Here is a 128,577-nt window from a genome sequence, read left to right as displayed (position 1 = left end):
GCATGATAGTCTTTTTTTCTCTAAACTATTGAGAGTCCCTTGCACTGCAAGGAGATCCAACCAGTCCATACTAAAGGAGATAGCCCTGGGTGTTCTTTGGAAGGAATGATGCTAAAGCTGAAACTCCAGTACTCTGACCACCTCATGCAAAGAGTTGACTCATTGGAAAAGACTCTGATGCTGGGAGGGATTGGGGGCAGGAGGAGAAGGGGACGACCCAGGATGAGATGGCTGGATGGCATCACCGACTCGATGGATGTGAGTCTGAGTGAACTCCGGGAGTTGGTGATGGACAGGGAGGCCTAGTGTGCTGCGATTCATGGGGTCACAAAAAGTCGGACACGACTGAGCGACTGAACTGAACTGAACTGAACTGAACTGAAGTGATGGGGTATTGTACACTTAAAAAGGGGGAATCATATGGTGTGTGAATTGTGTTTCAGTAAAGCTGTGATAAGATATGTATGTGTGTGTCTATGTTTTAAGTCAATGTGTCCATCCTCAGAATCTGATCCTGTGCTTAGAACACAGTATCAGCTAAAATATATATATATATATTTATTCAATTTATTTCCTTTTGTGACATAAATCCACTGAAATCAATCTTTTTGTAGTTCTATGTCATAACACCTAAAAAGATGTCCTTTTCATTATAGGAGACTGGAATGCAAAAGTAGGAAGTCAAGAAACACCTGGAGTAAGAGGCAAATTTAGCCTTGGAATGCGGAATGAAGCAGGGCAAAGGCTAATAGAGTTTTGCCAAGAAAATGCACTGGTCATAGCAAACACCCTCTTCCAACAACACAAGAGAAGACTCTACACATGGACATCACCAGATGGTCAACACCGAAATCAGATTGATTATATTCTCTGCAGCCAAAGATGGAGAAGCTGTATACAGTCAACAAAAACAAGACCAGGAGCTGACTGTGGCTCAGATCATGATCTCCTTATTACCAAATTCAGACTTAAATTGAAGAAAGTAGGGAAAACCGCTAGACCATTCAGGTATGACCTAAATCAAATCCCTTATGATTATACAGTGGAAGTGAGAAATAGATTTAAGGGCCTAGATCTGATATATAGAGTGCCTGATGAACTATGGAATGAGGTTTGTGACATTGTATAGGAGACAGGGATCAAGACCATCGCCATGGAAAAGAAATGCAAAAAAGCAAAATGGTTGTCTGGGGAGGCCTTACAAATAGCTGTGAAAAGAAGAGAAGTGAAAAGGAAAGATATAAGCATCTGAATGCAGAGTTCCAAAGAATAGCAAGAAGAGATAAGAAAGCCTTCTTCAGCGATCAGTGCAAAGAAATAGAGGAAAACAACAAAATGGGAAAGACTAGAGATCTCTTCAAGAAAATTAGAGATACCAAGGAAACATTTCATGCAAAGATGGGCTCGATAAAGGACAGAAATGGTCTGGACCTAACAGAAGCAGAAGATATTCAGAAGAGGTGGCAAGAATACACGGAAGAACTGTATAAAAAAGATCTTCACGACCCAGATAATCACGATGGTGTGATCACTCACCTAGAGCCAGATATCCTGGAATGTGAAGTCAAGTGGGCCTTAGAAAGCATCACTACAAACAAAGCTAGTGGAGGTGAGGGCATTCCAGTTGAGCTATTTCAAATCCTGAAAGATGATGCTGTGAAAGTGCTGCACTCAATATGCCAGCAAATTTGGAAAACTCAGCAGTGGCCACAGGACTGGAAAAGGTCAGTTTTCATTCCAATACCAAAGACAGGCAATGCCAAAGAATGCTCAAACTACCACACAATTGCACTCATCTCACATGCTAGTAAAGTAATGCTCAGAATTCTCCAAGCCAGGCTTCAGCAATACATGAACCATGAACTTCCAGATGTTCAAGCTGGATTTAGAAAAGGTAGAGGAACCAGAGATAGATCAAATTGCCAACATCCACTGGATCATGGAAAAAGCAAGAGAGTTCCAGAAAAACATCTATTTCTGCTTTATTGACTATGCCAAAACCTTTGACTGTGTGGATCACAATAAACTGTGGAAAATTCTAAGAGAGATGGGAATACCAGACCATCTGACCTGCCTCTTGAGAAATCTGTATGCAGGTCAGGAAGCAACAGTTAGAATTGGACATGGAACAACAGACTGGTTACAAATAGGAAAAGGAGTACGTCAAGGCTATATATTGTCACCCTGCTTATTTAACTTCTATGCAGAGTACATCATGAGAAACGCTGGACTGGAAGAAACACAAGCTGGAATCAAGATTGCCGGGAGAAATCTCAATAACCTCAGATATGCAGATGACACCACCCTTATGGCAGAAAGTGAAGAGGAACTCAAAAGCCTGTTGATGAAAGTGAAAGAGGAGAGTGAAAAAGTTGGCTTAAAGCTCAACACTCAGAAAACTAAGATCATGGTATCTGGTCCCATCACTTCATGGGAAATAGATGGGGAAACAGTGGAAACAGTGTCAGAATTTATCACTGCAGATGGTGACTGCAGCCATGAAATTAAAAGACGCTTACTCCTTGGAAGGAAAGTTATGACCAACCTAGATAGTATATTCAAAAGCAGAGACATTACTCTGCCGACAAAGGTCCATCTAGTCAAGGCTATGGTTTTTCCTGTGGTCATGTATGGACGTGAGAGTTGGACTGTGAAGAAGGCTGAGTGCCGAAGAATTGATGCTTTGGAACTGTGGTGTTGGAGAAGACTCTTAGAGAGTCCCTTGGACTGCAAGGAGATCCAACCAGTCCATTCTAAAGGAGATCAGCCCTGGGGTTTCTTTGGAAGGAATGATGCTAAAGCTGAAGCTCCAGTACTTTGGCCACCTCATGCGAAGAGTTGACTCATTGGAAAAGACTCTGCTGCTAGGAGGGATTAGGGGCAGGAGGAGAAGGGGACGTCAGGGGATGAGATGGCTGGATGGCATCACGGACTCGATGGGCGTGAGTCTGAGTGAACTCCGGGAGTTGGTGATGGACACCGAGGCCTGGCGTGCTGCGGTTCATGGGGTCGCAGAGAGTCGCACACGACTGAGCGACTGAACTGAACTGAACTGAACTGATGATTGAAAAGTAAGATTGACTACGAAAAGATGTGAAACTAATGAACGTGAAGTATGTATCTCAAAGGAGCAAGGCAGGGAGAAAACCTCATGTAAAACGTTCTTCTTTTGTTACATAGAAGCCAAGGACAGCCGAAGCTAAGATTCAAGGAGAAGCTGATGTCATATCCCCTCCACCACCCCCAACTTCCCGCTGTAACACAGATTTAGAACATTAACCAAAGTCGTGAGTGATTCACGAGGGAGTTCATGCCAAGGCGTTTACAAAGCTTCAAATTCCTAACACCATTTTTATCAGTCAGGGTCTGACAGAAAACCCACTGAAGCGAGGTGGTGGAGGTGGCTGCAATGAATGACTGGGCGCGAGCGCCAAGGCTGCGTTAGGGACGCCAGCCCGGGAGAAGCGCGGTAGCAGAGGCGCGCGCCCTTGTCCTGCTCCTGAGCCTGGAGGCTGAGGCCTGGCCGTCGGGCTGGAACCCGGGGTGCAGAGGCCGCGGGGTGGGGTGCCCGCCCCCGAAGTGAAGCGGCTTCTGCAGAGGAGCCCTCCCCGGGCCTGCGAGGCGCGGTCCCGAGGGTGCACGCCAGCTCGTTCCACCCCCGCCGTTACCGCCCCGGCCAGAACTGCCCGGACAGAGGACCCAGCGATTCTGCCGACGCAGGTCAACCCTGCCGGTCCGAAAAGGGCGGAGAGAGTGGGGAGTACCCGGCACGTTCCTCCAACATATAGATCACCTCTCAGAGTTCAGGAGTTATGAATAAAAAATGGACATAGTGATTAAAGATAAATCAGGCACAAATTTATACGCATGGACTAGAGTCGTTTGCGAAGATGTTTTCCAGCATGAGTTCCTTTCTTTTTTTATTAAACCTTTTATTTTATATTGGAGTATAGCCGCTTAACAATGTTGTGATAGTTTCAGGTGGACAGCAAAAGGACTCAGCCATGCCTATACACGTGTCCATTTTCCCCCAAACTCCCCTCCCGCCGAAGCCGGGCACTCCTGTCTTAACGCTTCAATTTTACCATCAACGTTTGCAATGAGAATGAGTTGAAAAGATGATAAACTCTTGCCTATAGGATCGTCTCTTTGCTCTGCAGTGAATAATTCAGAGCTGATCTGCTTCAGGAATTTCCTTGTCATCGGCATCGTTTATGTCCAGAGGGGCTAAAACACAGATCATTCCAGAAAATAGCTGCTTCTGAGCTTGGTGGAACGAGTGATGTCCTATGATTCACTTGTTTTCTCAGCAAAAAATGTGTTGAGTAATTGCCCTGTGACAGAACTTGTACCAGACACTGAGAAAAATACAAAGAGGAATTAGACCCAGCCCTGGTGGAGCGAGGGCTGCCCCGAGGGCTCAGCAGTGAGGAACCTGCCCGCCGATGCAGGAGACACAGGAGCCCCGGGTTCGATCCCTGGGTCGGGAAGATCCCCTGGAGAAGGAAACGGCAACCCACACCAGTGTTCTTGTCTGGGAAATCCCATGGACAGGGAGCCTGGCGGGCTACAGTCCGTGAGGTTTCAACAAGTTGGATGCTGACTAAACGGCAGCTTCGGAAGCACATGTCTCTGAAGCGAGGCAGGCGAGCCGATGACTGGTTCGGCTCGTGAACTGACTCTGGAGTCATTAACGGGCCTTGATGGGTTTACATGCTCACGTTTCAGATCTGGTTCCGCCTACTACCTTTGTGTTCTTAAGCAACTTACTTAACTTGACATGCAGAATAATAATGATCGTGGCAGATTATAGCTTATCCCACATGCGACATGACTTTCTCTTCCCCTCCCTCATTAGGGGTAGAATTAAGTTTTCTACCCCCTTGAATCTGAGCGTGTCCTGGGATTGCATTAAACAACAGAATATGGTGGCAGGTGGTAAAGAACCTGCCTGCCAGTGCAGGAGACCTAAGAGGCATGGGGTCGATCCCTGGGTCGGGAAGATCCCCTGGAGGAGGGCATGGCAGCCCACTCCAGTGCCTGGAGAATCAGATAGACAGAGGAGCCTGGCGGCCTACAGTCCATGGGGTCGCAAAGAGTCAGACACGACTGAGCGACTCACATACACACACACACACCCACCCCATGTACAAATCAGCAGGTTTTCCATTTTTGTTCCTTCTGTCTAATTTCAGTGAGCACCGTGCCATTCCATTGTAGTTACACGCATACAAGACTGTGACTCCTTAAAGTCAGTTCTCAGGTAGAGCGGCTCCATTTTGGGGTATGGAGTCTGACAAATGTGTTTTCACTCACTAATACTGTGACGGGGTGAATCAGTTCATAGCTGCGATCTCCCATTTGCATATGCAGGTTGGAAGATGATCATAAGCAAGAAATGATCCGAAATGGGCCAATCTGAAGTTATATTCAAGGGTAGAACTTCTGTATCCTGCATAAATCTCAGGATTAATAAGACCCAATCCTAACTAAATGTGGCCGTCAAAGGAAGTGTTCGGTTATAAAAATCATTGCTGAAATAAATCAGTGTGTGCCGTTCATCTCTTAGGGGATTTGGTCAATAATGCAGGGCAGAGTATCTTTAAGCGCACTTTTTCCCTCCCTTTCATTCTCCCATCTTATAGTTGCTCTAAAAGGAATCTCTCTCTCTTTCTCTTTCTGCCATTTTGCCAGATTTTGTTTTCTTTCATGTGTCTCTCTCAGCTCTTATCTGTAGATTGGCTTAGCTTCAGTTCAGTTCAGTTGCTCAGTCGCGTCCAACTCTTTGCGACACCATGAACTGCAGCATGCCAGGCCTCCCCGTCCATCACCAACTCCCAGAGTCCACCCAAACCCATGTCCATCAAGTCGATGACGCCATCCAACCATCTCATCCTCTGTCATCCCCTTCTCCTCCTGCCCTCAGTCTTTCCCAGCATCAGGGTCCTTTCCAATGAGTCAGCTCTTCGCATGAGGTGGCCAAAGTATTGGAGTTTCAGCTTCAACATCAGTCCTTCCAACGAACACCCAGGACTGATCTGCTTTAGGATGGACTGGTTGGATCTCCTTGCAGTCCAAGAGAGAGTCTTCTCCAACACCACAGTTCAAAAGCATCAATTCTTCGGTGCTCAGCTTTCTTCATAGTCCAACTCTCACATCCATACATGACCAGTGGGAAAACCATAGCCTCGACTAGACAGACCTTACTTCATTGGCATTTCATTTTGAGTTTCATTCTCTGCCTTCCCGATTCCTCGGATTCTCAACAGCCATGGAAAGCCTGAAGAATGTCTCCCCCTTTTCCTTCCTTGCCTCCAGTCCTATCTCCTTTTCTTATTTTCCTAATCACGCTTTTAGAAAAAATTTTAAAAGAATCAAGTTGCTTAGGATAGAGTGTAATGCTCACTGAGCAGGGGAGGGTGAAGCTGATCAGCTCATACACAATCCTGCATGTATGGGCTCAGTCAGTTCAGCTGCTCAGTCGTGTCCAACTCTTTGCGACTCCTTGAATCGCAGCATGCCAGGCCTCCCTGTCCATCACCAACTCCCGGAGTTCACTCAGACTCACGTCCATCGAGTCCGTGACGCCATCCAGCCATCTCATCCCCTTCTCCTCCCACTTCAATCCTTCCCAGCATCAGGGTCTTTTCTAATGAGTCGGCTCTTCGCATCAGGTGGTCAAAGTATTGGAGTTTCAGTTTCAGCATCAGTCCTTCCAGTATTCAGGACTGATCTCCTTTAGGATGGACTGGTTGGATCTCCTTGCAGTCCAAGGGACTCTCAAGAGTCTTCTCCAACACCTCAGTTCAAAAGCATCAATTCTTCAGCGCTCAGCTTTCTTTATAGTCCGACTCTCACATCCATACATGACTACTGGAAAAACCATAGCTTTGACTGACTTCCCTGGTGGCTCAGATGGTAAAAGCATCTGTCTACAAAGCAAGCAGCCAACATTTGATCCCTGGGTTGGGAAGATCCCCTGGAGAAGGAAATGGCAACCCATCCCAGTATTCTTGCCTGGAAAATCCCATGGATGGAGGAGCCTGATGGACTACTGTCCATGGGGTCACATAGGGTTGGATACAACTGAGTGACTTCATTTTCTTTCTTTTTTCTTTTGGCTAGATGAACCTTTGTTGGCAAAGTAATGTCTCTGCTTTTAAATATGCTGTCTAGGTTGGTCATAACTTTTCTTCCAAGAAGTAAGCGTCTTTTAATTTCATGGCTGCAGTCACCATCTGCAGTGATTTTGGAGCCCCCAAAGTAAAGTCTGTCACTCTTTCCATTGTTTCCCTATCTATTTGCTATGACGTGATAGGACCAGATGCCATGATCACAACGATGAGTAAAACCCCTAGGGAGGTTTCCATATTCAAAGACCAGCTGTAAGAATGGATCCCGTCTCATTTCACTTAGCACTATGTCCTCAAAATTCATTCACATTATTGCATATGGTAAGACTTTTTTTTAATGGCTGAATAATATTCCATTTCATGTCCTGCTGAAGCCTAGCTTGAAGGATTTTGAGCATAACCTTGCTAGAATGTGAAATGAGCCCAATTGTACAGTAGTTTGAACATTGGTGCTGAAGAATTGATGCTTTTGAACTGTGGTGTTGGAGAAGACTCTTGAGAGTCCCTTGGACAGCAAGGAGAGCCAACCAGTCAATCCTAAAGGAAATCAACTCTGAATATTCACTGAAAGGACTATTGCTGAAGCTCTGATACTTTGGCCACTTGTCACAAAGAGCCGACTCATTGGAAAAGACCCTGATGCTGGGAAAGACTGAGGGCAGGAGGAGAAGCGGGCAACAGAGGATGGGATGGTTACATAGCATCACTGACTCAAAGGACAAGAATTTGAGCAAACTCTGGGAGATAGTAGAGGACAGAGGCACCTGGCTCACTGCAGCCCCTGGGGTCACAAAGAGCCGAACATGACTCAGCACCTGAGCGACAGCAGACGAGTCCCTTCACACACGCTGTGCCACCCGTGCACCCGCCGGCGGACATGCAGGGTGCTTCCGCTCAAGTGAGGTGTTTTAAATAGTCAGACTCGAAGAAGCAGGAAGAAGAACGGTGGTTGCCAGGGGCTGGGACTGGGGAAAAAGGAGCGATGTTGTTTAATGGTGTAAAGTTTTAGTAAGACAAGATAAATAAGCTCTGGAGATCTGTGTTCAGCCTCGTGCTTGTGTGTAACAATATTGTACCTGTACCAGAAATTTGTTAAGAAGGTCGTTCTCATATTATGTTCTTAGCACAGCTGAAACAATAGAAACCAGGACATCTTGATCCTGGATTTAACAACATCTTTAAAGGCAAATGAGAAGTTGAGGGAAGAGAGATCCTAGGGTTCTGGGAAGAGGCTGGGCTGGAGAACTGGGGAAGCTAGAAGATGGTTGAAGGATGGAGAAAAGGAGAAGAAGCCGAGCCCTGGAAGCGACGCCCGGCGCAGACGGGGGAGGAGCCCGTCGAGGGGGTCGGGGCGGGAAGGAGAACCCCCGCCTCGCTGCCCTGGACACAGGGGATTTGAGTTTAGGGTGCCCGCTTTGGGGGCGTATATATTCTCTCAAACTTTTTCTCCCTCTACCCCATACATATTAAAAAGCAGAGACATTACTTTTCCTACAAAGGTCCGTCTAGTCAAGGCTATGGTTTTTCCAGTGGTCATGTATGGACGTGAGAGTTGGACTGTGAAGAAGGCTGAGCACCGAAGAATTGATGCTTTGGAACTGTGGTGTTGGAGAAGACTCTTGAGAGTCCCTTGGACTGCAAGGAGATCCAACTAGTCCATTCTAAAGGAGGTCAGTCCTGGGTGTTCACTGGAAGGACTGATGCTTAAGCTGAAACTCCAGTACTTTGGCCACCTCATGCGAAGAGTTGACTCATTGGAAAAGACTCTGATGCTGGGAGGGATTGGGGGCAGAAGGAGAAGGGGACGTCAGGGGATGAGATGGCTGGATGGCATCACTGACTCGATGGACGTGAGTCTGAGTGAACTCCGGGAGTTGGTGATGGACAGGGAGGCCTGGAGTGCTGCGATTCATGGGGTCGCAGAGAGTCGGACACGACTGAGCGACTGAACTGCACTGAACTGTGTTCCCGGGACATAGAAACAGAATACTGTTGAATGCATACATGACAGGATGGATGGATCTGACCTGTTCTAGGATTTCTACCACCCATTTTCTACTGGAGGCTACCTACTCGTTGCCCATCCCTGTATCTGCCAATAGACGGCTCCTTATTAAATGTCCACAGCAACTATTCCTGATCTCTCACACACCTGCCCGTACTCTGTGCCTCTTCCCGCCACCATCATCCCTCTTTCACTCAACCCAGTCTCTCTTTCCAGCTTGCTGGTGAGAACAAGCTTTGCACGTAACCATTTAAGGTTATGCCTCACAGTCCCCAGCTCCTCCCTGGAGTTTTCTGCTAACAGAAACCTTTTCCAAATCTCATTATTATGATTAAGTGCACACTTTTTCCTACCGAATGTCTAAAATATATTTCGAGCCACATGGAACCATTTTTAAACCCAATGTTTTCTCAAGAAGCCCTGATTCCCCTTCATGTTACCAGTCTCCAGAACTTGCTTTATAAGAAATCAAAGGAAAAGGAAAATTTATGTAGATATGTCAACCAGTTTTAGGCTAAAAATAGTTACTTCTAGAAGCCTATAGATTTTAAAACCAGACTATTCCACATCAAGAAATCTCACTTATTTTTTCTGAGCTCTAGATAACCTCCATTTTCCTAATAAACTGTAGCAGGATGGAAGTCAGATGGTGTCTGGGCCGCCTGACAGTTCAAGCATCCTCCTGCTAACACAGGAGACGTACGTTCGATCCCCTGGAGGAGGAAATGGCAACCCACTCCAGTATTCTTGCCTGGGAAATTCCGTGGACAGAGGAGCCTGGCGGGCTGCGGTCCATGGGGACGCAAAGGGACACGACTTAGCGACTGAACATCAACTAGATGGCTTCCGCGGACAGACACAGAGTATCCACTCTGCAGAGCTCAGGTTAACTATGAGACTGGCTTTCCTTGGGTGAAAGATCGCTGATAGGCAGTCGAGCTCCCTGGGCCCATGTCAGAATGGAGGAGTTTTGAGCTGATTCAAGATAGAAAAATGCATTTAGCCAGTTTCCATAGGAATTATTGTCAAAAGACTTAGAGGAGAGTTATTTGGGCTTGGACCCTTTAAGAATCTCATGTCTGGTTCTCTAGAAGCAGGAACTGGTGTGACCAATAAAGGTGATTTACTGAAGGAGCACTTTTCAGGAAGATCCTATTAAAAAAAAAAAAAACAACAAGGGAAGAAGGAAGGAGCCAAGATAAACTCTCAGGGTATTAATAAAATCTAGTCTTGGCGTCGCCCACAGGGCCCGCAGAACATCAGAGACTCCACAGTAAAGCCAAGGCCAGTCTTTTGTACTTCTGTGTCAACCAGGAAGATGTGTAACTTCCCGGAAAGATGACTTTCCTTGCCTGAGCTGGGGGAAGGCAGCTGTGAGCTGCCGACAGTGAATACTCAGAGCAGTGGGGCAGGGGTACACAGGAAAAGAGAAACCAATGTGTTTTGACCACCTTCTACCAGGCACCCCACTAGGTGCTTCACATATGTGGTCTTGTGAAATCTTCCTAAAGCTGCTATATCCCCATTCTACAAATACTTGGCTGAGGCTCACATTTATTCTCGGCTCTCTAGTGGATCTTGTTGTCCGGTCGCCAAGGTGTGTCTGACTCTTCGAGACCCCATGGACTGCAGCATGCCATGTCCCCGTCCATCACCATCTCCCAGAGTTTACTCAGGTTCATGTCCGTTGAGCTGGTGATACCATCCAACATCTCATCCTCTGTCCCTCTTCTCCTTCTGCCCTCAATCTTTCCCAGCATCAGGGTCGTGGACACAGTGGGTGACCACAACCCGAATTCATGTTCTGTTATCTTTGACTGGGTTCAAAGCCATTTGGGTCAGAAATAGAGTCAATATATTGAGAATATGTCCCCAACGTATCATGAAAGGTACAACATTAACTGGAAATCTAAAATCTGTAAATAGCAAAGCGTCTAGACTTTCTGTAATGTTGTTATATTATTTTTTGACATCTGTCTTTAAAGTGAGAGCTATCACATGGGTTTCAGAAACTAAGCCTTCATTCTGTATTTACTACGTGCATGACCTTTGCCAAGTTACCTAACTATTGGCAGTCTGGGTTTCTTGATCTGTGAAATAGGACTTCTGGTAACATTACCCTATTAAGGTCATTATGCAGCATTATTTATTATCTTATTTAGATAGTATACATGTAAAGAACTTTTTAAACTAAATGTCATGCTCTAAATAATAGTTTTACTGATAATGAAATTTTGTGTTCATAGAGCTTTGCAAATATTTTTTATATTTCATAGTGCTCATATTTATTCTGTCTAAATGCCCAAATTCTACTAAACTGATATAGTGCAAGTTGTTTAGGATGTGGATTTAAGTGATTTGAATTAAGTCACCCAGGAAGTATTGGCACTTAAGGATATGAACGTGGTTCTCTTTGACCTCAAAGCTTATGTGATTCATGTAATATTGCCTGGAAATGGAAATAGCTGATGTGGTTATCCAAAATCTCACAAGGAAAATTAAAAATGAAAGTCAACTCTGCAAGGATAGGGCATTGCTGGCTTTAATCTAAGTGTCCATGTTCTCAGCTAAGGAAAGAAAGGTGTGTAGACGTGTGTATGTGTACGTGTGTGCATTGAGTGTAGGAAAGAAAAGTGTATAAAAATAAGTTCTTCCGTGGAGCGGATGACCAAGGAGAAAGGGACAAAGTGCAGTTCTCGTTCTGGAATCAAGTCTTCAGACAGCTGTGACTCAACATTTAAGGAGCCTCCCCTTTGACAGATAAGAGGGGCTGCTGGCTTGTTCACGCCAGGGCTGGTCCAGCGCTCAGCTGGCCTGCATGGTTGGTGATGTGGAACCCCTTTGAAATGAGATTTGTTCCCCTTCAACTGTTATTCTATTATTCTTAGGAATTCTTTTCTTTCCCAGAAAGCCACAGCCTTGAGTTTTGCTTCAATAATACAGACCAACTTGGCAACGGAAGAAGGCAGACTACTGCTACAGATTCAATAGGAAACGGTTATAAAAAAGGCTCCAGACCTTTGAGGGAACGATCTTTCACTTTGGTCTGTTCTCCAAAAAGAAAGAAAATGCCATCTCCTCGGAATGGGGGACGTGAGATGTATTTCCCTTCTCTGGATTGTGCTTAGAAACCGTGGGGCAGCCTTTCGCTCGCCAGACGCCCGGTGTTGCCAGAGCAGGGTGCCCGGGGCCGACGTGGCAGGCTTCTGCCTTGCCACCCCTCTGCTTTATAGCCTGCAACGTGACCCACTTCCACCCTCTTTTCTCCAATGAGTGATAAAGTGAACATGACCAGTAATGGGGCAGTTTGAAGTCACGTGCAATGAGAAGACCTCAGCATCTCACCTGGGCTAAGCCTATCCCAGGTGGAAACTTGGCCCTAATCACAAGGTCACATTATTGTGCCCAATTGCTCAGTCGTGTCCAACTCAGCAATGCCACGGACCGTAGCCCGCCAGGCTCCTCCGTCCACGGGGTTCTCCAGGCAAGAATACTGGAGTGGGTTGCCATTTCCTTCTCCTGGGGATCTTCCCGACCTGGGGATCGAACCGAAGTCTCCCGCATTGCAGGCAGACGCTTTGCCATCTAAGCTGCCAGGGAAGCCCTTTCGCTTAGGTTTGCCGTATCCAATAGCTCTCCAGGCAGGGTTACTAACGTAATGTGGGTATACCTGGACACGAATGTGCTCATTTTCCTCAGAGGTGAAAAGTGAAAGTGTTAGTTGCTCTTGTCTGGCTTGGCGACCCCATGAACTGTAGCCTGCCAGGTTCCTCAGTCCATGGAATTCTTGGGACTTCCCTGGTGGCTCAGATGGTGAAGAATCGCCTGCAACGCAGGAAACCTGAGTTGGATCCCTGGTTAGGAGGATCTCCTGGAGAAGGGAATGCAACCCACTCCAGTGTTCTTGCCTGGAGAATCCCACGGCCTGAGGAACCGGGCATGCTACAGGGCTGGTTCGGCTGAGCGACTGGCACTTTCACCTGGGGCTTCCCTGGTGGCTCAGATGGTAACAAATCTGCCTGCAGTGCAGGAGACCCAGGTTCAATCCCTGGGCCAGGAAGATCCCCTGGAGAAGGGCATGGCTACCCCACTCCAGTGTTCTTGCCTGGGGAATTTCCATGGACAGAGGCTACAGTCCACGGGGTCTCAAAGAGTCGGACGCGACTGAGTGACCAATGTTTTTTTCAGATGAGGTAACTTAATCCCAGATGGTCTGAACAAGTTTCCCAAGAACACATTTTCCAGATTTCTGGCCCCGGTGACACCTAAGCCCAGGGTCCTTTCTCCATCAGATTTGTCTCTTCCCCAGACCCCCATTCCTGTCAGTGGCTTACGGACTTGGCAGGCCCCCAGGGGGTTCTTCTGCGGGGCTGGAGGTGTGGGTGTTGGTGACTCCAGGGTGCGCGGGTTAACTCTTTGGATGCACTGTTGAACAGGCTCTTTGGATAACAGCAGTCTTTGGCTTCAGGAGCTACCAAGCAAAGGAAGGAAAAGGCATGAATTTCAGAATGAGCTGCTGCACAGAATGGGTGCCACAGGTACCAACTGTTTATTAGGACTTTAATAGTTGTAAACTAATCTCAAACAGACATGGAGGCCAAGACTACAGGGACAGCCTGCTTTCACCCTAGTTTCCTGGAGTTTAGGACATTTTCCAGTTTTAGTGCTCAGAAGTTTGGGATCAGTCTAGAGGTTACGGTTATTTTCAAAGCTTTAAGCAGACCCGAGCTTGTCCTTGGGTCTTTCCCTTGATCGAGTTAGTGGTGTTTTTTTTTATGTCTCATATGTTTTATACGTTTTGGCTTTAAATTCATTTTTCTACTCTCTTATCTTTTTTAAAAGGCAACTTAACTGGGGCATCGTTTACATATAATAAATGCACCATTAAAGTGCAGTTTGATGAGACTTTAGTACACACCCATGCAGCCATCACCTCGGTTAAGACACAGGGTATTTTCGCTCACCCAGAAAGTTCTCTTGCAGTCATTCCCTCCCTACCCAGGGGCACTCACTATAAAATTTCTATCACCATTACTTTTGCCTGTTCTCAAAGTTGATATGAATAGAATCATACATTATGAACTCTAAGGTCTATTTTCTTTTACTCATAATTTCTTTTGAGACCCATCCATATTTTCATGTCTGGCAGTAGTTATTATTCTTTTCCCAACTTCAGTATAATATTTTAAAAATGAAGTAGAGCTGGCTTACAATGTTGTGTTAGTTTCTGCTGTACAGCAAAGTGGTTCAGTTTTATCTGCTTTCTGTTTTATATGCTTTTCCGCTGTGGTTTATCACAGGGTACTGAAGCTGGTTCCGTGTGCTGGACAGGAGGGCCTGTTGCGCCTCCACTCTGTGGTCAGCGATCCGCCTCTGTTAACCCCAGTCTCCTACTTGGCCCCTCCCCAGCCGTCCTCTCCCGCGGCACCCACAAGTCTGATCTGTGTCTGTATGACAGAACTTAATTCTAAGTTTATATAATTTAGTAAATGTTGAAATAATTTATACTTATTGGGAGTTGGTAAAAATATTACTTCCAGGTTCTCCTTATATTAACATCTGGGAAATAAATGTATTTCTGCTAACCCGTATGTACGCACATCTCTGCTCATGTCTGAACTGATCAGTCTGTATGTGCGCGTACACACAGACACGAGTAGATACGCAGATTCTAAGGTGCACACACATTGGGAGAAACCTGAGGTCACGTGGTGTCTCTGATTCCAACCCGGCGGTCTCACAGGGCTCATTCTAACATCTCGCCTTTGTTAACTTGCAGCTTCTTTTCTGTGACAGTGAGAAACCTGTCTCTCACCATCGACAGTTTATTGACTAAACTGTTCAGTCTCAGTCTACATGTAAAGTTGTTTCGGAATGGTTATTCACATCCCTGTAAGAAACAAAAATTTCAACCAGAGTACAGAGTGCAGTTTCCCCTATATACTGTATACATGCAGTATATGTCAAAACAGTTTCTTTTCCTACAGGTGTGTTGAGAAGTGATTCCTCCCAGACCCACTGTTTGACAAAGATATTTAGACCAGTTTATTTCTTCCCCTGCCCCTCCAGTTGGGTTATGCCATTCATCTGTAATAAAGTTAAATTCACTTGTTGCAGCCTGCATTTAATCTTCCTTCCTCCCCACTGTCCTGGTTGAGTGTTTCCATTTTGCATGTGGTAAAAACGACTCTCTACTGGTCTAGTTCTTCGCGCTTTTAAAAGTGTAGAGTCATGTGCCCACCACCACAGTACTATCATCTCAGCAGTGATGTCACACTAGTAGGTCACTGCTTTTTAGTAATATTCCATTGAAAAAATATACCATAATTTATCTATCTAGAGAAATTTATTTACCCATTTAGAGATGGTTAGATGGCATCACCAACTCAAAGGCCGTGAGTCTGAGCAACCTCTGGGAGACAGGGAAGGACAGGGGAGCTTGGCGTGCTGCAGTCCATGGGGTCACAGAGGAACGCGACTCAGTGACCGAACAACAACAGTCTCACCCTTCACTTCTTGCTGGACGCCTGGTTTGTCTCCCCCCGGCTTGGCCCTTCTAGATATAGTTGCAGTAAAACTTCTGATACAAGCCTTTTTGTGGACACAAGCTTTTGTTTATTTTGGTTAGATTCCTAGAAGTGGAGTTGCCAGAATATAAGGAAAGAGGATGTCTACTTTAAAAAAGAAAAAACTTTTCCAAAGTGCTTGTGCAATTTTATATTAACTAGTGATGATGGACGAACATTCCAGTCCCTCCACATTATCATCATTCTGCTCTAGAAGGTTTAATCTCAGCCATTCTCAGACCAGAACGCTCTGCCACATGGCTTTAGCTTGTATGTCCTGCTGGCTGGCAATGTCGCGCACACTCTGATGGCTGCTGGCCTGTACCCACCGTCACACCTACAGAGTCAGCTGTCATCCACACGTTGAGAAGAGACATGCAGGCTGTGGAGGTAAGATGTGGGCATCGCTGAGAGCCCATGACTCTGCTTGCACATGTGGTGTGGACGTGCCGGAGTGTGCTAACCACACGCTTGTTAAAGGGCATCTGGGTTGTTTCTCGCTCTATTATGTGTGAAGTGTGAACATCTGGGCGCTGCTTTCTGTTTTATGCTCATGTTTCGTTTCTCTGGGGTAAATGGATAGAAGTGCCATTACTGGTTTTTTGACCCATTGGACATTCAAGAGTGTGTTCAATTTCATCGTATATTAGGTCTCATGTTAGGTAGTTTACTCTGCTGCGGGCTGATGTAACTGTTCTGAGCACATTTAAGGCAGCCTAGGCCAAGCTTTGATGTTCAGTAGGTGTATTCAATCCATTTTGGCTCAAGTATTTTCAGTTTACGATTGTTTACAGGGATGTGACCCCGTCAGCTGGTGCTGGTGGTAAAGAATCCGCCTGCCAACGGAGGAGATGCAGGCTTGATCCCTGGGTCGGGAAGCTCCCCAGAGGAGGGCACAGCAACACACTCCAGTATTGCTGCCTGGAGACTCCCGTGGGCAGAGGAGCCTGGCAGGCTGCCGTCCCCGGGGTCGCAGCTGGACGGGACTGAAGTGAAGGCACACGGGCCCCATCGTGTGCCACAGAAGATCTGCATTTTGCTCTTTGCCTACAGACCAAGTTCTGTACTTAAACGAAGTACATTTATTTCATTCCTAAAAGTTGTCTTGTTCTTTTCCCCAAGTATATCCGCTCATTATCTGTTTGTTTGTGTACATTTTACCCTGGTTTCCCAGGTGGCTCTGGTGGTAAAGAACCTGCCTGCAGGTGCAGGAGACATGAGAGACGCGGGATCCGTCTGTGGGTTGGGAAGGTCCCCTGGCGGAGGGCATGGCAACCCGCTCCAGGATTCCTGCCTGGAGAATCCCATGGACAGAGGAGCCTGGCGGGCTACAGTCCGTGGGGTCGCAGAGTCAGACGCGACTGAAGTGACTAAGTATGCAACTTTTACCCCAGCTTTATTTAAACAGTTTACATCTAGCTATTTTGTATCTTGTGTCTGACAGTTCTGAGATCTGAGGTCCTAAGGTGTCTAAATTTTTGCTTCCTGTAACTTTCACTGGTGGTGGCTTATCCCGTGTTTGGTGACCTTTGACTATAAACTCACAGATGGTTGATTTTAATCTGTGGGCACTCCAAGGTCTAAGTTAAGAATGCTGTCCTTCAGAGAAGATTCCTGTTTGTTCAGCCACTCTACCCTCTCTCATGGTCTTTGGTAAATGCAGATTCTAAGGCCCACCTTCCCTATCCTCCTGTTCCAAAGGCAGTCTTCTGATTCATTGTATACGTTGATGCAATGTATGGAATACACGGAAGATATATCCTTAAGAAAACCTCAGGATTTACTGGTTAGTCCCTCAACCATCACAGCTCTTTTTAAATAGAGACCTTGGGGATTTCTTCTTCCACTTAGAAAGCACATTTTTACGCAGGGTTGACTGTTTTGTTTAGAACAGGCCATCAATAGTAGAAACTTACGCACTGTTCTTTTACATTTTCTTGGTATATGCTCTTCCTAAATTGGCTTACTCAGGACTTCCCCACCAGTCCAGTCATTGAGACTCCAAGCTCCCAGAGCAGGGGGCATGGATTTGATTCCTGGTCATCGAACTAAGATCCCATAAGCCACACAGCATGGCCAGCTACTACTACTACTACTAAGTCCTTTCAGCCGTGTCCGACTCTGTGCGACCGCATGGACGGCAGCCTACCAGGCTCCTCTGTCCATGGGATTTTCCAGGCAAGAGTGCGGAGTGGGGTGCCATCGCCTTCTCCGCAGCATGGCCCCAACCCCCCCAAATCCTAAACTGGCTTTCTCCTCCCCTAAGTCCAGCTAAGCCCTCCCCTAAGTCCGGCTAAGCCCTCCCCTAAGTCCGGCGATTGGCCCCGGTTGTTTCCGAGTGCCTGCACTGCTGCTTTTTTTTGCAGACTTATTCTTCTGCTCTGTTACTTCTGTAAAATGCCCAAAGGTACTTCTTTTCACCTTAGGTTATAAATAGACAGACTAGCTATGTACCACCTCTTAGTTACTTTCCCCCCACCTATGTACACCTCAGCACAGTGCCTGCCTCCTAATAAATGCTGGTTGAAAATGTTCTATCTTCGATATTTTCTGTCAAACTGGTTTGTGTAGAGTTGGAGATAATATTTTGTTTAGTGAAGAATTTGCTGGAGGTAGAGGGAAAATGGGGAGTTGAGTTTTCTTAGCAAACATTCCAAATATGACTGTTGGCGGAAGGATTTCTGAGTGGCGGGCAGAATGGAGATAAGGGGTAGGAAGTTTAAATGTTAATTTTCTTTCAAAAGTCATGCATAGCTAAACAAACAACCGTGGGTCATAAAGAGATTTTTGTTTTCAAAACTGGCTTTTGCCCTGAAGTTAATCACGTCACAGCGAATAACGTGAACGTAACTATGATGCCCCCTAGTGGCCATTTTCTGCCAGCGCAGAGGACAGAGTGGAGGGGGTCTTCAGCAAATAGACACGCTGGGAATTCTGAAATGTAGATATTCTCTTCTTTAAGCCAAATTTATCAACTCAGAAATCTAAAAAGATTTCACTTTCTCCAGAAAGCAATCACTCATAAAAGAACAAACTATGGCTGAATAAAACCCATTCTCTTAAAAAATAATTAATACATACCAATTTTTTTTCCCACCAAAATATTGACATTTACTGCTTCACAGTCAGAAAACTGACTGACTCAGGATCCTTGCTCCCAAAGAGCTCAGAGTATTGTGGGGATACAGATATACAAACAAAAACTCCTACTCACTGAGACAAATTCAATATGGGTTTGCATACAATCCGAAAGAAGAGGTGAGCCAAAGACGGGGCAGAGAGGCAGTGACCTTTGGCTTAGGTTTTGGAGGTTGAGTCTGGTAGGCGGGGGGAATTCCAGGCAGATGGAGCTTGGGTGGGAAGCCTCCTCTGGCACTTTCTGGTGGTGGCTTGATCGCAGGTTGCTTGTGGGGCTTCGGACAAAAGCAGCTGGAAGGGGCGAGTCCAACAGTGCAAGGATGCGGGCATCAGTGAGGGATTCGGGTTTGCGTGTTGGAAATGACGGATCAGAGAGAAATTTAATCTGGTGAGTGGCGGTGGTGGCGGTTTACTCGCTACGTCGTGTTTGACTGGCAACTGTAGCCGCAGCCCACCAGGCTCCTCTGACCGTGAGATTCCCCAGGCCAGAACACTGGAGTGGGCTTCCACCTTCCACCTCCTCCTCCAGGGACCTTCCCGACCTAGGGATGGAACCCGGGTCTCCTGCGCTGCAGGCGGCTTCTTTACTGACTGAGCCACAGGGAAGCCCAGTGTGTGTCACGTGGGCTTCCACCCCAGGATCCTTGCCTGGGGAGAGACTGGATCTGAGAACATGCCTTTTGGGCTGCGCTGGGTCTCCGTTGCAGCACGCAGGCCCCTCTGTCGCTGCGGGCAGGCGTCTGTGGACTTGGCTGCCCCACAGCAGCGGGATCTTGGCTCCCTGAGGAGGGCTTGAACCCGAGTCCCCTGAATTGCAAGGGGGTGGAGATTCTTAACGACCGGACCATCACAGGAGCCCTTTTTTTTTTTTTTTTCATATTTATGTGAGTGATTAGATTTTAAGTGAGAGATCTGGGTGTTAGCATGGAGGAGAGACTGGAGGGGGCTCTAGTGACTCAAGACTACTGCAGTAATTCCAGAGGTAACTGCCCAGGTGTCGCAGGAGATGCGGAACTGGAGAAAATTCCAGAGAGACTTCCGGATACATCTGCACACAGCTGGTGGCCAGCTGCGTGTAGGAGGTGAGAGGCACGGGAGGGTAAGAATATCACCTGTCTGCCTGGGTAAAATCCTATTAACTAAGAGAAAAAATGGAAGCAGAGGAACAGATGGGAGCAGGGATTGAGTTTATTTGGAGACACGTACAGTATGAGACATCTGCAACACACTGAGAGAGATTTCACTCGGCCTCTGGAAGCATGATTCTGGAGCTGGAGAGAATTCTAGAATGATGCTATCTATTCGCGGAATTCCCCAGCCTTTGAGTGTGGCTGACTTAAAGAGCCGCATCCATGAAACAGAAAAGAAAGGAAGTGATAGTGATACTTCAGAGACTAGGTTACAAGAGGCACAGCCGTTTCCTGCTTGCCTCCGCTCTCGGTTCACTTCCGGGGGAAGGCAGGCGCCAGGCGATGAGGACACTCGGCTACGAAGATGGAGAGGAAGGCAACCCTCCCGCCGCCAGACAGCAGGAGCTGCCACCAGCAGCCGCACACGCGAGACTGAGCAGGCGCTTCAGCCCCCGTCGGACTCTGAGACACTGAAGCTCCGGTCAAGTCTCACTGCGAGCTCGCGGAAGACCCTTGGGACAGGATGCTGGCTAAGGCGCCCGGAGCTCCCGACGCCAGAACTGTGGCATAATCAGCAGGCCCCACTGGACGCTACCAGGCCTGGGGACAACGCGTTCTGTGCAACAGGAAACCGACACACGCGGCCCCACGCAGGCGCGAGAACGGCGTCTCTGGCTCAGGGGCTCTCTGCTCTCACTGCGGCCACTGTCCACTTAAAACAAAAGCGCGGCCCTGGAGCGGGGAGCGGCGAGGCGAGCTCTGTTTGGTGCCGTCACTGGAGCGGCATGGTAATATGAAATGTGAACAGGAAGGGTCGGGTGAGGTATAAACAGGATGACCAGATAGTTCTTATGTCCAAACCCGAAGTAAAATCACACAGCGATCAGCCCGCTTCTTTGGAATCACTGCCTTCAGAGCGCCCACTCTTCCTCTGCTCGTTTTTGGATTGCCCCCTGTTTGACAGGCTCCATGTGGGGTGCCACACTGATGAACAGAGCAAGGCTTTCTGCAGAGAAAGAAATCCTGCTCCAGGCAGTATTCATCATATGCTTCTCACAAATTTAATGTACTGTGGCTTTTGAAACCAAAAAAAACTTTTTCCAAAAAGTTGACTGTCTCATTAGGAATGCATATGCACACAGTGAGTCATAATTTCACAGGCTCATAAATACTTAGAAACTCTAAACTGCTACCTATTGCAGTTGACGTGATAACCTGTCTCACCAACTGCCTGTGTACTTTCCCAGAGGACGTTCTTACCACACAGACATTTTTAAAACAATGGACTATTTCATCCACTCTTGCACACCTACTGTTAGTAAAACACAGAACAAGCTGTAGTTTTTAAATATGGACACTGAAAGCAATTTACACCAATCATATTGTTCAAGTGAAACAGAAGTCCTGAATTTTGTAACACCATGAGTGCATCAGAAAACCTGGAGAGACGCAACTGTGATCGAATGTGTGAAGCTGTCAGAGTTAATCTTCATCATCCCTTTGAAGAGGTATGATCTGAATTTCTTTGGCTATCCTTTCTGCTAATGCTTTACTGCTTGAAGCAATTACTCTTCGTGACATCAAATCAAATGGTCCACCTAAAATCAAATATGGAAAATGGTTATATCTTGTAAAAAATAATTCCTATAAAACAAGCATAGCAGTATGTACTATGGTTGATCATAACATTTAATATTTTACACTGTGTCATAAGCACAATGTTTAAGCTTCGCTAACACGTAATGAGTCTCTAAGCATCCTTTAGAGACCCGTTTTGAAGGGAGCGGGGTCTGAGCCCCACCGTCCTCCTCTCCCCTTTGATGGAACCTATCGACAGAAAACCCGAGGCCAGGGATTCGCACACTGCTCTCCTGCCCAGCTCCTTCATTCTTTGCTGCTTTTCTCCCAGACTGCTGGTAAACTGTTTTAACCCAGGTTCACTCTTTACTTTTAAACATGTCGGCATCAGTGCAGAGAAAGTATGTAACCCCCACAGGGCCGAGGCAGAAAGTGACGGTGGAGGAAGCCCATACTCAGCTGCCGCCGCGGTCACCACTCAGAGGGACCTTGGTACGGCCTCAGATCCGGTGCCTTTCCAGGCTTTTCCTATAGCCTCTCAAGAGTTCCTGGTACTCATAGTTGAAGAGGCTTGAAAGTGAGAGTGAAAGTCACCCAGTTGTGTGTGACTCTTTGTGACCCCATGGACTATACAGTCCTTGGAATTCTCCAGGCCAGAATACTGGAGTGGGGAGCCTTTCCTTCTCTAGGGGAATCTTCCCAACCCAGGGATTGAACCCAGGTCTCCTGCATTGCAGGCAGATTTTTTACCAGCTGAGCCACCAGGGAAGCCCTGAAGAGGTTTAGCCATCTATTATTATTAATTGTACACTACCATTAGCTTCTCATTTTTGCCTCTGTCTCCCAATATCTGCTATTTTGATTCTGCAGAAAATTACATGGTTTGTGTTGCCTGAAGAGCTGAAGTGTAAACATCGAAAAAAATAGTAAAGGGAAACATTTAAAGATACATCTAAAAAAACATGCCATATTTGGAGGACAGTCCCATAGGTATGGAAAGAAAACAAAGCCTTCCTGTCCCGCAGCTTTACCTGCGACATCCAGGAGCACTCCGCCAGCTTCAGTCACGATGATGCCGGCACCAGCAACATCCCAGCAGTGGATCCCCATTTCATAATACGCGTCCGCAGCCCCCGCGGCCACCAGGCACATGTTCAGAGCTGCTGTCCCAACACCCCGGATCCTAACAGACAAGACGGGAAAACATAAATCTTCAAATAAGGCATTCCTCCTTAGCTGCAGTTTCAAGTGGGGACTGAGATCACTTGAACCAATCTACAGACTGTTAAAAAAAAAGGGTGGTACTTAATTTTAAAATCAAAATACGTAAAACCTAATTATCTTGATACACTACATAAATGACAGAATGAAACCTAACAAAGCAATCATGTGTAAGAAAAACATTAAAATGATGATACTTTGGGAAGAAAACCACTGAAGAAAATGCACTAATTCCGCCACCGTGGCATGCATGCTTTGTCACTGTGGTCTACACCTGGGGACGAGCGCCCCACAATACAAGCCATCTGCAGGAGTTTCGTGCAAGTGTGCCCCGGGCCACCCCCAGCAGTGCGGGCATCAGCGTGTGTGGCCAGGAGGTGATGGCCCCACTGGGCTCTGCTGACACTGAGGCCTGCCCACGAGGCCTGCTTCAGGTCTGCCTTCTCACTGAACCTTGTCCTTGGAAATACACCAATTAGGGCAAGTATAGACATCACTTTATCAGCCATTATAGTAATAACTGATTCAGGAAAGAATCATCAATAAATGCTAAAACGATTGATATTTACACATCAAAGTATCTCCCTATAAGACACATAATAATTACGATGGGAAAGATGGCAAGATCACTACGAAGTGATCAAAGTTAGCATCCAGTAATGGGACAAAGGGCGTGGCTCAGCTGGTAAAGAATCTGCCTGCAATGCAAGAGACCTGGGTTCATCCCAGGGTTGGGGGATTCCCTGGAGGAGGGCATGACAACCCGCTGCAGTATTCTTGCCTGGAGAATCCCACGGACAGAGAAGCCTGGTGGGCTACAGTCCATGGGGTCACAAAGAGTTGGACACGACTGAGCAACACACACACACACACACACACACACACAACAGAACAAAGGTACCCTGTGTCTCCTGACAGAATGGACTGAGAAGGAGGACATAACAGCGCTTCTGCTGCATTCCTGCCAGAAGTGCCTAACCCAAATCTAATCAAGAGGAAATCCAACAAACTCAAATCAGAAGGCATGCTGTAAAGCAGCCGCCCTGCATTTTTCAAAAACGTCAAGGTCATAAAAGATAAAGGCTAAGCAACTGTTCCAGATTAAAAGGCATTGATGAGGGCTTCCCTGGTGGCTCAATGGTAAAGAATCTGCCTGCCAATGCAGGGATACAGGTTCGATCCTTGGTCTGGGAAGACCCCACGTGCCAAGGAGCAACTAAGCCCAAGCACCACAACTACTGAGCCAGGGCTCTAGAGCCTGGGAGCTGCAACTCCTTTACCCGTGTGGGGGCTGTGCGTCCGGACCAGAGGAGGCCCCGCAGGGAGGAGCCCCGCACCCCCGTGGAGAGCAGCCCCCTCACCACAACCAAGACCCAGCACAGCCGAATTATATGAATCTCAAAAAAAAAAAAAAGCTTGATGAGAATAACACTTAAAGTGCAGCATATGATTCTGGCTTGGACCTTGGATTAGAATTCTTTCAAAATTTAATTGTCACTGTATTAGACAATGGATCAAAGCTAATTTCCTGATTTTTATAACTGTGCTGTGGTTATCTTAGTGTATGTCCTTTATCAAAAATACACACACGGAAGTATTTTAGAAAAAGGAGTCGCCACGTCTGTAAATTAACTACTTTCAAATGGTTTTTACTAAAACCTCTTTTTTTAATTGTTTGAAAATGAAAGTGAAAATCACTTAGTCATGTCTGTCTGACTCTCCATGGAATTCTCCAGGCCAGAATACTGGAATGGGTTGCCATTTCCTTCTCCAGGGGATCTTCCCAACCCAGGGATCGAACCCAGGTCTGCCGCATTGCAGGCAGATGCTTTACCCTCTAAGCCACCAGGAAGTCCTCTGAAAATAAAGCAGTCAGGATTGTTCACTGAGACCCTTCATTATTTTTTAAGAAATAAGAGGATTTTACATGTCAGTAATATTGTATGATACATGGAATCTAATTTTAAAAAATTGAGACAAATGAACTTATTCACAAAACAGAAACAGACAGATACTGAAAGCAAGCTTATGGTCCACAGGGGAAACACGGGGGAGGGATCAATCAGGGCTGAGATGAACACACACCACTGTATGTAAGACAGACAACCAACAAGGGCCTACTGTCTAGCACAGCAAAGTCTACTCAATCTTCTGGGATAACCCATGTGAGAAAAGAATCTGAACAAGAATGAATATGAATGTGTGTAACTGAATCACTTTGCTATACCCCTGAAACTAAATTAACTATACTCCAATACAATTAAAATTAAAAAAGAAATAATGTGGTATCTGTTTTGTATTTAAAAAATAAACGTAAACTAGTACTGTGCCTAGTACATCCTTCATGCCAATACAATTTAACAACAAAAAAGGACCAGAATTACATGATGCCCTTGATTTTTAAATACATTTTACTGCCTACAGTTTTATTATATATCAAAATTAAGAACTAGCAACTCCAAAAATGTCCATAGATATATAAACCCAAATCAACATTACGGCTTTTTTCAGTTATCAAGAATGGTGTACTTGCCCCACTTTCTCAGGGGATATGTGATAGTTCATATCTCACATCATAGAAAGAAAATACCAAGGTCTTCCACAAATCATCTCTTGGCATTCTATTCAGACACGGAACGATGGGCTGAAAGACCAACGCTAGATGCAACGCTTCTGCCTACTTCTGATGAACCTCAACAGCTCTCTGGCAAGAGGTCTTTTGATCAGTAAGTATAATCTTTCATGGGTAAGTATTACTAAAGATAGTACTTAACTGCCAAACAATTGAGGCTGTGGCCTAGATTTTGCAAATGTGTTCTGTCTGAATCCTATGTTAGTCTGATCCTTCTTTACAGTTAGGATGGTATAGAGCTAAAAAGAATCTATCCATCTTCAGAATCACAAAGATTTGAGTTTGCTCCCCTGCTCAGTGGCTTAAAAGCTGTACTTTTGAAAGAAGTTTCTTCTTCAAGTTTTACTCTTCTTGTCATCGGATGGGGATAACCGAGTTGGCTATGGCTGCAATGACTAGAAACAACAGAAGCAAAGCGGCCAGCAGATTCGAGGCCCTCAAAAGAGGAGCCATATCATGATCAAGTCACTCCCTAAAGTAACACACAAGAAACATCACTGAAGTAAAAAATATAGTGCATTTCGTTAAATGAACCCCAAAAAGTTAATAAAAGGAAATTGATCCATAATGATTTACTTTGCCTCATAAATCTCAATGACAATTAATATACAGTTATACTTCAATTTGCCAACATCCGCTGGATCATGGAAAAAGCAAGAGAGTTCCAGAAAAACATCTATTTCTGCTTTATTGACTATGCCAAAGCCTTTGACTATGTGGATCACAATAAACTGTGGAAAATTCTAAGAGAGATGGGAATACCAGACCACCTGACCTGCCTCTTGAGAAATCTGTATGCAGGTCAGGAAGCAATAGTTAGAACTGGATGGAACAACAGACTGGTTCCAAATAGGAAAAGGAGTACGTCAAGGCTGTATATTGTCACCCTGCTTATTTAACTTCTATGCAGAGTACATCATGAGAAACGCTGGACTGGAAGAAACACAAGCTGGAATCAAGATTGCCAGGAGAAATCTCAATAATCTCAGATATGCAGAAGACACCACCCTTATGGCAGAATGTGAAGAGAAACTCAAAAGCCTCTTGATGAAAGTGAAAGAGGAGAGTGAAAAAGTTGGCTTAAAGCTCAACATTGAGAAAACGAAGATCATGGTATCTGGTCCCATCACTTCATGGGAAATAGATGGGGAAACAGTGGAAACAGTGTCAGACTTTATTTTTTGGGGGGCTCCAAAATCACTGCAGATGGTGATTGCAGCCATGAAATTAAAAGACACTTACTCCTTGGAAGAAAAGTTATGACCAACCTAGATAGCATATTCAAAAGCAGAGACATTACTTTGCTGACTAAGGTCTGTCTAGTCAAGGCTATGGTTTTTCCAGTGGTCATGTATGGATGTAAGAGTTGGACTGTGAAGAAGGCTGAGCGCTGAAGAATTGATGCTTTTGAACTGTGGTGTTGGAGAAGACTGTTGAGAGTCCCTTGGACTGCAAGGAGATCCAACCAGTCCATTCTGAAGGAGATCAGCCCTGGGTGTTCTTTGGAAGGAATGATGCTGAAGCTGAAACTCCAGTACTCTGGCCACCTCATGCGGAGTTGACTCATTGGAAAAGACTCTGATGCTGGCAGGGATTGGGGGCAGGAGGAGAAGGGGACGACAGAGGATGAGATGGCTGGATGGCATCACCGACTTGATGGACGTGAGTCTGAGTGAACTCTAGGAGTTGGTGATGGACAGGGAGGGCTGGCGTGCTGCAGTTCATGGGGTTGCAAAGAGTCGGACATGACTGAGCGACTGAACTGAACTGATACTTCGATTTAAAATAAAGGAGGTGGTGAGCTTCCCTGATGATCCAGTGGTAAAGAATCCACCTGCCAATACAGGGGATGCGGGTTCAATCCCTGGTCTGGGAAGACCCCACACGCCACGGAGCAACTAAGCCTGGAAACCACCACGACTGACCCACGTTCCAGAGCCCGAGAGCCACAACCACTGAAGCCCGTGAGCCCCAGCCCCTGAGCCCGTGTGCTGTAAAGCCCGTGTGCCACAGCCCCTGAGCCTGTGTGCCCCAGAGCCTGTGGCCCGCCGTGGAGAGCAGCCCCGCTCGTCACAACTAGAGAAAGCCTGAGCACGGCAATGAAGACCCAGCATCGCCAGAAATAAATAAGTAAGTCTTTAAAAAGTAAAAGAAATGAAAAATCCTGAGAAATGAAAGAGAAAATGACATGCCAATCCCCGCCTCCTACACCTGACAGAGATTCACAACAGAAACTACACAAAACAGAGCTAATGAAGAAAGAACCAGGAACCCAGATCCCAAAGTGAACAGAGACGGGAAGAAGGAGACACAGCCGCACGTAGCTACAGTGAGACACCAAACACCACTAATAATAAAGTGTGTGGGCTTTTTCTGGTTGATAAAGTTGCTCTGCAAAAGGAAAAGTAAGCCCAGAAGTGAATGAAATAAAAGAAGGAGAAAATAATATAAGAGATAATAGAACTCAGAAATGAAGGGGAATAAAAAAAGACAAAACTTTATCAGAAATTAAGACTGAATCACAAGGTACCCTTAAAGAGAACAGATGCAAATGAAAACTTGAAAAAGGGCAGTGAGAAAAAACTAAAAGAACGTAAAAAGGGCCAGAGAGAAAGTAACAGAAGAAAAGATACAGAGGAGGCTGAATGCTCCTGCTGGGGTCTTTGAAGAAGAAAAAGAAAACAGTATAAGTGAACTAATATTTAAAATTCAAGAAACTTGCCAGAAAAAAGAAAAGAGACATTAACCTACCAATTAAAGGGAGAAAACCATCCCACAACAAGCAACTCTAAGAACTCCAAGATATACCCTTATAAAAGTGCCAGCCATGAAAGATTAAAAGAAAAAAAATGTCTCAGAGACTCCAAACAAAACATGAAATAATTTAAAAGCCAATAAAATCAGACTGGCACCAGATTTCTCAAAAATAACATACACAGCAAAGCAACAGTGAGACAGCATTTTTAAAGAAATAGTCTTCATACTTTCTTTCACTAAGGATGTTCTATCCAGCCAAGCTGTCCTTGGAGTTTCAAGACCATAGGAAAACAGGCTGGAATATGCCAGAAATCATGGCCTACCATGCACAGGAGCCCTTCCCAAGGAATCTACTAGAGAATGAGCTTCACCAATCCAAAGGTGACAGGTGTTAGAGCAAAAAGCAGAGACCAGTCTTGAAAATTCTTGGAGCAGACCAAATCAGTTTAGTCATGAAAACAAAGCTTAATTTAGCACATTTTGCAAAAGTAACTAGACCTGGATCATCTCTTGCTTATGCTTCTGAAAATTACAAGCAAACCTTAAATTGTTTCTCAAGGTGGATATGAGTTAACCACTAATCAATTCCCTATCATTTAAGAAAACTCTATTATAGCCAATCGTTTTGAAGAATAAGTTGTCACTGCCTTCTCACTGTATAAGCTGCTTTATAACAATACATGGCTGAGCCTCATCCCATGTTTTGGTCTGGGTGTTCCTGGTTTGCAAAGTGACTTTTTGGTGTGTGCACAATAAATATTGAATTCAGTGATTCAATGGTTTCTGAACTTCTGACACCAGGAAGACTCCAGAGGACAGTGACCATTTTATAAAGGAAAAACTAAGACCACAGGATGGGACTATGGGTGAGACAATACGTAGTAATAGCAGGCCCAACAAACTGGAAAGACTTAAAAAAAAAACAAGCTAGACTAAGAGGGAGAGAAAAAGAGAGAAGCAGAGTAAAATCACTGGATGTCATACAGGCAACAGGCGGCAGCCAAGCAGTTCTGGAGTCTTTACAGGACTAACGGAACAGTTACATAAGAAAAAAGAACATTAAGGGCACTATAAAGAGCTTTAATACAAAAGAAACCCATGAGAATAAAATGGAATCTCTTATAAACAGAAAAAGAGAAAAAAAGAGGATACACTAAATAAGTACAGAGTACTTACTATACAACATAACATAATATACAAATCACAGTATAATTACAACATAAGATAACACAAAATTGAGACCAAACAAAATGGTCATATAAATAAATGAACAAGCCTAACTTCTTTATTAAAAAGAAAAGATTTTCAAATTGATTATAGAGCAAAACTCCACCGAATGGTGTATTCAAGAGGTGCACTTAAAATGCACTGATTTCAAAACCACTAAAAATAAAGGTGGACAAAGATTAACCAGACAAATGGAAACAATGAGAAGAGCAGGGACTGCGATTCTGATGTCAAAGTAGATTTCAAGTCCAAACATCAAAGTACAAAGTGTACTTTTTTCCAGTGCATATAGAAGTTCCACAAAAACTGATCATATACTGGGCACAAAGGAAACATAAAGCTCCATGAAATATATTTATTACAATGTAATAAAACTACGAATTAAAAAACAAAACTAAGAAAGCACAAAAGGCATTTCCCCATGGAAGTTTAAGAATACAACTCTTGGGTAAAAGGGGAAATACAAACAGAAGTTACCAGAAAAATAATTACAATGAAAACACATCAGAATCTGTGAGATACATTTAAAGCAGCAATCAGATAAAAACTCATAGCCTAAATACTCACCTCAATAAAAATCAAAGCATAAAAATAAATTCTCTACTTAAAAAGGAAAAAAAAAACAACAGGAAACAACAAAATGAATGACCAGAAAGCACAATGATGAAAATAATAAAGCAGGGAGGATAAAGACAGCAGACCAGATTAATAATCAAAATCCTGGTTCTTTCTTTGAAAAAAAACTGACAAACTGCCAAGTAATTTAAGCAGGATTTTTAAAAAAGAAGAACAAGTAACATAAAATAAGAAATGATAAGGGGGGAAGAAAACTACTGATAAAGACAGGCCAGAAATAAACTATACGAGTCTACCTAGCATACCTTGTGCAAATAACTTGAAAACTTAGAGAAAGTGGGTAATGCTTAGGCTACGGAAATGATCCAGATTAAAGGCAGTGAAATAGACATGACAACCAAATGTAAAGCTAACCCTAGACTGAATCTTGCCCTGGAGGAAGAAAAAATGCTATAGAAGACATAGTTAGATCAACTGACAAAACTAAGTATGTGTGGATAGACAAAACTATGGAGCCAATAGTTGTGGTTATGGAAGAGAATATCCCTATTCTTAGGAAATAACAAACTGAATTACTTAGGGATAAAGAGCCACACACTAAGTAATTTACCATGAAATAGTTGAGGGGAAAAAAAGAATATTTACACACACACACACACATACACAAAGAAAGGGAAAAGAAGGAATGAGAAAATGATAAAGCAATGGGCACAATGTTAACAATAGCTGAGTTGTTCTTATAGGTTTTTAACTGCATACTGCTGTTTCTTATAGGTTTTTATTTCTGCAAATTTTTTAAAATTTCAAATTATTTTCAAATAAAAGTTTTAAAAGTCACATTTTAAAATTAGAATTATGGTACTTACTCCATGTCTATTAATTAAAAGTTCATTTCTAAATAAAAATTCATTCCTTAGAATGTCAAATTATCTATAGCATTAATATAATAGAATGTTCAACTTTAGGGATAAAGTGAAAAGAGCTTACCCATGGATGGGAAGGCAAAGAAGCCTTTCCATATTAGAAAGAATAATTCTCACAGTCTCTGGTGTTCTGGAAGAGCCCAACTCTGTCACCAAGAGAGATTTGGTAACATCTAAAAGAAAAAGTTTCAAATAATTACTACAGTTTATAAATAAGAACCTGATAAAAAAAAGTTTGACATTTGTAGCTCAACAAATTGGACATTTTTATCCTTCTTCCTAGTTGAATCATATTTCTTTCTAAGACTTTAAATAGTTATGAATTTTTCTTCTCTTCTAGTCATTTTATCATCATTTTTATAATCATCAAAAGGCATCTAGCTTCTTAGACTACCTCCCCAAAAATGCAGAATATAACCAGTTTGCCTACATGCATGATACATTTAGCCACCAAATGCCTTATATATTTTTTTAAAAAGTAGAATTTAGAAATAATTTATATATAGATTTGAAATAAAACAAAAATTAAAACTAAATCGTACCACTGTCAAGTGAAGAAGAACTAAAGAGCCTCTTGATGAAAGTGAAAGAGAAGAGTGAAAAAGTTGGCTTAAAACTCAACATTCAAAAAATGAAGATCATAGCATCCGGTCCCATCACTTCATGGCAAATAGATGGGGGAACAATGGAAACTGTGAGACTTTATTTTTTGGGGCTCCAAAATCACTGCAGATGGTGACTGCAGCTATGAAATTGAAAGACGTTTGCTCCCTGGAAGAAAAGCTATGACAAATCTAGACAGCATATTAAAAAGCAGAGATATCACTTTGCCAACAAAGGTCCATCTAGTCAAGGCTATGGTTTTTCCAGTGGTCATGTATGGATGTGAGAGTTGGACTATAAAGAAAGCTGAGCACTTAAGAATTGATGCTTTTGAACTGTGGTGTTGGAGAAGACTCTTGAGAGTCCCTTGGACAGCAAGGAGATCCAACCAGTCCATCCTAAAGATCAGTCCTGAATATTCATTGGAAGGACTGATGCTGAAGCTGAAACTCCAATACTTTGACCACCTGATATGGAGAACTGACTCATTTGAAAAGATTCTGATGCTGGGAAAGATTGAAGGTGGGAGGAGAAGGGGATGACAAAGTATGAGATGGTTGGATGGCTTTACCAACTCAATGGACATGAGTTTGAGTAAGCTCCGGGAGTTGGTGATGAACAGGGAGGCCTGGCATGCTGCAGTCCATGGGGTCGCAAAGAGCTGGACACGACTGAGTGAATGAACTGACTGACTGATTGTTGGTAGAAATGTAAACAGGTGTAACCACTATGGAAAACAGTACGGAGGTTCCTCAGAATACCAAAAATGGAGTTGTCATATGATCTAGCTGGACATATATCCACACAAAACTATAATTCGAAAAGATCCATGCACTCCTACATCTGCTGCCGCACTGTTTACAACAGCCACGACATGGACGCAACCTCAACGTCCATCAGCAGGTGGATGGGTAGAGAGGATGTGGGGCACATGCACAGTGGGATGCTGCTCGACCACACAATGCTGGCGTTCGCAGCTAATGGATGAGCCTAGAGGTTATCATACTGAGAGAAGTGAGAGAGAAAGGCAGACATCATACAGCGTCACCTGCACGTGGAGTCTAAAACATGACCCATGAACATACCTGTGGAGCAGAAGCAGGCAGAGAACCACCTGGGGGTTGCCCGAGGGGAGAAGGCGGGCAGGGAAGACTGGGAGTTTGGAATTGGAGAGTGCAAGCTGCTACCTACAGAACAGATAAACAGGCCCTACCGCACAGCACGGAGCCACGCCCGACATCCTGTGATCAGCCACAACGGAAAAGGATGCGGAAAAGAATGCAATGTACAGTGGAGCCGCTTTGCTGTACAGCAGAAATTAACACACTGTAAATCAACTATGCTTCAATAAAATCAAAATAAATCATCTGACCTCCATTCACTAACTTGACAAATTATCCTGCATTTTCCATTTTCTCTTGGAAACATCATGACCAAAGCTCATGAAGCACTCAACCTTCCTGGCTCACAGGCTACTCTTGGAACACCTCACACTTCATCTGCACCCACAGCTGAGATGTACACCCACCAGCTTGTTCCGACCCTTGTTTATAACTGTGAACTCTTCTAACGATCACATAACCTGTTTAAGTGAGATAAATAACAGAAAAGGGAAACGAGTTCTTTCTATAAAAGCTGCCACATTCCTTCAATTCTAAAATGCACATTTTTTTCACGTTAACATCTCAAAAATTAGGATGTATCTTCCAATCTCTGGGGTCTTAGAGTTCAATGAAAAGAAAACAAATTCAAAATCTGCCCTCAAATTAAGTGCCTGAGGAGAAAAATTACAAAAGCGGAGGAGGATTCTAAAGTTTTTGCTGCACATAAAAGAATCTTAGAACAAAAAAGAAAAGAAACGAAACGAATCTGCAAGTGTAAACTGTGGAAAATGTTGGCATTGCTTTAGGGAAGATAAGTGCCTCCAAAACACAGTGAGCTGTCCCAGAGAAAGCAGACTTAAAAAGGCCGATCACTAAGCTCATTACAAAAAGATTTACGCCTCATTTAAAAAAAATATATTGAAGTACAGTTGATTTACTATGTTGTGTTAGTTTCTGTTGTACAGCAAAGTGATTCAGTTATAGCTTTATATATATGTATCTAGGTATTCTTTTTCATATTCTTTTCCATTATGGTTTACCATGGGACCCTGAATATAGTTCCCTGCGCTATACAGTAGAAAGATGCTGTTTACCCATCCTACATATATAATAGCTTTATGTCTCATTTTAAATGATTCCAACTTGAAGGGCCTTTTCCCTTTCAATTTACTAATAACTAGTCCCAGTGGCATCAGAGCAGAGGAATTCTAGAAAGAATCTGAGACACAGGGGCTGAAGCAATGACCCGATAGCGCCATGAGGGTGGGAGGCACTCTCGCTCCGCCAGGGCCCCTGGCAAAGCCGGAGCCGTCTGCTCCACTGCCCTTGCCTCCCCCGCTTCCACGACCGCATCCACAACCGTGGTCACAATGAGAAAGTACAGAGGAAACAGACACACGTATGAGTCAGGTAACACTTGGAGAACTCTAAGGTTACCATACGAGTACATGGTATGAATCACACCAAAAATTAGAGGGTAAACCTACCTTCTTGGTGTGAAACCTGTAGTTTTTGACCATTACAAAAGGCACCTTTTCCTTTCCGGCCAGTGTACATCTTATCCTCCAGGCAACTGTACACAATTCCAAACTCCATCTGTGGAAGGAATGCAAGCTTTCTTTACAAAACCTGAGTATTTTTCTTCATTCAATCAATACTTTTTCTCAGAAAGCAAAAAGAATATCTGGTATGTTAATGTTTTTAAATGGGTAGACCATGGGCTATGTAAAATGCTAATTCCCAGCTGAGTTGAGGAAGAGCTCATCAGGTCTGAACCCTGACTCCCCTCCCATCAATTTCCAAACTCGGGGCCTATGTTTTGACCTCTTTCCTTCCCAGCTCAGATGAAGGCAATCTTCCCTGTTTTCTAAGGTGAATCCTTCCCTGAAACACTGCTCCATCAATGGCTCCCTGCCTCTTGGGCTTTGGTTCTGGTACTTTCTCGCCACAGTGGCCCTCCCTCACCAAGCCTTCATTACCTTCTCCTTCTCTCTTCTTTGCCACACAGTGGTCGAGACTTTGTGTCTCTCATTCTCTTTCTACATTACAATGTGGCTTCTGCTCTGATCATGCATCTCTTGAAACTCCCTGCAAAGAGATTGTGAATGGACTCTTACGGACCAAACGTCTTCTCTGAAGACCTGGAGGCTGTGGACCACCAACAGTTAACCCCATACTCTGTGTTCCTGGTGGTGTCCTCCTACCTTCGATCTCTCTTGGGGTCACTTTTTCTTCTGACATTCTTCTCTGCCTAACCCCCAACAGTTGTGTGTCTCAGGGGTTTTCATTCTTCCTTTTCTTCCAATTCCCTTTTCGCTCTCTCGATTCTTACAGGTTTTTCTTTCTGGTCCGCAAAACCAACTATCCCTCTATGTGTGGCTCCCACCAACTCCATCAACACAGGTTAGGAGTCTGCTTCGGAACCTAGGCTTGCAGAACTTCAGCCAAAGAGATCACACTCACTCGCTACCTGATCACGCACGCTTCAGTCCTTCCCCATGAGTCAATTTTATCTTGAAAACACTTCCTGATTTTGGCCATTTCCTCAGTTATTCTCACCACCTCCATCTCAGTTCAGAACTGCCCACCCCCCTGGTGTGATCTCTAATGTTGCTGGAATTATTGGCACCCTGCACTGAAAAACCTCTCCTGGTTTCTGACCACCTCGAAGCCACTAAGTGTTCCGGCACAGACAGACCACAGTGCCTCATGGCCTGACCACAGCAAGCTCACCTCACCAGTTCTGCTCCAACCATTTCCAGAGTTTCACGCACAATGAACATCTCACTGTCGCCCATACACATCCCGCTCGTCCCCAAACTGTTCTTTCTGATTAAAATGCTTTCCTTTTCTTCTCTACCTGGAAAATTCCCAATATGACCCAACTCACATGACCAAATTCCAAGATCCCTTCTATTTATTATGAAGATTTCCTCAAACCACTGCTGGCAGGATATGTTATACCCTCTTCATGTTCTTAGAGTACTTTTTAAAAATTTTTTCATAGTTCGACATGTAACTTTTGCATTGAACTGGGAATTCAACAGCCCAGAACTGATGATAAGAGAAATGCTCGCTTATCTCCTTTTGAAGGTTCTCACTGATTAATACAATCATTTCTCACTGATTAATACAAAGATTTCACTTGCACTAATTTATGTTTTTATTTTCAGGGTTTTCTTAACTCTTTTGTGAACATGTTGATCAAATGTATCGCAAACTCCTTGAAAACAGTTATGTAAGGTGTTAGTAAACATCATTCTTTTTTTTTTTATTAAGCAAATACTCAAATAGCATGGAAACGCAATAGGTATAGAGTGTACTCTACAGGGCTTTAGATATAGCAAGTATTTAGGTTCCTGAATATACTCTCTATTTTCTCATCATACTTGGCCCCTACCACTATCCTGGTCTTTCCCCTCACTAAATGTCTACTAAAGCATTCTTAGCTCAGCACCCAACTTTTCCATTAAACATGATCCTACATCAATTCCTATCATATTCACATATATAACGGTGATTAAATACTGAATTGTATTTCAGTTACTTGTGCATATTTTTTCCTTGTAAAATCTTCTCAGAAGACACTACATTTTCTTCACTGGAAAAAACTATCACAACAAGTTTAGCAGGTGTGTATTTTATTTCAAAATAATGCTCTGCATATATTGAATAGAGACAAACCTAAATTTATTATGGAGACTCGTTTACTCTTTCTCAGAAAATGAGAGCAAGGCATTTTACCAACCATAAATTTAAACAACATACCTTTTTATTTACCACAAAGCCAATTGAAACAGCTACAAAAGGAAATCTTAAAAAAAAAAACACACACACAAATTTACCAAGATAGAACTTATTCTCAACAAACTTTTTTTCATAATATAACTGCTTACAATTTTTTTCCTGTGAACAGTCTCATCCCTCCCGAGAACTGTGTATACAACGTTCAACTCTGTGTAAGTGCGGGGGTGGAGGGTTGGCGGGGAGAATACACAGATGCATACACGCATAATGCTTCTCCAGGCATGAGACATCTCTGAAAGGATTCACAAGAAACTGGTAACAATAGATGCCTCCACAAATGGGTTCTGAGAAGCTGGGGTCAGAAGTGGGAAGGCCACTTGGCACCGCATGCCTTTCTATACTTTTTGAATGCCAAGTTCCACGAATATAGCTTAAATGTCAACAAAAATGGGATCATACTGTCCACTGTACTATAATCTTCTGTATGTTACCTCATATCATGAGCATCTTTCTGCAGTAACATTCCATGATATATAGATCCTACCTCTTAGCCTTATGGCTTTAACAGTTCTATTCATAAAGATACGTACAGCCATGTACGGCAACTTCAAATATAACAATTATGTGTCATCCCACCAAACTCGGCTACTTGTCGAAACTCTTAATTCCATCAGGCTTTCTTCTATGTATTTGGACTTATACACTTAATTTGTATACATATATATATATTTTTTCAACATATTCTTCTCAGCATATACTGAATTACATACTTACTTTGTGCAGGCACTATATTAAGTTTTTATATAAATGTACAATTCATTAGGTCCCATCAACAATCTTATGAGGCAGGTACCATCAATGTGCCCATTTTAGAGAATGAAAAAAATAAAACTAAGGCTTAAAAAGATTAAGTAACTTGCCCAAGGTCACAAGGTCACACATTCTAAACCCATGTTCTTTTACAGTTTTTTCTCCTGGATTAAATGCATTCTATAAAGGCACACTCTAGTACTGAGTTAGTCAGTTCCTTAATTGATTTCAAAGCAGCAATGCTGCTTGCACACATTTTTATGTGGTTTCTACAATGAGAAAAAGAATGGTGAGCAGGGCACTTGACTGCACATGTCTGTAACATTGATCGTTCATTACCTCATCCACAGCTGATGAGAATTATGCATAACATATTTTACAATCGCAGAATTCTCTGAAGTATATGTGGTTATGAAAACCATATTGAACAGTCCATTCAGTTAATATACAAACAGTAATTACAATATTAAAATTTTAAAAACATACCCATGTACAAAGTTAGTTGTTCCATCAATAGGGTCAATGATCCACGTAGGGTTGTCGGTTAAGATACTTTTTTCCCCAGCTGCCACAGATTCCTCACCAATGAAACTAAAAGCAAATATGACAAATTCTGAATCTTTACACTGTTTTCAATAATTTTCAAACCCTTAGTCTACTATGAAGTGAAAGTGAAAGTGAAGTCGCTCAGTCATGTCCGACTCTTAGTGACTCCATGGGCTGCAGCCTACCAGGCTCCTCTGTCCATGGGATTTTCCAGGCAAGAGTACTGGAGTGGGGTGCCATTGTATAAAACCTAACAAAAGTCCACACAACTACACTTTTCTATTGTTTTTCCTTCAGACAGATGAAAGTGAGAAAATTTTATTTCCCCCAGAACAAGTTATGTGAAAGATGACAGAATTCAAAATTCTCAAATGTATTACCAAGATAAGGAAAGACACACGCTAATAACTTACTAAGGAAATGTGGAGGTTTAAGTCTACCAATTCTCTCGTAACCCTCTCTTCAAGAGGTGGAGGTTAATGTCCCTTGCCTTGAGTGTGAATTTGGACTTAGTGACTCATTTCTAGCCAGAAGAACAAAGTGTACGTGACAATATGCAATTCTGAAGACTCTTTGACAAAACGACACTGAGGTTTCCGTATTATTCACTCTATTTCCCCTCCTTCCCCTTCCCTCTGCTTCCTAGGCGAAGCCGCTCACCACACTGTGAGCCGCTCTGTGGAGGGGCCCGCGTGGTGAGGAAACTGACCGAAGCTGCCAGCAGACAAGCCAGGAGGAACTGAGGTCACCAACAACCACAAGCGAATGGGTCCTTTAGCCTCAGCTGAGCCTTGAGGAGATTGACAGTTTGACTGTAACTCTATGAGACCCTTGCCAGAACCACGCACTCCAGCTACTCCCATATTCCTGATCCTAGAAAACTCTATGATATCTAGAGCTGTTAAGTTTTTAAAGAGTAACTTGCTATGCGGCAATAGATAATACAGAGAACATGAAATAAGTTAGAGAAAGAAAATCACCCACCAAAATTACTGTATCAATATGCATTCCTAAAACATACTACACAGTAAATGTCAGGCGAACTCTGTAAATGGTGTCTGAATTCACTGGATTTCTTCTTTCCTTTCCTACTTTCTTTGTTATTTATGTCCTTTATTCAAAGCTGAAAAGTCCTAATAATCATTACCATGAATTTCTTTTATTTCTTTTTCTCTTAGCTATAAATCCTTTTACTGAGAGAAAGCATATGCAGCTTTAATTTTTTCTTCTCCTCAGTGGCTGAAATACCAGGAAAGGCCGATGGCATGATCAAGGTGAACTGGCAAATGACAATGTTAAAACTTTAAAATGATGACAATATTTCAGTTGTATTTCTGTGCCCGTAAGAGAGACAGATTTTAGTATTTTCTCTCAAACTCAAAGCTACCACCCCTTTAGCACCTAAAAATGTTTGCAATATAGAGAATAAAACTGAACTTTCAAATCTTCTCTATGGCAGATATTTGTCACACTAACTTCCCAGCATCCAACACTCCTCTTTGTAAAAAGGAATCCAAATATCCCCTGTTCACTGCTCCCTGGAAGTTTGAGCTTAGGGGAAAAAACCCTAAGTTCAGCAAGTGATGTTTTTGCCCATGATTTGTAACCTTGAGCTAATGGGGTAAGACATCTAAAGAGAGCAGTCAGGAGTGAGGCTATCAGCAGCTTCTGAACGATGGCGCCTAACCCTGACCCAACCCCAACCCAACCCTACAGCTCTGCCTTCCTCCCTGGGTGCTCAGTCCTACTCTCAGGAATTCTGACACCCTCCAAATAAACTCCAGTTCAGCTTAAATTAAGCACAGTCAATTTCTGAGTCTAAAGTCAAAATCTTGGACACCAACCTAGATTTCATTTTTATCACATGAAAATGACATAAGCAATACCTGTGAGATGGATACTTTTCCTTTATGGATGAGATAAGCATTTTTTCAACTTTTTGGTCAGTAGCAGTTACCAAATCAGCCGGAGAACTTTTAACCATAATATTCATTTCATTCTTGAGCGCTTCACGAACCACCTAAAAAGATTTTTTTGGTAAGCAAATAAGAAAAGCATATCAGTCATTTTAAACCAAATTAAAAGATGAATAATAGAAATGATCTGAAACAATCAATCTTTCTGGAATGGTATTCTTAAATGTTTCTTACCACAATGTATATAAAATAAACCCTTAGTGGTTACGACTTTCTACGTAGAAAACCATAGAATCTTACAGCCAATTTTAGATATACAACTGTTATTATAAAATGTTTAATGACATAAAATGGAAGTATTCACCCATTAAGTAAATTGAAAACAAATCCAGACCAATAAAAATACACGTTTTGTTTAAGAAGGCAACCACACACTGCCCACATCCATCACATCATGGCTGAGCTTTCAGTTCATACCTCTCCAGCTTGTCCTGCGAGGGTTACTGCATAATCCATGCATTCCTGCCAAGGATCAGCCATCTTCTCACCAGATGCAACACATACAAAGACAAAGCAGTTACACATTGCTTAAAAAGTCTTAATTACAGAAGTCTGTTCACAAAAACATCTCAATTTGCAAAATACTTCCATTCAGGATTCACCCTCCTCCTGATTCTAGAATTTATTTTTTTTTCCAATATTCATTCACAGGTTCATTAACAAACATTTTTAACCTAGCTTCATTCACTTCTATTGTAGAATCATTTTCATAAAAAAAAGTACTCAATGAAAGTGTTTCTCAAAGGGCCCATACCATATCACACTTTAAAAAACGACAATCATTTGAGGAATGGAGAATAAATGACATCAGAAATATTCTAAAACATAGATGCATATTTGGGTTTAAGAATAAAGTAAAAATTAGAAAAAGAATACAAGGAACAGTCAGCCCTCAGTATCTGCAGTTTTGGCATCCATGGATTCAACTGACCATGGATGGAAATTAAAGAAGTTTTAAAGGGAAGGGGGAGAAAGCACTGAGTATCAGGCAGCATGGTGCTCTGTACATGTAAAATTATTTTTAAAGAGATTGTAAAGATGAAGAACTTAAAGCTCAGTGAATATAGCTAATTTGCCCAAGATTTTATAGACAGATGACACAACCAGAATTTGAACTTGATTCTGAATTGAAAGTCCACTGCTTTTTCCACTGTGACATTCTGAGGGAAGAAAATTCCAGGACTAAAAAAAATGTATAAAGCTAGAAAGGAATTGCTGCAGGTTTCAGAGAGGGCAAAAAATAAAACAGTTTTGTCTTCTGAACTGTCCAACTTTCCACTGTCTTTTGCAGAGAGGACTAAAATAACTCACCACAGGCTTAACCACACTCTAAAATCTGTACCTAGGACAATGAAGCTTTTTAAGAGGTCAGACTCCGAAATGTGTGGCATCATTTATAAAGCAACCCTAATTGTGTAATCTTTACAGTTGAGAATAACTGACAGAGTTTCAGACCCGAGACTGGTCTGAAATCCCAATCATGGTGCTCACAGTATCCGAATGGGGAGGAGAGGGGATGGGGGTGGGGGCAAAAGACAGATCAGTTCAGTCGTGTCTGACTCTTTGCGACCCCATGAATCACAGCATGCCAGGCCTCTCTGTCCATCACCAACTCCCAGAGTTCACTCAGACTCATGTCCATCAAGTCAGTGATGCCATCCAGCCATCTCATCCTCTGTCGTTCCCTTCTCCTCCTGCCCCCAATCCCTCCCAGCATCAGAGTCTTTCCCAATGAGTCAACTCTTCACATGAGGTGGCCAAATTACTGGAGTTTCAGCTTTAGCATCATTCCTCCCAAAGAACACCCAGGACTGATCTCCTTCAGAATGGACTGGTTGGATCTCCTTGCAGTCCAAGGGACTCTCAAGAGTCTTCTCCAACACCACAGTTCAAAAGCATCAATTCTTCGGCAGATACTTTGAGCTGTTTCTGCTAGCTGTTTCTTTTTAATATATATATATTTTATGCGTGCGTGCTCAGTTGTGTCCGACTCTTTGCAACCCCATAGATTGTAGCCCGCCAGGCTCCTCTGTCCATGGGGTTCTCCAGGCAAGAGTACTGGAGTGGGTTGCCATTTCCTTCTCCAGGGGATCTTCCCAATCCAGGGATCAATCCAGGGTCTGCTGCAACTCCTGCCTGGGCGGGTGGATTGTTTTACCACTGAGCCACATGGGAAGCCTGTTTCTTAATATAAGCATTTACATGATTTTAGAAGGAAGCCACTTTTTGAGTTACTCAGAGCAGTTCAAGAATTGTTTCTAAGATCTTTCTTCTTTTCATTCTTACTCCTGTTCCCTTCTATTAGGCTTCAACAGAACTGGATTTTCTCACGGTGAATCTGCTTTCTAGTGGGAAACTGTGCTTAAGCCACTCATATCTCCCCCTTCTCACAGCACTGATATGTGTAATTCCTACCAATTCTTCCAGGATCATTTCAACAGTTACCCTTTCTTTTGGGGATTCTCCACCCAGAGGCTGTACTTGTTTAATCATTCGAGAGCTATGCATTGAGTATTTATTCAATGAGAAGCACCTAACAGGAGAACACTGACCTGGTCTTAGGTACCAGATATCCTTTCCCTAAGAACATGATTCAACCAAGATTTGAAGGACTAACTCAACTGCAGGACTCCTGGTAAGTGAAGAGGAACCAAAAGGCCTAAGTGACAGCTCAGAGATTAAGAGGAACAGGAGCAGGGATGTGGCTGGGGGTCCTGTCATGATGATCACCCCTTAGAGGCATGATTTCGATTTGAGAGCCATGAGGAATCATTACATGGGGGCTGCAGGACAAGACGGACGCAGGGGTGGAGGGAGGAATGGACGGTAGGGAAACCGCTCTGGGAGGAAAAGGTGAGGGCACTCGGCAATAAAGTGGATATGGGGCTTGAGGGAGGGGGAGAGTTTAATGAAGCCCAGATTTCCCACTTAGGCAAATGAATGGATAACGTGACATTAACCGAAACTTGGAACGATAGAAGAGAGTCAAATCTGAGATCTGGTTAGGGGGTGGGGAGATCAAAAGTTTAATTAGAAGAGCGTGAGGAGCCTTTGTGAAGCCAAAAGGAGAGGTCCATTAGGCCGCTGAACACACGATCCTGACCTCAAAAGAGAGGTACGGCCTGCAGACACAAACACGTAAGTTACGTGAGCAGGCAGCCACCGAGCGCCGCCTCTGACGGACACTGAGGAGGCCGCCCCGCCTGGAAGCCCACGGGCCGCCGTCCGTCACCCCTGGCGCACTCGGGGGTCTTTCCTACACTGGGCTCAGCAGTGTGCGCGCCTTCGCCTTCAACCAGTCTTACGACAAGCCCAAAGGAAGCACCTTAGTCCGCCTTCGCCTGCTGGGAGACTAACCCCTGAGGCGCGTGGACGTCTCTGCCCCGCTCGCCGCCTCCTGCCGCCCGTCCGCGGAAGCGCTACACGCGGTCGAGGGCTGGCGGGGACCACCCGCCCTGGACACGGACCGGGCCTCCGGGACCGGCGGGACGAGAGCCAGTGGGTCACCCCGCACCCGCCGCTCAGAGGTCCCGCGGCGCGGGGGCCGTCCCGGGCCCTCAGCCCCTCGACCGAGGCCTCCGCGCCGGGTGCCCCCGGCCGAGCCCACCCCCTCGACCCCCTGTGCGGGGCCGCAGGCGCCAGCCGACCCCACGCCCGCCCAAGTGCAGCGGGGAGACCCGGCTCACCTCAGAGCAACGGGCGCACCAGCCTGTCAGACGCGCGGCGCTTCCGCAGCGAGAGGGCAGCGGGAGGGGAGCGAGAGCGTCCGCCCGACAGGAAGTCCCGCCCCGCCGCCCGCCCATGGGCGGGGCCTGCGCAGGCCCCGCCCACACCGCGCACCCCTGCACCCTGCACCCCGCACCCAGCCCCCAGCCCCGCGGCTGAGCGGCCGGAGCCGCCCCGCCCTGCCTAGGCCTTCAGGGTCTGCACCTTCTCTTTCATCTGTGCTTCTTTCTCCTGCCTATACATTTGTCTGTAATTAGAAAATTCCTCGCCTCTATTTTGCCATTTCTCGCGTTTTTCATTCCTGCCAGTCTTCCTATTTCCATTTCTTTCTCCCTTTTATTCCATACTACTCTTTTGACAAAACACAAACTGGAGGTATGTCTCTAGCTTTGCAACTTTTATTTGTTAAACCTATGCTGCATGAAGGCAGTGGCACCCCACTCCAGTACCCTTGCCTGGAAAATCCCATGGATGGAGGAGCCTGGTAGGCTGCAGTCCATGGGGTCGCTAAGAGTCAGACACGACTGAGCGACTTCACTTTCACTTTTCACTTTCATGCATTGGAAAAGGAAATGGCAACTCACTCTAGCATTCTTCCCTGGAGAATCCCAGGGACAGGGGAGCCTGGTGGGCTGCCGTCTATGGGGTCGCACAGAGTCGGACACGACTGAAGCGACTTAGCAGCAGCAGCATGCTGCGTGAAAGTGAAAGAGAAGAGTGAAAACGTTGGCCTAAAACTCAAGATTCAGAAAAGGAAGATAAGGGCATCTGGTCCCATCACTTCATGGCAAATAGATGGAGGAACAGTGGAAACAGTGAGAGACTTTATGCTTTGGGGCTCCAAAATCACTGCAGATGGTGACTGCAGCCATGAAATTAAAAGACGCTTACTCCTTGGAAGAAAAGCTATGACCAATCTAGACAGCATATTTAAAAGCAGAGACGTCACTTTGCCGACAAAGGTCCATCTAGTCAAGGCTTTGGTTTTTCCAGTGGTCATGTATGGATGTGAGAGTTGGACTACAAAGAAAGCTGAGCCCCAAAGAATTGATGCTTTTGAACTGTGGTGTTGGAGACTATTGAGAGTCCCTTGGACTGCAAGGAGATAAACCAGTTAATCCTAAAGGAAATCAGTCCTGAATTATTCATTGGAAGGACTGATGCTGAAGTGCCAATACACTGGCCACCTGATGCGAAGAACTGACTCACTGGAAAAGACTCTGATGCTGGGAAGGATTGAAGGTGGGAGGAGAAGGGGATGACAAAGGATGAGATGGTTGGATAGCATCACCAACTCAATGGACATGAGTTTGAGTAAGCTCTGCGAGTTGGTGATGGACAGGGAAGCCTGGCATGCTGCAGTCCATGGGATCACAAAGACTCGGGCACGACTGAGTGACTAAACTGAACTGATGCTGTGTAAACGTACACTGTATGTTTGCATGTTACAGGGGCTCATAAGGAGCCTCTTCCAAATGTTCCACTTTTGCAAGAGGATTATTTTGAGCTAAAGGCAACTGAGACCTGGTGAATGCAAGAGAAATTACTGTCCCTCCCTTAACCACCTAGAAGTATTTAAATTGGGGGGTTTTCTCAGAAAACAGTTTATTACTGGAGATGCACTTTATCTAAAGGGCCCATCTATATGGTAGGGCAAATATCTAATCACCAAACATCTGCTTTTCTTCTTATCATTCTCCCATCCTTGGAAGCTCTCAGGACCCATCCCATTCCTTAGCTCAGGATGGTATATCAGTTCAGTTCAGTTGCTCAGTGGTGTCTGACTGTGACCCCATGAACCTCAGCATGCCAGGCCACCCTGTCCATCACCAGCTCCCGGAGCTTACCCAAACGCATGTCCATTGAGTCGGTGATGCCATCCAACCATCTCATCCTCTGTCATCCCCTTCTCCTCTCGCTTTCAATCTTTCCCAGCATTAGGGTCTTTTCAAATGAGTCAGTTCTTCACATCAGGTGGCCAAAGTATTGGAGTTTCCGCTTCAACACCAGTCCTTCCAATGGACACCCAGGACTGATCTCCTTTAGGATGGTATAGAGCCCTCATTTTACTTTTCTGCCTCTGACCCTCTCCTGCACATGGGGTCTCTGGCTCTCTTATGTTTGTGGAATTCTCACAAGTATAAAATTAAACTTGATTTTCTCCTGTTGCCTCTGTCTCATGTCATCTTAGGGCTTCCCTTGTGGCTCAGCTGGTAAAGAATCCGCCTGCAATGCAGGAGACCTGGGTTCGATCCCTGGGTTGGGAAGATCCCCTGGAGAAGGGAAAGGCTGCCCACTCCAGGATTCTGGCCTGGAGAGTTCCGTGGACTGTATGGTCCATGGGGTTGCAAAGAGCCAGACATGACTGAGCAACTGTCACTTTCACGTCAATTTAATTCTTAGTCCAGTCAGAAGAATTTAGAAGGTTCCCTAGAGGCAAGTTTTCTTTCTTCCGACCAATATACACTATAGTTAACCCATGATTAATAGATAGTTGATAGACAGATAGATAGATAGGTATTTGTTGGCCAGAACCAACTGCCCCTATTAAGAATTATTTTGGTTTCTTACCATTTACTGAGGACTTACCATGCTTCAGGCACTTGTTTTCACATGCGTTACTTTACTTGAATATCGCGACAGTTCCATGAGAAGATATAATCAGCTGCGTCATACGGAGGAGGAAACTGAGGCTCAGGGAGTTTATTTATCCTGAAGTCCCACAGCAAGAGCAAAGCGCAGAAAGCACTGACTCCGAAGTCCACACTCAGGGAATGTGGAGTGTCGGCATGACGAGGTTGCATCGCACGAGGTGCAAGGACTAGTCTACAGTCTTCAAAATGTTTCTTCTTGAAATAACACATCTGGCATCATACAGTCTTAGCATTATAACACAAATAGCACAGATATAAGCTGTCACAACAGGATCAAGGAAACAGGTTATTTGGCTTTTTGTATTTGCAGTGATTTCTTCTCTTAGCTTCAGCAGAAGATGGGATATTGTCACCAATGTATTGCAAATGAGAATTCTCAAAGGTGAATGACATGAAGCGTGGGATCAATTCTCAAACCTCACAAAGAGCCAGAACGCTGTCTCCTTTGAAAGAATGATGCTGTATCTGATTTGACGACCTTGATTTGTCTAGTAAAAGTTGCTTTTGTTTTATTGATGAAAAAAAAACCACTTCAGAAATTAGATTTTTGGTTCTTCATCGTCAGTTATCTTAAAATAATAATCTTGCCAACTGCGTGATGAAAAGTGTTGGGTTTTAACCAAATAAAATTTTCCAGGCATTTGCAGAAATGTCATGAGTCCTCTTTAAACCTCATTTAAATAAACATGGTCCCACTGCTTTGGCAAAGCTGCTAAAATCAGAGTACTGGAAGTGAAATAAGATGGATGGACTATTTCACTCCTTGAAATTAAAAACTATTTCAAGCTCTCTACCTCAAATGAGTGGAAAGTACAGCCTTTTTCTAGTGGCCTCAGCTGCTAGTTTACCACTGTCCTCAAGTAACTTGGAAATTTCTCAGTCCAAGGAAGCTGTTCTGCTTTCAGATGCCTGACCAAAAGTGAAATGAAGAGTCCTCAGGTGCTCAGAGAGGTCTAGTGCTCAGACCTGGTTTTGGCGGTGTTGCACACTGCTTCCCCACTATCCACAAGGCTTTTGTCCAGTGCTGAGTGGTTCAGATGGCTGCGGAGACCTGGTGCCTGGTGCGTTGCCCTTGGCTTCCCAGAGGGATAATTTTTAAAGTTACAGTTGCGCCTGCAGGCTTTGTTCCCAACCCTCGACTGTGTACTGTGCCAGAGTGCTTGGGTTCAGCTTCCACTGCCTCAGGACAGAATCTGCTCCCTGGCATGATGTCCAGGTCACCATTCCAGGTTTCCCTAATAAGGAGATCCCTCTTAGGGGCTGTTGATACCTTTTCCTACTAGCTGACTTCCATCCATGAGAACCTGGAGGGGAGGTGAGATCCAGTGCCGCTAACACCTCCTGAGACCTGAGTGTTCGTGGAGAGGTGCTGGGAAGGATTTCCTTGGTCAAGCAGAGTGCTCAGTAGTCACCTGCCTGAGTGATGGCCATCCAGCTGCATTGTATTTGTGTAATAAAGAGTGACCTTCAACGTGATTCCTCCCCTGGCAGTCCTGGGTATCTTGCTAACTCTGTTTAGTCTCTGGAGTGGATTTCTTTTAAATGGAATCTCCTTTCTGTCTGTCTTTCTCTCTCTCTCACAAACACACACACACACACACACACACACACAGAATCTGATTCTACATACCAAGATTTTCTTAATAATTGTTAGTGGACTTTGATTAAAAATGATAAGAATTTATACACACAAAATGGGGGTCTTCATGAGTGGAATCTTCAGGATACCTAACAAGGTTTCACGTTTTGACATAACATAGGCTGAAATTGCCAACAATTTTTAGTAGCAAAAAAAAAATATATATATATATATATATATATATATTTGACATAACATAGGCTGAAATTGCCGACAATTTTTAGCAGCAAAAAAAAAAAAAATATATATCTATATATATCATAGGATCATCTCTATTGAAGATTGGAATGAACCTTTTCTTTAAACATGACACCCCTTTACCCCTGGATCTTTTGTCTAACCAATCCTGGCTGTGTGAAACATGTGAAAAGAAAATCAAGATGGAGCTCGTAGTCAGGATGCCATTGAGGAAGTGTGATTTATGTCTCAGCCCAAATACACCTTAATATCTTAACACATGCACCCAGAACATCTACCCAGTGTTCCAGAAACTCAAGATATTACTGAGCCCTTAACCTAAAATGACTCACGACAGCCGGTCCCTTAAGGACAATTATTTCCTTTCTTGAATCAAGGTTAGTCAAAATTCGTGAACATCCTTGTAACTTTCAACTGTATAAGCTCCTGACTCTTTTTTTCCCCTAAGATAGACACTCTTTTGGGTTTACCAAAATCTGTGTCTCTTGAACTGCAGTTCTTAAAACCTCAAATAAAGCTCTTTGTTCTCTGCAGCTTTGACACTGATTATTGCTGGACAAGTTGTTGGTCTGAACTTAAGCAATTAGGTAGCCTGCTTTATGTCTCTCATTCTTAAAGAACAAATAAGTAGCTTGAATTACTTCATCCCCGTCTAAATTAGACAAACTTTCTCATGTAAAATTTCAGTCTTTCCCTGATACATCCGTAAGATAAATGAAATACATTTCAAGTTCCATTCATACACATTTGTCTGCTTTTAGGTGCAAGATCAAACATGCATAGAGTAACCATAATAATTAGAGTTTACTGCGTGTTAGGCATTATTCTGAGGATCTTACTAATGTTAACTAATTTACTTCTCACGAAAATACCATTAGGTATGTATTATCATTATCCCCACGTTCTACATCAATTTAGGCACAGAGAGATTAAGTAACTTGACCAATGTCACCCAGCTGGTGATAGAGCTGGAAATGAAGACCCAGGCACAACCTGGCCCCTGAGTATATGGCAACCCACTCCAGTACTCTTGCCTGAAAAATCCCATGGACAGAGAAGCCTGGTAGGCTACAGTCCATGGGTTGCAAAGAGTCGGACACGACTGAGCAACTTCACTTCACTTCTTTACAGACATTAATGATTAATTAACTCAATGTTTTCTGAGCACCAACATGATTAAAGGCATTGGTTAAAAACTACAAGGAATTCAAAGAATAAATAATATGTGGTCTCTGCCTTCAGGAAACTATTTTGGTTTTTGCCTCCAGTAGAAAGCAGCTGCTGTGGGTGGTTATTATTGTCAACCTGAATCCATCACCATCTATGGTGTTAATGACCCAGAGTTTCATGCCAGAATTACAGGCATAGGAATTGAGCAATATCTTAAACTTCAACTGAATCTCTTCCTTTTACAAATTTGAAAACTGAACTGCAGAGAAATGTCTTGTTTGAAGCCACAAAGTTAAGGATAAAGTACAACTAGAAAGGCAATTTCTTATCTCCCGATCAGTAAAATATGTTCATGAAAATATGTAAAAGTCAAATGTATGCAAGCTTAATTATAATATAAGGCCCTAAGTAGAGATTTCTGTTTTAATGGAGTCAATAGTAAAGTGTTTCATGTAGGCAATTATCATTTTATGAAATGAATAATAACCATCCACCAACCATGCCAAACCAGGGCTTTCATAAATCTTGGTATTCAAATACTGGATTTGGTAAAATAAGAAAAAAAGAACTATAGTTGTCAGTTTGCAAACTGAACAAAAGTTCCCTAATACTGTAAGTAAGATGGGGAATCACACTGATAGGAAAAGGTTCAAAATTTTAGCCTCCACACTAAAGTTATCAGATTGGTATTTCAAAACAATAGTAGGCACACTAGGGTCAAAAGTTTGAAGCGTGGTGAAAGAATTACAGCCCCTAACACTTGGGGTGCATGCACCCTGCTCTAAGTGCACTGTCCATAAGATCTCAGTTAACTCCTATGACAATTTGATGGCGTTGACACTATCATTTCCGTTTTTTAGACGAGCAAATGGTACTACAGAGTGATTAAGTAATTTGCCTACAACTGCACGCTTGTGAAATGTGGGAAGCAGGTTTATTTAGAGTGATTTCTCTTTCTTGATGCCCACACTCTCTTTGGAGTAAAGTGAAAACTGAAACTAGATACTAAAAACTGCCTTTAAAAACTCAATGTTAGTATAAAAACAAGCATACTATTCATTTGGGCCCTAGTTTGTGCTTCAACACTTTATTTGAATCAGCACATAGGAAATGTGCTAGACATTATGTAAAGTATCAAAATAAATGTTATTTGCATTATCATATTCTACTGTTTATATTATACTATTTATGCTATTATAGAAACTTATTATATTGCATTGTTTACATGTTATGTTTATAAAACACATGTTCAAAGACTTATAGCAAAATAGGGAGGATACAATAGCAACACAAAGAACTGCAACACAAGCCAGGCTGGCTAAATACTATGAATGTAGAAAACTGTGATGAGAATCTAGAGGAAACTTCAATTCCCGGTAGCTAACAGGGATTAGTCAAAGCTTGTGTTTGAGCCAGGTCTGTGAGAGTGGTCCGCGTTTAGACAGAGATGATGTGGGCCCCTCAGGTTGCAGGGACAATGTGAACAAAAGCACAGTCGTGAGTGACCCAGTTATCTGCTGATTGGAACAAAGCCTGCATGTAAAAAGTGGGAGAGGAGATAAAACCGGAAAGCTAAAGTCAGCAGAGAGTAGGAAATGCCTCACTAGGAATACAGACTTTATTCAAGAGGTGACAAGGCTTTGCAGCAGGGAAAGCACATGACCCAAGTTAAGTTTTAGGGACATTAATCTGCCAGTGTACTGGACAGTAGACAGAGAGGCCAAAAGCTGGGGAAGAAAGGTTTAGGGGGCAGCACAAAAGCGGGTCTGAGAATGGAGAGGAGGCCGACAGAGAGGCATTACAGGAGACGGTCTGTAGGAAACAGTTCTACTGTAACGAGGGAAAAAGGAGGGAAGAAGTGAGAAGAGTGGGGAGAGAGGACCCCGTGCCCCAGGGCAAATGGCGGTGTCTCCGGTGGAGAGGATGGGAGGGACACCGAGGAGACCAGAGATGCTGCATTGAAGACGGACTGATTTCAAATAGGAATTGACATGTCCGTTCACTGTGTGAGTGATTACCAAATGCCTATTGTGGAAGGGCAGCCCTCCTGTAAATACTTGGGATATATCATAATAAGGTATTATATTCCATTCCAATGCTACAGTAGTCTCCTTCTGAATTCCTGCACATTTAACAGTCTGGACTGTCCACGGGGTGTTAGGCACATATGACTGTCTTTCTCCCCTAATGTCATGTTTTCAATCAGATCATAAGTGAGTTGAGAGCAGGAATCGTCTCAGATATCCTTTGCATCTCCCACAGTAACTAATTCAGAGTAGGAAAATTCAGGAAAGCTTTAACCATTAGACTGGGGGATTTTTCATTCTTTTTCCTTCTGTGTTAAGGACACATCTTTTCTTAGCCTTGTAGAACAGAAGGATCAGTAACATTTCACATGCAGAACACATGGCCACTGTAAACGGAGCCACAGACGCCAAGTCTGCATCAGACTGTGGAAAGGAAAGCTGAATAATGGCAAGGGCTAAGAAACTATTCAGCACCCCACCTTCAATTGCAACAGTTTTACAAACAGGAAGAGGGAGCATAGAAATTTTAGCAAAAAAGTACCCGAACGACAAACCCAAAGCAGGAACTGAGACACCCAACAGAAGCACGTCCAGGTTCATTGCTTTCAGAAACACCAATCCCATGCTGAAAGTCAAACAAATCCCTATACACATTAAAATAAAACTCAGAGGCCTAATGATCTTCTCCAAGAACTTTGCTTTGTCAGGCAGTCTACGCTTGATGGCTATACCCACTGACATCGGTGTGAGGATGAAAAGGAGGGTTGACATAATTTTAGAAACAGGGATATGCAGTGTGCCCGATAACCCTAAGATTCTACTGTATATGTACGAATTGGTCGGCATCGTGACCAGGGCCAGAAACGTTGACGTGCAGGTCATCAGAATGGCCAAAGTGACATCTCCCTCTAGAAGCAGCGCAAAGAGGTAGCCCCCACCCCCACCTGGGCATGTGCAGGTGACTATAAACCCAAACGCCTGGGCCTCAGGCAAGGCCAAAATCTGCGTCAGAAGGAATCCGCAAAATGGCATAAGAAAAAACTGTACGACCGCCCCAAGAACTACCGGCAAAGGTCTCTGCCACACTGTTTCAAACACCTGGAACTCAATCTTGCACCCAAACGCACATTTATTTAACAGTATCATTGGCAGAAACAGCATTAGGATGTTTCTGTTGAGGTCTGGTACTTGGGAAGAACTGTCATGTCTCTGTCTGAGCACGCTAACTCGGACATTCTTGATCTCTTCAATGAGCCTTTGGCCCCTACCTTCCGAATCCCACAGCTGAACGGTCAGATTCGTCTCTCCGTCTCCACCCATCACCAGGTTTATGGTAAAGTTGGTCACGTCCGATAAGGTCTTGGTCACATTCGCCACCTGGAGTATTCTATCGTCTCCCAGTTGCACAAGGAGGTAGCTGGAGTTGGGCTGTTTATCTCTGTAAGTTGACCTCACAACGACAGCTTCTTCCGTCTTTGTGAAAAACAGAACTTCAGTCTTTTCCATATTCAGGAAACTGAGAAAGGATTTCCTGGCTTCTCCAAGAGTCACAGATGACAAAAGCAGGGCAATAAAAAGTTTTCTAATCATTTTAAAAGTTTAAAAGAAATCACGTATGCAAAGCTAGTTAAACTGAAGAACATTCTTCCTACAGGTGTTCCGGTGACGGTCTGAAGTTGTTCGGTAACAGTTGTTTCTGCTGGATCAAAGTTCAGTAGGAGGGACTGCTGTACTACTCAAACAAGTACAGAGCTGTCTAGGGAGTGACACAACCGGTTTAACCCAGTTATGAAACGCAAAAGACACAGCATTTAACAGGTCAGTTCATCACCATTGAAACCTAGCTCTTTCCGGCCCCTCCACTTCCTCATTTCTGCCACTGGAAAAACAGCCTCCTATTTACCTGAATTTAACACCTTAGTGTCATCGTCTTTTGAGTTCTGTTCCCTCCTATGCTAAAAGCAGACAGGATCCAAAAATTTTAAATAGATGTTGAGGAGGCCTAAAGTTGAGTACTACTATTTTATTCATTCAGGTCAAAATCAAATAAAAATTTACTAAATCCATGTGCTGGGGGCCTGGGCTAGGAGCAGGGTACACCACAGTAGCCAAGCCAGCTGACTCTTCCCTCCTGGAGCTTAGTCCTGGTGGCTCTTTATCATTTCTTAGGAAACTGCGGAGCGCATAAACTGGCCTTGCAGCAACCTTAGGCTAATAAGTTTTCCCACAACTCTAAATAGTGATCCTAATCAGTGAGGCAAAAACTGAAACTGTCTGTGGTGTCTTTAGGTAGAAAAACAATTCCCTGGGTGGTTACTAGATAGCTTGGCAACCTAGAGAAGCATATAGCTGTATCCACGGCCAAAGAAACAGTCTGGTTAGTGGACCACTGCTGCTGGGCACTGGGACTCTGACCAATGGGGCAACGGAAGGCCACTGGGGCTAACTCTGAACTCTTCTTCCTTCCTTGTAACACTACTCCTAGCCCAATTGACCCAACTTAGGTCATATGCTTGAGGGCTGCCAGAAACAAGGAAAAGTATCAGGCTTTTTGGACTTCGATCCACAGACTCACAAATGCTTTCAATTTCCCAAACGAGAGGAGGGGTTTGTGATGCTAAGCAGGAAAAAAAAAAAGAGAGACAAAGCAACAGAAAACCCTTCACAGTTATCTACTACCGAGCCTACAGGTCTACTAGTCTCTGATCATCTAACCATTTCAGCAGACCCTTCAGGTAATCACGACACTGTGTCTCATCCAACAATGACAGCTATGTATTGAGTATTTTAGATCATAAAACGTTTGCTCTTCAAAAACTGTCCAAGCAATTTTATTGGACGTTTTTACAAGTTTTTGAAAATCTGATTTATGTAGGTTAATATTTCAAATGCAATACATTATAGTTCATAAGTTTTATTTCCATGTATTACATTAAGAAAAACACGATACAGTGTACCAATCAGTGTAAATTCTCAGGGAACTTCCCTGGTTTAAAAAGATGAGAAAAACATGAAGGACTTGAAGCCAAAGCTGCCGTTATGTCATGTGACCAAACATCTTATTCACAATTATTGTCTCCCACGTCAAAGAGGTGCAAAATGTTAATTTTACTTTCCTCGGATTCTTCCATCTGCAGCCTTTCCCCTTTTCCTTAAGAATCATCCAGAATAAAATCTGACAAATCTGGGGAAAATCAGTAGTTTATCATTCACATGTCTTTACTGGCTGCTTACATGACAACTCATTTCTGTCATCATGTACGTTAAATATTTATCTGAGTTTAAAACTTCTTTCAATTTGTGGGCTTTCTACTTTTGGTTCTAGTTGCCTGTGGGCAGTGAAAAGATTCTAAAGGGGAAGGTGGGTACAGTCAATCTTAGAATTATATTAAGCAGACACAAAGCCTTAAAAGAAAGCCTAAGAAAGGGGTAGGATTTCAAGAGTCATTTGGAAATGAGACCCTTGAGGGACCTCCTCTCCTGCCCACAATGCATCTGGATCCACAGCGCCTCCAAGAATGCTGGCACCTGTGCCTCTTCCAACTAGTCCACTCAACTATCCGAGATCAGATTTCTGATGATTTAAGTAAGTCCTTCCCTCCAAGCTGCTTTCTTTTCTAATCATGACAGGACCTGTTCTTTGGTCTCCTTAAATTAAGCTCAATCTCTGCAGCCTTACTTTCTCTCTTTTCAACCCCCACTGGTATTTTTTCTGGTATATTTAGCTTTTGTTCAATTCATGAGACGTGTTTGTCAGCTTACTATGTGCAAGTAATTATGACAGATGCTAAGGTATTAGCTGGTATTAAACCTTCTGGTCTCTGGAATATGTTTAAGGATTATTTTTACTTCTGGTCTTCTGGTTTCTGATAAAAGAGTTATTAGAGCATAACGGCACTTACTACATATTCATTTGGCACTTGCCATACTGCTTTGTATTATAGTTCTAATTAAGTATGCATTTCTTCACTGTATCCACCATGGCAGTTAGAATCAAATCCTATCATTTAGAAGGTACTTGAAAAACTTGGTTAATAAATGAATGTTCAAGCAGCTGATAGAAATCAGAAGTTATCTCCATTCACTGCATGAAAACAGTATGAAGAAAGAATTAGAGATGAAATAAACATTCTGAGTTTATTCCCTTAATTAAACCTAAAGCCACTACCCCTGTCTATTGCAAAGTAGGAAAGGGACAGATAACAAACAGAAGTAACTTCCATCCCTTCTCTATGGTGGTACTTCGTGGAGCATAGATGGAAGACATCAGTCAGGAGCGTTAATTTTAATGTGTTGGTACAGGTTGTTACTTTTGGCATGTGTTGTGCTTGGGCATATATAAAGGGCCTTAACTTCGGCATCCCATCTTCCTTTTTATTGTAATATCTCCATACTGACAAAGTGATGAAGTCACCGGAGGGGTTTTTATCAGAGAGATGCCCCGAACCACTTAGGTGGCAACAAAAAAATAACTTCTTCCTAGGCCTGAGATTCCTCATCTACAAACTTTATAGAGTGATTGAGATGACCTCTAAGTTTCTATGATTCATGTATACACACCAATTTATGCATCATAATGGAGGCAGATACTAAGGCTATACTTCCCCGCCCCATGAGGCTAGGCGTGGTCATGTGTCTTGCTTAAAGCAAAAGGTCATGCATCTTATCCTCTAAGAGCCATTTCTTCCTCCTACCATAAGAATGGCAGTGTCCCCCAAAAGGGCCATTGCTTCATCTTAGATTCTGGAGTAAAGAGAGCGTAGAGCACAGTCATGGCCCATCAGAGCTCACAGTAACCAAATGGGAAATACATCTTTGTTGTTGTAATTACAGCATAAACTAATAAAAGTTAATTAGATACAAGCATTTGTTTAACTGGATGTCAGTTCATGGTTACACTTGAAAAGACAAAAATTCAAATTCAATTTAATAGAAGACTAATAATATAAATTATGACATAATGCATTCAAAGGCAACTTAAAAAAATATATATATACACACATATAGTATTTGTAGTAAAAGAAGTTGACTAATGATGAATTTTCCTCGTGATTTCTGGCTTGAGTCCCTGCATGGCTATTCCAAGTAAGAATCAACATTTTTTAAAAACTGTTCTTCATCACTCAGATATTCCAAGATAATATTTCCACCATTGTACAAAGGACAATCCTCCTTAGCAATCCAGGTTTCCAAAATATGATCCAAGGGTAAGGCCTCTCCTGAGACACTGTGACACAACCTCAATTTCTGTTAAGACAGAAATACATCATATGCAGCACATAAACATGCTTCATAGAGTATTCTAAAACTCTCAGGGAAAGTTCTGCCCTGTTGTTACCTTAGCTGTTGGTCTGTTGTTGTCATTTTTAAGGCTGGCTAAAGAAGCTGCGCAGTCTGTGGCCCTTCCAATGCTCCACCCTCGGCAGAAGAACATGGCTCTCCTCTTTTCTTTGCCCCCCTTAGGTAAGAAAACCTGAAAGTAAACTCTTTCCGTCTGTAAAGATAAAAGTTAAAATACAGGTTATATACACGAGGTAGACATCTGGTTTTGTCTGGTGACATCTCTTCCTTGCTTCTCCTGGCCAGAGTAGGATTGGCCTCTAATGAGACACCTTTGAGCGGGAAGACAATCATAGACCCCAGTGTCCACCTAAACGCGTGGGCACCTTTGAGCGGGAAGACGATCATAGACCCCAGTGCCCACCTAAACGCGTGGGCAGAGGACCTAAGTCCCTAGTCTGGATGTTCTGTGCCAAATAGGCCTGTGCCCTGAATCAGGCTAGTCATTTCCTGGGATTGTGCATTCAAACCCTGGGGGTAGGGAGGAGCAACATTTTTTTCAGAGGTGTTTTTTTTTAAGTCTTGCTAAATTACATCCAAAGGTTTCTACAGTTATCCCCCGCGCCTCTCAGCCACTACTGAACCAATGTAGACAAGTTTCTTCAAAGGAAAAACAGTGAGTCTAACACACATAAAATCCCATGGACGGAGGAACCTGGAGGGCTGCAGTCCATGGGGTCGCTGAGAGTCGGACACGACTGAGTGACTTCACTTTCACTTTTCACTTTCATGCACTGGAAAAGGAAATGGCAACCTACTCCAGTGTTCTTGCCTGGAGAATCCCAGGGACGGGGGAGCCTGGTGGGCTGCCATCTCTGGGGTCACAGAGTCAGACACGACTGAAGCGACTTAGCAGCAGCAGCAGCAACAACACACATAAAGAGAGAAGTCAAGAAAACAGATGGCGTCTCCCAAGGGCATCTGAGTCCTGGCATTCAGTCATCCCGTGAGACCAGATCAATGCATTACTTTTCATTATACGAGAGAAGAAATGGCTAGTGAGTTTCAGTCAAGTTTCTGTCTCTTACAACTGAAAAATTCCTGATACATATACACTTCTGTTCACCTGAAAGACCTCGCTACATACTTAGAGACAGCAGGACCTTTGAGAAAAAAAGAGACTGTAAAAATCAGAAAAGTACCATGTCAACAAAAGAGAAAGACTCAGAAATTCAGAGATGGCTAGTATTCTATACCCTATATGCTTCCTTTATATTGCATTTTCTTGCAAAATTACAAATGTAAGAAACAAGAATAGAAGCAAGGGTATTTAGCTTCTGAGCCACCCTTCTTTCCTAAAATCACTTTTAAAAAGTGCTGGCTTTATAGACCAATTCCTGCTATAATAAATATGTTGGCATAACTGGAAGGTCTCTTAGTTATAGGGAAAGATCACAATTATTTTAAGAAATACTAGATTCAACACAATTTCCATCTCAGCACTAAGAAATTTAGATTTGTTAAAGACCAGTGGAATGCGTTATTACATATAACAGGAAAAGAAGAAATTATGGGAAATTCCAGCTTTGGGACAACTCTGTAACCTTACAGTTCTTGCTCCAGAAACATGGCAATAAAAGCATACAAATGAAAAGAGAAATTTTAAAAGATATACCCTCACCTAAAAGTAAAAAAATAACTATGTCTGAGTATCCAAAATGGAACAGAAACGCAGAGTAACAGCAGGAGGGTTGAGCCACAGGCCCCAGGGCTCAGAAGAGGCAGGTTAACGGAAAAGCAAGGCCACGTGGCGAGGGGTCCCTGTCTCTGGCTGACTGCCTGGAGGCAGCGGCCGGTTTGGGATGGGGCCCCCAGCAGAGGAGGCTGAGGAAGTCACTGCTGCAGGCTGACTTAGGCTGCTCCTCACAAAGCCGCCATTCAGGGAGGCACAAGAGCACAGATACAGCCTCCTGCGAGGGAACAAAGCCAAAGCCTTCCAGCTCAGTAATGGATCTGCAGTAGGCTGAAAATCTCCGCAGAGCAGAAGCACAAACTGTCAGTCTCAGACTTGGGTTTGGAACAGAGGGTGTGGGTAGGTGGGCCTGTGGAAGAAAAGGCGACACTCGGGGAGAGGTGAGTGAGACAGTCAGGAGAGACACAGAAAGAAACTCCTCCTCAACACGAACATGCAGAAGCTAGAAGCTGAAACTTCGGAACACAGCAGAACTCAGCTTACTATGGGTAGGAGAAACTAAACTTGAAAAAGACATTTTAAAGAGTTATTTAGGATATCTGTGGGTCCTCAGTCACTCAGTTGTGTCTCTTTGTGACCCCAAGGACTGTAGCCCGCTGGGCTCCTCTGTCCATGGGATTTTCCAGGCAATATTGGAGTGGATTGTCATTTCTTCCTCCAGGGAAGCTTCCTGACCCAGGGATGGAACTGGCATTTCTTGTGTCCCCTGAATTGGCAAACAGATTCTTTCACCACTGAGGTACCTGGGAAGCCCCTATTTAGGACGAACAATGAGAAAAATTAAAGAATAATATTCATAAAAACAGAACAAACAGTTATAAAACCAAAACAGGCAGAAATGGAACATGAAAAGCTATGAAGAACCAATTAGAAATTAAAAAAAAAAAACTTAAAAATACAGTTTGTGAAATAAGAAACTTAAACAATAAATTTCTATAATAGTCAATAAAAAGGTTTAATTAATTGAAAGATGGATGTGAGGCAGTCATCTAGAAGGCAACACAAACAGACATTTATAGAAATTATAAATCCCCAAAACATGTCCAGTAAGAATTTCAGAAAAGAAGAGAAGGAAGCAATGTTCAGAAAGAAAACAACAATAATTTTCTAAGGGTAAGGGATCAACAGCTAAAATGTACTTCAAGGGTCAAGCTGTGTAACTGAAACAAATCATACCTAGAAATCCTGCACTGAAACTGCAAATATCATAGACAAAAATCTTAAGTTACAAAAAAAAGGTATAGATCACCCACAGAGCAACAAGAGCAAGATCTACAGCACATACTTCCCAAACAATAAACAGAAGAGGCCAACGAACAGTCTATTAGAAGAGCTGAGAGAGGCAGACAGACAGTCCAGCTCAAGTGAGGGAAAATACGGGCAGTTTCAGACAAAAAAGATTTAAGTTTACCACAATGACCCTTGATGAATGAACTACTAAAGAATGTGCTTGAGCCAAAATAAAAGTGAGTCTTAAGAAAAAAAGAAACTCAAAAAATATATTGGCAAATTTAAATAGCAACTGACTTAAAAACAATCATGTGTAAACAAACTCAATGAAATGGGAGATACTCAACTGCAGAAAACATGTCAAACTCTGTCTTATTCCAGAGGATACAATCTCAAGCAACTTTAGATTTTGACAGAAGAATTGGTATTTAATCATATATGTTAAAAATTGTAAATATAAGCACATGCCTCTTATCACCATTACTACAAAACATTATATTGGAGATTATATATAATATAGTACAAGAAAATGAACTAATTATTGAAAGGTGAAAACTAAAGCTGTTTGTCAATGGAATGTAATTGTATACCTAGGAAATCAAAGGCAAAAACAAAACAACTTCTAAAATAAATAAAAGAATTTGATGATTTGATGCTGTGATTGAATACAATGAATATACAGAAATCAAGACCTTTTTTCCTTCTATGTGAACAGTAAGTTCTGGAAACAGGTACAGGGAAATATTCTGTTCACCAAAGAAAGCAAATCCGTAAGATAATTAGAGATGTTTATATGTGCATGCTCAGTGGCTTCAGTCGTGTCTGACTCCCTGTGACCCTATGGACGGCAGCCCACCAGGCTCCTCTGCCCATGCGAGTCTCCAGGCAAGAATACTGGAGAGGGTTGCCCCTCCTCCAGGGGATCTTCCAAACTCACACTTCCTGCATTGCAGGCAGATTTAGATTCAACAAGGAATAAGACTTAGATGAAGAAAAACATATAAAATGTTACAGAAGGCAATAAAATATCTAAATAAAAGAGAAGACATAAAGTTCATAGACAGGAAGATAATGTTATAAAAATGTCATTTCTCTCAAAATTAATATATATCATGTAAAGCAAAATCAGAGAAACCCTCAGGAATGATCCTCAGTCAGGACTCGTTAATAGATGCTGCTGGGAAATTGAGTTTACTTTACCTAACTTTGCAGAAATCACTTGATAATACAAAGGAGGTCTTGTATCAATCACTTACACCTGGTGGGTAGGGAGGGAGCCAGAATCCCCAGCACAAAGAGGACAAAGCCAACAGGGTGAGAGATCCTCCTGAGAAGGCAATCTGGCTTCTACAGGCATTGTTATTCACAGCCTACATCCTTGTGGGAAACAGTGACAGATAAACTACATTCTAAGATCAAGCGGTGTTCGTTTTTGCTTTTCATAATGATTTCTCTCCGTTTCTCCATTTTGGCTTTTAAAGAGCCTACATCCTTCAACAGTATCTTCTGGAGTCTGTCACTGACAACCTTGTCCCATTATGACAACCATAGAGATCCCAAGATGGATTAAAAAAAAACAGTGTATATAATAATCGTAAGGTTCATATGGATGAATAAACCAAAAGAAAAAAGAAGAACTAAGGCAAAATATGGGAAAGTATGGACGGGACTTACATGGTCATACGCTAGAACATTCTATGAAGTTACTACATGAAGTCAACTTGGTATTAACATACAAGCAAAAAACAGATAAAGGGTTAGAATAGGAAATCCAAAAACAAACCTAGTAAAAAGTACATCTCGAATTTAACATGAAGGTGATAGTTGGTATTTCAATTTAATAGGACAAAAATGATTTATTTAATAATTAGTGGGCAAAACTAGCTAAACAACTGGAAGAAAATATCCTTAGCTCATATAATATGTTAAAATAAAATTCCAGACCAATTAAAGACAGGTGAAAAAAAAAAATTAAAACCCTAAGAAAACCAAATGAGATATGAAAGAAAAGACAGACCCTAGAAAAATTTAGAACAATGATATGTCAATAAGGTATATAAGTAAAATCAAGATTATTTGATAAATTTTGAAAAAAAGTTGCCAAAGCAGACTGATTACAGGTAAAGGATCAATATCGATTCTGTTCCAAGAATTTCCACAGTTGACCAAGCAAAATAAAAGTGAAATAAAAGTAACAATGTAAAAGAAAAATGATCACAGGATATGCACAGGCAGTTCAGGGAAGAGCATTCATACATGGCCAATGAACATAATGAAAAGATACTTTAAACTGAACAATACTTTGGCTACTGGACACAAGGACCCAAAGAGCCGACTTATTGGAAAAGACCTTGATGCTGGGAAAGACTGAGGGCAGGAGGAGAAGGGGGCGACAGAGGATGAGATGGTTGGATGGCATCCCCAGCTCAATGGACGTGAGTTTGAGCAGACTCTGGGAGACAGTGAAGGGCAGGGAAGCCTGGTGTGCAGCAGTCCATGTGGTCACGAAGAGTCGGACTCGATTTAGCAACTGAACAACAGCAACAAACTCAACAATGGTCAAGGAAACCCGAAAAAAAACAATTAGAAGATATATTTCCACAGCCCTTAGACTGGAATACATTTAAAAAGATTATCTAAACAGTTACTGGACACCACGGGAGCGGAGAGGCATGCTCATGCGTGACCAAAAGAGGCAGTGTACTACACAGGGCAGATGGCAGGTTCTGACCAGGTGAGTGATCTTAACACTTCAGGTTACTCGTCTGTGAAATGAGGATAATGATACATCACGGGATAGCCATGAGTATTAAGGGAGGTAAAAAACCCAGAGCCACAAGACAATGCTTGGGATGACACAGTCAGTAAAAGTTCACTATCCTAATTCCTGATGGTAGAAATGTGAATTCTTGTAACTTCTTTGTAAAGCAGCTTGACAACATCTATAAGGATTTAAAATAGACAGACCCTTGGACTTGGCAAACATACTCCAGGGAATCTATCTCACAGACATAGGAAATCAAAAATAGGAAACCAGTCACCAAAACGGAAAACAAAGTGAATGTTCATTAACCGGAAAAAGGCAACGAAACTCAGGATACCTTGGATTATCCATCTTTTGAAGAAAATGACTTCGAACCATACTAGTTCCCTTGGAGGAACTGCTGTTAGAAACTTATGGAGGAATACACAGAGCTGAAAGAATATGTTATCTATCTGAAACCTGCTTTATTTTTATTTATAGGCTTTATCACTATCTGAAAATTGTAGTATACATTAAATAACCATCTCCTCCTACTGGAATATAAACTCTGTATGTGCAGGGACTTTAACAATTTACTGTCATATCCCCAGGGCCCGATTTATAGCAGGTATTCAAAAAAAGTGTTGACTAAATGAATATGATGCCCTTTTTATGAAATAATGATCCTAAAGCACTCTTTATATCTTTGCATACATATACCAGGAGACACTTTGCTTGATGTAAAATATATATACATATATTAATATATACAGGGGTGTGGATATATATATAAATAACTTATGTCAGTACATACATACATGTATGCTGCTGCTGCTAAGTTGCTTCAGTCGTGTCCGACTGTGCGACCCCAGAGACGGCAGCCCACCAGGCTCCCCCGTCCCTGCGATTCTCCAGGCAAGAACAGTGCAGTGGGTTGCCATTTCCTTCTCACATACATGTACACACACACACAAATCTTAATGAGGCGGGGGGAAAATTTCTATCTACAGACCTGCGTGCTCTGTGGTAAAGTGTTAAGTGTGCTGAGAACCTGCTTTCTGAGCCAGTCTGCCTGATTTCAGTTTGCAGTTCTCCACTTAATTAGCTGTGTTACTACCAAGTTACTTAACATTTTTGTGCCTCAATTATCTCATCTATTAGGCAGAGAGAATAGTATATATTTCAAAGCTGCTGCGAGGATTGAATGTCTTAGAAGAGGGCCTGGAACAAAGTGCGTGCTACAGAAATTTCTGCTACTATGTCTTAAGTCATGAAAGGACTGCACAGTAATGGGAATGATAGTCCTGGACACGCTAGAGCAGGCCTCTCAGTTACGCCGCTGCTGACGCCATGTGCTGGACAGTGAGTGCTTTCCTGCAGGCGCTGTCCCATGCTGAGAGCACCCCTGGCCTCTGCCTACTGTGCCAGTAGCGTCCCCATGCCCAGGGGTGACAACCGAAACTGTCTGCAGACACTGTCAGGCCTCCCCAAGGGGCACAACCACCCTCACTTGACAACCACTGCTTTAGTGGGATGAACGTGGATGCAGGAGGGTGTGTTCGGCTTTTTCCCTTATATAGCTTTTTAAGTTACCCTTGTTAAAAGTATGTAGTATTTCTGTAACTTAAAAATAAGGAAGGCTTCAAAAAAGAAACATTAAAAAAATTATTAAAAGAAGTTTATAATCAATGGTTTCTAGACCAGCAGAATAAAAGAGAATACAGAAAATTCAATCAATACGAAAGATGACTGGAAGGAAATAAATAACAATAGCAAAAGGACAATCAGCAAAAAAACATAAGATAGAAGAAATATATTTAAATGCTTGTGATCATAATAAATATAAATGGGTTCAACTCACCTATAAAAGAGAGATATTATCAGATTGGATTAAAAAAACAAAGTCCAGCTACATACAGCTTACAAGAAACACTCTAAAAATAAAACAACACAGAAAAGTTGAATACAAAGGAATACACACATAGTAGTAACTATTCACCAAAAGAAACGTAGTGGAACATCATCATAATTCAAAATAGATTTAAGGCAAAAAATTCATACTGAAGACATAATGATGTACCTGATAATATAGAACTCAGCAAAACTATTAGAATTATACGGAAAAAACCTGACAAAACCACAGCTACAGTGAGAGATTTCATTTAATACCGTCTGTTTCAGAACCTGACAGATCAAGCTGACTAGAAGTCAGTAAGCACACACACACACACACACACACACGTGGACAAACAGAGGGAAATAACAAACAGGACAAAATGCCAGCAACGGGAACACCTGGGTAACCAGCATGGAACATTCTTTGTACTATTCTAGAACTTTTCTGGATTTAAAATTGTATTAAAATAAAGTTGCATGCATGTGTGCTAAGTCACTTCAGTCGTGTCCAGCTCTTTGTGACCTCATAGACTGTAGGCCGCCAGGCTCCTCTGTCCACGGAATTTCCCAGGCAAGAACGCTGGAAAGGGTTGCCATGCCCTCCTCCAGGGGATCTTCCCGACCCGGGGATTGAGCCCACATCTCTTATGTCTCCTCCAGTGGCAGGCGGAGTCTTTACCACTAGTGCCACACGGGAAACCCAAAATAAAGTTACCTCCCCTAGAAAAAAACACCTAAATAAGTAGGTTGAAAAAGAAAGCTCACCATCCAATGTGAGAAGTCAGAAGAACAACATCAGAGACAATCTAAGCAAATCAGAAAAAGGAAATAAGAATATAAAAACAAAATCAGTAAAGCAGAAAGCAAAGAAACATTAGAGAAGTCAATAAAACCAAAACACGATTCTTTGAAAAAACTAAAATGCAAATTGAAAAAGTAAACACAAACCTCTAGCAAGACCATTCAAAGGGAAATCAAAGTACAAGTGAAAAATATTAAGAATGACTAATGAAAGACACAACAGAGATGTGGGAACGTAACAATAAGCTGAAAAATCTGTATTAAACAAAAATTTTTAAGAAAAATGTTATTTACCAACATATATTTCAGAAGACATAGATTATCCAAATAAACCAAGGAACTATTTAACAGATTAATTAGGATTCAAAATCCTTCCCCTACAAAACGCAACAAATCTGAACAAAACCTTCAAGAACAATATGCCTCTATTTCAAAGAACAGAAGAGGAAAGCTACTCAGCTAGTTTTTTTGTTACTAATGTCAGGACAAAACAGTAAATAATATATTAGTGAATCAGTTTAGCAGTACATTTCAGAAGAATTATATACCAGAGTCAAGTGGTTTATCTGAGAATATGTGGGTGATTCACAACAGAAGATGATCAATGTAATTCATTACATTAATAAGGAAAAAAATATATATAATCATCTTACTGCTGCTGCTGCTAAGTCACTTCAGTCATGTCCGACTCTGTGCAACCCCATAGATGGCAGCCCACCACGCTCCCCCGTCCCTGGGATTCTCCAGGCAAGAATACTGGAGTGGGATGTCGTTTCCTTCTCCAATGCATGACAGTGAAAAGGAAGTCGCTCAGTTGTGTCCCACTCTTCGCAACCCCATGGACCAGCCTACCAGGCTCCTCCGTCCACGGGATTTTCCAGGCAAGAGTACTGGAGTGGGTTGCTATTGCCTTCTCCAGATAATCATCTTACCAGATGGAGGAAAAAAATTATAGCAATATTTAATACCCATTCCTGATATAAATTCCTAGAAAACTAGGAATAGAAAAATATTGTTAACCCAAGGAAGGCTACTATCAAAAATCCACAGCAAATATAATATTTAGTGATGAAACTTTAGAATCATTTGCATTGAAGTCAGAAACAAGACAGAGACCCCCGCTATCACTTACGTGATCTGACACTGTGGCGGGGGTTTCAGCCAATACAGCGACACAAAAAGTAGTGAGAAGCGGGAAGAGTGATAGAGCAGAAAATTTGAAAACAAAAACCACACAAAACCATCATTTGCAGAAGATGTGACCGCACAGAAAACTAGACAGGAAATCTACAAAATATGGGAACTATCAGAGTTTATTTGCTGGATAGAAAGACATTATACAACCACCACCAATAACCAAATTAGGAAAATGTTAATTTTAAAAAATTACCATTTATAATGGCAGCAAAAATTATGAAGAGCCAAGTAAACTTAAGACATCTAAATGTGTACGGTAGGCATCATAGAATGACATAAATAAAGACCTAAACAGAGTTGGGAGAGACTATGGAGACAAATAGGAGGAAGGAAATTTTAAAGATGTCCACTGTCTCTCACTTAAAATTTAGCACAATTTCTATCAACATCACCATTTCACAGGACGGGACGAAGTGATCCTAAAATTTTTACAAAAGAATAAATGGCCAAGAATAGACACAGTTGGAAGCCAAGAATGAGGTGGACAGCCTTCTCCTACTTACTACTGTAAAAGCTACTACGATTAACACAGTACGATATTGATGCCGAGAGTCAGACCAAAGGAACAGAACTGAGATCCCCAGACGAGTCCCACATTTACAGAACAATCTGGTGTGTAACAGCAGCGACATTACAAGGGAGAACTCTTCACTTTCTTAAGTTATGACAAGTAACCCGCTGGGTGAGAGGGGGAGGAATAAATCCCTGCCTCTGCTTACTTACAATTAAGTTCCAGATGGAATAAAAAGCTAAGCAAAAAAATGCAATAAAACTTTTAAAGGAAAATTTAAGTAGAAAACTCATTTTAAGATTTATAATTCTAAAGAAATAATTAATAGATTTGAGTGTGTTAAAATTTTAAAAGTCTGGATCACTAAAAAGATCAAAAACAAAGTAAACACAAGCTATAGACTGAGAGAAGATACGTGCAACGTATTTAATCAAGAAAAGATCAGAACTTAGAATATACAGACCCTTATAGACCTTTTTAAAAGTTCCAAACAACCCAGCAGAAGATACGCAATTCACAAGAGAAAGTCAAATAGCCAATAAACACATGCAAAGGAGCTGAACCTCACTGTCACAGGGAAATTCAACTTTAAGCCTCAGTGCTGCGTCATTCCAACCCGTCAGATTGGTAATAATGAGCAATACCAACCCTGGCAGGAAACTCTGCAAGGAGATAAATCAGCACAATCACTAACAATAAAAAACTGACAACATCTAATAAAGCCAAAAATGAGCAAACCCCATTCTCCAGTTTTCTATTTCTAGGTATGTTCCCTGGAATATCAATTTTTGAATTGATGGTCTCAACGCTTCAGGGGCTATAAAGCCAACAAGTCTTTAAATAGAACAAAAAATGCCAGAGCAGATACACATCCTCACAGGCCTTACTAAACCTGTGTATGTGTGCTGGGTGGTTATAGAAAATGTAGTTGATAATGTGGAGCTTGAGAGAAACTGCCTTAGAGAAATGTTCCATGTGTACACAGGGTGTTCACTGTGAACAGTTTATAACAGCAAACAGCTTGGAAAAGGAATCTGAATCGTGTTCACTAAGAGAATAGATAAACTGTGGTACATGCATACTACAGAAAAATGTGAGCTACCAAAATGAATGAAAGAGGCTAAACATATCGGCACGGATATACGTTTAAAAACATGATACCAAGGGTAGAAGAGAAAGGTTGAAGGATACATATGGCTTCCTGCCATTTCTATGACACACAAAAAAACTCCTAAGACTATTATTTATGCAGGCTTATACCTTGTAATATCAGAAATGATACACATCAAGTTCAAGTTTAGTTGGTTCTAATGAAAGGGAAGAGCGCAAAGGGGGCTCCAACCATATCTGGAACTTTTTGTTTCCTAAATATCTGAAACCAACCTGTGGCAATGATTTGTCTCCAGCAGCATGCATCTTTAATTTCATCAGCGCTACCTTTGCAGCTGTTTCACTATTCTTTGCACCTTTCCGTCGTTTACTTGTCTCTCCTGTCTTGGAATCTAAGAAGCAAGCATAAGGATATAAGCAAACGGGAACTTGCACATTTTCCAAAGTTTTATTAACTGTGGCCTTGAAACATATATGAATTACATATACTAGAGATATATGGAGACCACATTCATTCTGTAGATATTATATTTACAAGAACAATGGAAAAATACCACTGAGTGGACGTTAAGTGAGCTGCACATTAAAAAACTTAAGTTATATGTGCTTCTTTCCAACTTAAATCTATTTAATCCAAAGCAATCACTAACACTTCTACAGAGAAGTGTTACAGAAGATTTTTTACTTAATTAATAGAATTTAAATTACTATCCTTAATATAAAATGAAAATTCAGTTGAGTATGTTGGCAGTGACAGTGGTCAACATCACAAATATATTCTTTCCTCACACATCAGATTATCAGCAGCATTCAGAGGACAACTGACTCGGCTTAGTCCTTTTTTTTAAAAGGGATCTTTTTCTTTCGTTTTCTTAAAGGTTTTTTTTTTTATGGTTCTACATTTTATTTTTTCATTTAATTTTTACTTATTTGTTTTTGGCCGTGCTGGGTTTTTGCTGCAGCATGAGGGCTTTCTCTCTTTGTGGCGAATGGGGCTCCTCTCTAGTCGCGGTGTTCAGGCTTCTTTTGAGGAACACAGACTCCAGGGCACACGGGCTTGGCTGCCCCACAGCATGTGGGATCTTCTCATGTCAGGGATTAAACCCCTGTCCCCTGCATTGGCAGGTGGATTCTTAACCACTGGACCATCAGGAAGTCCTAACTTTAGTCTTTGAAGAATGTAAACCACTACTTTAGCGTCATGAATGTAATTTCTAGCCAAGATGGTTAACCAGCTGATAAGTGGTCCAGCAAAAGAGAACACCTGCCGGATATTTCGATGGAATTTCCAAATTTCCACTGGCTAGGTAAGACTTGTGAAAAATACTGTCACAAGAATGTCCTCAAAATCTAAAGCAAGTTATAACCATCAGGGCTGCTAACAGCACCTTCCATAACCGGCAAGCTGACAGAAGCAGGGCTCTGGAATTCACGAGTATACGGCAGTAAGTAAACAACAAACACGCTTTCCAGATACTTGCCAATAATGTCTTTAACGAGTTTCTGAGTGGCAGCCATATGAGGCTTAGGGATTTCCAGTTTTTCACATTCATGATCTGACTGGTGACGGTGTCTGTAAGCGACAGAAGAGGGACAGTTCATGTGCTTGCATGCGACTTAAACAGATACACAGTTTGAACGGTCTTAGTGGTCACCTCAGGCAAAAGTTCTTCTCACAGTAAGGACACATAACGGGCACAAGCCCTCTCTCAGCACAGTCCCTGAAGGAGCACGGGTGAGATGTACGGGTGTCTAACTTCGGTCTCTCGTTGATTACAGTCACCTGAAAAGGTAGAAGGGGAGCATGGCATCATATTTCACATTAAACGCAAATCAACAAATCTATTCTCGATATCCAGAGCATTTTTGCTTCAACTTGTAAAAGCAACCCACACAATCTTGCACAGATTATAACAACTGTGTGCAGAACGATTACTGTGCTGACTGCCCTACATTTTCAATTTCCCTACCGTGGCGTGTTTATCTTCTAAGTCAGGTTAAAACGACTACTCTGTTCTTCTCCATGATTTGTAACGTACTACACAGCAATGTTCCAATAATAGCTCAGTTGGTGAAGAGTCCTCCTGCAATGCAGGAGACCCCAGTTCGATTCCTGGGTCAGGAAGATCTTCTGGAGAAGGGACAGGCTACCCACTCCAGCATTCTGGCCTGGGGAATCCCGTGGATTGTATATAGTCCATGGGGTCGCAAAGAGTTGGACACAACTGAGTGACTTTCACAGACTAGGAAATCAGCCCATCACTCCTCAAATGACAAGTCATATCCACTTTCCACACTGATTTTAGAGGCTTAAATATATGTAAAAGAACACTTAAAATTATATTTTTCCATGATACAGTTTCCACAACGATGTAATATTCTTTGTGTGTATGCTCAGTCGGTTCTGATCTTTGCAACCTCATGGAGTGTGGATCGCCAGGCTCCTGTCCATTGGATTTCCCAGGCAAGATTACTGAAGTAAGTTGCCATTTCCTTTTCCAGAGACTCTTCCTAACCCAGGGGTATAACCCACGCCTCTTCCATCTTCTGCACTGATAGGCAGATTCTTTACCACTAGTGCCACCTACTGTATTACTAGCAATTACACCAGAGGAAAAAGATTTTATGAAAAAAAAAAAAAATCCAGATCACTTAGGCTATTGTAGTACTAAGTAAACAGGTTTCTAGAGTTAAATGAACTCAGCCGACTCTGGGACAACTCAGGAGTTAGGGTACGAGCTCCCCACATTGGTAAAAATCCAAGTGCGTCTCCACAGTTAGCTTTCCAGAGCTGCAGTTCTGCATCTGTAGGCTCATCGCTTTGTGATGCGCATAGTGGAAAAAAAAAAAAGAGCCACATCTAAGGGGACACACACACAGTTCAAACCTGTGTCATTCAAGGCCAATGGTAACTGCTTGAAATCCATGACTAAAGGGTATCCTCTATAAAAATATAGTTACATCTCACTGGAAGTAATTTCTTAACCATTTTTCCAAATTTGTTTCAATGATCTAAAGGTAGAAGATTTTTATTTCACTCTTTAATCAATAAGATCTGAGAGACATTCTGAGACATTCATAGAGAGCAAGTTATATCACAAGAAAAAAGAAAGCACAGACATTTATAAGCTACGTGAGAAATAATGTTTACTATATGACTCCGAGTATTTCTCTCCAGTTAATCCTGAGTAATACCAGTATATTAATTAATTAAAAATAAATTTATTTAATTGGAGGCTAATTACTTTACAATATTGTATTGGTTTTGCCATACATCAACATGAATCCGCCACAGGTATACATGTGTTCCCCATCCTGAACCCCCTCCCACCTCCCTCCCCGTACCATCCCTCTGGGTCGTCCCAGTGCACCAGCCCCAAGCATCCAGTATCATGCATTGAACCTGGGCTGGTGACTCGTTTCATATATATTATACGTGTTTCAATGCCATTCTCCCAAATCATCCCACCCTCGCCCTCTTCCACAGAGTTCAAAAGACTGTTCTATACATCTGTGTCTCTTTTGCTGTCTCGCATACAGGGTTATCATTACCATCTTTCTAAATTCCATATATATGTGTTAGTATACTGTACTGGTGTTTTTCTTTCTGGCTTACTTCACTCTGTATAATAGGTTCTAGTTTCATCCACCTCATTAGAACTGATTCAAATGTATTTTTTTTAATGGCTAATACTCCATTGTATATACATACCACAGCTTTCTTATCCATTCATCTACTGATAGACATCTAGGTTGCTTCCAGGTCCTGGCTATTATAAACTGTGCTGCGATGAACATTGGGTTACACGAGTGTCTTTCAATTCTGGTTTCCTCCGTGTGTATGCCCAGCAGTGGCATTGCTGGGTCATATGGCAGTTCTATTTCGTTTTTTAAGGAATCTCCACACTGTTCTCCATAGTGGCTGTACTAGTTTGCATTCCCACCAACAGTGTAAGAGAGTTCCCTTTTCTCCACACCCTCTCCAGCATTTATTGCTTGCAGACTTTTGGATCGCAGCCATTCTGACTGGCATGAAATGGTGACCTCATTGTGGTTTTGATTTGCATTTCTCTGATAATGAGTGATGTTGAGCATCTTTTTTTTTTTTCATTTCTTTTCCATGGGGATGGTCTTGATCCCTGTCTCCTGTACAATGTCACGAACCTCATTCCATAGTTCATCAGGCACTCTATCTATCAGATCTAGGCCCTTAAATCTATTTCTCACTTCCACTGTATAATCATAAGGGATTTGATTTAAGTCATACCTGAATGGTCTAGCGGTTTTCCCTACTGTCTTCAATTTGAGTCTGAATTTGGTAATAAGGAGTTCATGATGTGAGCCAGTCAGCTCCTGGTCCTGTTTTTGTTGACTGTATAGAGCTTCTCCATCTTTGGCTGCAAAGAATATAATCAATCTGATTTCGGTGTTGACCATCTGGTGATGTCCATGTGCACAGTCTTCTCTTATGTTGTTGGAAGAGGGTGTTTGCTATGACCAGTGCATTTTCTTGGCAAAACTCTATTAGTCTTTGCCCTGCTTCATTCCGCATTCCAAGGCCAAATTTGCCTGTTACTCCAGGTGTTTCTTGACTTCCTACTTTTGCATTCCAGTCTCCTATAATGGTCATGTATGGATGTGAGAGTTGGACTGTGAAGAAGGCTGAGCGCTGAAGAATTGATGCTTTTGAACTGTGGTGCTGGAGAAGACTCTTGAGAGTCCCTTGGACTGCAAGGAGATCCAACCAGTACATTCTGAAGATCAACCCTGGGATTTCTTTGGAAGGAATGATGCTGAAGCTGAAGCTCCAGTACTTTGGCCACCTCATGCAAAGAGTTGACTCATTGGAAAAGACTCTGATGCTGGGAAGGATTGGTGGCAGGAGGAGAAGGGGACGACAAGAGGATGAGATGGCTGGATGGCATCACTGACTTGATGGATGTTGAGTCTGAGTGAACTCTGGGAGATGGTGATGGACAGGGAGGCCTGGTGTGCTGCGATTCATGGGGCCGCAGAGTCGGACACGACTGAGCAATTGAACTGAACTGAACTGAGCATCTTTTCATGTGTTTGTTAGCCATCTGTATGTCTTCTTTGGAGAAACGTCTATTTAGTTCTTTGGCCCATTTTTTGACTGGGTTGTTTATTTTTCTGGGATTGAGCTGTAGGAGTTGCTTGTATATTTTTGAGATTAGTTGTCTGTCAGTTGCTTCATTTGCTATTATTTTCTCCATTCTGAAGGCTGTCTTTTCACCTTGCTTATAGTTTCCTTTGTTGTGCAGAAGCTTTTAAGTTTAATTAGGTCCCATTTGTTTATTTTTGCTTTTATTTCAATATTCTGGGAGGTGGGTCATAGAGGATCCTGCTGTGATGTATGTCGCAGAGAGTTTTGCCTATGTTCTCTTCTAGGAGTTGTATAGTTTCTGGTCTTACATTTAGATCTTTAATCTGTTTTGAGTTTATTTTTGTGTATGGTGTTAGAAAGTGTTCTAGTTTCATTCTTTTACAAGTGGTTGACCAGTTTTCCCAGGACCACTTGTTAAAAGAGATTGTCTTTAATCCATTGTATATTCTTGCCTCCTTTGTCAAAGATAATGTGTCCATAGGTGTGTGGATTTATCTCTGGGCTTTCTATTTTGTTCCATTGATCTATATTTCTGTCTTTGTGCCAGTACCATACTGTCTTGATGACTGTGGCTTTGTAGTAGAGCCTGAAGTCAGGCAGGTTGATTCCTCCAGTTCCATTCTTCTTTCTCAAGACTGCTTTGGCTATTCGAGGTTTTTTTGGATTTCCATACAAATCTTGAAATTATTTGTTCTAGCTCTGTGAAGAATACCTGTTAATTAATTTTTATTTCCCTCAAATCATCAAAACTTCAGAGGGCCAGATTTTGACTGAAGCTCATTTAATCTTAATTTTTATAATTGAGAGAACAGATGTAAAAATCCTTGGTAAAGTGTTTGGTAAATGGTGGGAAGGAATAAACATCAACTGCAAAATGGCAGGCAAATGCTTCTTTCCAAATGGAGTGAATTCAGTTTAACTTCTGGCCAACCTCTGACCCAAAGGAGGCGGAGCAACTTCTCTGATTACAAATTCAGGAAAATTAATTAGGCTCAGCTTTCTCTTTATTTCCTAAGAGGCCTAACCTGGCGCAGCACTGCTGTGACAGGTGGCAGATCCACCTAATTTTGGATTTTCTTTGAAGATCTTTTTGGCTCTACATTTAGCTTCATCACTCAACTTATTCTTTACCAGTCATAAAGATGATATTTTGGCTTTTATCTAACAGCTCTTTTTAATCTTCGATGTGGTTGGAATTAGGGTAGGGATTTTGCTGGGCTACAGGTTTGCTCCTGATGATCTAAGGCTGATGGAGTCAGCACAGTTTATTTCCACAGAATCCTAACCCCAGGCACCGGTGAAAATGAGCACACAGTGAAGCACACTGGAGGGAGCACATGATGAGGATGTTAATTCCGTTACATATTTATAGATATAGAGCCTGAAGCTAAACGTGGGCTACCTCCACAGAACGGTAGTATAAAGGAATGAAAATTATAAGAATAAAAATTTATAAATACCAAGTAGAAAAGTTTATTTTTAAAACAAATTGGGAAAAAATATAAAGTAACAGTCTCTTATAAATCAGTTTAGTATGCCAAATTTTAATCAGAATCAATACTTCCCTGGCAATACAGCGGACAGGAGTTCGCCTGCCAATGCAGGGGACATATGTTCGATTCTTGGTCCAGAAAGATCCCACATGCCGTGGAGCAACTGAAGCCTGTGGGCCACAACTACTAGAGCCTGTGTGTTCCGGGGCCCGGGAGTCAGAGCTACCGAAGCCTACTAGCCCGAGTCTGAACACCGCACCCACTGCACCCCGGTGCCCAGAGCCCACGCTCGGTGACCAGAGAGGAGTCCCCGTGCTCTGCACCTAGAGAAGGCCCGTGAGCAGCAGGGAAGACACAGCACAACCACAATAAACAGAATCAAATTCTGAAACACAAACACGTTTCACTAGGAGATATTAACATACCTCAGGACAGCTATGGGACTCTCTGCTCCTGTGTTCAAGGCTTAAATAACAGAGAAAAGTGTTTATTTAAATGTAATCAAATAACTTACTTAAAGATAGCTGCAGAAATTTGAGATATTTTAATGGTTAAATCCTTAAGATTAATTACACTCACATGACATTAACAATTCTGTATACAAGAATAAGCTGAAAAGACAAACAAAAGAGCACCTATAGTCCCATAAATTTTAAAACCCAACTACTGTTCCACTTCAATGTGGGTGCAAATAATTCACCTCTCAATTACCTTTTTAACTTTGAGTGTTTTAAGATATGTGAAAACACAGAGGCTCTTTCGATTCCTTTTATTTCTCAAAAATAACCAATAATAATATGTCAAAGGAGTATTCTAGTTCTGAATGACTTAAAAATATGTACTATTTTTATTTACTTCTAAAAGTCTTTCTGAACTATTGTCTGAAAAGAATTTATTTTCAGTGCTCTATTAAATAAATTAAATGCCTGATACTTGAAAGTTTAATTGAAAATACCTTTTCCAAAATTCTTGTTTGTTCCCAGGTTTTACACTGCATGTAATGTATATGCCAAGGCCATATAGTACCCAATTTAAGAAATATATAGGTTGGACTCTTTTCATTGTACTAATAAAAGTAAAAACTAATAATCATAATTGGATTTTAAAAATCATATTCTTTATATTCTGGATATATTATCTCCTTGTGATTAATACACATAACTGTTACATAAAACTCACACACATAACTCTAGACTAGCCACATATAGGCATAAGTAATCAGAGCCCATGACTAATCTTTTTTCCTCAAGTGGTTATTCTAGTGAATATCAGATATCAATGGCTAAATGACTATTTAAATCATTCTGCTTTTTAGAAATAAATCTCATATAAACACTAAAATTACTCCTAAATCCTGCATAAACTTAACTTACCAAAATACTCCTGAACATCCATCACATACAAATGGAAGAAAATCTAAAATAAAGGGAAAATGTTATATGTTCTGGTCAGTACCTGATTTTGATTTAGGTTTCTTAAGTAAAAAGAATCAAGTACTGAACTGTGGCTACAGGAGAAATTTCCTTTTGAACAATATCCTAGTGCAGCAAGTAGTGGTTAAACAAAAGCTATCACAACCTCAAGTACTCTGAGAGTAACCAGATTATCAGGAGATAAATATTACCTGTAGTAACATACCAAATCAAAAAAAGAAGTCCTGTGTTTTTCCCCTTATTTACCAGACATTGCTTCAGATTTACCAGATGTTGCTTCTGAGGACCATATACCACAAAAATCCTGCATTTGAAGTGACAATCTTAGATTTCAATTTTGATTGCACTGCTTACTAATCTAGCAATGCTAGGCAAGTTACTGAACAGTAGAGCTCTGGGTTTTATATATATATATATATACACATATAGATACAGTATATGGTATTGTATACGTATACAAAATCAAAAATATATTATTAGGTAATATAGATAAAAATAGGATATAAGTACATTGCGTCTGTGTGCATATGTATATGTGTGTGCGTGTCTATCTAGTGTGTGTACTTATCTGTGTTATATGCCACACTTACTTCATAGGGTAACTGTAAAAACTAAATGAGATATGTAAAAGATAAGAATAGTAAGATAAGAACTGTAATTAATAAGAATAATTACAACAATTCACTTGTTTTGAATAGACTCAAACTCTGAGGAAAATCCTGGGGTGACTAGGTAGAGACATGTTCAAAGAAATTCCAGAAATTAAATAGATGGATTCATAGTGAAAAATTTAGTTCTGAATTGTTTCCTTCCTTGCTGTTAAGGAACAACTAAGTTAGGACTAGGCAACAATTAAGTCAGGAAATGAATTTTTGGAAAGCACACGAAAGTATCTGTTTTTAGATGTGGCAACTGACCACAAGTCACTGAATATAATCATTCATTCTCTAATCTGTTTTCAATGTACGTCATAATAAATTACAGTACACAGACAAGTGAGGCTGGATATATCTAATCACTGCCTTTACAAAATGAAAACAGAAAGTACTGCACTTAAGAGAAAGCCACTATTACTCCAAAAGATCTCATCCTACAGGGTCTCTTAACCCATAAGAAAAAAGAGGTCCTACCCAGGGCTTCCCTGTTGGTGCTAGCGGTAAAGAGCCTGCCTGCTAATGCAGGAGATGTAAGAGACGCAGGTTCAATCCCTGGGTCGGGAAGATCCCCTGGGGGAGGGCATGGCAACCCACTCCAGTATTCTTGCGTGGAGAAACCCACGGACCAAGGAGGCTGGAGCCCATAGGGTCACAAAGAATCAGACACAAAAGAAGTGACTTAACACACATGCACAGGAACCCAAAGGGACCCTTGGCTATTTGCTGCTTGTGGGACAAGAGGACTCTAATATAGTTCTTCCCTCACCTGAGAAGTGAGCTTAATGCATTGTCACTATTGTCCTGAAAGCATGATATTGTAAGCATCTATTCCATACCAAATATGTAGATATACATTTGTCAAAGAGAAGAAAACTGAAATATACATTACTCTGCAAGACTCATATGTCTCTTTAAAATGGGGAAAATGTACACGATTGCTACTTTTGGAGACTTTGGTGACCAACTAAGTATTAGATGCAAACTAAGAGGACCCAGAGGTAAGAGTTAAGGTAATTTCCTAACACTTGACACCATTCTTCTATTCATCCAGAAGCTAAATGAAATCTAGTACACTCACAATATCCTCTAAATCTTAACTGCTCTCCTCTAGAGACTGCGAAGAATCTGAACTCCAAAAGAGCCAGACCCTGGCCTCATTTCAGAGCTTACATTTTAAGAGACACCTGAAGTTGGAAGGGAAGATAGACTATGTCACAGATGATAGATATCAGGGACTTGATAATCAGGTATACCAGAATTACATCACTTACTGTCAAAACCCAATCGGCTAAGCTTCCCTATAAGAGTCTGCAAGGAAACATGGGTCCTTGCCTACTGAATGGCGGAGGATGACAGCCAGTGGCGAAAGCTACAATCAGAGTCCTGTAAGTAACAAGAACCGGTAGGGATTGAGGCCTTTAGCCCATCGTCTACAACAGGTCATCACTGATCAACTGGAGCACTCCCACTAATCCTGGGCTAACTCCCAGAGCCCCTCTCAACAGTGACAGGCTACCTGCTACCAACGACTGAAGCTTCAATGAGAGAGAAAACTTGTTTGGCCCCGAGATGTGTAAAAGCACGAGCCAGACGTGATAGCACCCACTCGGAGTGCAAGCCAGGTACCAGAGACAGACTGCGTTCTGTGTGGCTCTAGGCTTCAGGACTTGCCTGCTGCACATTCCTAAGGCCTGTGCCACACGCCCACTGGCCGTGAGCTTGGACTGCGTGTGTCACAAGGTCTCTCAGTTCAGCAGAGACAGAACATCGCCTGACTAAAGCTCTAAAACGCAGCGAACCACCCTGAGAGCTTTTCTGTGGAAATGGCCATGTCTTAGACCCTTACGTGGGCCAGAAGCAAGGCAGGTGCTCAGTACACGCCTACTGAGTCAGAGACAGAGCCGAAGAAGACAGAGCTGCGAGCGCACAGACACGCTCCCAAGGCAAGGCTCCGGGCCTTCTCACTGGAAGTCCGTCCCCTGAGCAGCCAGCAAAAACGAGGCTCAAAGCTGACAGACCGGAAGGGCTGCGGACGACGACCCAGGTCGCCGCGGCGGGACGGGGCACTCTCCGGGTTTCCACACCAAAACGCGCTCCTTCCCGGGGTCATCAGACAGCGGCGGGCTCGCGCGGCTCCGCGGCAAGGCGGCCTCGGAAACCCGAGCGGGCGCTGCCGGCTGTGCTTCCAGGAATCGCGCAGGCCCCTCAGGGGGACAAGCCGCTCCCAGGCCCCAGGGCCGCCAGAAAGGCTCCGACCCGGCCAACTGCGGGGCCCGCAGGACACGCCCTGCCCCTTCTCAGCCTCCGCCCCGCGCCGCGGCCCTCACGCCCCGCCCGCCGCCCCGGAGGTAGAGCGCGGCCCGGACCCCCGAGGCCGGGGCTGGGACGCCGCATCACCTAGCCGCCTGCAGCGCTCCACCTGGCAACGCTGCCCGACGTCCAGCTCCGCCATCTCGACGCACGCGAGGGGCAGGGCGAGGGGGCGAGGCGGTGCGCGGCGGCCGCCGGGAACGGGCGGGAGGGGCGGGGGCCTGCCGGCGGGAGCGGGGGCGGGGCGAGGGGCGGGGCGAGGCGGCGCGCGGCGCCCGCTGGGAGGGGGCGGGGCAGGACGGTGGGGCGGGGCAGGACGGTGGGGCGGGGCAGGACGGTGGGGCGGGGCAGGACGGTGGGGGCGGGGCGAGGGGGGCTGGCGCAGAGAGGGCGGGGCGAGGCGGCGCGCGGCGCCCGCTGGGAACGGGCGGGGAGCGGACAGGGCTTACAGGTGGGGGTGTGGCCCGTGCCGAGAGGGATCGGACGCTCGGAGCGTCCGGAGCCGGATGAGGGGGTATTGATCTGTTCGGGGTTTTTTCGGGTGGGAGTCCTGTCCCCCAGTCCTTAGAAAAAATACCCAGTTTTCTGGCAGATTGCGTGCTTGTGTGCCCTCTGTGCCTATCTTGCTTCCGCGAAATTGGAGTTGCGGAAGGCTTCCTCAGGAGTGTGTGTGTGTGCGTGTGTGCGTGTGTGTGCGTGTGTGTGTGTGAAATTGGAGTTGCTGAAGGCTTCCTCAGGAGTGTGTGTGTGAAATTGGAGTTGTGGAAGGCTTCCTCAGGAGTGTGTGTGTGTGTGTGTGTGTGAAATTGGAGTTGCGGGCTTCCTCAGGAGTGTGTGTGTGTGTGTGTGAAATTGGAGTTGCGGAAGGCTTCAGGAGTGTGTGTGTGTGTGTGTGTAATTGGAGTTGCGGAAGGCTTCCTCAGGAGTGTGTGTGTGTGTGTGTGTGTGAAATTGGAGTTGCAGAAGTCTTCCTCAGGAGTGTGTGTGTGTGTGTGTGTGTGTGTGTGTGTGTGTGTGTGTGTGGCAGAAAAAAAAGGTCTTTAGCGCTTCAAGTCCTGAGTGTGCACTGAGCCGCCTAGGGCCCCTCAGTTGAGAGAGCGCAGACTCATTTAACACACATCCTGAAGAAAGCTTTTGGTCATTCCATGGGGAGGTAGGAAGCTTCATGTGTTTGATGAGTCACTTAAAAGTTACTGAGAAAAAAGAGGCTCTTCTAGGTGGGGTTAAATGGATGCCATGCCACTGACGTGACACCACACGACTCAGAGTGGATGAGTGACAAAGCTGTGCTAAGGACAAGAACTGTAAAAGTATCCAATGCATCCTATATAACTTTGACTATTTCCCAGCAAATATTCATTGAGGAAGGGAGAGTGTGGATTGGGAAACAGGTATCCTTACTTCAAGATTTGCTTTTAAAAAATCTGTTTAAAATTTTCATCTCAGCCTTGTTTGGGTCTGGAGAGAAACTTTAGATTTTAGAGCTGGAAGTAGCAGAAGATATCTAGCTATGCCAGCTTCCTTCTTTTTTTTTTTTTTTGAAGATAGATAAACAGGTTCAGAGAAATTCTTTTTGTGTGTGAATTTTTTAAAATTTTAATTGAAGGGTAATTACTTCACAATATTGTGGTTTTTGCCATACATTCCCGTGAGTCAGCCATGGGTGTCCATGTGTCCCCCGTGCTGAACCCCGCTCCTGCCTCCCTCCCAATCCCATCCCTCAGGGTCATCCCAGTGCACCAGCCCTGAGCACCCTGACTCATGCATTGCAGGTTCAGAGAAATTAAATGATTTGCCCAAGTTAGTAGAAGAGTTTGGACTAAAATCCAAGTGTCAACAGCTTCCGGTATTTGGAAGAACCAGTGGCTTGGAGGAGATTGGTGATTTAGTCACTAAGTTGTATCTGGCTTTTGCGACCCCATGGACTGTAACCTACCAGCCTCCTCTGTCCACGGTATTTCCCAGGCAAAAGTACTGGAGTGGGTTACCCTTTCTTTCTCCAGGGGATCTTCCCGACACAGGAATCAAACCCCCATCTCCTGCATTGCAGGCGAATTCTTCACCCACTGAGCTGCAGGGAAGCTCAGCTTGGGTGAAGGGATAAATTGGGAGGTTGGGATGACATGTTCACTGCTATATATAAAAGAGATAACTAGTCAGAACCTACTGAATAGCACAGGGAACTTTACTCAATACTCTTTAATGGCCTATATGGGAAAAGAGCCTAGAAAAAGAGTGGATATATGTATAACTGATTCACTTTGCTGTATAGCAGAAGGCAGAACAATAGTGTAAATCAACTATACGCCAATAAAAAATAAAGAAAAATTAAAAACCAGTGGCTTATACAGATTTTGTATGTTTCTTTATCTGATAGCATTAACCAAGGGCAGATTTTCTAGAATTTTCCTGTTAAATGTTCTAGATAGGTGGCAAATATTTATCAGTGCAATAATAATGGAAATGCTTTTGTTCTCTCAATTCACTAGCATGAGAGTATAGGAAGCAGTAGGTGGTCCCACAAACTGGGGAACAATTATACCAAAGAAGTTCTCACACTGTTATGAAAGTTCTAGGACCCACAACAGATTTCCCGACCTGGGGATCTGGCAAAGGGACTGAGAACCTCCAGGGAATTTGGCTTTGAAGGCCAGTGGGATTTTTTACCGAGCTTCCACAGGACTGGGGAAGCAGGCTCTTGGAGGGCACAGACAACACCTTGCGTGCACCAGGAGGCACGAGAAAGGAGCAGTGGCCCCACTGAGACCGAGCCAGACTTGCCGTGAGTGTCTCGGAGTCTCCAGCAGAGGCGTGGGTCAGTGCTGGCCTGCTGTGGGGTCAGGGGCACTGAGTACAACAGTCCTGGCATAAGCCCTTTCGAAGGCGGTTGCCAGTAGATGGTGAGGGCAGCCGAGACCACAGTTGGTAACTCTTCCGTCTCCATTGAGTCTCTGCTGATTTCCCCTCTTGCTGCTGTTTAGTTGCTAAGTTGTGTCCTACTCTTTTGTGACCCCATGGACTGCAGCCTGCCAGGCTCCTCTGTCCATGGGATTTCCCAGGCAAGAATACTGGAGTGGGTAGCTGTTCCTTTCTCCAGGGGATCTTCCTGACCCAGGGAAGGAACCTACATCTCCTGCGTCTCCTGCACTGGTAGGTGGGTTCTTTATCACAGAGCCGCCTGGGAAGGATTTCTGTAGGTGCTACATAAACATGCCCATTTCCCCATGATTCTGTGCTTGGACCATTTGTCAATTCACACCCTCATACAAGTGAAACTCCCGTGATCCCGATGACTTCCATAAGCATATTCTCTGCCTTGAGAACTTCCTCCCAAATTGGAGGTTTCTCCTTCCGTATTTCCGAGTCTAAAATGGAATGCTTTCTTACCACATCATCTGCTCCCCAACAAAGGCACTGTGCCACGTGAGAAGCCTTGGATTCATTCTCCACCTCTCCTTTCTCACTTCTCTCATAAAAGCAGCCATTAAGCACTCTCAATTATTTCTCAAAAATGCCTCTCAAACCTGTACTTTTCCATTTCTTGAATTATTTCCTCCCCCAGAACTCACTTTCTTGCCTAAGATCTTCCGCTGGGTCTCCATTATTCACAAGATTTTTCAGCTTAGCGAGGACAAACTTTACCAGTAAAGGTTTTCACAATTTCCAGCCTCAGTAACAGCCACTTCCTCTCGGGCGCCCTGTTCCCCAGTCATTTTCATAAGATACCTCCTGGCTCTTTCAGACGTTCATACTTTTGCACATGTCTTTCCGTGGCCCTTCAAGGTCCTCTATACCAGAGTTTTCCAAACCTTCTTGAGAATAAGAATCAGGTAAAGTGTGTGTCAATAAATACAGCTGTGCACACCTTTTCCAGAGCCTTCTTTACAGGGTCTGGGATGGGTCCTGGGGAGCTACGTTTTTAACAAGCGCCCTCTCTGTCATTCTTCTCACTGGACCAATTTAGCAAACAGGGTTCACTCGTACTCCACCTTCAGAGTGTAACGCTTTTACCCTTTCACCTGGGAAAGACTTCTGAGTGCACAGGCAAAAATTCAGTCCTCCAGGACATTAGCCGTCTGCTATAGTAAGTGGGACTTGAAACATATTTTCCTTACTAACACTAACCAGGCAAGATTATAATTTACCTGCCCCCCCCACCAAAAAAAAATACCCTTCAGTGGCTTCTATTAGCTACAAAATAAAATCTGCACTTAAGTCAACTTAGTGAGTCCTTTGAGTATCTGTTATATATCAAAAAAAATTCTAGGTTTGATAAAGAATTGATTAAGACCCAATCTCAAGGAGCTCACGTGATCTAGAAAGGAATGTCTCTGCTTGGCATTTAAAGTCTTACAAATCTTGGCCCAACCCGTCTTTCTCTTCCGTTTATCTCCCCGGGGCCTCTTCATGTTCACGGTCTCAGGCCCTTCGCACCTGGTGTTCTTCGCACCTGGAATACCCTTCCCTCTCCCATTTGATCTGGTTGACTTCTGCTTTTCCTTTAGCGGTTACCACAAGTATGTTTTTCTTAGGAAATTCTTCTTTGTTCTTCCTGTCTAGGACAAATCCTGCTATTATTCACCTAGTATCCCCTCCAAGACATTTGTCCCGGATTTGATTTTCTACTTGTTTATGCGATTATTTGATTGCTGTTTGTCTTCCCCTCTGTACTGTGAGCTCCATGAGGACAGAGGGCTGTGTTCTGGTTACACAGACGTTCATTCATCTGTCTCTATATGTTTATGTAACATTCAGTAGATTTGCTGTATTCCTAACACTTATCTTGCACAATATATTAAAAATCAAATCTTGAACATTTATTCAAACCTAACAATCCTGGAGAGGACTCTTGAGAGTCCCTTGGACTGCAAGGAGATCCAACCAGTCTATCCTAAAGGAAATCAGTCCTGAATATTCATTGGAAGGACTGATGTTGAAGCCGAAACTCCGATACTTTGGCCAGCTGATGCAAAGAGCTGACTCATTTGAAAAGAGCCTGATGCTGGGAAAGATCAAAGGCTGGAGGAGAAGGGGACGACAGAGGATGAGATAGTTGGATGACATCTCTGACTCGAAGGACATGAGTTTGAACAAGCTCCAGGAGTTGGTGATGGACAGGGAGGCCTGGTATGCTGCAGTCCATGGGGTCGAAGAGTCAGACACAACTGAGCAACTGAACTGAACTGAACAATAATAACAGCTAAAATTTTGGATTATTTTATTATGTACCAGGCTCCTAAATGAATCATCTAATCTTTATAATGACACTTTAAGATATATGCTATTATTACTCCCATTTCATAGAATGGCTTAAAAAGTTGCTCACCTCCTGCTTCCCTGTCCCTAGCATCTGAAACTACTCTCCTTCCATCTCCCATGGACCTCTTAAGCAACTGTGCTCACCACACATTCTGCTCCGCCACGTGCACTAGTCTCTCAGCCTGGGATGCTCTCTGCTTTCCTCACTTACTTAGTTTTCTCCTCTTCATTGTCCAACTCTCAGAGAGTTTCTAGGACCCGCCCGAGATCAGATCAGCTCCTTGTTACATGTACTAGTTTTCTATTGTTGCTACAACAAATTCCCACAAATTTGATGGTTTAAAAAAACACAAATTTATTATTGCACAGTACTGGATGTGAAAACTACAACCAACGTGTTGGCATAACTGTTCCTTCTGCAGGCTCTTGGGGGAGAATCCAATTCCCCAGTGATCTTTGTTAAGAATCAGGGGCTTCCCAGGTGGCACTAGTGGTAAAGAACCCACCTGCCAGTGCAGATAGACGTAAGAGACGCAGGTTCAATCCCTGCATTGGAAAGATCCCCTGAAGGAGGGCAGAGCAACCCACTCCAGTATTCTTCCCTGGAGAACCTCATGGACAGAGGAGCCTGGCAGGCTATAGTCCATAGAGTCACAAAGAGTCAGACATGACTGAAGTGACTTAGCATGCATCAAGAATCAACTTTGGGAAGGTTATGTGATAAAGATGATGCTGAGGTAGACAGGTTATCTCTCCTTTTATATTCATTAAGTGGCTGGTGTAGAAAACACTTTACAGCTCAATCTGAAAACCCTTAGATTCTTTAATTTCTTTCTAATCAGGCATGGACAGAGATATGAGAAAATATGGATACAGAGCTATGCAGGCAAAACTCAGTCACAGGCACCTTAGATCTTCATTATCAATTAGGGCAATAAACTTTTATTTTTGCAAAATTATTGTTTTTCAAAATGGCTACTTTTGTATTCATTACTGTGATTGTGTCATATACGATGAATATCTAGTTATGAGAAACAAACAAAAAACTGCTGATGGAAAGAATGTGTACATGCTTGTTGAGCTGTTTAATAAATAACTATTTGATGATGATTCTGCAGTGTGTTTAAAGGGTAATTCTTCTTCTGCTGCTTTGGAGAGTTCATTTGGCATTCTAAAAATGGTTGTAATTTCAAGGGGTGACCAAAATGTATCAATTAGCCTGACATCTAAGTCTTTTTAACAGATCTATAAATTTCCAATTTCCTTTGCCATCTTAACCATGGTAAATCATTCTGAACAAGATCATTCTTTTGAACAACAGCCTCCTTATTAGCTGAGATCAATTGAGATTAAAAAATGAAAAATACACTAGATGCTGAGAACTCTTTATGAAACCACATTTGTAGGATGAGTATTGAACAAAGATTAATGTGTTATTTTCAGCTTCTACATCATTGATTTAAACATTTATTATCTAAATCCCACTGCTGGATTGAACACTAATATATATTTGGATGGCTTGCTTGCTTGCCAGTATTATTTTTTCCCTATTGAGATTACATATTAATGGAAGGGAACAATTTTTAATTCAAAAGTAGCTTGCTTTGCACACCACGTGTGTTTCTGAAAGTGTGACACACTAAATTGAGTAAAATAGATTTTTCCATTGAATTTTAAATTAACGATTACATCCTTTGTTTTAATTTCTGACTGATTTTCATTTGCTCTTTGGATACAAAACAAGATCCTTAGAATATCAGGTGGCCCCTATGTGATCAGGACTCAGCTGACATTTAGAGACCGTCTCACAGCGCCCTGCTCTTCTGTCACCAGAAACCTGGCCTTATGTCAAAACCTAATTCTTTAGACTCAATGTTTTTCCACATATTGTCTGAAATGTTAATTCTCTAATGCTCTATTTTTTCCATCGAGTACATTGCTTTCTTAATTAATTGTCCATCATTTCCTGACTAGAAAGTAGGCTTCAAAAATGCATGGATTTTAGTTTCTCTTTCTTCACTGCTGTGTCCAGCATCTAGATCTGTGCCGGCTATATTGTATGCACTCAGAAAAAAATGGTGCATGAATGATTCCTTATCTTGGAACACCAGTTTCCCTTCTCTATACCAAGCTATCCTCTATTCATCATTCAAATTCCAGGTTAAATGTCACTTTTTCAAGCCACCTTTTTTTGACACCCAAGACAAAATCAACTTTATCTACAATTTGTTCTGACAGGTCTCTGTCCTTCTGAGTTCTCCATAGCAATTATTAAAACTTTAACTTATAAAGTCTATTATTTGTGGGATAAGTTGCTTACCTCCTGTCTTCTCTCCTAACCTGTAAAATGCCTTCATCTTGTTCTTAATCATCTCCTCACTGTCTACCATAATGCCCGAAACAGAGGTGCTCCATGAGTAGCTGTTGAATGAAACTATGGACAGATGGGTGACTAGGCAGCTCATTATAACTTTCCGTCCCTCTCTTCTACTTGTTCAATGTTCTCTCAACAAAAATACAGTGTCTAGTGAGCCAGAAAGGACTGTTTTTTCTATACTGGAGAGGTTCTTATTTAACTTACCCCTCTATGGACTCAGTAATGCTTGTATGATCTCTGAAAGTTGATACCTCATACCAGCCTCTTTAAATAAATTAAATAAATTAAATAAAATGCTCTGTGAGTTTCTCCTCTGGTCCAAACCACACAGAGGGAAAGGTCATGTAAACAGCAGAAAGACCAGAAGCTTTAAAACAAACGGATCTTTCACACTCACTACCTATGTGAACTTGTCCAAGTCGCCAGCTGAGCCGGGTTGTTTATCTGCCAGAGAAGCGGCAGCACCTGTTTTGCGTGGTTGATGTAGGGGTTATTAAGAAGACATGTGGTGTGCTTGCCATACAGCAGGTGCTCAAATATGGCGCCCGTTACTACTATTTCTATAAGCTGAGCTCCCAGATGGCAGACTATAGTTGCATTCCCAGGACCTTGTGTGTAAAATACCCTCAGTAAACTTTGGTTAAACTGGCCAGCAGAACACGTGCGATTTCTCTGCTCTCAAAGGGCTTAAAATCTAAGCAAGAAAATAAGTTCCAGAACAGATTTATGAACCATTTAGATAATAACAAAAGATAACGCTTATTATAGTGTAGTATACACAAGATTAGATGTATTACAGTTCGTACGTGCTTTGGATGGCCAGGCAGGAAATGGTTAGAGGTGGCAGGCTGTACTTACTGGGAAACTATAAGTTCACATGTTCGTGTGTCTGAGGTATAGGACTGTCAGCCTCTTATAAAAATTTCCGATTTCTTGGTCAAGATGCAATGCTGGGTCTGCCGATGTTGGGTAAAATGGCTTGGGCTGATGCTTCTGGGTTGGGGTGATGGCAGACAAAAGTGGGTCATTGGTCTTGAGTAGCGAGGTGCGTCGGTCACAGTAATGGGTGCTCCCCGCCCCCGCCTTTAATAATCAGTGGGCAGCTAATGATCACAAACAGGTCCTGATGGCAGTGGGTAATGTTGCTCAAATAGGTCTGTATTATGTGGAGGACATCAGAGCCCTGGAAAACTAGGACACAGACTCAGTCCCATGTCCCACATCTTTGTAGCATGCTCTGCACAGATTTTGCAGTTGAATTGCATCATCTATAATCATTACCCACTGCTGTCCTTTCATCTTACCAAATTCTTTGTTTGCAGCTCTAATAGATGGGACTGAGATATTGAAAAGGAACAGAAGAATGTTGCTTTTCTCTAAGACATTCTTTCCCTTTTGTTACTGAGATGTCTCTGCAAAGGCATCTGATATAGATTCAAACATAAGGATGCCCCATTAAAGGCTTTGTATATACTAACGGTTGAGAAGGAAATGGCAACCCTCTCCAGTATTCTTGCCTGGAGAATCCCATGGTCAGAGGAGCCTGGCAGGCCACAGTCCCTGGGATCGCAAGAGTTGGACACGACTTAGCAACTAAACATAGAGAGATACTAACAGTGATACTGAATTGAATGCGGTCACCAAACATACTCCAAAGTCCCCACGTTAGGAAAAGAGATGCTCCTCGCCTCCCTCACTTTAAGCCGTAGGTGGGGGGTGATCTAGAATCCACCCGTGCCTACTGGCAGCCAGCACACATCATCCTGCCCAGTCTACACCTGCAGCGACACGCCCAGTCAGCCCAGGTGCTCTGAGAATAAGCCACGTGCCATCACACCTGCATCACAGGGGCAGACAAATGTCCCTGCAAGCTGGTGCCCCCACCCTCCCAACCCGCACCATGCACCCCGGGGCGAACCTACCTGAATATCCTTATTCACAGAGACCTGTGCTCATATGCAATCACAGACAAAAACACACAGAACACACGTGTGGAACACTAGTATCTTGTCCTTCCAGGCCAGGTCGGCAAGGCGCACGTACATTACACACTGGCTTTCAGGGAAAAAGTGGAAACGGTGACAGACTTTATTCTTTTGGGCTCCAAAATCACTGCAGATGGTGACTGCAGCCATGAAATCAAAAGACACTTACTCCTTGGAAGGAAAGTTATGACCAACCTAGACAGCATATTAAAAAGCAGAGACATTACTTTGCCAACAAAGGTCTTTCTAGTCAAACCTATGGTTTTTCCAGTGGTCATGTACGGATGTGAGAGTTGGACTGTGAAGAAGGCTGAGCACGAAAGAATTGATGCTTTTGAACTGTGGTGTTGGAGAAGACTCTTGAGAGTCCCTTGGACTGCAAGGAGATCCAACCAATCCATCCTAAAGGAAATCAGTCCTGAACATTCATTGGAAGGACTGATGCTGAATCTGAAACTCTAATACTTTGGCCACCTGATGCGAAGAACTGACTCATTGGAAAAGACCCTGAAGCTGGAAAGATTGGAGACGGGAGGAGAAGCGGACGACAAAGGATGAGGTGGCTGGATGGCATCACCGACTCGACGGGCGTGGGTTTGGGTGGACTCCGGGAGTTGGTGATGGGCAGGGAGGCCTGGCGTGCCGCGGTCCATGGGGTCCCGCAGAGTGGGACACGACTGAGCGGCTGAACCGAACTGAACTGAACTTCGGCCCGCACTAGACCCCCGACAGCGGTCTGCGCTCCTCTGAGCCGGCATCAAACCGGTCACTGGCGCCGGGTGAGTCCCCAGCGTGGGTACAGCAGCCCCGGGCTGCGGCCCCGGCGGCCTTTCCAGCTCTTTCCTTGTCTTTCCTCCCGATGCCCGGGGCCCGGGCGGGGCCGCCGCGTCCGCCGGCGGTGCCCTCCCCTCCCGGCGCGCGGGGCGGGCCCGGCCGCCAGGAAATGCCCGGGAGAGGGAGTCACCTGCGCCCGACGGCGTGTGGACTCGGGGGCGCCGCCTCCCGGAGCCTGGCCGAGACCCGGGCGGACGTCGCTCACCTGCTGGCAGGCGCGCCCGGAGCCCCGAGCCCCGAGCCCCGCGGACCGCTGCCCGGCCCCCCAGCACCATGAGCAAGTTGGGCAAGTTCTTCAAAGGCGGAGGCTCTTCCAAGAGCCGCGCGGCCCCCAGCGCCCAGGAAGCTCTGGCCCGACTTCGGGAGACGGAGGAGATGCTGGGCAAGAAGCAGGAGTACCTGGAAGGCCGCATCCAGAGAGAGCTCAGCCTGGCCAGGAAGCACGGCACGCAGAACAAACGAGGTAGGCACCCCGCTGGGCTGGGGCGGCCCCGTCCGCCCGGCACCTGGCCCGGCCTTTCTGGGAACTGGTGATGATCCCCCGGGCCGGACTGGGAGAGGGCTGAGCGCAGCACCATCCTCGATGGCGAAAGAGGAAGACACAGCAAAAATCTCAGTGATCAAGACGAATCGCATTTTTAACGCGATCTTTAGAAAGCTCAAAGTTGACACAGAAGCATCTCTAATGAACAAAACATCAACATTTAAAGTAAAGACCGGATTGGTGTTACTGATTCTTGTCTTTTGCAATTGGCTCCTGTGTGTTCTGGAGAAGGAAATGGAAACCCACTCCAGTATTCTTGCCTGGAGAATCCCATGGACAAAGGAGGCTGGTGGGCTACAGTCCATGGGGTCGTAAAGAGTCGGACAGGACTGAGCGACTAACACACACACCTATGTGTCCTGTACAGACTTAAAAAAAAATCAAATTCATTTTAAAATGTGATGTTTTGTTCATCATCGAGTTTTTTACGTTAATTTTGAATTTCAAAAATATTCCAATAAAATCTTACTTATCTTGGTTATAAGATAATCTTTTTTTTGCCGCTTTAAAGTTTGCCCCTGGCTTGTCTCACCCTGGTCCAGTCCTGACTCCAGCAGCACATATCAACTTTTCTGCCCTGTGTTTGTATTTTGAATCACACAGTTTAAATTGCCTGTAAATCTCCAGGGAAGCATATTCTGGTGTGTTCCGGTTCCCTTCGCTGTTGAAGACTTTAGTTGGTGGTGCAGTTGAGACATGAAAAAAAAAAAAAAAAAGCCAGAGATTTAAATATTAATTCTACCACTGGCTATTGCCACTTGGGAAGGACTTTGAGTCAGTAATGATTCTGGGTGCTTCTTTTGCACCTTGAACCCTTTGTTCTTTGCCAGGGTGAATTGCTTTCTTCAGTGAATGGCTCTCTCTATAGAGAACAAATCTAAACAGCCCCGTGGCGCATATAAAAACCCAGCAAGAAGTTGAAATGATTTGCTCTTGTAACACAAGGTCAATGGCAGACCCAGAAATAGGGCTGGCAATTCAGGACTCTGCTCACCACCAAACCCTGAACTTGCATCCTCAAGAAGCTAGGCTTTCTGAGTCATAATGAAACCTTGGGAAGGTTTAGTTCACCCTAAATGACCCTGCCATTGTTTAATGCTGGAAGGGAATCATGTCTTGGAATTGACCTTGAAAGTCTTGCTCTCCCCCCAAAATGTGCCCGCTACATTTGTGCCCATTTTATAACCAACAATAAAGAAACCAAGTTTCATTTTCCTCTGCTCTTGGGTACAACTCTTGTCCCCATTATGGCCTGTTTTAGAGTTAAGTGCTGGTTTCTATTTTTATTTCATGTCTGAAAATATTTTGGGATGTTATTCAATGGCAGTTTATGCAGAGAGACTCTGACATTAAGACTTCCTAAAAAGCCATTGGTTGTTCTTTTCCTGGGTCCTTCCTCTTCGGTTTGATAGGCACTCTGACATTTGCTTAGTGTCTGTCAAGGTTTTTTTTTGTTTTGTTTTGTTATCCATTTGGATCTGTTTGTAGCTTTAAACACAGTGGTTGTTAAGTAAATATTGGCTTAAAAAATCTGAAAAAAAAATCTGCTTTCGTGAAGTGGTGGAAATATAGATTTGCTTTCAGAAGAAACTAATGTAAAATAATATAGAAATGTTCTTGAGGTGGCAATACACTAAAGTGTCTCTAAGACTTTATAAAGATTCACACACACAAAGACAACACTAATAAGAACGTCAGTCTGACTTCCTTAAATCAGAGTAGCTACAGATGTAAGTCTCAAGTTCAAATATTAATAATCAATTGATGTCAGAAAGGCCATGTCATTTATCCATGGGATCTTTGCTGGTGTGGCCCTCACCTGGTTCTGCAGTGGGCCTGCAATAGGAAGAGTGTGGTTGGGGTGAGGCCATCTGTAATCTAAGCTATGAAAGAATCCAGTCATAGACCATGCGTTGGAAACACTGTCAGTATCAGCATCTTCCAAATAAACCAAGTAACTTCACATCCTCATGGCCACTATTTTCCATTAGCCACTAAGAAATATTTTCACACACATAATAAAGCTAAATGTGCTTACTACTAAAAGGGCCTTGTGCTACACAATGTCAGTGTTAGAATGGCTGTAAATTTCCTGGTAATCAGAGAGACATGTGTCCCTGCAGTTAAAGTTTTACTCCTAGAGCTGGCTAGTCTGATAACATGCTGTCAAGAACACTCGCTGGGATTTCGGAAAGGGCCACACTCCCAGAAGGAACAATTAAAAAAAAAAAAACCTTTTTATTTTGTACTGGAGAATAGCTGATAACAATGTTGTGATAGTTTCAAGTGAGCAGCAAAGGGACTCAGCCATACATATCCATGTATCCATTCTCCCCCAAACTCCCCTCCCCTCCCGGCTGCCACATAACATTGAGCAGAGTTCCCTGTGCTCCACAGTAGGCCCCTGTTGGTCGTCCACTTTAAATATAGCCGTGTGTACACATCAAGTCCAAACTCCCTCACTGTCTCTTCCTCCTATTCTTATCCCTCTGGCAACCATAACTGCATTCTCTAAGTCTGTGAGTTTGTTTCTGTCTTGTAAATAAGTTCACTTGTATCATTTCTTTTTAGATTCTTTTTTAGAGTGCTTTTTATATTCTGCATATAGAGAATATCATACTCTTTCTCCTTCTTTGTGTTACTTTACTCACTATGACAATCTCTAGATCCACCCTTGCTGCTGCAAATGGCGTTATTTCACTCTTTTTAATGGCTGAGTAATATTCCACTCCAGAAGGAAATGGCAACCCACTCCAGTGTTCTTGCCTGGAGAATCCCAGGGATGGGGGAGCCTGGTGGGCTGCTGTCTATGGGGTCACACAGAGTCGGACACGACTGAAGTGACTTAGCAGCAGCAGCAGTATTCCACTCCAGAAGGAAACGGCAGTCCACACCAGTGTTCTTGCCTGGGAAATCCCATGGGCAGAGGAGCTGGGCAGGCTAGAGTCCACTGGATTGCAAACGCGTTAGATACAGCTGAGTGACTAACAACAAGAACAGTGTTTCGCTGTATACGTGCACCGCGCCTTAGTGTCCATTCCTGTCGGTGGACATTTGGCTGCCTCTGTGTGTTGGCTGCTGTGAACAGCGCTGCAGTGGACATTGTACATTCCTGGCCAGTTCTCATTCTTCCATGATCTCCACAACAGAAGTTTTGACCGTTTGCATCCTCAGTGTCAAAAATGGGTTTTATTGGTAAAATGAGTAACTGTTATATCAGCATAATAAATGTTAGAAATGGGATCTCATTGGTGAAATTGTGGATATCCTAAATGTGGGTTGGGGAAGAGTTTAGAGGTACTTCCTTGCTTGCAATGTAAGGACAGGCATTAAGGATGTATGAGGTGTGTATAACTAACATTAGGATGGTGCCTGGGGCTTGGTCAGATCAGTGCAGTGTCCAGTCCTGGGTTCAGGTGGGTGTCTGAGGTTCCACAGAGCATAGCACCCTGCCAGTGAAGGTCACTGTCTATGTTCAGTGAGCCTTTCATATCATGTATATTGGACTAAAAGACATGGAGCTGGGGCTCCAGTGAGCTCATAAAGCTGGTTGACAGACTGTTTTGGCCTGCGTGGCCAAGATGTGTTTGTTTAATAGGCGTATCTGCAGATCCGAGTCTGAAACTTGCTTTCACTGTAACTCAGAACAAGGCCGTGCAGTGGTGGTAATGCTCCCTTCAGACTTGTCTGGCAGGTACCATGTTCCACCTAAACGAGCCTGAGTGAAAACAACCATGGTATCAAGGCCCTGTTGATCTGAAAGAGTAACATTTGGAAGCAAGGTCTATAGTTTGGTTAAAAACTCGAGAAGAGCAGAAATTCTTTAGTACAGTTCATTTAGATTACTAAGATAGAACTCCTTTATAACTAGCAATCTGCTTTGTGGAAAAGCACATTTTTTAGATACCACTTAATTCCTTCTTCTGCTTCTGCTGAGGACTGTCCTCGAGAGCAGTCTTCAATCCTGGCTGTATGTGAAAGTCGCCCTGATGCTCGGAGGATCCCACCCCCGCAGATTCTAGTGTAACTGGCCGGAGTGGGGCTGGGACGTCAGTTTTTGAAAGTGCCTCTGGGGATGACTCTGCCCTGTGGCCAGGGTTAAGGATGAGGGAACTAAATCCGTGGTCATGTTAATGGCGTGGAAATACAAGTGCTTCCTAGCCGATTTCATATCATGGCACCCGTGAGCACTGACAACATTTGTCTGTGTCTCTGGGATAACCAAGGACCAGCAGCTTGAGGACTTTAAAAAAAATTGTTTTTATTCATTTATTTTTAAAACTTTATTCGAGTATAGTTGCTTTACAACGTTGTGTTAGTTTCTACTGTAAGGCAAAGTGAATCGGATATATATATATACACATATCGGAGAAGGCAATGGCACCCCACTCCAGTACTCTTGCCTGGAGAATCCCAGGAACGGGGCAGCCTGGTAGGCTGCCGTCTATGGGGTTGCACAGAGTCGGACACAACTTGCTGCTAATTCGCTTCAGAAGTCGCTCAGTCATGTCCGACTCTCAGCGACCCCATGGACTGCAGCCCACCAGGCTTCTCCGTCCCTGGGATTCTCCAGGCAAGAGTACTGGAGTGTGGTGCCAGTGCCTTCTCCGAGACACACACACACACACACACACTCCCTCTTTTTTGGATTTCCTTCCCATTTAAGTGAAGTTCTCTGTGTTATCCAGTAGGTTCTCACTAGCTATCTATTTTTTAAAATGCGTTTTAATTGGCGGGTAGTTGCTCTACAGCTTGTGATGGTTTCTGCCATGCATCAGCGTGAACCAGGCACAGATGTTCACGTGTCCCCCTCCCTCCGGAGCCCCGTCCCATCCCACCCTCCAGGTATTCGCAGGGCTGGGGTGGGGTCTCTGTGTCACCCAGACCCAGCAAACTCCCACCCGCCGTCTCTGTTACACGTGGCCGTGTGTGTGTGTGTGTGTGTGTGTGTGTGCACGCTGCTCTCTCAGTCTGCCCCACCCTCTCCCTCCCCGCCGTGTGCACAAGTCTGTGCTCCGCGTCTGCATCACACTGCAAACGGACAGTGACAGCCGTGTGTCCAAGGACTCTTGACCCCGAGTGGGGGCCTCAGCGTTTCAGTGCCTTGCAGTCCCCTCCTGCCGCACGGGTCGGTGGAACCCTTAGGCCTTAGGTCCCGGTTCTAACCTCCCTTATGAGGCTTTTCTTTTTTTTTTTAAGCTAGTATCATTAAGAGATGGTCACAGGGATTCGCTTAACTGTAATACACCTCTTCAGCTTCCATCAAACGTGTAAACATTTGACAGAAAGTAACTTGGCGTTGTAGTCGGGAGCCTGGGCTTCCGAGCACGTAGCCCTGGGCGTGATCCTGGCCTCCTCCTGCCACTTGGACGCTGGTGATTTTCAGCGGTTGGCTGGGCCGGCCTGAGCCTCAGGCTCTTCCCCTGCGTGAAGTTGATACGGTTGATCCTCAGGGCTGAGGGCGCTGGACTTTACTGGGTGAAGCCCTTAACTCAGTGCTCCGTAAGCAGCCGCCTTTGCGGTGCCGCGGCCGTTTGTTAAAGGTGAGGTCGGCCGCACGCGGGCTCAGTCTTGCTTTCTGAGACGACGCGCGAATGCGGCCCTCGGTCCGTGCAGGCCGCCGGCGTCCGGAGGCCGCGGTCAGTCCGCCCCGGGCCGCCTGGGCTGCAGCGCAGGCCTGTCCCCGGCTCGCCCCTCGCAGGGGGTTGCTCACGGCGCGGCCGAGAGCGGCGCCGGCGTCTGGGCCCCTCTGCCCTGTCCTCTCAGCCCCGGGCGGCCTCCCGGGCCGAGCAGGAAACCCAGGCTTGTCTCCGCGCGGGAAGCGGCGGCCGGGGGCCGCGGGGCTCCGGGCGCGGGCGCCGACCGCGGGGCCGAGGCCGGCCACCGCTCCTCCAGGCCTGGGTGAAATGACGGCCCCGGGCGGGGAGCCCGCTGTGCGCGCGGCTCCCGCGCCGAGCCCCGCGCTGCCGGGCGCAGGGATGACGGTGTCTTCGAGTCGGGATGCGGCCGGGCTTCCTCGGAGCCGGCTGTGCGCACAGCCCTCCCGGGCGAGCGCCGGGTTGGACTCCCGTCGGGCTTTCTAGGACGGGGGTCACGGCGCTGAATCCTGCAGCCGCACACCAGGGCCCCGAAGGACTGGGTGACGGCATCGCCCCCAGGGCCAGCGGGGTGAGTGCCAGGGGCCCAGGTAGCCGGAGACAGCCCGGCGGCGCGGAAGGTCCCCGGGGAGGCCTCACCGACCCGGCGGCCTCCTTTCTGCACGAAGCTTCCACCAGCGGGCCTCAGGCCAGCCGCAGCGGACCCCCGAGAGTGCTGGTGAAGGGGTGCCCTTACAGGGGCGCCCCTAAAAACTCCAGTTCAGTGGGTGAGCGGAGGGGTCGGGAACCTGAGCTCTGCACAGACAGCGCGGTCACTCGGCTGCCCTGTGAGGGTCTGTGACGGGTTCAGCGGCCGGAAACGGGGGCCCGTCTCCGCTCTGCTTTCCCGTCGTCCGTCCCTGTTTCTCCCCGCCGCCTGCCGCCGCTCAGATACTGGGGAAACGTCCACCGCCTCCCGCATGAGGACTGGGGGGAACATTTCCCGAGCTCCTGGCAAGGCCTTTCAGGCACCCGCATTAGCTTCCAGCAGGAAAGCCACACGGGCCTGTAACTGCACAGGCACTTGAAGGGCCCCAGGGTCCCCCGGTATTCAGATCGCCCCCAAGCGTCTCAGAATGAAGCGTTCTGTTGGTCTCTGATTGTCCGATTATTTTCACCACACGATGCTCGGAGTCAGGGAAAGGAACTTAATTCCTGGAGCACTAGGGGCACAGTTGTGTCTGACTCTGCGGCCCCGTGGGCTGTGGCCCACCGGCTCCTCCGTCCATGGGATTCTCAGGCAAGAATCCTGGAGTGGGTCGCCATGCCCTTCTCCAGGGGATCTTCCCGACCCAGGGATCAAACTTGCGTCTCCTGCATTGGCAGGTGGATTCTTTACCGCTGAGCCGGCCTGGGAAGCCCCTAACAAGCAGCATCTAGGTTTTATTCTCCTGTCGACTGCCTCGCTCTCTCCTGGAAAAGACAGATCAATATAAATGTGATACTTCCTTGACCTCTATTTCCCTCTCTCACCTCGGGAGCCCGTCGCGCTTTACCCCATGGTGTCCGTTATGTATGTTATGCCGCTGCAGTCCTGTTCACTCTTTGCGACCCCATGGACTGTAGCCCGCCAGCTCCTCTGTTCATGGGATTCTCGAGGCAAGAATCCTGGAGTGGGTTAACATTTCCTCCTCCAGGAGATCTTTTCGACTCAGGGATCAAACCCATGCCTCCTGCATCTCCTGCGTTGGGAGGCAGGTTCTTTACCGATACCTAAAATACCTGAACCAGCCCTGGGAGCTCTATTCACTTAAGCTGTAATTTTAAAAACTTCTTGCTTTCCTAATACCTCCTTCTCCCCTCTGAGCCCTGGCAAGGGTCTTGCATAGATTTACACACTCACTTACACACTTAGGTACTGACCAGCTCAGAGTTGTGTCTCTTTTTTGCTGACACAGTTTGAGTTTGTATCTGCTTTTTTCAGATGCCATATTAGTTGCTTTTTCTTCAGCTGGACTTGGAAAATCCCAGCCAGATTTACCCTTGCCCCTTAATTCAAATCACTATGTTAAGCTTGCATTCCATGTTTTATGTTTATGCCTATTCAATATCATCTTATTTTCACTTGTCTTAAAATTAAGATTTTTAAATTGTAATTTCATTGTCTTATGTATGAGACATAAGACGTATTGACAAACCAGTCAATCTTAAGGGAAAACAACTCTGAATACTCGTTGGAAGGAGTGATGCTGAAGCTGAAACTCCAGTATTTTGATCATCTGATGTGATGACTATTGGAAAAGTCCCTGATGCTGGGAAAGATTGAGGGCAGAAGGAGAAGAGGGAATCAGAGGATGAGACGGCTGGATGGCATCACTGATGCAATGGACATGAACTTGGGGAAACTTTGGGAGATGGTGAGGGACAGAGAGGCCTGTCGCCCTGCAGTCCACCGGGCTGCAAAGAGTTGGACACGACCGGGCAACTGAATGACAAAAACAATGTATGAGCAATTTCTTTTAGTTGAATCAGCTTCCTTTTTTTGTTGTTGTTGTCAAAGTATTTGTTAAAATATACCAAATAAAGCTTCCCACGTGGTGCTAGTGGTAAAGAATCGCCTGCCAATTCAGGAGCCTCAAGAGATTAGATCCCTGGGTCTGGAAGATCCTCTGGAGGAGGAAATAGCAACCCCCTCCAGTGTTCTTGCCTGAAAAATCCCATGGACAGAGGAGCCTGGCGGGCTGCAGTCCATGGCGTCGCAAAGAGACACAACTGAAGGGACTGCGCACACACGCACAAGGATAGAGCCTGGTGGATGCTCCTAGAGGCATCAGTCCAGGATCCTGTCTGCGTGGAGCAACACTGTTTCGTGTGAGATTCAGCTAAGGCGAGATTACCAGTTTGACAGCTCGGCACTCAGTGAGTTCAGTTACTCATCCAGCTGACCTGAATACGCCTGACCTCTATCTCTGGCCCATAGGTCTTACTCCTCTTATGTTTTTCTCTTTTCCCTAACAATGCCTCAGCATACCTTGTGAATTATCTTCCTAAAACCAAACTATATTCACACGCCTCTGGTTCACAAATGCCAGCTTCTGAATAGATAGTGTGTGAGCTTCATCAGGTTCACCTGGAGAGCTTTTAAGCTGCCCCAGCAGGAGGTTCTGAGGTCTGGGATGAGTGGTACTCCTAGCTCTCTGGGCGATTTGATATATTTAAGGCTAGAAAGCCAGTGGGTGGCCCATACTTTTTCTTAGGGTCAGCTTTCAGTAACCCAGAGAAAAGAAGCCTAGAGATTAGTTTTTGAACGCATTTTTCACCTTTGTGAACTTGAATTGACCTCTAGTTACCACTGGCTTCTTTTCTACTTCCTCGGAAACTGGAGTATATAGTGCTTCTGTTCTGGAATCATTCTTTCAAGTACCTGTGGCACAAATTTTGACAGTTTGCTGATGTATTCTAGTTGCTTATATGAAGCTAATTGCTACTATTTTTTGTATTATATATCATTTTATATATACAGTTAACTTTTCCCTTCATGAATTTGAAGCAATATTATAAATGTAGGAGCATTCATTTGTTATTATTCTTCATCCAAATTCCACAAAGCTGAAAATAAAGAGCACCTTATTTTAGGAAATATTTCCATTCAGCAAAAATATCATTTTCCATCATTTATGCTATCTTACAGTTTATTGAATCAGCCACAATAAAATAGAATAAGATAGAAAAGTTACTACTAATACCATGATTATGCCAAAATCCCATGACCTGTTGTAGCTTTAAGAACCTATGGCAGGAGGAGACTCTGAGCTTGCCCTCAGGGGTGCTTAGTAGTATTAGTATGTTTCTCAGCATTTAGGACTACTTATTTCAGATCAGATTTTATTTTCAAGATAACAGAATAAAACACAACTCAAAACATGAGATATAAGACAAGAGCTCCAATTCTGAGTTTTAAAGTTTATGATGCCTTGCTTTGGGGCTCTGGATTGGAAAGGACATAATTAATCGAATTTGGTATTCAATTTTTGTTATATGTTTAAGTACACATGAATTTATTTGTGCTTTTAAGGGACAAAATTATCACCAATGCTTAAAATATATAGATAATATTGAGGGTTTATCTTTTAAAGTCACACTCTCAGTCCTCTGCTTTAGCAACCTGTAGTCAAAACTTCTAGCATATACTGGTAATTTTAGTTTCTCCTACTTTTTCTTTCTTTTTAAATTTTCATTTTTACTTTATTTTACTTTACAATACTGTATTGGTTTCGCCATACAGTGACATGAATCTGCCACGGGTGTACATGAGTTCCCAATCCTGAACCCCCCTCCCACCTCTCCTACGTTTTCCATCATCTGATAGAAGTTCTAACATACACAATTGGCTCAAAAATTTGCAGAAGGTGAAGGAACCAAAAGAAAAAAAAAACCCAAGAGTATGGAACAAATATAAAGCAAATAGTAAACCATTTCCTGAGTAACTAACTTTCTTGTTCCAGAGATCTTAATTACTTACCTTAAAGAAATGGTGCTAATGGGGAATTGTTGTTGTTCCATTGCTAAGTCGTAGCCAACTCTTTGTGACCCCATGGACCACAGCACATCAGGCTTCTCTGTCCTTCACTGTCTCCTGGGGTTTGGTCAGACTCGTGTCTATTGAGTTGGTGGTGCCATCCCACCATTTTATGCTCCATGAGCCCCTTCCCCTCCTGCCCTCTGTCTTTCCCAGCATCAGGGTCTTTTCCAGACCCACTGGAAATATCTAGGACTTGGTCCGAAGTTTATATGGTTATGCTTTAAAGCAGTAAGAACTCTTAAACCTGGACCAGAGGCTTTCTCAGTCCATGCTAAGCCTTTGTCTCAAATAGTTCTCCCTTGTGGGTATTTGCAGTGAGAGGATGGGGGAAAGCTAAAGCCCCACCCGCCATCTGCCCTGTGCAGCCTCTGTCAGCTCTTCTGAATCCAGCAGTCTAGTGACTGAAATACCGACAGTGTAACTGCTACCCTCAGACAAAACAAGCTCTCCGACAGCAATAAGCAGGAATGGTGACTTTAGAAGTATAGGAAAAGAAAAGTGGGTCATTCTCTGCTAAAAGTTGGGAATCCCTGCATTAGAAGTTCTTTATTTGCAAATTAAAATTTACAACCATCTAGTTTAAATGAATGAAGTTTACACTTTTATATTTGGTTATGCATGAAAGAGACAACTGTGTGGCCAAACACTTGGCAAGCACTTTGGATATTTCATTCTCTGTGTGAACGTGAGCGTCAAGTGAGTCTGCCTGCTTCTCTCACACAGTGTGGCATGCTGCTCGCCGTGGTGGGTGTGCCTTTTTTGCTGTAGCAGGAACTTTGTTCAACAGCCTTCCTTAGTGAGCAGAGCTATTTACATTACCAGTTCTTTCCATCTATTTTGTTCATGTAAAGTGAAAGTCAATATAACCTTGGAGTTTGAATAAAGATATTATCCTAACTCAGAACTTCTACTGTGTTACCTGCAGAAAGAAAAAAAGTTATGATTATGTTAATCCAGTTTATATTGGTATGTAGTTCAAAGATCATATACCCAAGAGCCTATGTTTTATCATTTTTTGAGCAATTGGACTGCTTTATTTGCGTGAACTATATTTGCTGAGTGTTTTCCTCTCACATTTGAAAAGCTAAAGAATAGTGCTTATCATTCAACACCAATGTCAAGTTAAATGTGTCATTTAAGAATTAAAGGTACTGATAGTGATAGCTTGCTTTGGGGATAGGCGCTATGGAGTGCTCCAGATTTGCTGATCACAGGATCCCTGGGGAAAAATCATAGAGTCACAGGCAGTGGGAGCTGAAGGGGGCTCTAGGCATAAAGTTTGCTGCTTGTCAGGAGCACCTACAAGGCACAGCGACAGTAGTTGGAAATACTGGTACATCATGTGAACAAGGAATGGTTACAAGTATAAAAGAGAGGCACATCACACACACACGTATATACACATACAGATATGCACACACATATACACACATGCACATACATGTATGCACACGCACACACATGTACACATGCATGCATACATACACACGTACATGTATTCGTTTATACAGACGTACACAAACGTACACACACCACACAAAGTTACATCCTAGGTGCCTGTGTCTACCCTGTGGAATGAAGCATAATCAGCTGTTTCCGAGTTTTTCTGCTCAATATTTGCTGGTTTCAGGTTTACACTTTTCTCCCTGTATTCTCGGCAATAGCAGGCCCACAAGGTTACCAGTGTGTAAGGTTACCAGTAATACTAGTAGCAAGAAGAAAACATCCATTCAATTGCTTATATATTCAGCCTGGTCACTTAATTGGGTTTTTACAAAGAATATCAAGTAGACCTTAATGAGCAGTTCGGTATCATGTTCCAATATCAAGTTAATTTACTTGCCTGGAAATTGACCTTGGAAGCAATTAATTATTTAAAAAAATAGGAATTTCAGTGGACATTTAAAATGAGTCTTTTATGCAAGCCTTTCTTCCTTTTTCGTCAGCTCAAGCCTGATGACACTTTGAGGTCATGACCTTCTCCTCTCAGATTTATCTCCTCTCCTGATCTCTTGGTGACATCCCGACAGTAAGCACCCGCTCATCTCCGAAAGCGAGTCTGAGCTTTCTAGGATGACGAGATGGACATTTCTATTGGGAAACAACTTCCCTTGTCTCTTTCTGTCTTTGTGCGGATGGGTGAGGACACCTCTCTGTAACCTTTCACACCGTACAATATTAATCAATACTCTTCTTTTTCTTTTTATGCAAAATCCAGCCCAACCTTACTAGCTGCTTAGTAAGTCCCTCTTCCAAATGCCCTTTCCTCAGAATGCCTCTTTCTTACTTTGTCCAGTCTCATTCCTTTCCACTGTTTTCTAGGGCGTCTGCTTTGCCACTGTATAATCCGTTACATCATTTCTGTGGTCTAGTCTCCTTTTAACTTGCTATTCATCCTTTTTTCGTGACATTTAATATTGGTGAGACCTCTGAAAATGGGATCTTGCTTATAAGTTTCAGCTAGTGTGGCAAGCTGGCGTGATTTGCTCTGGTGTCTAATGTATCTCAGCCAGAAACTTTGCCTCATTTAGGAGACTTGCAATAGGGAAGAGGGTGGGGGGCCCTTGTGTAATACCTTTCCTCGCTCATGGTCCTCACCAGGCTGTGTGTTTGAGAATCCGTGTAGACAGTCACCCTGACCCTGGCTTCATCTGCGTCACCTCCTCCATGAGGGCGCTCCCCGGAGAGTCAATGCGCTCCCCTGTGTACCTTCTGGGCCTCGTACTTGGCTCATTCTTTTCCTCTGTGCCGCCTCTGCTGCTTGAAGGGAGCGTGTTACTCGCTCAGTCGTGTCCGACTTTGCGACCCCACGGACTGCAGCCCACCGGGCTCCTCTGTCCATGGGTTTCTCCAGGCAGGAATACTCGAGAGGGCTGCCATTTCCTTCTCTGGGGATCTTCCTGAGCCAGGGGTTGAACCCTCGTCTCCTGCCTTGCAGGCAGACTGCTAACCATCTGAACCACCAGGGAAGTGAAGGAGGTACCTTACACACACTAGTATCCATGGGGGCAGTTCTGTAAGATGGTACTGTTGCTGAATGATGGATAAGTGATTGAATGCCCATTTTTATCTTTTGCTTCCTCTGAGATTGTAGCCTTCTTCATCCCTGTAGGGGCCTAACACAATGATGGGCATGCGGTGATACTTCAGTGCATATTTGTGGAGTGACTGAAAATGAACAGATGAGGAATATATATATTAAATATATATATATATATATATATATATATATATATATGAAGAAGGCCAGGGAGAATTCACTAAGGCCTGGCCCCGGACAAGTAAATAAGTGTCAGAATTCTCTAATATTTCACTGGCTGTTTCCCATCTAACCTGTGACTTTGAAGAGAGACACTTTGTTTGTATTCCATTCATGGAATGCGTGTGGTGGTGCTTACTCGGATTGTGTTTTTTGAGAACAATAACAAGGAGCCATAAATTGAAGGTACTGGGTAGTGAATCAAGTGAGTTTTATATGAGTCACAGGACTTGTGTTAAAGTTTCTCATATAAAACAACATGATTATGAGACTTCCCAGTTAAAAACAAAAGAGAACCATAAGCAATTACGTGTGGCATACGTCAGTTAAGCGCTGTCCAGGATTAAATCTTCCAGGCTTCGTCTTTTTAGGCCTTCTCCAGAAATCATCCATTCCTGGGAGAGAGAGGAGCTGCCATAATGCAGTTGCATATTTCAGAAACAGTTTTGTCTATAGTCCCTGCGTATGATGGATCCGAAAAGTTTTTTTCTTTTTTGCCACCTGATGGATGAACAATGGACATGTTTATATGCCTTGAATGAGCAAAGAACAAATCGACCTTTCTAACTGGGATGCCCTGTACCTTACCTTATCTGAGCAATGAAACTGCAGCTCTTTTCTGCTGTTTGAAGGTATTTTTTTAGTGGGTGACTGAAAGCCTTCCTCCTCTGGCAATGTGATGAAGTCGCATAGGGCTAGCTGAGTTTTGGTTCAAGTGAGTGATTCTTACATTTTGGTCTCAAATGCTCAGTGCACTGTACAGTGAGGGCTCTTCCTGATCCCTCGGCAGAGCACACACAGCACATTGTCCTGCAACTCCATCGCTGAGGGAACGTCACTGTTACGGAAGGAGACAAAACCCCTACAAGCTTTCCCCCCTCAACAGAGTACAGCAGATTCCTTTGTTTTCAAAGCAGTGTTCCCCGGGTTTCATCAGCTGCCGAAAACCACATGTAGGAGCTTGGAAGATTGAGTTGCGCATTTTACACAGGTTAAATGACAGGATTCTAACAGTGTCCTTCTTTGCGAAATCCGGAGGCATGCTTCAATTGCGACAGTTGTTGCACGTCTTTGGGAAAAAAAATACAGCTATTTCTTTCCTAGATTGGTTATTAGGAAACAAGTTAAAGCTTGTCCAATTTATGGTTGGCCCATGGTATCATCATTTCATGAGAAACAGTTCACAGAGAGACTCCTGACATGTACACTTCTTGGCTCTTTGAAACAGAAGCCTCTTGTCTGGCTGTCTTAGCTTACTGTGCCAGATAGAAGCTACAAGGAGTGCCCATTGTCCTGGGGCCAGGTCCAGCCGTGCACACCTCATCAATTTGGCTCACACAAGGTTTTTTTGAAAATGTAGCTTAGGTTTTAAATTTGAAGGATTTGGGATGCAAACCCAGATGTCTGGCTTGTTTTGAGCATGTGGAGGGCTGGGTGTGCAGCTTCATGGCAGCGGTGGGTGGGAGCCCAGCCGTGTTGCCTCCACGGGTCGGGCTCGAACCCTCCTGGTGGCCAGAGGGCCCACTTGTTCCTGCTGGCCCCCTGATGCTGGAGCCAGCGTCCACTGCCGTTTATTGTCACTCTTGCACTTTAATTGTGATAATAGTGAAACACTGCGCTCTCTTTCTCAAAGGTGAGCAAATGAAGAAAGCTTTTCCCGTTGACCTCTTTCTCAGTCACTTACCTTCATTACCTGCCGGCTTTCAGACTTTAGGATTTTGATTCAGGCCACTGTGTAGCTTGCGGTATGTGCATTATAGTGGAAGTTGAGACCTCACATACTGGTGAATTTCAAATTTCTCCCAATTATTTTGAAGAGCCAAACCCATATGTGAAGACAAACATTCAAAACTATGTCCAAACCAAAACTTATTATTAATTTAAAAATATTGGCAAGGTTGGGCATGACAGCATGTGGCTTCCACCATGTGGTCTGACATCTTGTGAAGGAGGTGGTAATAATGATGAAGGTTTCTAATATTTATTAATCACTCTCCAGGTGCCAGTCTAAGTACTGTACGTACCTTACTCATTTTAATCTTCAACAGCAATGTGAGTTTTATTCCCGTTTTCCCATAAGCAGCTATGTAAGGCCACGCAGCAGGGGGTGGGTGGAGGCTAGATTTGAAAGGAGGCAACCTGACCCCAGAGTGCAGCGGCCTGTTTGCATCCTCCGTGAGTTGTTATTGTGGTCTGTGGGGGCTTCCTAGGTGGCTTAGTGGCGAAGACTCTGCCTGCCAGTGCAGGAGATGTGGGTTTGATCCCTGAGTCTGAAAGATCTCCTGGAGAAGGCAGTGGCAACCCACTGCAGTATCTTTGCTGGAGAACCCCAGGCACAGAGGAGTCAGGCAGGCGACAGTCCATGGGGTAGCAACTAGAGAAAAACAACAACAGTTATTGTTCAAGTGAGGAAGCATCATTTAAGGAGAATTAAGGTCATATACTAAGGGTATTACACACAGGTTTTAATTGGTATAGGTAGGATTAAAATGTCGATCTAGTGACCCCAAGGAGAAGGCAGTGGCAACCCACTCCAGTACTCTTGCCTGGAGAATCCCAGGGACAGAGGAGCCTGGTGGGCTGCCATCTATGGGGTTGCACAGAGTCAGACACGACTGACGCAACTTAGCAGCAGCAGCAGTGACCCCAAAGCCCCGTCTTTTATACCAAATTATATTTCTCAATTTGTAGAAAGTAATCTAAAATTACTTCTTACTGGAAACGTGGCATACTTTTAAATGAAAAAGTTTTGTAAAGTTCTCAAAATAAAATGTCTTGGGGTCAGTGGTTCCGAAAGAGAATAAACACTGAGCCCGCTTGGCAAGGCAGGGAGGAGACGGCCGTTGACAGTGCACTTCTGGCTCTGCTGGGTGGAGCTGTGTAGTTAGAGTTTAACTTCTTAGGATGTATTTTGCACTGTACCACTGAAATGTGGAGCTGTTTTGTAATAGTATATTCCTGTCATGGTGAGCTATGGTGAAAAAACAGGTAATTTGTTGCCCAGAGGGTCTCAGAAACAAGATATCCATGGCCTGAGAGTTTCAGATTAGCGGATGCACACTGTGATATAGGACGGATAAACAACACGGTCCTGCTGTACAGTCCAGGGACTATATTCAACACCTCGAGGGAAATCATAATGGAAAAGAGTATAAAAAAGAATGCGTAAGGGTGTACCTGAGTCACTTTGCTATCCAGCAGAAGTTAATGCGACATTGTAAATCAACTAGTTTGTTTAGTCCCTAAGTCATGCCAGACTCTTCGCTACCCTAAGGACTGTATCCCACCAGGCTCCTCTGTCCATACTTCAGTAAAAAAAGGAACAAAAAAGAGATAAGATATACAGTCTCATTAACTAAAGAATCTTATATAAATCACTGTTATTAGTAATAATATTTAGTTGCTCAGTCTAAGGCGGTCTCCACAAATGATCACTAATTCTTAGAATAATCGCCCAGCCTCTGGGGGATTCTGTCTTCCTTTTCCAGCACAGCAGACCAAACTCAGAGAAGGGAACTGACTTATTCAAGAATATATGTCTATTAAGTCTCGGAAGAAAAATTCAGCCTCCGGCTTTGAAGGTCATACTCTTTCCACTATACTGTGCTGTCACGGTGCACAAAATTGTCAGATTTATTCTCTTAACATTCATTCATCTTGTTTTCTGTGAAATGGATCAATGACCGTGTTTACTCTTGCCGTTTTTGTGAGAGCTAACCATATCACATGATGCACGCAAAGCACTTCACACCAGTTAGGTGTGTAACAAACGGTGGCTCAGCTGGTGCAGAATCCGCCAGCAACGCAGGAGACCTGGGTTTGATCCCTGGGTCAGGAAGATCCCCTGGCGAAGGATAGGCTACCCACACCAGTATTCTGGTCTGGAGAATTCCATGGAGTGTACAGTCCACAGTGTTGCAAAGAGTCGGACACGACTGAGTGACTCTCACTTCAGTTCAGTTCAGTCGCTCACTCGTGTCCAACTCTTTGCGACCGCGTGAATCGCAGCACGCCAGGCCTCCATGTCCATCACCATCTCCCGGAGTTCACTCAGACTCACGTATATCGAGTCCATGATGCCAGCCATCTCATCCATCCTCGGTTGTCCCCTTCTCCTCCTGCCCCCAATCCCTCCCAGCATCAGAGTCTTTTCCAATGAGTCAGCTCTTCACATGAGGTGGCCAAAGAACTGGAGCTTCAGCTTTAGCATCATTCCTTCCAAAGAAATCCCAGGGCTGATCTCCTTCAGAATGGACTGGGTGGATCTCCTTGCAGTCCAAGGGACTCTCAAGAGTCTTCAACACCTCAGTTCAGAAGCATCAGTTCTTCGGCACTCAGCTTTCTTTATAGTCCAACTCTCACATCCATACATGACTACTGGGAAAACCATAGCCTTGACTAGACGGACCTTAGTCGGTAAAGTAATGTCTCTGCTTTTGAATATGCAGTCTTCGCTTCAAATGCTCCATAAAAGTTGGCTTTTGTTTTGTGTTTTGTTTGGCTGTGTGCCCTGAGCTGGGTCGGGTGCTGGGGAAACAGGTGAATAAGATACTGTATCTTTCCACAGGGGGCTTACGCTCAGTGTTGGGGAGACAGGGTCGGATAGATTTTGTTAACACAGAATTGTACTCCCATGTGAGGCGTGCAGCGGCAGTCGTGGCCCTCGGGCGGATAGCACGGCCCTGCTCGTCCACCGCGCTGAGCCTCCCCGCAGAGCGGCACTGTGCGATTTTGTAGGAAGGCCCTTGTGCCAGAGGCCTCTTTTTTCAAGTTTCCTTCCTAAAGGACAGATTAAATAAATACATAAAAACTGTTCTTAAAGTTAGGAGTAAGTGCTGTTCCTGCGATCCCGGAAACTGTAGTGTGGCCCCCAGGGAGGAGGCGAGATGACCCTGGACCTTCCCCACGGGCGGAAGGGACGGGGAGGAAGAGTTACCACCACGAGGGAAGCAGAAGAAATGTCCACACCTACAGCGTCCTTGGCAACTGCAGGAACGCCCGGCCGGTCTGCTTCCTCCCCACGCCCGAAAGCAGGCCTGCCCGTTGGCACGCCCTGCCCAGTTCTATGGGGAGGCCTGGTGGAGAATCGCACCTCTGTGACTATGATCGCAGCAGCCATTTCCGTCAAACCACGGTGTCTGCTGGCTTATTTCCTTAATGTTGCTTCCGGTATCTAGATTGTCCTAAGACTTTTCTTTTTGTTTTTTTTTTTTTTTAGTTTTACTGGAGTAAAACTTAAAAGAATTCTTTTTCAGAAAGGGTACATAAATATAAATTCTCTAAATACCTATGTGTCTCAAGTTGACTTCATTTGTTTCAAACTTAAATAATTGCTTGGATTTTTACAGAATTCTAGCTTCAACACGTTGCCAAAGTTGCAAGACGCTATGCTGCTGCTGTTGGAGAGCCAACATGTCTTAAGTTTACTGATGGTATCAGTCTCATCCGTTTGTCAATAATTGTTTCGCTTGTTTCCTCTCTGGAAACTTAAGATTTTCTCTCTCTCTCTTTTTTTTTTACCTTGGAGAAATGAAATTTCACGATGGAGGTCTAGGTATGTGCCTTTTATTTTTTGTTTTTCCCATCTACGTGTTCAGTGAGTATTTTTATTCTGAAGAATTATCTTCCTTCATCTTGGGGAAACTGTACTCTTTAATTTCTTTTTCATCACATCGTTAGTGGCCACAGGACATGGCTCCCAGGGTCTTAGTTCCCCAACCTGGGACCAAACCGGGGGCCTTTGCAGTGGCAGGGTGAGTCCTAAGCGTTGGGTGTGCAGAAGGTTCCAGCACATTCTGTGATTTCTTTATTGCGTCTTCCCCTCCATTATTTCTGCCTATTTTCTACTGAAACTGCTGCTTATTTTTATATTAGTATTCACACTTCCCCTGAAACATTCTCTCTCTTTTGAACTTCCTGTAAGATGGATGTTGGATTCCTTGGTTCTGTCCTCTAATTTATTAAATTAATTATCTGTCTTTTTGTTCTCTGTTCTGGGAGAATTCTCTAACTTTATATTCCAGATCACTAATTTAGTCATCAGCTGTATTTATTATTCTACTTTTTAAACATTTTAATTTATTTTTTAGTTATGTTTTTAATTTCTAAGAACGGTTTCTTGTTTTCTAGTTGCTCATTTTTAAGACAGCCCATTCTTGTCTTATAACACAAGAGCCTCTTGATCTCCCTGTAGACACTAATGTAAGTTTTGTTTTTAACATATTTTACTTAACATATTTTATTCTCTACATTATCTCTCTTCTCTTGGGTTCATGATATTATAGGATACAAGAAGCAGTAGTAAGAAAACAAGCCAGCAGACACTCTCAGTTTAGAGTAAATAACTGTTGAAATTGTGTCTATGAAGCTTAATGCAGTTGTTAAGAAATATTTCCTTAAAAAATCGCAAGAACAATTTTGAAAACTGGTAGTCGTCTGGAACTAATGAAAGTAAGATTATTTCAGTGAAACACTTGGGGCTTTGGGGTGTTAAGACAATCTTGTTTAGGAACAATTTGTTTTATAGATACTGATTATTTTTCAACATGTATAGAAAACTTAAGTTTAATTTTAAGCATATTATTTAAATACAAGAGTATCCAATAGGAGAATAAATTTAGTATGTATAACTATCCTACAATTAAAGGGGGATAAAATGAACAAAGGAAAATTAATCTATATATAGACAAGAAAGCAAAAAGAAAATAAAAAGCATAACAAACAGAAAACACAAAAAATGATGGCAAAAAGACCATTTTGGACAAATATCAGTTATTACAATAAATAAAAATAACTTAAAAACTTACCTTAAAAGTTGGAGACTATCCGAATGGTTAGAAATAATCATACATATTAAACATTGAAATATATCCTACCTGTTATAGGCATACAAAAAAAAATTAGAAAAAAAATTGAAATTGAGGTCCACACAGAAGTATTACAGGTAAATTTCAACAAAAAGAAAGTTGAAATATTAATTTTCCTTAATGCTAATATATAGTATATAAGTATTAATTTTATATTAAGTGTTAATATAAAACAAAATGGAATTTAAGGTAAAAAGGATTAAATGGACAGCAAGTAATATGGCAGCCCACTCTAGGATTCTTGCCTGGGAAATCTCGTGGACAGAGGAGCCTGGTTAGCCACAGTCCATGGGGTCACAAAAGAGTTGGACATGAATTAGTGATTAAGCAACAAAGAAATATTTATTTATTGATCATTAATAAAAATCCAACAGGAAAGTATAATGGCTAGGAGTCTTTGTGCACCAAACAAAAAGCATTGGAATAAATATACTAAATCTGTTGGAAGTGCAAGAAGAAATTGTTCACAACAGAGAAGAGCCTTCTCTCAGGAATCTCTGTTGCAGTCACACATTTCGCTCTGAAACCATAAAGCTGTTTGAGCTCTGTTGTCAGCTCCATTTGATCATCTTCATGTTAGCATTCTTCCGCTGCTCTTTCCTGCACTTTCACTAAATGCCTTTTCAAAACTCACATTTTAAGGCCTGTTTCTCAGGGTGCCTTCAAAGGTGCTCTAGTCAAATGGACTCATTAGCTTTGTGATTTCTGAAAGATGCGTGTCAAGATTTTGCTGAGTGCGGATGGGAGGGAATTTGGATGTCATTTTTCTGAAGGCAACTGTCTTTTCTGTCAGCAGTATGCCGTCTAATCCTTGAGTATGACTGTTGATTTCATGATATTTAGGATTAGATGCAACCTTACTGGCTGTCTCATAGTCACTTCAGATCAAGACATGGTTGGCTTGCTAGGTTTTGGACTGTTATTAAATTCAGGCAACTCATATAACTTTTCTGGATCTCACTAACTTGTCTTTGAAATAAGAATAACTTTGCACAGTGGCAGTATCATAGCCAGTGATGTTTATTCGAGGCACGATTGTTGCTAACTGAAATAAGAATATAGGGCTAAGATAGATAGTCCTTCAGGCTCTTTCTTTCTCTAAGGCTTTATTTTCGTATTATGCAATATGTACTTCTATTTTTACCTAGTCTTTTTCTAAAATCCAACATTAACAAAAATGTTTCTGTGGTATATATTATAGAATATGGTATTCTGACTTTTCATCCTCTGACACCTGGCAGATTTTTGGGAGAATAACAAAATGTTTTAGGGAGTGATAGTTTTTGCAAGCAATTGCAAGGACAGATGCTGCCTATACATTCCTCAGCTTTATTTGAAGTCCTCTTTGTGGGCGTGCTGCGATTCATGGGGTCGCAAAGAGTCAGACACGACTGAGCGGCTGAACTGAACTGAACTGAAGTGCCAAGTCCGTGGTTCACTCACTCACTCATCTGGAGCTCGGTTGTGTCTGACTCTCTGCATCACCATGGACTCTAGCCCCTCAGGCTCCTCTGTCCATGGGATTCTTCAGGCAAGAACACTGGAGCCGGTTGCCATTCTCTTCTCCAGGGGATCTTCCCCATCCAGGGATTGAACCCGGGTCTCCATGGTTAATGCTGAGTAAATGTCTCTTGAGTAGAGAGCTTATGTAAAGCTCCTTATAAATGTGGCTTCTCCCTTATTTAGCTGCATTACAGGCTCTGAAGAGGAAGAAGAGGCTTGAGAAGCAGCTCACTCAGATTGATGGCACACTTTCCACCATTGAGTTCCAGAGAGAAGCCTTGGAAAACTCACATACCAACACGGAGGTGTTAAAGAACATGGGCCTTGCAGCAAAAGCTATGAAAGCCGTTCACGAGAACATGTGAGTGACCGCCGTCTCCCTCTGAGTCTCACGTTCCCTCAGAGCTTTGGAACTCTGATGACTTGGGCAGGGATGGGCTTACTCATCTGAGACTCTTTGACATGTTGGGATGGAATGCTCCCACAGAGAAAGAGTGAAAGTTTTAATCTATTAGCAGAAGAAAAGATCATGAGAAAATAAACGGCATTCATCTTGCCTTTAATGTTTTCCAGGCCTCACTGTTCTCTGATACTCCACCTGCAAATATTTTCATCCTCTAGTTTCAAAAAGGCTTAAGTGGTAACATCCGTGAGGATATTAGAACTGTACAGTAGTGGCTGTCAAACTTTGCAGAAGTGAAGCTGCTCAGTCATGCCTGACTCTTTGTGACCCCAAAGACTGTAGCCTACCAGGCTCCTCCATCCCTGAAATTTTCCAGGCAAGAGTACTGGAGTGGGTTGCTGTTTCCTTCTCCAGGGGAACTTCCCCTCCCAAGGTCAAACTTTGGGAGGACTCAGAAATCACTACTAAAGAGAACCGAGATGCCCACACCCCTTTGAGAAAGCTTGGGACTGGGCCTTTTTGTTTTCAACCAAGTTCTCCGGGTGATTCTGATATTAACCAGTGCTCGAGAACCATTGGCACACAACATAATGGATACAGATGTGGATTTGGGGCAGGTTTTCTGGATTGTAATCCCAGATCCTGGCTGACTGTCCTTGGACAATACTTCGTCTCTTCCTGATTCAGCTTCCTTGTTTGTAAGTTGAAGATAGTAATCATACTCACCTCATGTGGTTCTTGTGACAGTTGATGAGAAGCTAGATACACTGCCGTCAGGAGTTCCTGGCGTAAAGTAAGCACTCAGTCATCAGTATTCATAGCGGTAGTGGGGCTCGTGACTGTTTGCTTTTTATTTGCACAGAGAATCTAATTCTTTCCTGAGCTTAAATATGATGGTGAAGTTTGGGCCAAAGGGGTACAAGGGCAACAAGTGTCTGAGGGACTCGTGGAGAAGGTTCTGTGGATGGGAGAAGGGGGGAAGAGAGGCCGCGGTCAGTGAAGGCGGCTTGCTGACATTTTCCTGTCCTGATAACCAGCGGACCATCAGCCATCATTTTGACAGCTTCTGAGGGATCGTTAGATTCACTCTGAGTCACCACCCGCTGTCGTTGCTGGGAGTTAGGTGCTAACTGTGTTCCAGAATCATAGCCCTTCTCCCAGGCAGCTCAGCCTCATCCTCCCTGGGTGTTCCTTTTGGGAAGAATTTACTGCTGGGCCCACATTTTAGCTGTACATTTCACATATGATTTTTAAATACACGATCCTACTATCTTTGTTATGAATATAAGAACTGGAAATAAGGGGTGGGCGGAGGGCGGCTGGAGGAGGAACTGGCAGCCCCCGCCCGTGTCCTGCCCAGAGAGTCCGGGGACAGAGGAGCCTGGCGGGCTGTGGTCCATGGGGTCGCAAAGAGGCAGACATGCCTGAGCACCTTAGCACCGCACAGCACGGCACAGCAAGATGTCAAAGTTCTCTGCCAGCGTCCAGCCCCGGTGGATTCAGGGAATTCGAAGGGTGGAGGGCGTTGGCGAGGAAAGACTTATTTATTGATTGATATAAGATTAGATTAAGAAACAATAGTGTAGTAGGAAAAATTAAGTGGAGAAAGAGGGCTGAATAACTTGGATTACGCGGAAGACCAATAAAATTCCAGACAAGGAATTTGCACCATCTACGTTGGGCCACTGGCGCTCGCTTGAATATCTAAGGGTGCCTCGCCTTAGGCTCCCTTTCGCAGGGGTCTTAACAGCCAGGGCAAGTAAGCAGACTTGGCGAGCCTCCGCACCCCAGATGGGAAGTCAGCCTGAAATTAAAGTAAAGAGGAGACACGGGGGAAAGGGAGAAAAGGAGAGAGAGACACAGGGGAAACCAGTCCAGTGACTGGCTCCGGCCCCTATTGTCTAGAAAGGCCTTTTATACCTTTTTTTTTTGATTGTACATAGAGATCAATGGGTAATACAAAATTATGCAGTGTTAGCAGTCCAGACCCTTATCAAAACCAGGCTTTTCTCTCTGCATACCTAATTGTATACACAAGTCTTAGGTGATTTACATCATCTTCTGGCCAAAAAGAGCCAATTAACATTTTACAGCCTTTTTTCTGATAAGGGTTTGTCAACCAGAAGACTTATTTGTGTTGATCTTCCCAAAGTCTGGTGCCATTCTCAGAAAGCACTAAATAAAGTTACATTCTTACGCAGCAAGGACACAAGAGGAGTGCAGTGATATATAACAAAGAGAAAAGTAATTAACTCAAAAGTCTAGTGTTGCTAACATCAAAACTATTATATATCTTTTTCCATATCCCGTTTACATTGATTAACACCCTCCCAGGTGCCTAAAAGATAAAGAATATGGAGGCCTGGCAGCAGTCATTGAGTCAACAGTGAAAACCCTCTACTCATATAATTTTTAACTCTTTAGAAAAGGCTCTGTATCTTTAAGATGCTTTTAAGCTTTGTGCCTCTCGCAGTTGGGGGCTGTAAGCAATTCACAAGCTGTAAGAGGTCTGGGGGAACCTATTAGGCAAGCTCGAGAGTTATCAGAGGGGGTTTAACTGAAACATCCCTTTCAAATACAGAAGACTAAAGCCCTGAGTTGACTTTTTTCCAGAGGATATCAGAAGAGTGGAAAAGCAGGCAGATTCTTATTTTTTTGGGGGGTGGATGCTCAGGAAATGCCAGGGGGAACTCCTGAAGTCTGATCACGACCTTGCGTATGTCAGCTTCCTTCCTCATGACCTTGTCACGGGCAGAATTCCTCATGCTGGCTCCCGGCAGTTCTCTTTTTGATTACTGCATGAAATGCTGTCAAATATTCAGCTTTTCCTCTATGTGGAGTCTGGAAAACATGCAAAGCATTTAATTCCACTAGGAATGACAATGTCAGCGTTAGTGGCTCAGTAATGAGTAACCTTGTCACCTCCCCAGTACCCATCAGCGTGGCCTGGGCTCAGAGCTGGAGGGATGATTTGGAGAAGGGATGCACACACGGCCGCCAGACGTTCGGACCCGAGCCTGTGGGGCTGCAGGGGCCAGAGGGGCTCAGGCACCAGGATCTGGCTTGAGACCTGCCATCGGCCCTGGGCCTGTGATCCTTTGCTGAAGCTGCTGATTCTTCTGAGGGCTTCACAGGCCTAACCCTGCTCTCATCCTTTGTCTCCCGGCCCATCAGCAGCCATGGGGAAGTTCTCAGGAAGTCAGAATTTCAGGACTACAAGGCATTCTGGAAAGTAGATCTCTGGTCTCCAGAGTCCATCTTCTACAAAAAGCTGCTCTGATAGCAGCTTCTGAGTGCCACCCTAGCTTATCTCACTCACTGTGGTCCTTGATGACCTGTGGTGTTGCTTCCTCCAGAGTTAATACATAGCATGTTTTTAACCGTTTCATATGCCCTTCCACCCTGGAGAAGGAACTGGCAACCTGCCTAGGAAATCCCATAGACAAAGTCTGAGCCTGGTGGGCTACAGTCCATGGGGTCGCAAAGGGCTGGACACAACTTAGCACCTGAGCATGTCCTACCAGAAAAAATTTCAAAATGGGTCTACAGATATGCCCCCTAGTGACTCCCAAACGTCATGGCTATCAATTTAACTTACATAATTTAAAATATATGTGCATATACAGAATTATTAATTTCTTGAAATTTAAATTCTTCAAGTTGATCAGTCCTACCACCAGGGACGTTTATAATCCTACTGAAATAACCAAGAGTTTATGTTGAGTTGGCTCACTTTTCATGGGGGATTGTGTCTAAATTCATAATTTTAAAGTAAAATTCTACAATATTTCAACCAAACATTGTTTCCCAGGGATCTGAACAAAATAGACGATTTGATGCAAGAGATCACAGAGCAACAGGATATTGCCCAAGAAATCTCTGAAGCATTTTCTCAACGGGTTGGATTTGGCGATGACTTTGATGAGGTGGGTGTCACAGTGTGGAACGGAGCGCGTGCTGCTGAGAAGGATAGCTCTTCCTGGGACTTCCCTGGAGGCCGCTGGTCACGACTTCACATTCCAGCGCAGGGGGTGTGGGTTCCATCCCTGGTTGGACCCCACGTACTTCAGGGCCAAAAACCCAAGACATAAAACAAGCAATATTGTAACAAATTCAATAAATACTTTAAAAGTGGTCCACCTCAAAAAAAAAAAATTATTGAAAGAAAAGATAGCTTCCCACCATGTGAAGCGAGCAGGTGTTCTTACACATGTCCTTTAATATCACTAAGGAATGTGTGATAGCTGTTGGAAAAACACCTGTCTTAAGAGGGAAATGAAGTGTTGGCAGCTCTGGTTTAAAGGAAAGATTAATATAGTTTGGCAAATAGCCCCCTAATTAAGTTCTCAGCTATTAGAAGAGCAGCATGTGATGATGTGAAGTCCGTGAGTTTTAATTGTTGACGGGTGCGTAAACAGCCCCATTAGGAGAAATTGAGTGCTCACACAACTGGGCGAAGCAGAGCAGACTGTCCCTCTGCAGGGACAGGCAGATCACCCTCCTGCTAAATCAGGGCTTAGGCTGCCTCTGTGTATTACCCGGGCTATGAAACAAACGTGGTGTGGCATTATTCACACACACATTCCACTGAGATTAGTCAGTCCAGTAATAACAGACTAATCATACTGGTGAAGTCTGCGCTGTGAATTTCAATTGTCCCCCTCAAAGCGCACACGGAAGGACTGGTGCATGTTTTGAAACGTTTCCGATTAGCGTGGCCAAGAATCTGACTTCCTGCATTCACGTACTGATAAGCACAGCCCATCTAGGAAGTCAGATGTGGTTCCGTGGAGCCCGTGAAAGCGAGGATTGGGTGTCAGCCGCTCTCTTGTTTCTATACGTATTTGATTTCATCTCATTTTCCTCCATTCTCGTTCTTTTAAAAAATTGAGAGGTAGCTGATTTACCACTATTGCCTAGTTCCGGGTGTGCGGCAACGTGATTCTGTTGTACATACACGAAACTATTTTCTGATTCTTTTCTCTCATAGGTTATTATTGGTAGAGTTCCCTGTACCATGGTCCTTGTGGTTATCTGTTTCATTTATAACACTGAGTACATGTTAATCCAGACCCCTCATGTAACCCCATCCCCATCCCCTTTGGTAACCATGAGCTTGTTTTCTGCGTCCGCCGGTCCGTTCCTTCAGCAGCTTTTTAAATGCTGTAGGCCACGGCTTGGAAAGGGTGGCTTTCAGGCCAGATCTTTCCCGAGCTCTGTTTTTGTTTGGCCTGTGAAGCAAGATGGTTTTCATATGTTTAAAGCACTGCGGGCAACCGCAGCAGCAACGACAGCAGCAAACAGAAGGCCGCTCGACAGGGGCCGTCTGTGGTCTGCAGCGCCGGAGGCGGCGCGGTCCGGCCCTTCCCAGAAGCGCGCCTGCCGCTGGCTGGCTAGTGGGCATCCGGAGGCTTTATGCGCGCTGCGGAGCCCTGGGCTCGCGAGGACGCCCCGCTCTGCCGCGGGCCGCTGAGCCCTGTGAGGCCCCTTCACTTTCGGGCCCTCAGTTTTCTCATTTATAAAATGAACATGACGATCAGTAGACTATTCTGAAGTCCCTTAAATTCTAAAATGCTTTTATCAATGAATGAATAAGTGTTTGGTACCTGAAGTCTGAAAGTGATGGAAATGATTATTTTGTGCTCGCATATTTGTTATAGGAAATAGCGATCTTTTCAGTGCTGTTAATGACCGTCAAGCACTGTTGGCGACCCTGGGCGCACATTCAGCGTAGGGTAGCGTGTCCTGCTATTACTGCACTCGCTATATTCGTTCCTGATTGTTCTTTTAGCAGAAATAGGATGTCAGAATATTCATTCTGAAGGTATTTTATTCCTTCAGCCTGTGGAGAACTGTAAAGCCAGCAACTAGCCTGAGGCACTATTTCACAGGGCCTCATGCTGTACTTTTTCGTGTTTATTTCCTTTTTTGAGGTAGGTATAGCGGTTCCCAGACAGCTCAGCTTGCCGTATGTCTGATACATGCTGACTTGATCCAGTGTTGTGCTTGGCTTCAAGATCTCCACTCTTGGCCTTAGTACTGTTACTCTCATTTTAAGATAGAATAATTATTTGTTCGTGAGCCTTTCTCCTGCATTCCAGAAAGCTCCTTAAATGTAGGGACTGTTGATTGGACTTTGTCTCTCGAGCCCGGAGTTCATGCCTGGCCTGGAGTGAGCTCTCGATAAATTTGTTCAGTGCCAAATGAATAAATGAAGAAAAATCCTTGGTGGAATATGAGTGTCTTAGGTCATTGCTCATGACAACGGCCTCAGAATTATAATGATGACAAGTTTAGTTTTGACTCCCAACCTCTCTCAGGGGGTTGGGCTCAACCTGAGGACTGTTGGAGCCAGTTAGACCTGAACTAGTCATCTCAAGCCATATCATTTCTGTCATAAGGTGGCTTTTACCCTCAAAGTCTCAAACTGGACTTGCTTTTCTAATGTTCTTGGGACAGAGTAATTTAAGATTAAGCCAGACTGTCTCGGACTATTGCTAACAGAAGGAAATACAGTGTACCCACCTGGAGTTATTCTTAACTCAAACACACAGCATGGTTTTCATCGGCTCTGGTAATTTAACAAAGGAGCCATAGTATCTTTGATTCTTTTTACGTTTGGTATGTTAAGGTTTTGCTGTATCTGGTTTATTTTCAGTAGCGTTAGCCAAAATGAAAATATATATTTCCTTTAATTAAAGTTTCACAGATTCTGAATTCTTAACAGTAGAACATAAAAGTTACATTGCAAAAATGACAGGCAAAGTGTAAATTTTCTAGAAGCTCTGGAGGTTATATATTCAGCTAGCACAAATTACTTAAAAAAGTGTTGACTGAAGTATTATAAGATTAGCTACAACAAATTTGCACAGCCCCAAATATTCATATTTTAATTATTGCTCAGTGTTGCAAAAAAGACTTAGTCTTAAAATAAATATTCCATTTCACTGGATTCTCACATATCAATTGGGTAGCAGATGTTTTTGTTATTGTGTTTGAGGAAACCCACGTCTTGAAACGTTAACTCCATAATTCTTTCTTTCTCCTATGTTCAGGATGAGCTCATGGCAGAACTTGAAGAACTGGAGCAGGAAGGATTAAATAAGAAGATGACAAATATCCGACTCCCGAATGCACCTTCCTCCTCGCTCCCAGCTCAGCCGGACAGAGGGTCGGGCAGGATGCCTGGCGCGTCCTCGGCACACCGCTCTCGAGCAGGTCTGTGCCTCACCCCAGCCCCCGTGGTCAAATACTGACCTGAGGTCATGGCCAGGCCCATCTCAGGAGGACCTCTCCCGCAGACTTCCCTGGCGACCTCGTGGTTCAGACTCAGCACCTCCACTGCAGGGTGTGGGTTTGATTCCTGGTCAGGGAAGTAAGATTCCTCAGGCCCTGCACAGCCAAGAAAAAAGAAACTCTCAAGAGTAGTGAGCATGCCTGGGCTTCCAGGTGGCGCTAGTGGTAAAGAGCCTGCTTGCTATGCAGGAGATGGAAGAGACGCAGGTTTGTCCCCGGGCCGGGAAGGTCCCCTGGAGGAGGGCATGGCAGCCCACCCCAGTGTTCCTGCCTGCAGAGTCCCATGGACACAGGAGCTGGGTCCGTGGGGTCGCAAAGAGTCGGACACGACTGAAGCGACTTAGCACACATGTCTCTTCAGCACTTATTTTCCATTTCAGAAACATACACCTTTTAATGAATGATTCTAATTTGTTTTCTGTGCTGAAGGTGTGAATGTCACCAGTGACTGATTTTTATCCTTTTTTTTTTTTTTTGGTCCAGCATCTTCTAGGAGGACAGAAGGAGAGGATGATGACATCCAACATTTGGCAGCTTGGGCTACTTAGAACGGAAGTTTTGGATGCAGCTGTACATAAGACACGAAGATGTTTTTGCCAAATACAGAAGCTAACACAGATTGTTTTATATTTATACTGGATGAATGATTGTCTTTTAAGCCTCATAGGTAAAAGTTAAACGAGTCATGTGTAGCTTTAGGACCCCTTTAAGATGAAAAGGGACTTCCCGGTAGCATTTTGGGGGATCTCTTCCTCCCGATAGGAGGGACCATTCTACCTTCTTCCCTGCTGTATTTCCAGTCCTGGCATGTAGTTGGTACTCTCTATGTATTTGTTGAAAAGAAACTGAATCCTATTAACATGTGAAACATATAATCAACTATAAGCCACTTCAGAGTGACGTGTTCTGAACTTTCCTCCCTGTGCGAAGGCAGGTTTGCAGTGAGTGTCCATGTTAGGAGATTTGTAGCCCACGGTAAATGTACAAGAAATACAACTTTTCATAGGAGAGGCTTCTTGTAAAGAAGTCTTGTGTGAGTTTACACATAAATAGTTTCATTGAATTTTGCAATTTAAAATCTTAAAGGAGTTTTAATTGACATTTATTATGCCAATTAAGCTTGGAATGGGGCAATGGCTGCATTTCCCAAAATGTCTGAAAGCGCTAACAGCTTCCACTGCTGAGCGAGCCTCTCCTGGGTGTCATTTAGCCACTTAGGGAGCTGCATTACCGTTCCCAGGCCATTATGATGTTATTATGGCTTCAGTGTGCTAAATGTGTGTGTTCGTTCTTTTCTGTTTTGGGCTCTCTTGTACATTTATTTACAATTTGTGTCATATTCTTTGTAAATACATAAAAATATAGGCAATTAAAAATATATCTTAGATAAAATTTGGCCATAATGATTTTTAAATGGGAAGTAAAATTCAGAATTATGTGTTGCCCATAACGTATCATGGGCCATAAAATGAGAAATGTCATTATAGAGAATGGTCTAGCAATTCCCAGCATTAGCTCAGGGAATACAAGCGCCAGTGGGATGGAGACAACACTAGACTTGGAGGAAGGCGTTCTGGATCCCGTTTCCCGCTCTGCCACGAACACAGTACAGCTAGGCTAGCCGTAAGCTCAGTCTGTGTTTCTCCACTGAGAAATCTAAGGGCTGATGGTTCCGTCCTGCCACAGGCCTTTTGCGTATGAAGTCCTTCTTAGCAGTCTTTCTACCCCCCGCAACACAGATACCACAGCTTACTTAGTTCTTCAGTCTCAGTTAAACCGTCCTTTGTTTTGGGAAATATTTCCCTGATTGCAGACTAACTCAGGTCGTCCTTCTAAATGCTTCCATAGCCGTCTGCTTTCTCCCCTGCCGCCCATCACGGTTTATGTTGCGTGTTTCCTTCAACGAGCGCTCTTATTGCTTTTCCTCTCCTTTGCTGCTGTGCGTCAGTCCCTCAGCCGTGCCAACTCTCTGCAATCCCACGGTCCGTCTCGTGGGGTTCTCGCGGCAGGAACACCAGCGTGGCCGCCGTTCCCTCCTCCGATGGGCCGCGTTTCGTCAGAACTCGAGTACCACCCGTCCGACTCGGGCGGCGTGACCCGCACGGCTCTCAGCATCACTGAGCTCTGGGCCCTGTGCCACGCGGAGGCGGTGATGCACAAAGGGGCTCCTCCCTGCTGCGCGTGCTGCTTGGAGGGCAGGCACTGTCTCCCCGCCCATTCGGTCCCCCCGTGGACCTCTGCACAGCCTCTCTCATGCAGCTGTCATTTAATAAAGGTTTATCAATATTACATGGAAGACTATTTTTACCTCTAGGTCATGATAGAATAACAGGAACTGGGTTTACCTTCTTCTGTCACATAACTGGAAAACTGGACGGAATATATGAAGCAGCGGGTTTTCAGACACTGGACGGAAGGCAGCAGAGAGGAGGCGGACAGATGAAGGGCGGACTCTGGCTCCCGCTCGGGCCTCACGGAGCCTGGTGGGCTTTACCGAGGGAGGAAATCCAAGGGGGAGGCTTCTGGAAAAGAGGGTGCTGCACGGAGAGGGGAGAGCGTGCTGGAAATCCGGCCCCTGCAAAGTTTTTGGCTCAGAACTGGTCTGTATGCGTGTCTGAGGAAGTGACTGTCACAGGAGGGACCACTGGAAAGAAGCAAGCAGGTCAGTCCGAGAGCTCACACAGGGCAGGGGAACGTGTCTCCATCAGCCACGCGGAAGACCTCCTGCCAAAGGGTATCAGATTGAGTCCTTGGAAGGATATTGCCTCATTAGTGAGGTCAAATTATGCCTAGGCTAAAGGCTGTTCTGGGTCCACCCTAAAAAGCTTAAAAGTGAAAGTGGTAGTCACTCAGCGATGTCTGACTCTGTGACCCCATGAACTGGAGCCCCAGGCTCCTCCGTCCATGGGATTCTCCAGGCAAGAATACTGGAGTGGTTACCATTCACTTCCTCAGGGGATCTTACCGACCCGGGGATCAAACCCAAGTCTTCCACATTGCAGGCAGATTCTTTACTGTCTAAGCTACCAGGAAAGCGCCACAGAAAGGTTAAAAGCCAGTTTCAAAAGGATGAAGCAATTCCAAGTAACTTCACTGCATCCCAGAGCAAAACCCCTAGTGCTTAAAGGAATAGAAAAGCTAATAAGTAGTAACAACAAAACAATTAAAACTGGCACTCAACAGATAACATCCCCAAAGTCTGGCATCCAATGAGAAAATTTCAGGCATGCAAAGAAGCAGGAAAATGCAACCCATAATCAGGAGAAAAGTCACACGGTAGGAATGGACTCAGAAGTGACACAGAAGATGGAATTTAAAGGACAAGGGATAGTGAAACAGCTACTAAACATATATTCTTCATAAAACTGCTACAGTAACTATACTCCATATGTTTGGAAGAGAAGAGACAAACATGATCACAACGAAGAGAGAAATGGCAGATATAATAAAAAAGACGCAAACTGAAATTCTAGAGATGAAAAATATCTGAAATGAAAATATAGAAGATAGTCGGTGGGAGTAACGTCAGGTTAGACATTGCAGAGGAAAAGGTTAGTAAACTTAAAGACACAGCAACAGAAATCACCCTAAATAAAATACTAAAGAGAAAAAATGGAAAAAATAAAGCAAGAATAAGCTTTGAGACCACATTAAGCTAACATGCGGGTTATTGAAGTCTGGAATTTTGGTGGTAGACTGGATGAATTCTGGGAGGAGGGGGCTTGTTTGGGGGAGGGAATGGAATAGGATAGAAAAAAACCTTTGTAGAAATACTGGCTGAGAAATTTCAAGCTTGCTGAAAACAATAAATCTACAGTTCAGTGAAGCTCGGGTGCATGCGTGCTAAGTCACTTCAGTCGTGTCCGACTCCTGCGACCCCATGGACTGTAGCCCGCTGGGCTTCTCCATCCGTGGGATTCTGGAGGCAAGAATACTGGAGTGGGTTGTCATTTCCTCCTCCAGGGGATCTTCCCAACCCAGAGATTGAACCAGGGTCTCCGGCGTCTCCCAGATTGGCAGGAAGTTTCTTTACCACTGAGCCACTTGGGAAGCCCTACACAGAACAAGTCTTTCTAATTAAAATCTGCTTCTGAATTGAGATGTGCTCAGAGTGTAAAACATACATTGGATTTCAAAGACTGAGTATAAAAAGAATGTAGAATATCTTATTAATACCTTTATATAGAGTTTATGTTGAAATAGTTTCAAATGTATTAAGTAAAATATATTATTAAAATTGATTTCAGCTGTTTCTTTTCACCATTTTAAAATGTGGCTACTTGGAAATGAAAACTTACATATGTGGTCCACATTCTATTTCTATTGGTTGGCCTTGGGCAAGAAGACCAGTTTCTCATTATCAATGAGTGCACAGGCGGATCTGAAGAACTAAAATGCCTGTGTTCAAAATGGAACACATTCTGTAGAAGGTGACCTCTTATTCTGAAAACAAACAAAATACACTGAAATAAAACCATAATGTTGCCCCTCTGTTGACAATAAGGAAGGAGTGAAAGAAATGAGAGAGAAGGTATAAAAGTCAATCACCCTTAGATTGAAGAGGTATTGGAAAGAATAAAGGTACTAATCAGTCAGCTAAATATGTTTCCAGCAAGGCATCTTAGAATGGAAGAACTTCTGTTTGGAAGTTACAAAGTCTGGGATGTTTGCTAAGAACTGGTCTCACGTGTTTTCCAATATACCACTCAGGTTTTTTTCCTTCTTTTTGGTTATAAGAAACACTTGATGGCTCAGTGGTAAAGAATCCACCCGCCAGTGCAGGAGACAGGTTTGATCCCTGGGTCGGGAAGATCCCCTGCAGGAGGGCATGGCAGCCCACTCCAGTGTTCCTGCCCGGACAATCCCATGGACAGAGGAGCCTGGAGGGCCCCAGTCCACGGGGTCACAAAGAGTCAGACCCGACTGGAGCAACTGAGCCTGCGTGCATGCAACCCGTTCAGCATAACTTAAGACTTTTTAGAAGTGATCTGGAGACAGTTCCCATAATCAAAGAAAATGTGGGAAATGCAAATCAGAGGATGTTAGGAGCCAGAGACTCGAGCTCAGACTAAGGGACTCCATCTTCTCAGTCCCCACAGCAAGGAAAGGTAAGCTGTGGCCGTTCTGAAGAAGATGTTATTCTGTTCAGGATCAAATTTCAAAGCCAGAATATTTAATTGGCCAAGCTCCCTGGATGCTCTTGAGCTGAGGAGCAGGAAAGGAGGTTTGCTAAAGCATAATCGAGGTTCTCTTACCTGAAGAAGACAGAATGGATGTTGGCCTTCTCAATCTAAAACACCACCTCAAACAGCAAATGCCCGCGCACCCACTGAGAATGATTAAGTTTGAACCGCAGCATTTCCTCCTTCTTGGCAAACACTGAGTCTGAGCACTGATTTATTTAGTAGAAACTGGAGTAGTAGGTACCTTACACAATGCAATCGTCTATGTCTTACTAAAACAAACTGAATAATCTGTTAAAGTTAGGAGTCCAAGCAAGAAGGAAGAAAAAGAGAAAGGAAGAATTCCAGAGAAGCTAGGACCAACAAGGACACCTTGGTAGCATCACATTATGGCTCAGTGGAACCAGCCCATGAACTGTTGGTCCGAGTCTAGCTCGTGTCTCTACTTCTTTTCGTTTCTTCAGTTCAAGAGACATACTGATGTTTCTGCCGGAGAAAGTATTTCTTATTGCCGTTCAGTTGCTAAGCAATGGCTGCCTCATTTTGACCTGGACTTGGCACGCCAGGCTCCTCTGTCCTCCACTACCTTCCAGAGTTTGCTCAAATTCATGTCCATTGAGTAGGTGATGCCATACAACCATCTCCTCCTGCCTTCAGTCTTGCCCAGCATTAGGGTCTTTTCTAATAAGTCACTCTTTCCAACCGGCCAATGTATTGAAGCTTCAGCTTTAGCGATAGTCCTGCCAATAAATATTCAGGGTTGATTTCTTTTAGGATTGAATGGTTTGATCTTCTTGCTGTCCAAGGGACTCTCAAGAGCCTTCTCCTGTACATCAATTTGAAAGCATCAATTCTTCAGCATTCAGCCTTCTAATTTATGGTCCAAATCTCACATCCGTACATGACTACTGGAAAAACCATTATTTTGACTATAGGGATCTTTGTCAGTAAAGTAATGTCTCTGCTTTTTAATATGCTGTCCAGGTTTGTCATAGCTCTCCCTCCAAGGAACAAGTGTCTTTTAATTTCATTGCTACAGTTACCATCTGCAATGATTTTGGAGCTCAAGAAAATAGTCTGTCACTGCTTCCACTTTTGCCCGTTCTGTTTGCTATTAAGTGATAGGACTGGATGCCACGATCTTAGTTTTTCGAACGTTGAGTTGCAAGCCAGCTTTTTCACTCTCCTCTTTCACCTTCATCAAGAGGCTCTGTAGTTCGTTACAGTGGTATCACTTGCACTTGTGGTTGTTGATGTTTCTTTGGGAAATCTTAATTCCAGCCTGTGATTCATGCAACTTGGCATTTTGCAGGATGCATTCTGCATATAACGGGCTTCTCAGATGGCTCAGCAGCTAAGAATCGGCCTGCAATGCAGGAGTGGTAGGAGTCTCAGGTTCGATCCCTGGGCTGGGAAGATCCCCTGGAGGAGAGCATGACAACCCGCTCCAGTGTTCCTGCCTGGAGAATCCCATGGACAGAGGAGCCTGGCAGCTACAGTCCATGGGGTTGCAAAGAGTAGGACCCGACTGAATGGCTTAGCACGCACTCTGCATATAAAATCAATAAGCAGGTGACAATGTACAGCCTTGTCATCCTCCTTCCCCAATTTGGAACCAGTCAGTTGGTCCATTTCTGGTTCTAACTGTTGCTTCTTGATCTACATATAGTTTTCTCAGGAGACAAGTAAGGTGGTTGGGTATTCCACTCTCTTCAAGAATTTTCCAGTTTGTTGTGATCCACAGTATTTCTTAAATTAGCTAAAATACTCCAACTTCAAATTTACTTTACATCATTTGTTTCCTGGCTGGCCAGAAGTTTTATTGCATTTTATACAAGACCTTGGAGCTATTGTTCTGGAAAAAGAAGACAGTGTATATTGACGGAGTACAGACAGGGCAAAACAGTAAAACTGCTCTTCAGAAGAGAGGTGTTCAAATGCTGAGCAAGTAGGCAATGCCTCTGATTGTGAATCCTTCTCCTGAACAGTCCTGATATTCACAGGCTACTGAAGGCTGTCTATACACTATTACTTATGCTATCGGGAGGGTTAAATGTTCCTTTTCAGCATCCAGAAAGTCTCCAATTCAGAATTCTCTGTGAAGCACCGAAAGGGTGACATGTGGGTGGCGTGTGGCATGCTTTTATGTGATATGTTTATATATCTGAAATGTGTCTAAGTGGATCATATACGCTCATGTACAAATTATACACGTGTGTTAAGACATGTATAGCTGCAGTCGTGTCTGACTCTTTGCAACCCCGTGGACTGCAGCCCACCAGGCTCCCCTGTCCATGGGATTCCCCAGGCAAGAACACTGGAGCGGGTCACCGTCTCCAGAAGTCACACTCGCTCTCTACATTTATACAGTGTGTGTGTCCCGGACTCTTTGGAAGGTCTGCAGCTCCTCGCTCTCCACAATCCTGTGCTCCCTCAGTCCCAGCTCTTGCATCTTTTTCTCTTTGGAGGGCTGTCTTCTTCCTGACTCATAAATGTGAATCTTTCCCAGACCTTTAATAACTCAGTTATTTGCTCTCTCTTGTCTTTACTGTTTGTAGGTATCATTTTAAGTTATAGCTTCAACTAGCCTTTCTATGAGAGAATGACTTATATTGCTCATATACGTTTATTCCTTCAATCACCTGGTATTTACTGAACACTGTCCTCTGAGCTCCGAGTCAGCATGGGGATTAAAGCTGAAACAGTCCTGCAGACGCAGTCCAGCTGTGCCCTCCACCCATCCCCAGCGCTAGTCACCGAGAGGCTAGAGGTTCACCTGAGTTTTCCTGGCGTCGCTTCCATGTCGACATCTTTGTCTCAAAGTCTACTTCATCTGGTGTCTGTATCAGCTACTCTCCTCGGCTCTCTTTTGATTACATTTTGCATAGAGCATCTTTTCCCATCTTTTTATTCTCAATCTATATTTGTGCTTGAATCTACCGTGAGTCTTTTGTAGGTAGCATAAAATTAGAGACTTCTTTTTTTCAATCCATTCCCCGATCTCTGCCTTTTAGTGGAGAGGCCGATCGCTCATATGTGACGTCTTTACTGTATTTGCCATTTTGATGCTTGTTTTCTATAATTTATGTCTTATGTCTTTTTTCCCTAATTTCTCCATTACTTCCTTCTTTCAAAAAGTTAATAAACAGCTAGCAAATAAATACACTGTAGTGCACTATTTTAATTCTCTTGCAGCTTCTTTCACTATGTAATTTATTTTCTTAGTGCTTTTCCTTGGGGACTACAAATAACACTTTAATTATAACAAACAAGTTTAAATTAATACAAACAACTTCAATATTATATAAAACTTTGCTTCTATACATCTCCCATCCTCCTTTATAGTGCGTAAACTACATCTTTAGGCATGTGTGCCAGTAAACACAGACTTGTAGTGATTACACGTGTCTTTTAAATAAAATGGAAAAAAAGAGGAGTCACAACTAGAAATCCCCACACTGGCTAACATTTGCCTGTGCAGGCACCTTTACTGCTGTTCCTTATCATTTGTGTTGGTTCAGATTACTCTCTGGTGTCCTTTCATTACTGCTTGCAGGTCTCCTTTTAGCGTGTCTTGTGAGGCAGGTCTACTAACAACAAATTCTTTCAGTTTTTCTTTATTAGGGAGTTCTTAATTTCTCCTCCATTTTTTTTTAAAGAATAGTTTTGCTAGTTAAAAATTTTGGATAACAATTATTTTCTCCTAAAAATTTGAATATGCTACTTTCTTCTGGGCACCATGGTTTTTTATGAGAAAACAGCTGTTAATCTTATGAAGGATTCTTTATATGTGATGAGTCTCTTCTGTCTTGCTACTTTAAAGATTCTTTGTCTTTGGACAATTTGATTAAAATGTGTGTAGAGGTTTTGAGTTTTTCCAACTTGAGTTTCATTGAGCTTCTTGGATTTGTTGATTCATATCTTTCATCAAAGTTGGGAAGTATTTGTCATTATTTTTTCAAATATTCTTTCTGCCCCTTCCTCTTCCTCTCTCTTTACCTGGGCACCCAATTACACATGTCACTTTGCTTGCTGGCCTCACACAGGTCTTTTATGCTCTGTTCATTTCTTTCCCCATTTTTTTTCTTTTCAGACTAGATAATCTTAATTGGTCTGTCTTCAAGTCCACTGATTCCTTCTCTCTGCCTGCTCGTTTGTTGCTGATTTCCTCTAGTGAATTTTCATTTCAGTTATTATATTGTGTTTTTCAACTTCAGAATTTCCATTTAGGTCTTTTTTCATGAAATCTCTCTCTTCGTTGATATTTCCTATTGGTGAGAAATTATT

At 43.6% G+C, this 128,577-nt stretch overlaps 4 protein-coding genes and 1 non-coding gene across 8 annotated transcripts; 2 read left to right on the top strand and 3 right to left on the bottom strand.

The window, feature by feature from the left end:
• Positions 1–20,033: 20,033 nt before the first annotated feature.
• Positions 20,034–47,211, bottom strand: IMPA1 (inositol monophosphatase 1). 3 transcript variants are annotated; one of them, XM_068983382.1, is made up of 9 exons: positions 45,987–47,211; positions 40,089–40,151; positions 39,582–39,715; positions 37,636–37,740; positions 36,361–36,406; positions 34,080–34,188; positions 30,951–31,059; positions 22,582–22,733; positions 20,034–21,570 (listed from the first exon to the last, which is right to left on the bottom strand). In XM_068983382.1, the coding sequence occupies exons 1-9, from the start codon at positions 45,987–45,989 to the stop codon at positions 21,455–21,457; spliced, it is 837 nt and encodes a 278-aa protein (XP_068839483.1). In that variant the 5' UTR covers positions 45,990–47,211; the 3' UTR covers positions 20,034–21,454. The 3 variants fall into 3 exon arrangements, with proteins under 3 accessions (XP_068839483.1, XP_068839482.1, XP_068839484.1); XM_068983381.1 differs by lacking the exon at positions 45,987–47,211 and adding an exon at positions 45,245–45,332; XM_068983383.1 differs by lacking the exon at positions 45,987–47,211 and adding an exon at positions 43,358–43,407.
• Positions 47,212–51,361: 4,150 nt separating this feature from the next.
• On the bottom strand, positions 51,362–52,708 carry SLC10A5 (solute carrier family 10 member 5). Its single transcript, XM_068983471.1, has one exon. The coding sequence runs from the start codon at positions 52,673–52,675 to the stop codon at positions 51,362–51,364; it is 1,314 nt and encodes a 437-aa protein (XP_068839572.1). The 5' UTR covers positions 52,676–52,708.
• Positions 52,709–56,153: 3,445 nt separating this feature from the next.
• On the bottom strand, positions 56,154–78,765 carry ZFAND1 (zinc finger AN1-type containing 1). Of its 2 annotated transcripts, none has more exons than XM_068983473.1 (8): positions 78,711–78,765; positions 75,598–75,640; positions 74,650–74,689; positions 69,262–69,389; positions 69,088–69,179; positions 67,880–67,998; positions 56,424–56,579; positions 56,154–56,332 (listed from the first exon to the last, which is right to left on the bottom strand). In XM_068983473.1, the coding sequence occupies exons 1-8, from the start codon at positions 78,763–78,765 to the stop codon at positions 56,162–56,164; spliced, it is 804 nt and encodes a 267-aa protein (XP_068839574.1). In that variant the 3' UTR covers positions 56,154–56,161. The 2 variants fall into 2 exon arrangements, with proteins under 2 accessions (XP_068839574.1, XP_068839575.1); XM_068983474.1 differs by having other exon boundaries at positions 56,424–56,558.
• A 10,586-nt stretch (positions 78,766–89,351) lies between these two features.
• Positions 89,352–120,332, top strand: CHMP4C (charged multivesicular body protein 4C). Its single transcript, XM_068983966.1, has 5 exons — positions 89,352–89,541; positions 111,592–111,769; positions 115,623–115,737; positions 118,867–119,029; positions 119,591–120,332. The coding sequence occupies exons 1-5, from the start codon at positions 89,352–89,354 to the stop codon at positions 119,653–119,655; spliced, it is 711 nt and encodes a 236-aa protein (XP_068840067.1). The 3' UTR covers positions 119,656–120,332.
• Positions 110,890–111,032, top strand: LOC138088826 (U4 spliceosomal RNA). The gene has a single exon (XR_011145735.1). It is a non-coding gene; the product is annotated as a U4 spliceosomal RNA (small nuclear RNA).
• Positions 120,333–128,577: the final 8,245 nt, after the last annotated feature.

The sequence above is a fragment of the Capricornis sumatraensis genome, chromosome 11 (genome assembly GCF_032405125.1).
Source record: "Capricornis sumatraensis isolate serow.1 chromosome 11, serow.2, whole genome shotgun sequence".
NCBI classification, from domain to species: domain Eukaryota; kingdom Metazoa; phylum Chordata; class Mammalia; order Artiodactyla; family Bovidae; genus Capricornis; species Capricornis sumatraensis.
This window is presented reverse-complemented; position numbering and strand designations above follow the sequence as displayed.

Bases quoted from the DNA above. Each gene is read 5' to 3' on its own strand.
- IMPA1 (XM_068983381.1), bottom strand. From the start codon at position 45,277: ATGGCATCACCGACTCAATGGACATGCGTTTGG. The intron at 40,152-45,244 runs GTAAGCTCCGGG...TCTGGTGAGAAG, and splicing joins CTCAATGGACATGCGTTTGG to ATGGCTGATCCTTGGCAGGA. The intron at 21,571-22,581 runs GTAAAGCTGCGG...ATTTGATTTTAG, and splicing joins AGTGCTCCTGGATGTCGCAG to GTGGACCATTTGATTTGATG.
- SLC10A5 (XM_068983471.1), bottom strand. From the start codon at position 52,675: ATGATTAGAAAACTTTTTATTGCCCTGCTTTTGTCATCTGTGACTCTT.
- ZFAND1 (XM_068983473.1), bottom strand. From the start codon at position 78,765: ATGGCGGAGCTGGACGTCGGGCAGCGTTGCCAGGTGGAGCGCTGCAGG. The intron at 67,999-69,087 runs GCAAGTATCTGG...CTTGCTTCTTAG, and splicing joins ACTCGTTAAAGACATTATTG to ATTCCAAGACAGGAGAGACA. The intron at 56,333-56,423 runs GTAACAACAGGG...CTGTCTTAACAG, and splicing joins ACAACAGACCAACAGCTAAG to AAATTGAGGTTGTGTCACAG.
- CHMP4C (XM_068983966.1), top strand. From the start codon at position 89,352: ATGAGCAAGTTGGGCAAGTTCTTCAAAGGCGGAGGCTCTTCCAAGAGC. The intron at 115,738-118,866 runs GTGGGTGTCACA...TCCTATGTTCAG, and splicing joins TTGGCGATGACTTTGATGAG to GATGAGCTCATGGCAGAACT. The intron at 119,030-119,590 runs GTCTGTGCCTCA...TTTTTGGTCCAG, and splicing joins GGCACACCGCTCTCGAGCAG to CATCTTCTAGGAGGACAGAA.